The sequence below is a fragment of the Pyrus communis genome, chromosome 7 (assembly GCF_963583255.1).
Source record: "Pyrus communis chromosome 7, drPyrComm1.1, whole genome shotgun sequence".
Taxonomy (NCBI): Eukaryota; Viridiplantae; Streptophyta; class Magnoliopsida; order Rosales; family Rosaceae; genus Pyrus; species Pyrus communis.
Genome location: NC_084809.1, coordinates 2,894,087 through 3,033,690, shown reverse-complemented (window position 1 = coordinate 3,033,690; position 139,604 = coordinate 2,894,087). Strand labels below are relative to the sequence as shown.

Genomic DNA, 139,604 nt, shown 5'->3' with positions numbered 1-139,604 from the left:
GGAAGATGGCACGGTGGTGAATGAGAGCAAAAGAAACGATGTACTTTTAAGCTACACTTACAACAAAATCAAAGCAGCAAACGCACTTTTGCAACGAACGTCGTCTGTAATGCCGCTTAATTATCTTATTCATAATTCGGATCTACAAATTGTGTTCCAACAGTTACTAAAAAGAAAGGGTTTGCAAGCGCTATTTTACACCGTATTTAACTTAATAGAAAAGGCAATAACACATGATGCAAGGGCAATAACAAGTAGTTTATAACTAAGGCAACAAGAAGTAATACAAAGACAATAACGAGTAATACAAAGGCAATAACAAGTAATTAAGGCATCCCGGTCTGGTTCGGGGGTTCTTCAGTGCCCTTCATTTTGTCACAAACATAACCAACAACTGCAGTACACAGTCTTATTGAGGTTTGGTATTTGTGACGGACATAACCAACAGCTGTAGTGCAGAGTGTTCTTAGGGTTTGGTAGGACTTGATCACAATTATCACAAAATATAAGGCCCAACATGCAAGAGTAAACCACCCGAAAGCTGGATCGAGGAGGAGAACTAGTAGAACCAACGCAAGAGTTCCACACAAGAGGCTGATGTTATTCATCAATTCATACATATTTGTATTGTCGGAAGCTTGGAGAATCTTGGCAGTCTCCAATGTCCCCATGTAAGTGAGTAAATCAGCAATCAACATCACAACAGTCTTATGGTCTGTGACAAAGGGAGACGGCAAATTTCCGGTCGCATGCTTCACCTGGAGGAGGACTCCTTGGATGTTGAGGAGATGGAATATACATTTGTGTGCTGCCGGTAGAGATTCGTAGTGACCACCCTCCGCCATAGTGCTGCTGTATTAGAATCAACACAGAAAATTAACGAATGGGAAAATGATCTCTGTAACATACTCTAATGATAACAGGAGTTCCTAATTTTCCGTTCTTCCATATTAGTTAACGACATGGACATGCGTCATCAACCGTTAAGAATATCTGTCCACAACCCAAACTCATTTGCTGGCTAATTAAGAACGTGAGCTTATAAAAGACCTCGTTTCATATACATATTGATCAGAAGGCATGTTAAAGAGTATTTGGAAACCAAATTTATTTGATCTATCACGCAGAGTTTCGTAGATAGGTTAACAATATTGTTTACTCCTGTTTCCCTTATGCTTTACAATCAGCTTGAGACGGAAGACCGAACTGGGAGTCCGGCGACGTGCGTGAATGAAGAGTATCAGAGAACAATAGATTCAAAAAAATTAAACAACTAAAAACTAAAGAAAATGTACTCACCCAGCTGGAATTTGTGGAGATTAACCGAAGTTCCGAGTGCTTTGGAGTTCTTCTGAACGTTTTGTCTTGCCGGGTGATGGGGCTTCTGCGTTTTTGGCTCGCTTTTATAGACGCTGTGAAGTTGCGGACTCCAAACTCTACTTCCAATGCAGTTCACAAATGGGAAGTGCGGTCCGGATCTATTTAAATTTTTTTGTTTTTTTTTTTTTTTTGAAATTTTCTATTATTAAGGAATGGACGACACGTGGCGTTGGACCACGTGGGGCCCGGTTAGTATTCACAAATCACCAGTTTTTTGGATTTGGATTCTCTTTTGAGCCAATGGAGATGATCCTCTTCATCAATCATTCTTGGCCGTTGGATTTTTATCCAATGGTTACAAATAGGGGATTTTTTTAAAGTTATAATGATTGTAGCCGTTGGATAAAAATCCAACGGCCAAGGATGATTGATGAGGAGGATCCTCTCCATTAGCTCAGGAGAGAGGATCCAAATCCCAGTTTTTTATAAGGTGTGTTCTACGTGGATGACTTCAAGGTCATCACATTCAAGATCGACACGTCGTAAGTGTTTTTACTTGAAGTAGTTTTATAGGACAAATTTTTTATAAAATAAAATCCAAGTGTTTTATAAAATTCAGGATAAATTACATAAAATTACCTTAATTATTGAGTCGTTAATAGTTTCATACATCGTCTTTAAAAAGTTTCAATATCATACCTTATCTTTGAATTTGTTGCAATGTCATACCTTTCGTTAGTTGTCTGTCAATTCCTCTGTTAAATGCTGACTAGGCTTGAAGCGGGACCCACTTTTTATTAAAATATTAATAAAATAATAATTTACCCTTTATAAAAAAAAAAAACCAATCTGGCTTGAAGCGGGACCCACTTATGGAAAAAGTATGCAACTCCCGTCTATTGTTGTAATTTGCTTCATTGAGCAATAGATTTCTGCAACTCCTGTCTAAACCCTAGTCTATTTTACTAACCCATAATCTAATGTTGTCGAATATTATACAAATTTTCAACGTTAAAACAAGATAAACAATCCATTCACTAGCTCTATCTCTACTATCTCGTCCCTGTCCCTCTTCCAGAGACCAAATGTGAACAAATTACCATACAAATTTCAACAAATTAGAATACCCATTCCCAAAAAGATTAAAATTATCAATATAAGTGCAAAAAGATAAAAGTAAAAAGCCATACCAAGTTGGAGTATTTCCTGAGGAGGAGGAGCTGAGCAGGCAGTGTGTGTGAGGTACAGTGCGTCAAATTGTAATAAGTAAATTCTAAAGAGTAATGTTATTCTTATCATGTTTTTATACCATATTTCTATACCATCTTAGATGATATCTGATGTGGACAGCCAACTGTAAAAAGTAAATTGTAATAATTGAAGTGGGCTTGTTGTGATTGTGTTTCAAATTTCGCCTTGAGCGTTGGAGATTTACAGATTGTGGCGGTGGCATTGCGTGCTTGGGCCGGGCCTGTGAATAAGTGAGGAAGAATTGGTAGTGAATAAGGCAGAGAAAAGAAAAGGTTGAACTCTCATGCAACTACCTTAACTAATTCAATAAATTTCGTTTCCTAACTTCGAAGCAAAGGTAGAGAAAAGAAAAGGTTGAACTCTCATGCAACTACCTTAACAAATTCAATAAATTTCAATTAACTATTATAGAGACGGTGTTCTAATTTTATAAAGTTGATAAAGATCATTCTCTTTAAGACTAAAATTTAAGTTTAAATTCTGCGTTACTGGTAATCCCTCTTGGTGAACAATCTATAATAACTAAAAAGTCCTAAAGGAAACTTGTGGTATACCTTGCCGAATGGAGATTTGTCCCCCCTAAACTTTTTGTAACCGAAAATATGGGTATTAGGTGAAAGTATATATGAGAAAATATATATATATATATATATATATATATATGTATGTATGTATTAGGTGAAAGTATATATGAGAAAAAAAAAATATATATATATAGGGAACTGTTATTAGCATTCCAAAAATCTCATTCTACACTCCTCACAAATGTATTTTTCTTTCTAATTATAGAAAGTTTAAAGTGCCTAATGAGATTTTTGAAGTGCTAATAACAACTATATATATATATATGTCTATATATGGATGGTTAAATTTTCGAAATTACCATTTGATTCTTTTTTGGTTTCGTAAAATATGCACAAAACTTAGCCTATATTATTATGGGAGAAGCTCTATGGTTAAGTTTTCATAAATGACAAAATTGTGCTATGTTTAAGGGAGAAAATACTACTTATATACATATAAATTTATCAACATTAAAGTTTTTGTGCATATGGTATGAAAACATAAGGAAATTTTATTTTGACATGCTCTTGCCTTTTCATATGAGCTTCATTGTTTTAATAAACCTAAGAATTGTTTCATGAAGTTTGCCCACAAAAAGGAATTCGCCCATTTAACGTGTATCTCAACTTCATAAAAATTGACAAAGTCGAGAATTTCTATGAGAAACTATAGTATTGTTTCATTATGTTTTCATGGAATATGCACAACAGTTTTCAATGTTGATTAGTAAATTTTGTAGGTCTTGTAGTTTAATTTTATTTCCTAAAAAGTGTAATTTTGTTTAGGGTTCACAAAAGCCTTTGAATTTGTAGAAGATCCTTCTCAGAAAGCCAGAATTGCATCTCCAATGCGTTGTATCACATTTAACACAGAAAAATTAAATTAAATCAATAGCATGTAGATCAATTCAAAATAATAAATTAATCATAAAAAAAAGATTAAAACATAATACTCCATTGATTGAATATCAAACTCTCTTTAGCGCATTGTCAAGAGCGTGCTAATAACGTGTTGTAGGCATAATTTACTGAACGATTATGGAGGCCATGGAGAGAGAAAGGTGCAGCAATGGTAAAGAGAAGAGAGATATGTAATTGTGGGTGTGTTATATTTCATCCTATTGTGCCTTTATTTATAGTAGTAGGGAAGGTTAATTCTTTACATTTCTAGGATTACAACTTTTAATAGATAATCAACTACTGATAGGAATATAAGATATTCCTATATATACTAAGATTTACATAATCACATTCCTATTCTAATAGGACTGCAACATTTTTTGACTTTATGGTTTATTTATTTCAGGTTTTGAACTTTTTGGCTGATATACGAGAATAATTCGGGATTTTGATTTCTCGGGGCCCCGTTTTGCTTTTTCTTTTTTGGGAACTGAGACCTCAGCATATATCATCGACTTTTTTCTTTATTTATTTAATATTTTGTTAGTGTTAAATTTAAATCACACGTCGAGAACTTTCAATTCTTTATTCATTTAATATTTTGTTAGTATTAAATCTCACGTCAAGAACTGAATTCTTTATTTACTAAATATTTTGTTAGTATTAATCTTATGTTGAGAACATAGAACAAGATCATGCATGTGTTTATATAGAATTGGATTATTTTTATATATTGTAAGATATTCAATTTGCCTATTGTCTGCATTTTATACTGTCAACTATTTTATGATTTCGAACTTCTTCATAAACTATTACCAACCTAAAAGCTTAAACAACAAAATAAGTTCAGGCTTATTAATTGCATCGTCCTTTGAAATTGCTAATAAATTTTAATTTATCTCTGAAAATGATTTTGTCTCACTTTGTTCCCTAAAATTGTCATTTTAAACTCATTTGGTCTCACTTTACCCCATTTTGTTAGAAATGTTGTGATTTATGGCTCCAAATTAGGATGATACAGATTTTAGGTTTGTGTTACCTATTTTGTTCCGGTGTCCTATCTGGGATTGGATTTAACTTCTTGGTTAGAATTTTTTTGCTTGGTGAAGAGATTTTGTTAATTACCTTTTTGTATTAAGAATTGAATTTACTTCCAATTAAAATTAAGATTCTCATTGTAACTTAGGTCCTATGCATTATAAATAGGACCTTAGCATTAGTCTATTTTGTGTGCCAACATTATTGGTTTACAGAGTTTTACTCGTGAAAGATGTGACCATTTTAAAATTTTTTATAATTATATTAATTGTGACATCCCATCCCAAGATTCATATTAACGTACGTGTGAAATTACGATTTTACCCCTAGTTCGTTTCGTTTACGTTTAGTGTTGTGTTGTGTGGTGTTGGCAAGCGTAGGACCACACACACACTCACACACCCTGTCTCTCTCTCCCGTGTTTCCCTCTCCCTCTGTCTCTTCTCTGTCTGTCTCTCTCTCTCTCTCCCTCGAGTTCCCTTTCCCTTCCCATTCACCATAAACGTACGGACAACACACAACTCACCCAAACCTTAGTAGATCGAGGGAACCAACTACACCATTGAACTCGTGAGGTTGAGAGGAGCACGATCATACCATTTTCAGGTCGTAGATGTCTTAGTGAGGTCCCAAGGAGCCTCGGAGTGCTTCGTTGGACGAGTTTGGACGTCGGGAAAGCTTGGTTCAAAGTTGGCCGGTTTTTGAAGTTGTGGATAGGTGATTCGTATCCCGAGGACGAGCGTGCACACTCGAGGCAGGGGGGCTACGACCCTTCCACTTATCAGTGAGTGGGCTTTTGGTTTTCCGTATATACCTATATACAATTATATTCCCAGAAATTAAATAAAAAGGGTTATTTGTTTTATGCCATGCACCATATGATTGTTGTTTATGCATCATCACATGTATTAGTAGTGGCATACATATATATATGCGTATTGGGTGCTGTGGACGCACAGGTAAGTGATAGGTAAATGTTAATCATATTTACATTCAGCAGTAGTTTGAGATGCTTAGAGAGCTCATAACCTGCACCCCCGGTGTTAGTGCTCCCGCCCTGAGCAGGGCACAGTCCTTCACGTGATGTTCACCTCCCGCACCACATGCTCAACTTGGATCCAAGTTAGGTGCACAGTCTTGTCGTACAGACCACATTAGGTGGTTCCGACTCGTAGGTGACCCGCGATTATTCGCACAGCCTTTACGTGATCGTAGCACTAGAGCGTACATATGTATTACACCCAGGCCTGTCGTACATACCACTTTAGGTGGTTCCGACTCGTGGGCAGGTTCAGTTATTGAGTTAGAGATTTGAGCTCTATATGCAGCCGTACAGGTCACGTTAGGTGACTCCGGCTGCCAGATGTTATGCTATTGATGTGATTTATACCTGAGCACTTGCATATTATTATGAGGCTTTGACATGGCACATTCTTGAGCATGATTGGTATACCCTTGAGCATGTTTGGCATATTTATACATACGTATATATGTTTATTTTCTGGGAAGTATACAGGTTTTACGGCGAGGGGTTAGAATGTATTTTGCTAAATGGTTTTCAAAGAGCTTTGTTTTTGCCCACTCACGCCTTTGTTTTTGCGCCCCTCCAGGTTCTAGTTGCTTAGCAGTTTCGGTGGTTTTCCCAGAGGGCGCCCCGACATTTCTGACAGATACTCACCATTGTAGGGTCACCTTCGGGTGTACTATTATCGTATCATTATCTTTGGACTGCTGTAGACGTTATGCTCTGAACTTAGCGTTTCACTTACGCTAGCACTTGTCTTAGTACTTTGTATGCTAGCTTTTAAATTATTCGTACTTTTACATTACTTTCTTTAGCTTCCGCACGTGCACATGGCTACGTCACCTCCGTGTGACGGCCAGCACGCCCTGATCTCGGTCGGGGTGTGTCATTAATTTTCTTATTTTCAACATATTCTATGTTCTCTCATCTTCCGTGCTTTTTGGGTACAAAAATATTTATATTCGGAAAATACTAAAAAGGATGGAGACAACTGGGTTCACTGAAGCAACAAACAACCGAACAGACAGTTTCCGAAGCGGCTGACTCGACTTGCAATCATTCGATCTTCCTCGGAGTGTGGATTCCACGCGAGTGATCTTGTTCCGCCACGTAGCCCGACCGAGACGTTTGTCGTTTAGTGTCTGAGGTGGCCATTGTGTATTAAATTTTTATTTGCAATTTCGCAAACAAATTAGAAATTTGATTGCTTTTTTGGATTTTGCTTTTGTTGGTTTTGCTCAAATCTGATTGGTCAACTCAAAGACTCGAGACTCAAGACTCGAGTCTCTCTTGGAAAAGGATCCTCTCCGGATTCATTATGTGTGGATTCTATGTATTCCCACATCTCAATTGTTCATCGTATATCGTGCGATTAGAAATTATTTGACTTTTATTATTTTAAATTAAACACAAATAATATCTGATGAAAACTGACCGCACGATATACGATGGGCAATTGAGATATAAGGATTCCTAGGATCCTCACGTAATGGATCTGGAGGGGATCCTTTTCCCAATCTCTTTTGGGAAAATTAATTTGTTTTAATTCTTAATATTTAGATATATTTTTATTTTGCCACTTAGTACTATAATCTATTGGTATTTTTCCTCACTTGTACGTGAGAGATGTCATATGTTTGATTCTCGCCAAAGATAAATTTGAATAATATGATTGTTAACCCATTGTAAGGTTAATCTTACATCTCCTCCTTAAAAAGAAAGAGTTTGAATGACTATTTTAATTTAAATTAGAAAAAAAATGAAAAAGTTGAATACGGGACACATTTGGTTGACAAAAAGAGTTTTGAGAAATCAAAAAAGAAAAACTAAAGCCAGGCCACACAATTAAAACAAAAAGAAATATACTACCAGTACAAACATTTTTCAAGCAATATTTATCAAAATGAAATAATAGTACTTATTTTTGGCCAATTTTTTTGGTGGTTTATGTGATTATACGTCACTTTCAATGTGACTCTCGTAATGAGTCATGTAAGCAATAAAGGTCCAAACTTAAGCTTCCGTTAGTCTTATGTTAAATAAACAACATGTGAGGCGTGAATATTTTTTTTTTTGTCACAAGAGAAGAAGCAAGCCTATACCAGGGAACTTATCTCACCCAGGAAAAAATGACAAGCAACACAAAAACGCCATAAAAAACGACCAAAAGCAAGGGATGCAATTTGTTGCTACATGATCCATGTAGGGTGGAGGAGAGAAGAAAAAGGTACTCCATATTTCCGCACAATCATCACAAACGACAGATGCCTTAGGTTTCTTAATTTGGTTTGATTGGACAACTCTAATCTCTTCACATGAGACTCACGTGTGCTTATTTAATAGAAACTAACGGACATTTATGTTTAGATACTAATTGACAACAGAGCTCACCACGAAAGTTTAGTTAACAACTTTTTCATCACAAAAATCACATTGAAAGTGTGCCATTCAAAAAGTTTAATCATTATTTTTAGATTGTTAATAAATATTTGATTACATAAGACCTGACATGACTTTACATTTTTCAATATATAATTGTGTGAGATCTACAATAAGATTCACACATGTTTTAACTCAACAATTGTCAAATATGTACACGATTATTACATACGTGAGTGAGTGATACTAGCATTCTAAAAACAAATGACAAATCGTACATCCGAACACAAATTCTAGTATCCGACAACTGCAAACGGATTTCACCGGACCTTACGACGGCCCATAAGGCCAAGGACTCTCTCCCAAAGCCCAACACTTCCCACACTCAGATCAATCATAACCCTCTTCACTATCTCAGCTGCACACCCCACACCATCCTTCGTCCCATAATACAACCCCTTCATCACCTCATAAAAAACTCCACTCCTCCCAACCTCATCATCACCCCCTTTGGGCCTCACCAAGAACAACCCTCCTCCAATGGCCCGCCGAAGAGCAATGGCCGGTCATAGAACGTGCCCGCCGCATCAAGAGCGGTCGATCGAGTTTCCTTGATCGACATGAGGGAGGCCCGGTTGAGAATGATGCCGGATGCGCCCAAAGGTCCAGTGGACAACACCCAAGTGATCGTCCACTAGAAAATATGGACCCCGCCGAGCTTTTCGGTTGCAAGGAGTAGGCAGCCCTTTTAGGACTTGTGGATTGTGTGAGCCCATTTGTCACCAACAGTGATGGGATTAGGTTGATCCACCAGAGTGAAGATCAACAAGTGAGGAAGCTAAGTGGGCTCTTTTGGCCTTGATTTCTCTGCAGCTACCAGTTTTGCTCTGAATGATCGCCAATCGGCATCAATGGAAGGTTTGTGATCATCGTTGGACGGCGTAGATGACTCCCCGCGGCTACCTATCATTCGACAGAAACCCCGTTAGCAACTGTAAGAAGAGCATGGAATCTTTCCCTGTTTGAAACAGAAAAGCGGTAGAACAACTTACATGTTATTGAAGATGGAATGCCAACTCTTTTGGATTGAAATCGAGTGTAATTACTGTTGGGAGAAGTAACAGTTTTGGTGAAGAGCAAAAACAAGCTTCCATTGATGAACTTTTGATGGCAGATCGAGAGCTTCAAAGATGACAAGAAATAAAGAGCAGATCATTCACTGATATATAAGCTTAATAATATATGCCTCTATGGAGAGGACTTGATCCAAGTGTAGTATTCCCGTGTCAAATGCTTTTCTTGATATGTATGCCAAGTGTGATGTGTTGGATGAAGCATCTAGAGTCTTTCATGGGATAGCGAAAAAAAATTCGGTGTCTTGGAATGCCACGCTTCAAGGGTTAGCCATGCACAGGCATGGTGAGAAGGCGCTTGAGTTATTCTCTCAAATGGTAAAAGCCGGGGTTTTGCCTGATAAATTGACCTTCATTGGGGTCTCATGTGCTTGTGCACACGTTGCCAATGCGAGGCTCCAAATGAGGAGCACCGGCGTCCAGAAGCCACCAGGGGCTAGTTCCATCGAGGTGGACGACAAGGTCCGTGAGTTTACAGTTTTTGATAAATTACACACTAAATCCGTCGAAGTATATTGGTTGATTGATAGACTTCGTCTGGACTTAAAGCAATTGAATATGTCGCCGGGAAGTATTAGCAATGATAAATAACGATTTTTTAGAACAATTAAGTAGCATAATCATGGCAAATACTGAAATATAAGCCAGAAACAAAAACACAATCAGAATCATCAATCTGAAGCAGATCAGAAAATACACCAATAAGTTGGATTATAATGTTGGCATGGCCTTGACTGCCCCGTCGTTCCATTCGGTGGGAAAAGGTCGCAAGACAAGCGCGACAGTTGGACACCAGCCACTGCAAACAACCTAGGATTATACCTAAAATAACCAAACAGCTTCAGCCACAGCCTCCCCGACCCATAACAACTTGAGGAGAAGGGGGAGATGATTAGATCGTTGGCCACGTCGGTTCCGACGTACGACCTCGCCATTACCACTGAGAAATCAAGAGTGGTCTGGCTCATCTTACTTACATAGATGGGAGGCAACGGCGCCGTTCCCTGCTTGAGATTGATATCGGCCCGAAGGTTCTCGTAGTACAAGTCCAGCTTCCGGTTGGGGTTTATAGCGACTAGAGTCAAGTCCCGCGTGGCGGTTACGTAGTCGCTGCTGGAGGCGGCGATGAGAAACCCAACATCAGCTGTTTGGGAGCTAGGATAAGAGACCTGACAGCATTAATAATGGATTCAGCTGTGTAAATTAGCCACCTGATTAAATAATCTAGTCATACCAATTTTAATATGCTTTATACCCGTTTATTTATTCTTTCTAAGACGTTAATATAATTAGTCAGGTTATTCTCTCTTTCCTTCTCTTGCGAATCTAGCTAGGTATCGTTCGCAAATCTACTTTTCGTTGATGTCGCACCATGTCTTAACCTATGTATTCATCAAATGTAACTAAACATTAGCTCTTAATTTTAAAAATATTAATTTTTATAAAAACTTTTAAATATATTCGAAATCTCACTTAAATAGACACAAATACCTAAAACTTTAAAACTAAGTAAACTAAAAAATCAAAACCCTATTAGATGAAGGCAAGGAGAGAAATAGCTTCTTTTTTTAAGTATATCGATATTTTTACACTAAGGGGAGGGGGAGTTCAGCTAAGCCACACAATAGGCAACCTAATTTGGAATCGAATTCGCCATCCACGAGATTCAAACTTAAGACCTTTCACTTACAAGTGAAGAGGAATACTATTGAGTGACATGAGAGAAATAGCTATTAAAAAGTCCATTAGGTTAATTAGATAAAATTAAAAAAATAAAAATTAAAAAAAAAACTAAAAACGGAAGTGTAAAAAAAGAAAAAAAAAAAAAAAAAAAGACAGAGAAGAAACACGTGAAAATCAATCCTAGTAGAAGTAGAACTTGACTCACATTGTACAGTAGTTGTCGATAAATGGGATTCCTTCTCTCTCACCTCGTCTGATATGACGTCAAAACCTAAAAGACAAGCATCAAATTTCTTGTATAAAAAGCTCCAAGTGCAGCAGTCAAATCATCACATGAGAATCAGATGGAAGAAAAACCTGAGAATCCCTCCTCCGACCATTGGTACCATTGGCCTGAAGTAATTAAGCCCCTCTTGTTAATCCTCTTCGTAGGCGGCTTGAGCATAATCTTTTACATCCTGGCGGCGCACGAACACTCGCTCAACCCCTTGGCCCCCGAGTTCCGCATCTACTCGGCCGCCGTGTCCCCGTGCCCACTCGCCCCGACCCCTCCTTCCGCCGCCAACCGCTACCATTCCTTAACCGCCACGTGGAACTTTAATCTGGTCTTCGCAAACCCCAACACCAAACTCGACTTGTACTACGAGAGCCTCCAGGCAGATCTCTTCTACGGGGACGAGGAGACGAAGGACAATCTGATGCTCGCGACGACGCCGTTGCCTCTTTTGGCTTTAACCATCATGAACCAGACCACTTTCAATGTCACCTTCGCGACGGCGGGGGCCTACGTCAGCGATGACGCCGCCAAGGAATTAATAATCTCCTCTAACTCCTCGTCAGCAGGTGATGGTTGTTATGGGTCGGCCAAATTGGGGGTGAAGCTGACCGGATATTACAGAATTGATAAAGGTCTCTGGTTTTCGCGTTACTTCTGCGACCTTTCTCCCCCCAATTACAACGTCACCGATCAGTCAAGCCAATGTGAAATTTATAATACTGTTTATCGGTGTGTATGCTAACAACTTGAGATTGTTCGTGTGTATGCTGACAACTTGAGATTGATCGATCGATTTGTTGATCTTCATCCTAGTTATTATTTATTTATTAACTTTTGAGTTGTAGTTTCAGTTAAATTGAATGTTGTACTTTTATGATGATGATTAGGATAATGTTGTGGCTAGTTGTATTTGTTTTTTTGTTTGTTTTTAACCTTTCGCATACTATCGCTATCGATAATCATAATGGAAAGGAGAAATCTTTGCCCGAACAGGAGTCTTTGCGTGCTATCTTGTTAATCTTGTTATAAACGAAACAAAAATTCGTGGTCGTTGTTAGGCTGGCTGTTGAAGTTTGGAGGTAGGTAGGAAAAAAAAAAAAAATATATATATATATATATATATATAGTTAGCATCACAGTTTACCAACCTCCTCAAAAAACCATCCAGCTTACATTAGTCGAATGCAACACGATCCACCAACAATGTCGACTATACATGTCGGAAACTATTTGGCTTGATCACGGGCGAGAAGAGAATTTTGTTTTTGGAATTTTGCTTTGAACACTTCTGTTTTCGGAGTTGCCCTAGACTGCTCACGAGCAACCGTGGTACAACTGAACTGATGATGACTGTGACTATTGGGATTTACTCTTGGAGATTACATGGTTAGAACTTAGAAGGGGTTCTAAAACTGTCAAACACCGCATTGATCTTGAGATCTATTAGCGTATTAATATCAAGTTCTCATCATAGTCTGTGTGCATTCATCAGTAAGAATGAATTGGTATAATGTAACAAAATCAAATTGAGTATGAAATTAGTTTCTATGGGCACGAACAACAAATAAATACCATCTTTTGCAGTTTATCCACCTATCCCACTGCTATGTTGTTTATCCACCTATCACATTGCTAACACTATGTTGGGATGAGGAACATAAAGTTGGAATTTTGATAAAAGTCAGAATTTATGAAAATGAATTTTCTAGATCCTAATTTACGCAATTTATCCACCCCAATTGCTGCCGCTCCCCTCTATTTTCTAGATCCTAATCTGCAATGTACGCAAGAACAAAAAATGAATTTTTCCGTTTCAACAACCAAATAGCAAAAGAAAACCGAAAAATCAACAGAAAACATATAAAAAGGGAAGAATGTGGTTTTGATTTTATTATACCTTGACGAGATTGACATCCTCATGGCGTTGGCGAGACTATCCATTACTTTGCTTCTTCTTCTTCCTTGATATTTCTTAATTAGACTTAGTTCATATTAGAATTATTTTGTAGAACTTGTAAGTTTTTTTGACTAAATATGAGTTTTTCATGTGGAATTAATAATTAATGTACTTTCAATGCAAATCATGTTGGTTGATGTATGATGTAGGATGTGTGATAATGAGATTGCACCATGTAGCAGTGTTGTACGTGGATGATCCTACTTGGTTAATCTACATTGGGGAACCATATACATTCTAGGGGTGACTATGCTTGGTTAATTTGCATTGGGTGGTCACTACTTACTTGGATACATTGTTCTCAGAGGTGGCCTTGCTTAGTTAATCTGCATTGGGAACCACACTGATATGTTTCAATGCATGTGGTCCTGCTTGGCTAATCCACATTAAGAGACCATACACATTCTAAGGGTGACTTTGATTGGTTAATTCGCATTGGGGGTTACTACTTGCTTTGTTATATTGTTCTAGTTAAAAACATGTAACAATTCATAACAATTAATTTACAAGTGCGAAATTGTGAAAAAATTTTGCCAGCGTCTTCATGGATGCCTTTACGCTTTGAATGATGGTTACATCATCTTCTGAATGTTTAAAACCATATAAACTCTCGTGAACAATATTTTTACAAGAGTTGAAAATTATTAATATTCATAATAAATAATATACGTACAAATGTGAAAAGTATTTTTGTCGATTGGTATATGACCGGGAACACGATATCTTCTATGTGGTATGTGTTGTGCCTTGGCTGATTATCTTCACCAACATACAAACCCACAGTTGAATAGTTTAAAATACAAGAAATAAAGACACAGAGAAATTTACGAGGTTCGGCAAAAACCTGCCTACGTCCTCGGAGAGATATTGCTCTTCACTATGAGAAAAACAGTACAAGTTACACATGAGTTAAATCGACATAACCCAATCCCATATCCCTTGTACACCCACTCACAGAATTTTCCCAAGAGCCTCACTCTACCCCAAGAGTTCTTTCACAAGAGACCTTTCACTCTAGCTCTCTTGATTTCTCTCTGCAACTCTCTCTTGCTCTCTGCAAAAAGAACTCTTTCTTCTCCTTTTTTTTCTTCTGCAAAGGCAAATGAGCTCTCTGCTCTCTCATTTTTCTCTTGCTCTCTACTACTCTCCTTTTTAAACCGAAATGAGCCCTCACGGGTGTTTAAGACACCAAAACTTTTTCCTTTTACTTTTCCCTTTTTTCTTCCCCAAAACAAGGAAATGTGTTCCAACTTTCTTTCTTTAGCCGAAAGGTATTTTGGACATTTGTCCACTTGGCCACAAACTCCAACAATCTCCACCTTGGCCAAGTTGTACCAAAGTCCATTGGCCTTACGTACCAGCATGCACACTCTGAATCAACCTCGTTGGTCCTGTTCCGATTCAGTCACTGCCAATGCATGTGCAGCTGCTGCAAGCAAAAAAAAAAAACATTTAGCTTCAGACAGGATCTCGACACATCCTCGTCTCCTCCCGCAGGTTTTCCTCCTCTTCATTGTCTGCAACTTGGAAACTTGTCAGTGCACCCATTTCCAGCAACACCCGTCGAGCCAGACAAACATTCCTCACACTTCTCATTCTTCAGGACCATCTCATCACATGTGAATCCCATAGCTCCACCTGCTGCAAAACCCCTGCAACACTTGAGATTATACATCACCAGGAGATGTGTTGCTTCGAGTACCTAGAGGGCATACTTGAAGTCTTCCGCCACAAAATTGCTGCTACCTGGACCAAGATCATCCTTTCTTTTTCTCAAAGGACAATTTATCTTTTTATGCCCGAATTCTTTGCAGTCATAGCATTGTGGTCCCTTGCCTTTGGAGCTTGATTTGAACCTGCTATCTCTCTCAAATCCTCCTCCCAATTTTCTTCCATGATTCCAACCTTGAACTGCTAAAGCAGTCTCGTGCCCACCATCAACAATGGTCTTCCTCTTTTGTGTATCATAAGACACCAAAGAAGCCTGCACCTGCTCCAAACTTACTGTATCTTTTCCATGCAATAAGGTTGTCACAAGATTCTCATACGAATCTGGATGTGAGGTAAGAAGTAAGAGGGCTTTATCTTCTTCCTCAACCTTAACATCAACTTTCCTCAATTGATCCAAGTATCCATTGAACACATTCATGTGGTCCATGAGATTCCTGCCTTCATCCATCTTCAGCTTGTACAACTTCCTCTTCAGATGTAACTTGTTGGTCAAACTCTTAGCAATATAGAGTTTTTCCAACTTCTCCCACAGTGCAGGCGCAGAATCTTCATCCATAACATTGTTGATAATGTTATCAGCTATGCAGTGTCGAATCGTGCTAACACAACGCTACTCCAGCTCCTCCCACTGGTCATCTGTCATTTCTTTAGGCTTCCCATCTTTTCCCTTCAAAGCTCTAACCAAGCCTTGTTGAGTCAAGACATCCTTTACTTTCATCTGCCAAAGAGTAAAACTGCCCTTCCCATTAAACTTCTCAACTGAAAACGACATGTTTGTAGTCATCATGGTGAATAATAAATCTGAACCTTCAATGAACCAAAGCTTCCAACAAAGCTCTGATACCAATTGTTGTGCCTTGGCTGATTATCTTCACCAACATACAAACCCACAGTTGAATAGTTTAAAATACAAGAAATAAAGACACAGAGAAATTTACGAGGTTCGGCAAAAACCTGCCTACGTCCTCGGAGAGATATTGCTCTTCACTATGAGAAAAACAGTACAAGTTACACATGAGTTAAATCGACATAACCCAATCCCATATCCCTTGTACACCCACTCACAGAATTTTCCCAAGAGCCTCACTCTACCCCAAGAGTTCTTTTACAAGAGACCTTTCACTCTAGCTTTCTTGATTTCTCTCTGCAACTCTCTCTTGCTCTCTGCAAAAAGAACTCTTTCTTCTCCTTTTTTTTCTGCAAAGGCAAATGAGCTCTCTGCTCTCTCATTTGTCTCTTGCTCTCTACTACTCTCCTTTTTAAACCGAAATGAGCCCTCACGGGTGTTTAAGACACCAAAACTTTTTCCTTTTACTTTTCCCTTTTTTCTTCCCCAAAACAAGGAAATGTGTTCCAACTTTCTTTCTTTAGCCGAAAGGTATTTTGGACATTTGTCCACTTGGCCACAAACTCCAACAGTATGTTCGATATACCAAACCGGTGTCATGAACATTGTATTTGGCCAAGTAGGTGCATTTAAGCAACAAATCATGGAACTCGTAGAAGTATATCATGTAACAAGACAAACACCAAGTAACCAACGTAACATTCGTAAACTTCTGCTAATTGATATCAACTCACAATCAAGGTTTTATGCTCATTTCTCATCGAGCATGGTTCGAGGAATTCGTGACAATTTTAGGAATATATTTTTTTATTTTTCTATGATTTTATACTTTGAACCTTATATATATTTTTATTTAATATGTGCCACATGGCACATTGTGAGTCATTTAATACAACTTTTCTCCAGTTTTTTACCATAAAAAAGATGAGCACCGCGCAACGGATCGACAACGACTTGGGGAATATTTATTCAATTTTTTTTTTCTATTTTATTTGAATTTTCTCAAATTATATATATTTTTATTCTTCACTGCCACGTGGTAGTTTCTGGGCCATAACTAGGGTTTATGGTTTAGAGTTTTATTATCATAAACTATCACTAGACTTGCATCTTTGTCCAACCATACAGAGACTAACATATGCAGTTGTTAAATCTCTCCAGCGACATCCAAAAAATCCTAAACATTGTGGAAGTCATGTAACTTGTCTACAACCATCCTAGATTCTAAACGAGGATGGGGTGAGGTTGAAGATGGGAGAGACAGACAAGTGGACGGGTGAATGTAGAGAGAGGAGGACCCGGTTCTGCACTATACTTGTGTGAACTCTTTTATTGTGAGCCATTTAGATAAAAATTCAATTGCTTAAAACAATCCAAAACCAAGGTCCGCACCTAAGGTCTCACCTTAAAAAAAAAGCAATAACAAAATTCAGTTCTATTGGCAGTAGATTTGGCAAGTTTTTACACAATCCATTAACATGATCCCGAAATAACGAGTTTCGGGTTAACACAATAACTAATCGAGTCGTTATCGGATCACCTGTTAAGGACCCATTAATAATAGGTCATCAACAGATTTACATAAGGGTAACCCATGGATAATCCGTTTCAACCTGTAAAAAAATAAAAAATAAAACTTTAACTACCCCTTGATATCAACTAAAACTTTTAAGTGTTTGAGTAAATTTAAGGGAACAGGAACTATCCACTTCACTACCAGATTGAAAGAAAAAAATAAAATAAAAACCGTTATCATTTGGACAAAGATGTATCCAATCGAGCGATTTAGAATGAAGAAAAAACCCGCTCAAATCCAACCCGACCATTTATTGGGTTGGGTTGGGTTGGGTTGACCTGGGTTGATGTCTTGCCCGCCCATGTCAACCCAAACCCAACCCGATTTTGACCTCTAATTTGTATATGCACATAGTACCCAAGCCACTTCATACTACATAAGTTTTGGGGACAGGGGAGAGTTTGAAACTAATTACCTACTTTTTTTTTTTTTTGCTTGAACTTGTTTTTCCTCAAAAAAAAACTTTGCTATGCTTGAACCGATTTTAACTAATATTGACGTTGTTTAGTTCAAAATTAAAAATCGTGCAAAATAAGGTGTTATAAGATTGAACTCCATATTTTCTAGTGAGATCATGTGTAGAGTTTTGGTACACGGGTGTTTCCAACGCCACCATGTTCTCCTTGTTGTCTGCCGATTCCGGCAGTGTCACTCGTGGATTTCCACGAGCTTCATACTGGTAGTTGCCTTCTTTCGTGGTGTTGTCGACTATCCCTTGTTTTTTGCTGTACTCAGGCAGCAAATCGGGGTTCGAGGTGGCATCTGCATAGGTGAATCGGTGGTGATAAGGGAATCGGTCCAACTGTTGGTGGAGATTGCAGTGGAAGCTTCTAGTGACTGTTGTGTTTGTTTTTGGGCCTTACTGTTGTTGGGCTCTCTTTTTGCTTTACTTTTGTTTTAGGCCCTTTTTTTGTTTGTTTATAAGTGTAAGTTGGACTTTAGGTTTGTTTGTTAGTCTGTGTTTGGTGTTTGTTATTGTGTCTTGATGTTTAATAAAAAGGAAAACTAACGAAAAGTTAAAAAAAAAAAGCTTTAGTTTTAATGAAAAATGACAAATAAAGATGTAGTGAATAGTACCCGGAAAAGAAAAGTGAACAGTACTGGGAGTGTTTCATTAAAACTCCCTTAATAAAATTTCCCTTTTACCAAAAAAAAAAAAAAATGAAATGAAGATGAAGATCTGGTCGGAATTCTACCGTCGATACCGCAAACCAGTAAAAATCCCAGGCCCGGCCCAAGCCCACAATGTCAGTGCCACAATTTATAAAACTCCCAGGCCCAAGACGAAATTCAACACACAGTCACCACAAGTCCACTTCACTTCGATTATTACAAAAAAACCAGGCCGAACAATGACTCCGTTTTGGTGCTGGTTATAAAAAATTGAAAAATTCGCTTTAGTTGGTTGGACGACGTCGTTTCGTTACCTTCCCACTTTGGGCACCAAAATCCAGACTCCAGACATAGTCGATACAAAAAGGCCAGAAGCTCCTTCCGGCATTGACCATTGGAAGCGGCGGCCATTAGCAGGCCACCGCCGCCAGCCAAGCGCCGTCGCCCCCCACACGCGAAGACGTATCTGATGACTCAATCCCCAGGTTTTTAATAAACTTCCTCCATCTATCTCGTACTGCTTTTGCTAGTTTTTACACACACACACACACACACACACACACCATATGTTTGATTAAATGTCTTAAACAAGTATCTGACGAATCAGTCCTCGGGGCAGTGTGAATTGAAATGAGAATGAAACTGATGGTAATTCTGACTATATTGCTGTTGATATTGAGGTAACAAAGTAGGAAGGTGAGGGTAATAGACATGAAGGGAAGCGATTACTATTGGAGGATATGTCACGGGGCTAGCCATTAGTTTTTGACTTGGTTATTGGTGGAGCCTTAGTTTCTTGGTAACAAAGATTATATTTAAGAGGAAGCTGAAGTCCACTAGCTAATTATTGTTGCTAATGAATTCTCTATCAAATGGGTTTCCAAATTATAAGTTTATCAATTATATATATTGGTTTGTAATTGTGGATCAGAGTATATAAAAAGGATTTGATTGTTTAAACCTGTAAATTTATAGGTGAGGGAGCTATGCATCGCCAAAATCGAGCCATTGGAGGTGCTGGAGTAGGGATAGGGGAGAGAGAGGGAAGCGTAGGTGAGAAGAGTTGGGCTTGGAAGGTATTTAGTTGGTTAGTCTTATCTATCTTCGTTTATATATTTTTTTTGTTGTTGAGTGGCGACTTTGCTGATCATAACAAATTCCATACTAGAAAGTCTGTTAAGGCACTATACCTAATGTCTCAAACAATGACCGGTGTGGGGTACGGTGACATCGTCCCCAAAACTGAGCGGTCAAAGGTGTTGGTATCCTTTCTGATTTTCTTCGTCGGTTGGATTTGGTGCTACTCAGGAGGTGTTTTTTTTGTTTTTATCGGTGAGGGTTTCCTCAGACGGTTTAGGAAGGTAGTAAACTTTTTTAGTGTGAGTGAGGACCGTTTTAGGGTAGTGATGGCAGTAGCGGCACCTGCTCTGTGTGTGGGAGTAGCGGCACCTGCTCTGTGTATTGGGTTTCACTTCTTGGGGAAGAAGAGCTGGGAGAATGCTATGTATTTGTCGGTTGTTTCTGTAACCACTGTAGGCTATGGTGAAGTTACGGTGGAGACGGCAGGCGCTAGGGTTTTTGCAAGCATTTGGATGTGCCTTTCCACAGTTATTTTTCTTAAATGTCAGACGTACCTAGTTGTTAGAATTATGAGAGTGTTTAGAAGAAATTGAGTAGTGATTTGTTAGGGAAGCATGGGGTGTCATGTTATATCGAATCTTTCTTGCTTTCATTACGAAATGTTGGAGCCAAATTCGCGAAAATCATGGTCCCATTGGAAAGAACTAAGTAAGAAACCTTTACTCGAGTTAAAGGAAACCACATTGGTAAAAAACGAGCAAGGACAGTAAAATCATCCGGTAAACAAACAAATCCCCCTCTATGCCATGAACACGTTGCAACACCACCAAGGGGAAATGTAATTTTCAATTCGATCTTTTATATTTACTTTTTTAAATACTTTAAAATCAAATATTAATTGAATAACGGGTCATATGGAAAACTTAAAAATCTTGAATGAATGCATTTGGATTTTTAGATCATCTCCAAAGGAGATGTTAAATTGTAAATGGAATGTCTTGCAATTAATTTTGAAGGTAGGAAAAAGTTTCAACTGATATATCAATCTTGCGTGTACTGACATATGAACCTTTTATTGTCAAATTTAACATATGAAAAAAGGTGTTGTCAATTAGTTTTCTAATTATTGTATTGTTTGGGTCTCATTAATACACCAATTATAAATTTTGAAATTTGTTTTAATCGAATTTTTTTTTTTTTATAATTTTTTTAAGTGAATCCTACAATATCATTTATAAAAAATAAAAAAAAATGGAGAAAGAGAAATGCACAACCTAATAGAGTCATAGACCAAGTACTTTTCATGTTTTTAGAAATTGGTATGAATATTCATACAAATTTCCATCTAAATCCTATTCGAACACTTACAAGTATTTTTAGTCCTCTACTTTACCAAAACAGCTATCTAAACCTTTCCAAAAATATGATAAATAGAAGGAAATGAGATCATAAAGATACGCAGACGACTTGTGTAACATCTCACGTCGTCCAGGATAGTGGATCATCTATGCCTTATATGTACATACCCACCTCCATATAGTGAGAGGCCTTTTGGGAACTTACTGGCTTCTGGTTTTATCAAAACTCTAAAGTTAAGCGAGTTCGGGCGAGAGCAATCCTAGGATGGGGTGACCCACCGGAAAATTCTTGTGTGAGTTCCTAGAAACAAAATCATGAGGGCGTGGTTGGAGCCCAAAACGGATAATATCGTGCTACGGTGGAGTCGAGCCTGGGATGTGGTGGGGGCCTGGGCCGGGATGTGACAATTTGGTATCAGAGCCAATCCCTGGCCGGAGGTGTGCCGATGAGAACGTCAGGCCCCTAAGGGGGTGGATTGTAACATCCCACATCGACCAGGAAAGTGGATCCTGTAAGCCTTATATGTATATTCTCATCTCTACTTAGCACGAGACCTTTTGGGAGGTCACTGGCTTCGGGTTCCATTGGAACTCCGAAGTTGAGCGAGTTTGCTCGAGGTTCATCCCAGGATGGGTGACCCACTGGGAAGTTCTCGTGTGAGTTCTCAGAAACAAAACTGTGAAGGCGTTGTCGGGGCCCAAAGCGGACAATATCGTGCTACGGTGGAGTCGAGCCCGAGATGTGGTGGGGGTCTGGGCCGGGATGTGACAATTTGACTGTGGTATAGGCTGGTCAAAAAAAAAAATTAACGCGCAACAAGCTCTCTGCTCCCATATATTTTAATTCAAGTGAAAGAGGAAGCCAAAAAGCCATATAGTGCTAAAAAAAATACGATTGATTACTCGGATTGGTTTTTGCGTCCCTTTATTATAATTAAACTGAGTATTTCATAAATGTTTTTTTTATTATTTGACTGATATTTTAGAAGAAAAATTCAAGCTGAAGCACAAAAAATCGAGCGTATTACTCCAATCAATCGGTCTAACTCACGTCAGCTAAAAACCAATTTATTTGGCTGAAAGCAAATTTGAGTGGGTCTGGAGATTGGGCTGCAAAGCCCACCCTTCTTTAGCTCTTACAAATTGGGTCAGTCCACTCAGCAACCTCTCTCTCTCTCTCTCTCTCTCTCTCTCTCTCTCTCTCTCTCTCTCTCTCTCTCTCTCAGATGAAAATTCAAATTCTAGCCTCTGCCTTCTCCGCACCGAAGTCCAAAACCCAAAACCTAAAACCCTGAAGCTCTCCGACCAAGCAAATGTGCGTACCAGTTCGAGCCCCGTCGTGGGTTTCCCGTGACGGCTCTTAGATCAGAAGCTCTCGGACCTCCATAGGTGCACAAACCTCAGCCACATCAGCAAGTCCACGCCCAAATCCTCAAAGCCGACCTTCACCAGGACATCCACGCGTCGCCCAAGCTCGTCGCATTCAATCAGATTGATTAGCCAAATGTCCATTTGTACAACACTCTCATCAGAGCTCACATTCAGAACTCGCAGACTTCGCAGGCCTTCGCGGCTTTCTTCGATATGCAGATTAATGGGGTTTATCCTGATAATTTTACGTACCCATTTCTTCTGAAAGCTTGTTTTGGCCCGCCATGGCTGCCGGTGGTTCAAATGATTCATGCCCACATTGAGAAATTTGGATTTTGGTTGGATATCTTCCTGCCCAATGTTGTGCTAGGATAGCACCAAAATCTTTTGGAACCAACTCAAGCTAGCCCACAGGAAATTTATCAAATGAAAATGCAAGAACAAAATATTAAAGACACAAAGATTTTAACGAGGTTCCTCCACAGTCAGTGTAACTGGAGTACGTCCTCGGAGCAGTAGGAGCTCACCCAATAATCCACTATCAACCAAATGGGAGTTTACAAAGTGTTGGTGATCTCACAACCCAAAAGTCCAATACACCCAATAACTCTCACATACCAAAGAAACAAATAGAGAAAGAAATATAATGAATAATTTCTTCTCTATACATATAGCTCAAAGCTATTACAACAACAACTACTTTGGTGGATGATTACTAACCGAAGAGAGGAGCTCTTTTCAAATGGGGGATGTGGCACCCCTTGTTCTCTGCCCTCTTTCTCTCTGCAAAACTCTCTGCAAATCTCCCTTCTCTCTTGTTTCCACACAACCGAATGGAAAAGCAACCAAACCCTTTATTATGAAAAAACCAAAACTCACGGGTGTTGTTTCAAAACCTTTTTCAAAAGCAACCAAACATTTCCCTTATTTTCCTCCCCAAAACAAGGAATGTGTTTCCACCTTTGGATTGTTTAATCACCTAAAGTTTTCTTGGACATTTGTCCACTTGGCCACTTGGCCAATTATTCAACAATCTCCACCTTGGCCAAGTTCCGAAAAACGCCATGATAAGCTAAACAACACAATTAACACACAACATCACTCCCAATCACTAGCAAGAGAACAACTCATGCCGAGCCAAATCTCCAAAACTCCTACTGCTCAACGCCTTCTTTATATAGGCAAAATGTGAGCCAAGTTCAAGCAATGAACAAACTTGGCTACACCAACAACCTTAGTCAACATATCAGCGGGGTTGTCTTTAGTTGGAATCTTCTGGAGAATGATTTCTCCTTCACCAACAACTTCACGAACAAAGTGATAACGCACATCTATGTGCTTGGTCCTCGCATGATGAACCTGATACTTAGCCAAATAAATGGCACTCTGACTATCACAATGCACCTCCACCTGCTTCTGATCAACCCCCAAATCTCTAATCAGTCCATGTATCCAAATGGCCTCCTTTATAGCTTCAGCAACTGCCATATATTCAGCCTCTGTAGTAGACAAGGCAACAGACGACTGCAAAATGGACCTCCAACAAACTGGCCCTTTAGCCATAGTAAACACATAGCCTGTAGTAGACTTCCTTCCATCCAGATCACCTGCATAATCTGAATCAACATAACCAACAGCAAAATGACCAATACCAGAGTCATCCCTCTCAAAGCATAAACCAACATCTCGAGTACCATGGAGATACCTCAATATCCACTTAGCTGCATTCCAATGCTCTTTACCAGGATTATGCATATATCGACTCACCATGCCAACTGCATGAGCAATATCCGGTCTAGAGCATACCATTGCATACATCAAACTACCAACCAAATTTGCATATGGTATATTTTTCATTTGTAGCTTCTCTTGATCAGTTTTAGGACATTGTAGAGAACTTAATTTAAAATGAGGAGCCAAAGGGGTACTAACCGGTTTGGTTGAATCATGAACTCCAAACTTCCGAATCAACTTCTCAAGGTATTGTCTTTGATTCAAGCATACCAAACCTTTTTCTCTGTCTCTAGTGATCTCCATGCCAAGGATCTTCTTTGCTTCACCAAGATCCTTCATCTCGAACTCATTCTTCATTTGCTTCTTCAATTTCTCAATCTCTTCGACATTCTTTGAGGCAATCAACATATCATCAACATATATCAATAAATAAATGAAAGACCCATCTTGCAACTTCTTGAAGTACACACAATGATCATATTGACTTCTAGAATAATTTTGGCCTCTCATAAATTTATCAAACCTCAAATACCATTGTCTTGGAGATTGCTTCAAGCCATAAAGTGATTTCTTCAACTTGCAAAACAAATTTTCTTTCCCTTTCACTTTATACCCATCTGGTTGACACATATAAATCTCTTCATTCAAATCACCATGTAGGAAAGCCGTCTTCACATCAAGTTGCACAAGTTCAAGATCATATTGTGCAACAAGAGCTAACATAATGCGAATTGAGGAGTGCTTCACAACTGGAGAAAAGATTTCATTGTAGTCAATGCCCTCTTTTTGTGCATACCCTTTAGCAACTAATCTTGCTTTGAATCTGACATTGCGTTTCTCATCAGCATCTTCCTTCTTGGCATACACCCATTTGCAACCAATAGCTTTCTTACCCTTAGGCAATTTAGCTAACTCCCAAGTCTTGTTTTTCATGAGAGAATTCATCTCGTCGCCCATGGCATTGCACCACTTCTCCTTTTCCTCACTCTCAATGGCTTCCTCAAAATTGGATGGAATCTCATCAGTGATAATAGGAAGAGCAAAAGCAACATAATCACTATACCGAGCTGGCTTGGTAATTTGTCTTTTTCCTCTGTTCTTGGCAATAGACTCTTGAGATGAAACTTGCTCTTCAACTTGAATAGAATCTTCAAGTTCAACTTCTTCAACATCCTCATGGTCTCCCACTTCTTCACTTGTAGTGGCTTCGACATCAGCGGAAATAGGATTTGAAGTACTAGAGGCAACTTTCTCAAGCTCCACCTGTTGGACATCTTTCACATTCTTCTCAGAGTCTCTAAACATATTTTCTTCATCAAATGTCACATCTCTGCTGATTACAAGTTTCTTCATCTCCGGGCACCATAACCTGTAACCTTTGACACCACTACTAAAACCAAGAAAGATAGTCTTTTTGGCTCTAGGATCAAGTTTATTTTCAGTTACATGAAAATAAGCAGGTGAACCAAAAATACGAATATAATCATAATCATTAGAAGGTTTTCCAGTCCATACCTCCATTGGCGTCTTACCCTGAACAGCAGCTGAGTGTAATCGGTTGATGATGTGACATGCATAAGTAACTGCCTCTGCCCAAAACGACTTGCTCAAACCCGACTGAGACAACATGCATCTAACCTTCTCAAGCAAGGTTCGATTCAATCTTTCTGCAACTCCATTTTGTTGTGGAGTTCCCCGGACACTAAAATGTCTCACAATCCCTTCCTCTTTGCAAACTTTAAAGAAAGGGTCGGATGTGTATTCACCACCATTATCCGATCTCAAAATCTTAATCTTTCTCCCAGTCTGGTTCTCAACCATTTTCTTCCAACCCAAGAAAATGCTCAACACCTCACTTTTGTGCTTCATAGTGTAGACCCAAGACCTTCTTGAATAATCATCAACAAAGGTCACGAACCAATGTCTACCACTCAAAGAGGGAGTCTTTGTAGGACCCCAAACATCCGAATGCACATAATCAAGAATGCCCTTCGTCTGATGTACAGCAGTACCAAACTTCACTCTAGTTTGCTTTCCCAAGACACAATGCTCACAGAAATCAAGCTTACAAGTCGTGGCACCTTTTAGAAGACCTTGTTTCACAAGCCCTTGTAGAGCTTTCTCATCGGCATGGCCTAATCTCATATGCCACAATCTAGTAGTATCAGAATCGGATGTGCCCATATTTTCTGAGACTACAGATGCTTCACCTGTCATAGTGCTTCCTTGCAATAAATACAAATGGCCACATCGAGGAGCTTTCATCACAACAAGTGCACCATAAGTCACCTTCAATGTCTGCCCATCTGAATGAAACCTGAAGCCCTTGGCTTCCAAAGTTCCCAAAGAAATAAGATTTTTCTTCAAATTCGGTACATACCGAACACCTGTCAACTCTTTAACCATGCCATCATGCAACTTCAAACGAACTGTACCAATCCCTTTTGTTGTGCAAGGATTGTCATCTCCCATGAACACAACACCGCCATCAAACTCTTTCAAGCTTGAAAACCAATCCTTGTGAGGAGTCATATGATGAGTACAACCCGTATCCAACACCCACTTAGTAGCACAATCAAATGATGAGGAAGTGGTTAAAGCAAAATCAGAAAAATCTGTTTCAACCTCAGCAACATTAGCTTCAGAACTTTCTTTGCCTTTGGTCTTCAATCTAGGACAATCTTTCTTCCAATGACCCTTATTACGACAAAAGGCACATTCATCCCTTTCCAAAGGTTTTCTACCTTTAGAGTTTCTTCTAGGTCGAGACTGTGATTTTTTTCTGCTAGAAGATGATCTTCTCTCCGATGATCTACCTCTAACAAATAAAGCTTCAGAGGTACTATCATGATTTTTATCTCTATGCCTCATTTCATAATTCATCAAGGCATTTGACACATCTTCAAATTTCACAGTTTCTTTACCATGCATAATAGTGGTAACAAAATGCTCATAAGAGTCCGGCAAGGAATTCAACAATATTAAGGCCTTATCTTCATCCTTAATATCCTCATCTAAATTTAACAAGTCGGCAATCAACTTATTAAAAACATCAAGGTGTCTAATCATTTTTGTACCTTCTTTGTATTGGAAGCGGTAGAGCTTTTTCTTCAAGTGTAGCCGGTTCTCTGCACTCTTCGTCATATACTTATCTTCCAATTTTTGCCACAACACACTTGCCAATGTCTTCCGCATCACAAAATACTTCTGAGTTTTTGCAAGGCACAACCGAATTGAAGAGCAAGCCCACAAATTTAATTTCTCCCATTCCGGCTTCGACATAGCTTCCGGCTTCTCTCCCAAAGCGGCAAGTAGATCTTGTTGAGCCAACACATCTTTGACCTCACATTGCCACATCCCAAAGTTGTTTGTGCCATCAAACTTTTCAACTTCGAACTTTGCATTTTGCACCGTAGTTCTTGCAAATCCGGAGCTGCTTCCAAAAGGATTCTCATCTTGCCCGTCTGACATTTTTGGCAATGAGACAGTACCCAAGAGCAACCAGTGCTCTGATACCAATTGTTGTGCTAGGATAGCACCAAAATCTTTTGGAACCAACTCAAGCTAGCCCACAGGAAATTTATCAAATGAAAATGCAAGAACAAAATATTAAAGACACAAAGATTTTAACGAGGTTCCTCCACAGTCAGTGTAACTGGAGTACGTCCTCGGAGCAGTAGGAGCTCACCCAATAATCCACTATCAACCAAATGGGAGTTTACAAAGTGTTGGTGATCTCACAACCCAAAAGTCCAATACACCCAATAACTCTCACACACCAAAGAAACAAATAGAGAAAGAAATATAATGAATAATTTCTTCTCTATACATATAGCTCAAAGCTATTACAACAACAACTACTTTGGTGGATGATTACTAACCGAAGAGAGGAGCTCTTTTCAAATGGGGGATGTGGCACCCCTTGTTCTCTGCCCTCTTTCTCTCTGCAAAACTCTCTGCAAATCTCCCTTCTCTCTTGTTTCCACACAACCGAATGGAAAAGCAACCAAACCCTTTATTATGAAAAAACCAAAACTCACGGGTGTTGTTTCAAAACCTTTTTCAAAAGCAACCAAACATTTCCCTTATTTTCTTCCCCAAAACAAGGAATGTGTTTCCACCTTTGGATTGTTTAATCACCTAAAGTTTTCTTGGACATTTGTCCACTTGGCCACTTGGCCAATTATTCAACACCCAATTCGCTCAGTGATACTTATTCCAAGTGTGGATTGATTGGCGTTAGTGAGGCGAAGAATCTGTTTGTGGTGATGGAAGAGAGAGACACTGTGTCTTGGAATTCAATGATTGGTGGGTTGGCAAAAGCTGGGGAGCTAAGTGATGTACGCTGCTTGTTCGATGAAATGCCTGAGAGAGATACGGTTAGTTGGAATACGATATTGGATGGGTATGTAAATGCCGGGCAGATGAATGAAGCCTTTGAATTGTTTGAGAAAATGCCTCAGAGGATGTTATCTCATGGTCGACTCTAGTTTCGGGTTAGTGCAAAGCCGTGGATATGAGTATGGCAAGAATGATGTTTGATAGGATGCCTTTCAGAACTTGGTTCCATGGATTATATATCTGGTTATGTCGAGAAGGGGCTGGCGAAGGATGCGATTATGTTGTATGATCACATGGAGGAAGCTGGATTGAAGCTTGATAATGGTTCTATTATTAGTATATTGGCTGCTTGTGCAGAGTCTGGTTTGATTGGATTGGGTATGAAAGTTCACGCCTCTATAGAGAGGACTCGATTCAAGTGTAGTACTCCCATGTCAAATGCTTTGCTTGATTGTATGCCAAGTGTTGAGTGTTGGATGAAGCATCTAGAGTCTTTCATGTGATAGCGAAAAAGGATTTGCCGATTTGGTGTCTTGGAATGCCATGCTCCAAGGGTTAGCCATGAACAGGCATGGTGAGAAGGCGCTTGAGCTATTCTCTTGAATGGTAAAAGCCGGGGTTTTTTTTTTTTTTTGCCGGATAAATTGACCTTCGTTGGGGTCTTATGTGCCGTACACATGCAGTATTTGTGGAGGAATGTCTTCAAGCCTTCAACACTATGGAGTGGGAGTATGGGATTGTACCCGGAGTTGAGCATTACGGTTGCATGATTGACCTTTTGGGTCTTGGCGGGCGTCTTGGGGAGGCTTTTAGGCTTGTGCATAGCATGCCAATGGAACCAAATGGTGCTGTATGGGGTACTCTTTTGGGGGCTTGTCGGATGCATAATGATCTGGAACTAGCAGAGGAGGGTGCTCAATCACCTAGGTAAGTTAGACCTGTCTGATTCAGGAAAATTTTCCATGTTGTCAAATATTTATTCTGCAGCTGGTGATTGGGTCAATGTTGTCAATGTGAGGCTGCAAATGAGGAGCACCGGAGTCCAGAAATTTCCCAGGGCTAGTTCCGTTGAGGTGGACGACGAGGTCCATGAATTTACAGTTTTTGATAAATTACATCCTAAATCCGACAAAGTATATGGGATGATTGACAGACTTCATCAAGACTTCAAGCAAATGAATATGTCGACGCGGAGTATTAGCAATGGGATAGGTGGATAAACTGCGAAAGAAAGTATTTATTTGGTGAGCATCAGCTGACTCAAACTTGTCCAGAAACACTTCTGCGAGCGTCCTAATTGGAAAAATTTCAAGGAGAAACTTCTGACCAATGTCCTTAGGACTTAGATTATAAACTTGTAAACATGTTGATAAATAGAAGGGGATCAATCGTTTGATTTGTTGCTCATCTGTATCAGTAGATTGGAATTACCAGTTAACAATGATTCATCTTTTATCTGTGAGATGATGTGTCGCACTAGTACAATTCTTGCAAAGAGCTGGAGAAGTGTCTACGGGTATAGCACCGTATCCATATCACTGCTTGCCATCTATGCTCTGCCATCAATTCTAAGTTTAGGAACGCAAAAAATGAGATGAGGAAGGATAACTCTTGCTGATATGCTGTAAGTTGTAACTCAACCTTAAATTTCTTAATGAAATTACGTTTTCTTATAAACAATTGCACATCAAACTACTGTCTTGTAAGCTATATCGTTTAGCGAAGAAAAACTTACATGCAACGGGAGAGATGCAACTGTGGTAATATTTCAAGTCAGTCAGACATTGTTATGCATTTTATCTTTCTAACATAGTAATGTGTGGTTGACTTAGAATACTGTCACAATAACAACCGTCCAAATAACTCCCCCAATATTCACAGCTGACAAGTTAATGTACTTCAAAGTTTGGCGAGCAAATGCTCAACAAACAACCGACGCGTGATTGGCTTGATTGATGAGAAAAACCCCTTACCCACAAAGGAGGTCCCTGTCCTTTGGTGCCATGCATAAAGTCATATCCACTGGCCTTCCCGATGTGTATCCAATTGTCCCAAATAAACCTTTCTTTTGCTTTGTTGTGTTAATTGGTCATGTGTTGTTATGCAACTCTCTGTTAAGCAAATAGCACTCATATCATCCTTTTTCTCTTTGTAAGGATTATAGGGATCCTCACTTCTTATCCGGTCATCTTACATCGTACGTTTGGTACTGTTTGTATTTAATTTTAAATAATAAAAAATTTTAAAATGATTTATGACTGTATGATGTACGATGATGATAAGATATGAGGATCCGGATGGGATCCAAATCCATAAATAAAGCTCTAAATTTGATTTTCTATCCAGTAATATAACTGTTTTTCTTTCTTTTAATCTGGTAGCTTCATAACACAATTTGGTGAAGTGGGTAGTTCCTGTTCCCCTTAAATTTACTCAAAGAATTAAAAGTTTTAGTTGATATCAAGGGTAGTTTAAATAGCGTTTAGTAGATATCGCCCGTGGTTGGTTTTGAAAAGAATGCTGTTATTGCATTTTTTATTTTATTTTGTTTTATTTTAAGGTGAGACCTTAAGTGCTTACCTTAGTTTCGATTATTTTAAGCCGTTAAATTTTTATCTAAACGGCCCACAATAAAAGAGTTCAAACATGCTTCTCTCTACGGGATTTGGATTCCATACGGATTCAAATTGTGGGGATCCTAACGGGATTTGGATTCCATACGGATTCAAATTGTGAGGATCCTAGGGATCCCCACATCTTAACCATTCATTATGTATTGTACGATCATAAATCATTTGATTTTTTTATTAAAAATTTAACACAAATAGTATATAACGAAAACTGATCGCAGAACATACGATGAACGGGTAGGATGTGAAGATCGATCCCCACTGGAAAGGATCATTTTCCCCCTCTACGTTCACCCATCCACTTTTCTCTCTCTCTCTCTCTCTCTCTCTCTCTCTCTCTTCGTCTTCAACCTCACCCCATCCTCGGTTTCAAAATCCTCCCCAATATCCAAAATTAATTAAAAAACTACCACCTCCTGAATTTCATGATGATGCCAAATTCCGATGTCCTACTGGCGTTCAATCACCATCTACGTTCCATGATGAAGTGATGAAAACTCGTGTGATTTAGAATACGTAGGATCTAGGATGGTTGTAGGCATGTTGCATGACTTTCAAAATGTTTAAGAATTTTTGGATGATCGGTGGAGAGATTGAAGAACTGTATATGTTAGTCTATGTATGGTTGGAGAAAGATGCAAGTCTTGTGATAGTTTATGATACTCTTGTTTTGGATGATTACTTGTGACATGTTATCAAATAAAACTCTAAACCATAAACCCTGGTGATGGCCCAGAAACTACCATGTGGCAGCGGCGGTGATGAATAAAAAAATATATATAATTTGAGAAATTCATATAAATAGAAAAAAAATTGAATAAATATTCCTGAAGTTGTTATAGATTGAGAGATGCTCATTGTTTTGATGATAAAAAAACTCGAGAAAAGTTGTATTAAATAACTCATAAGGTGCCACGTGGTACATATTGAATATAATAATATATAAGGTTTAAAATTCGTATAAAATCATAGAAAAATAAAAATAAAATTCCAAAAGTTGTCACGGATTACTTAAACCATGCTCGACGAGAAATGAGCATAAAACCTTGATTTTGAATTGAAATCAATTAGGAGAAGTTTACAGACGTTATGTTGGTTACTTGGTGTTTGTCTTGTTACATGATATACTTCGACAAGTTTCATGATTTATTTCTTAAGTGCACCTCCTTGCCCAAATACCATGTTCATGATACCAGTTTGGTGTATCAAACGTACCACATAGTAGATATCATGTCCCCAATCACGAACCAATCAACAAAAATACTTTTCACATTTAATACAACTTTTCTCAAGTTTAATACAATTTTTCACATTTAATACAACTTTTCTCAAGTTTTTTACCATCAAAACGATGAGCAACCCGCAACGGGTTCACATTTAATACAACTTTTCTCAAGTTTTTTACCATCAAAACGATGAGCACCCCGCAACGGGTTTACAACAACTTCAGGAATATTTATATTAACGTTTTAGAAAGAAAAAAATAAAAGAAAACTAATAAAAATAGTTTGAAACCTTTGAGTTTTAATGATAAAGACAAAATAAAGGGTAAAGTGAATAGTACTAGGATTAACTTTTTAGTGTAAAAATATGATTTTTTGTTAAAATGAACAGTACCGTAGCTTTTCGTTAAAACTTCCAATAAATAAACGGGTATGAAGTGTATTAAAATTGGTAGGACTAGATTATTTAATCCAGTGGCTAATTTACACAACCGAATCCGTTCATTAATGCTATCTGGTCTCTTATCCTAGCTCCCAAACAGGTTCATAAAAATAGAGTGGTCATGTTGGGTAAACAGTAAACTCCGAGTTCAACTGGAACTGGAAATCCTTGCGACTTTAGGCTTTGGAAACACCTACCTATTTACATGCTCAACACCCTCTGCTTTAATCCCATCCCCATCTCTCTCTCTCTCTCTCTCTCTCTCTCTCTCTCTCCCCTTCGGTTGGTCTGATCGATTCTGCCGAACAAGGCCATAGGATAGTGAATTAAAAGATCGAATGGGAATGGCAAAGTCTTCCTCCGCCGGACGGCTTTGTAAAATTGTTTTCTTCTGCTTCGTTGCGCTATTGGCAATCATTCTCGTCACAGCCTTGGCGTGGACTTTATTGCGTGACGCGAAGCTCAGCCCTGAATTCCCTGAGTTCCGGGTCGACTTGGTAGCCGTGTCGCCGTGCCCACTCACCGCCGCATCCAGCAGCGAGTACTTAACCGCCACGTGGGACTTGACGCTGGTTGCTATAAATCCCAACCGGAAGCTGGACTTGTATTACGAGAACCTTCAAGCCGATATCTTCTACGGCGACGTCGACGACAAGGCAAGCGACAGCAATCTCAAGCTGGGAACGGCGCCGTTGCCTCCCATCTATGTAAGTAAGATGAACCAGACCACTCTTGATTTCTCGGTGGTAATGGCGAGGTCGTACGTCGGAACCGACGCGGCCAACGATCTAATCATCTCCTCCTCCTCTTCCTCCACCTCCCCAAGTTGTTATGGGTCGGGGAGCCTGTGGCTGAAGCTGTTGGGTTTTTTTAGGTATAATACTACGTTGTTTGGACTGGATACTTCCCAACTGACGCGCTTCTCTTGCGACCTTTTCCCACCGAATGGGACGGCGGGGCAGTCAAGGGCATGCCAAGATTTTGATCGAAGTGATAGGTGTTATTGGTGACCTGATTGAGATTGATGATTCTAATTTCTACTAGCTGCTGTATTTACCTGTGTATTGTATTGTAATCTATATATATAACCATTGACAGGTGCATTTTAGACATTGTTTTTATTTAGTTGTTTATGTTTTTGCAGCTAAATCGCTAATCCTATCAAACTGATAGATAAAGCATCCATACGAGTGACCTCTAACATTGCAGTTGAAGTAGTGAAGTACCCACTTCTTTACGTGCATAAGTTTAGCTTGCCACATTGCTTCAGTCAACACTTATCTTCCGCCCTGAGAAATCAATTTGCCTTCCCCTTCGTATACTTTGTTCCAAACATGGTCCTTGATTGAACAAAAAAGTTTCCGTTTATCCTTCTCTAAGCAAGTAGGAAGTCCCAAAAATCTCTCGTGGCAAGGGCTAGAATTTGAATTTTTGTCTGAGAGAGGGGGAGAGGCGGAGAGGTTGCTGAGTGGACTGACCCAATTTATAAGAGCTAGAGAAGTGTGGACTTTGCAGCCCCATCTCTAGACCCACTCAAATTTGCTTTCGTCCAAACAAATTGGTTTTTGACTTATGTGAATTAGGCCAGTTGATCAGAGCAGTATGTTTGATTTTTTGTGCTCGAGCTTGAATTATTTTTCTGCACAATGTCATATTTTTACCTTCTCTAAGTTTTTTTTTTTTTTTGTTACAATTGATATTTGTAGGATTCATTTTTAAAAAAAAAATCAATTAAAAAAAATTTTAAAATTTATAATTGGTGCATTAATAGAACACACACAATAAAATAATAAAAAAACTAATTGACAACAATTTTTTTTCACATGTCAAATTTGATAGCAAAAGGTTCATATCGACATATCAGTTAGAGTTTCTTCCTACTTTCAAATTTGATTATGCGACATTCCACTTAACCTTTCTTTTTCGGCGATAAATTCGATTTATGTATTTTTGTTCATTTGGTTTCAATCTTCCCGATGTGTATCCAATTCTCCCAAATAAACCTATCGGGTATCCAATTCTCCCAAATAAACCTTTCTTTTGCTTTGTTGTGTTAATAATTGGCCTTGTGTTGTTATGCAACTCTCTGATAAGCAAATAGAACCCATATAATAAGGATGAGGATCCTTTTCGGATTCTTTTTGTGAGGATTATAGGAATATTCACATTTTATCCATTCATGGTTTATCGTGCAACCAACTTTCGTTCGGTATTATTTATATTTAATTTTAAATAAAAAAATTCAAAATGATTTATATTCGCACGATATACGATGTCGATGAAGAGGTAGAATGTGATCCATATGGGATCCAAATCCATAACATAAAGCTCCAATTTTGATTTTCTATCCAGTAATATAATTGTTTTTTTTCTTTCAATCTGTTTGCTTCATTCATACAACAATTTGGTGAAGTGGGAAGTTCCTGTTCCCCTTAAATTTGAGATTATATTCATACATTCCAAATTACTTTTCCCATACCTTTTGATTTTTTTAATCTTTTTTGATACACCACTAACACTTGATAAAAAAAATATTAAAAATTAAAAGAGTATGGAAGAGGTAATTAGGAATATGTGACTATAATCTCTCTTACTCAAAGACTTGAAAGTTTTAGTTGATATCGAGGGTAGTTTAAATAGGGTTTAGTAGATATCTGCCCGTGGTTGGTCTTGAATTTTCACAAGACGACTTGTCGTGTTGATATTTTCTAGACAGTATTTTGTGACAAAATTTGTAAATTTAGACAACATATCAAGTAAAATGTATCATAGTGATGATAATAAGAAACAATCATAATAAAAATAAATAAATAAAAAATATCTATACTATGAAATATCTATATTATGAAAATAATTTTTTTAGTAGTTTAACTTTAAAATTATCAAAATAATTTTTTTCTTAACAGGTTGAAACAGATTACTCAAGGTTACCTGGGTATAAACTCGTTATTAATGGTAATTGACAGGTGACCCGATAATGACTCGATTAGTTATCGTGTTGACTCGAAATCAATTATTTTCGTGTCATGTTAACATGTCGTGTAAAAAATTATCAGGTCTAATTCCAATGAAACTTAATGCTATTATTGAATTTTTAATGTGAGACCTTATATGCAGACCTTAGTTTTAGATTATTTTAAGCCGGTGATTTTTTATCTAAACGGCTTCACAATAAAAGAATTCAAACAAACTCACCCCCATCCTCGTTTTTTTCTCCTTCTTACTCCCCTCCTTCTTCAAAAAGATGAGGACGACGACTACCCCGACAAACTCTCAAATTCAAAATCCGCCCATATATCCAAAATTAATTAAAAAATCGGCACCTCCTGAATTTCATGATGATGCCAAATTCCAACGTTCTACTGACCTTCATTCATCACCTAAGTTCCATGATGTGATGATAATTTAGAATGTGTAGGATCTAGGATGGAAAGATTTAGACATGTTGCATGACTTTCACACTGTTTAGGATTTCTCGGATGATAGCTGGAAAGATTTAATAACGGAAAATTTTATTTAAAATCATGTAACCTCTTTTTACACTCAACTTAAATTTCAGATGTTAATTGTATTTTTTACCCTATTGTATAATTACCATCAAGACAAGATGAAATTAATAATGAAACTAAAATTTATCAATAAACCCACACACTATAATTAAACCCCACCATGACTCCTTGCTTATTTTACCTTCATTCCAACTAAAACCTATAACTTTTATAGAGAAAAACATGCTTTTTTTGTCCTAGGAAGGTGCTTCTATCGTCTATGCAACATTAACTGTTGATAAGGAGTTGCAACCAGACAAGGTGAAAAGAAAAATGTTAGTTTCCAACTGCAAGCTCTCAATGCACTTTGAGGCTGCTCAGGTGAGATTTCTTTAAGCATTGTATCACCCATAATTAAAGTTGGTGTTTGTGGAACTTTTCAAAGCCAGAAAAAAAAAAAAAAAAAGAAAAAAAAAAAAAGAAAGGGTACTCTCTCTTTCATTTAGCATGAATAGTCCCTTGCATGTTGATCAGTGCAAACCTCGCACCGGAAGTACCCAAGTCCATTCCGAGATAAAGCTGCTTCACCCCCCAATTGAAACACCCACTTCAGCTTCATCATTACCGCTCCAACAACCATTGGTGTTGTTGGACCTTTTGGCCGCCATCTCGTTCTTGCTTGCTTGTTCTTCACGCCATTACACAACCCATTTCTTGAAAACTCCGTCTGTGGACCGAACATCCCTGAAGCATCAAACACTTAACAGTTTGAATTTGATGCACAACTAATGTAACTGCTTGGTGTTGGTGATGAGAGAGAGACCATGTGTATGTGTATGTGCATGTGTCGGGGATGGCGACCATGGAAACATGAAGGAGTTTGCATTTGCAGCCATGGGAAATGCTATAAATGAGTGTAAAGATAATTTTACATTTTGAACTGGGTTTGGGAGGATAGTTTAGGTAATAACTTTGGGTTTAAAGAGGTATTAATTATTTAATAAAAATTAATATGGGTGTAGATTGTAAGTTGAATGTAGAAAGAAGTTAAATAGGTTCAAATAAAATTTCCCTTTAATAACTGTATATATTTTTAATTTTTTTTTTATGAAGAAGGAATTTATTAAAGATTTAAGAACTGTATATGTTAGTCTATGTATGGTTGACAAAGATGCAAGTCTTGTGATACTTTATGATACTCTTGCTTTGAATGATCACTTGTGACATGTTATCAAATAAACCCTAGTGATGGTCAACAAACTACCACGTGGTAGTGAAGAATAAAAATAGAGTGCTACTAGACCCACCTCAGTATCTTATTTTCCCACCCACATGATAATTCCACCCACCATAGAAAATGAAAAAGGTACAATGTTCTTTTCCCACCCACCATTATTCCCAAAATAACCATAATATTTTTTTTTAAATAACTCTAATATATCTTTAAATAACATTATAAATAAATAAAAAATAGAAAAAAATGAAAGAAAATGCAAGACCTAAGACCTAGACATTCATCATCTCCGTCACACCTAACGCCGTCTTGCAAAGACCCTGGATCCCCAAAGCACTCTTATTCCTCCTTTTTTGTCAAAACCGCATATCTCACACCCAATTCTCTTTTTTCTCTAATGAAGTTTCTCGCCTTCATCTAGCACATGCCCATTCCTTCCTCCAACCTTTCCATCGATTCTAACCCAAATCTTTCCACCAAAGATATCACACCCCACCCACCATTATTTATTTATTTATTATTTTAAATTATTTATTATTTTTTCAAAATTTTAGTACTGAATTAAATAGAGGTTTAAGAGTCTTCTTTTAAAATGATAAATATGTTATTAACATTTCCATTAAATGGTGGATGGGGAAATAAGACACCGGGATGAGAATATCACCACTCTAAAAATATATATAATTTGAGAAATTCATATAAAATAGAAAAATAGAATAGAATAAATATTCCTGAAGTTGCTATAGACTCGTTGCGAGGTGCTCATCGTTTTGATGGTAAAAAACTTGAGAAAAATTGTATTAAATGACTCACAAGGTGCCATATGGCACATACTAAATAAAATAATATACAAGGTCCAAAATACGTTAAAATCATAAAAAAAATATTCCGAAAGTGGTTACGGATTCATTGAACCGTGCTCGACAAAAAATAAGCATAAAACCTCAATTATGAGTTGATATCAATTTGGAGAAGTTTACAAATGTTACTTTGGTTACTTGGTGTTTGTCTTGTTACATGGTATGCTTCTACAAGTTTCATTACTTGTTGCTTAAGTGCACCTCCTAGGCCAAATTCCATATTTATGACACCGGTTTGGTATATTGGACGTACTACATAGAAGATATTGTGTTCCAGGTCATGTACCAATTGTAAAAAATTTGGCCCAACCGATTAAGTTGGTTTGGTTTTGGTTTTGGCTCAAAACCGACCCAATCCAACCCGTGGGCCGACCCTAATCTAATCCAGCGGCCAATTTACCCAACCCTAATTTAATCCAGTTGCTAATTTACAATATTATTAAATACCATCTAGTGTCGTATTAGTCCGGCCCAAAACAAAACCAAATTGACCCGCGCCCGGCCCTAATTTAATCCAGTGGCAAATTTACAAAATTTACTATCCAGTGTCTTGTCAGTGTTATACTAGCTGCCAAACGACGGGTGCGTATAGAGTGCGGTCATGTTGGGTAGACTGCAAACTCCGAGTTCAACTGGAACTGGAAATCCTTGCGACTTTAGGCTTTGGAAACACCTACCTATTTACATGCTCAACACCCTCTGCTTTAATCCTATCCCAACCCCTCTCTCTCTCTCTCTCTATCTCTCCCTCCTTCGGTTGGTCGAACAATTTCGAACTCTGATCGATTCTGCCGAATAAGGGGATAGGATAGTGAATTAACAGATCGAATGGGAATGGCAAAATCTTCCTGCGACGGACGGCTTTGTAAAATTGTTATATTCTTCTTCGTCGCGCTATTTGCAATCATTCTCGTGACAGCCTTCGTGTGGGCGGAATTGCAAGACGCGGAGCTCAGCCCTGAATTAACCGAGTTCCGGGTCGATTCGGTGTCCGTGTCGCCGTGCCCACTCATCGCCACCTCCATCAGCGAGTACTGAACTGTTGGAAATTCAACTCAAAACAGGCTGTAAAAGGTTGCTGATGGCTGTTAGTTTCTTTACAGGTTGTATCCACACATGCTGCAACTACAAAGACTAAAGTTTCCTCCATGTGCTAGCTGAAAGTGTGTTGAAAGACAGCAGAGATGTGAGCTGCTGTGTGCAAGCCGAAAGGTTGTGATTACAACCTGGAATGATGCAAGACATGTGTGTGCCAACTATCCAAAGTTGCTGCATGTGTTTGAAAGGGTGTAAAGATGTGGAACACCATCATTCATTGCAAGTGTTGTTGCATTGTTTATTAATTTCTGTTTTGTATAAATAGGCCATCTTGCTAAGCTTAAATCATCCCATCCAAATCCCATTTCCATTCTCATTTTCAGCTTGTAAGCTTTAAGAGTTGTAAACTCTTCTAATATTTCAAAGTGTTTGTTATCACCAAGCTTGCTACTTCTTTCATATATCAAAGTCCAAGTGTTTTACCAAAGCTTGTTGCTTCCCTCCTTTCTCTATTTCTTTGTCCAATTTTATTGAGAGTGAAAGTGAGAGGTGTGATAGAGTTTGTAAACTTATCACCCACATATTTTAGTATTGAGTTAGTAAACTCTTGTGAATACCAACAATAACCGCCACGTGGGACTTGACGCTGGTCGCGATAAACCCCAACCGGAAGCTGGACTTGTACTACGAGAACCTTCGGGCCGAAATCTTCTACGGCGACGACAAGGAAAGAAACAGCAATCTCAAGCTGGGAACGGCGCCGTTGCCTCCCATCTATGTAAGTAAGATGAACCAGACCACTCTTGCTTTCTCAGTGGTAATGGCGAGGTCGTACGTCGGAACCGACGTGGCCAACGATCTAATCATCTCCTCCGCCTCCTCAAGTTGTTATGGGTCGGGGAGGCTGTGGCTGAAGCTGTTTGGTTATTTTAGGTATAATAGTACGTTGTTTGCAGCGGCTGGTGTCCATCTGTCGCGCTTGTCTTGCGACCTTTTCCCACCGAATGGGACGACGGGGCAGGCAAGGGCATGCCAATATTTTAGTCCAATTTATAGGTGTATTTGCTGATCTGATTGAGATTGATAATTCTCGTTTCTACTACCTGCTGTAATTTACCTGCGTATTCTACCATTGGCAGGTGCATTTTAGACATTGTATTTATTTAGTTGTTTATGTTTGAGAGCTGTTATTTCTACCCAATGTCTTATCTTCCCACCCATCTTTTTATGAAATTTTTAATTACAAATTTGTCAATTTGTAAATGACTAATAAGGGCTCTCTCTAATAACCACACAAGTTTACAAGATTCTAGGTCTTTCTACCAAAGACCTAAGATATTTTATGCATGCATTCAACCGACATGCTCTTGCTAGAATTATCTAGCATGAATCATCCATTGTGTTTGTGTTGCCTTTACAACATGGGCTGGACCCGGCCCAAGACAAGATTACAATTCAACATCCTCCCTTAATCTTGTCTTGTGACGCCGAATGAGTTTCTCAGTCTAACAAAGTCTTCTTGTTTGAGTGGCTTGGTGAATATGTCAACGACTTGTTCTTGAGACTTCACGTATTCCACTTGCACGTCCTTTCTTGCAATGCACTCTTTTATATATGCAATGCACTCTTTTATATAATAATAGTGGGTATCTATGTGTTTGCTCCTATCATGGAATACGGGATTCTTTACAACTTGGTTGATTTCCGGCGCTGCTTGGGCACTTGTATGGACAAAGAAACTGTCGTTTTCTTTTGCAGTCACGAGCTAACCACAATGCCATGTCACAAATCATATCATGCATCTTTACCATATCTAAGTTAACTTCCAACAAGCATGCAGCAACAAGAGTTCCTATAATATCGTAACACTTGTTTTTTGCTTCCTCTACACTACCATATTCATCCAACATTGCCTCACACATCCAAAGATATACTAAATCATCTTTAAATATGAAGAAATCTTCTGGATATAGAGCACAATATAAGAAGCAAGATCTGACCTTCTCATCGGCTAAATTATCATAACTAAATTTTAAAAGACGGAACACCTTATCCTCCATACCTGAAAACTTGTGCGCAGATTTTTTCTTGCAAGCCATGGCCCGACCAACAGTAATTAGTGTGAGTGTTAAACCTCCACACTCTCTTGCCGCAGTTTGAGCAAGTCGTTGAATATCTGGGTGAATACCAAGTGTTTCCCTCCCAACCTTCTCCTGAAACAAGTTCCATGCTTTGTCCCATGCCAAACACTCCACTTTAATCTTCTTTTGAGCATCCATCTGACCACATACATCCTCCGAGCGAGTGGTGAATATTATCTTAGACTTGTTGTGCGGGTTAGGAATAGGAACCCCTAATTTGGTTATTTCAATAGGCTCCCATATATAATCGAACAATAACACAAACTTCTTTGTGCTCAAGAACCTGGAGATGTCTTCAGCTTTGTCCGAATGCTGTTTTTGTTTCCACGAGTCGCTGGAAAACCCAATCTTGTCACCAATCTTATCTTGGACAGTTTCAACTGTTGAATAAGTGGCCAAGTGGCCATACTTTAGAATTAACAAACAAAAAGGGGAAACATCTTTCCTTGTTTTGGGGAGGAAAATAAGGGAAAAGAATGTTTTGGTTCCCTAGCACAACCCGTGAGTTTGGTTTTGGCAGAAAGCTAAAAGAAAAAAATATTGTTTTAAGAATGAGTGCTCATGATTTGGTTCAAAGAGGAGAGCTATTTCATTTCGGTTTTGGAAGGAAACAATAGAGAAGAAAAAAGAAAGAGGGAGCTCTTTTTTCTGCAGAGAGCAAGGAGAGTTGCAGAGAGCCCAAAAGGAAAAAGAAGCTGCTGCTTCATTTGGTTAGTAATCATCCACCAAAGTAGTTGTTGTTGTAATAGCTTTGAGCTATATGTATAGAGAAGAAATTATTCTTTATATTTCTTCCTCTATTTGTTTCTTTGGTGTGTGAGAGCTATTCGGTGTATTGGGTTATTTGGGCTGTGAGATTACCAACACTTTGTAAACTCCCATTTGGTTGATAGTGGATTATTGGGTGAGCTCCTACTGCTCCGAGGACGTACTCCAGTTACACTGACTGTGGAGGAACCTCGTTAAAATCTTTGTGTCTTTTATATTTTGTTCTTGCATTTCCATTTGATAAATTTCTTGTGGGCTAGCTTGAGTTGGTTCCAAAAGATTTTGGTGCTATCCTAGCACAACAATTGGTATCAGAGCACTGGTTGCTCTTGGGTACTGTCTAGTTGCCAAAGATGTCAGACGGGCAAGATGAGAATCCTTTTGGAAGCAACTCCGGATTTGCAAGAACTACGGTGCAAAATGCAAAGTTCGAAGTTGAAAAGTTTGATGGCACAAACAACTTCGGGATGTGGCAATGTGAGGTTAAAGATGTGTTGGCTCAACAAGATCTTCTTGCCGCCTTGGGAGAGAAGCCTGAAGCTATGTCGAAACTGGAATGGGAGAAATTAAATTTGTGGGCTTGCTCTTCAATTCGGTTGTGCCTTGCAAAAACTCAGAAGTATTTTGTGATGCGGGAGACTTTGGCAAGTGTGTTGTGGCAAAAATTGGAAGACAAGTATATGACGAAGAGTGCAGAGAACCGGCTACACTTGAAGAAAAAGCTCTACCGCTTCCAATACAAAGAAGGTACAAAAATGATTAGACACCTTGATGCTTTTAATAAGTTGATTGCCGACTTGTTAAATTTAGATGAGGATATTAAGGATGAAGATAAGGCCTTAATATTGTTGAATTCCTTGCCGGACTCTTATGAGCATTTTGTTACCACTATTATGCATGGTAAAGAAACTGTGAAATTTGAAGATGTGTCAAATGCCTTGATGAATTATGAAATGAGGCATAGAGATAAAAATCATGATAGTACCTCTGAAGCTTTATTTGTTAGAGGTAGATCATCGGAGAGGAGATCCTCTTCTAGCAGGAAAAAATCACAGTCTCGACCTAGAGGAAACTCTAAAGGTAGAAAACCTTTGGAAAGGGATGAATGTGCCTTTTGTCGTAATAAGGGTCATTGGAAGAAAGATTGTCCTAGATTGAAGACCAAAGGCAAAGAAAGTTCTGAAGCTAATGTTGCTGAGGTTGAAACAGATTTTTCTGATTTTGCTTTAACCACTTCCTCATCATTTGATTGTGCTACTAAGTGGGTGTTGGATACGGGTTGTACTCATCATATGACTCCTCACAAGGATTGGTTTTCAAGCTTGAAAGAGTTTGATGGCGGTGTTGTGTTCATGGGAGATGACAATCCTTGCACAACAAAAGGGATTGGTACAGTTCGTTTGAAGTTGCATGATGGCATGGTTAAAGAGTTGACAGGTGTTCGGTATGTACCGAATTTGAAGAAAAATCTTATTTCTTTGGGAACTTTGGAAGCCAAGGGCTTCAGGTTTCATTCAGATGGGCAGACATTGAAGGTGACTTATGGTGCACTTGTTGTGATGAAAGCTCCTCGATGTGGCCATTTGTATTTATTGCAAGGAAGCACTGTGACAGGTGAAGCATCTGTAGTCTCAGAAAATATGGGCACATCTGATTCTGATATTACTAGATTGTGGCATATGAGATTAGGCCATGCCGGTGAGAAAGCTCTACAAGGGCTTGTGAAACAAGGTCTTCTAAAAGATGCCACGACTTGTAAGCTTGATTTCTGCGAGCATTGTGTCTTGGGAAAACAAACTAGAGTGAAGTTTGGTACTGCTGTACATCAGACGAAGGGCATTCTTGATTATGTGCATTCGGATGTTTGGGGTCCTACAAAGACTCCCTCTTTGAGTGGTAGACATTGGTTCGTGACCTTTGTTGATGATTATTCAAGAAGGTCTTGGGTCTACACTATGAAGCACAAGAGTGAGGTGTTGAGCATTTTCTTGGGTTGGAAGAAAATGGTTGAGAACCAGACTGGGAGAAAGATTAAGATTTTGAGATCGGATAATGGTGGTGAATACACATCCGACCCTTTCTTTAAAGTTTGCAAAGAGGAAGGGATTGTGAGACATTTTAGTGTCCGGGGAACTCCACAACAAAATGGAGTTGCAGAAAGATTGAATCGAACCTTGCTTGAGAAGGTTAGATGCATGTTGTCTCAGTCGGGTTTGAGCAAGTCGTTTTGGGCAGAGGCAGTTACTTATGCATGTCACATCATCAACCGATTACCCTCAGCTGCTATTCAGGGTAAGACGCCAATGGAGGTATGGACTGGAAAACCTTCTAATGATTATAATTATATTCGTATTTTTGGTTCACCTGCTTATTTTCATGTAACTGAAAATAAACTTGATCCTAGAGCCAAAAAGGCTATCTTTCTTGGTTTTAGTAGTGGTGTCAAAGGTTACAGGTTATGGTGCCCGGAGATGAAGAAACTTGTAATCAGCAGAGATGTGACATTTGATGAAGAAAATATGTTCAGAGACTCTGAAAAGAATGTGAAAGATGTCCAACAGGTGGAGCTTGAGAAAGTTGCCTCTAGTACTTCAAATCCTATTTCCGTTGATGTCGAAGCCACTACAAGTGAAGAAGTGGAAGACCATGAGGATGTTGAAGAAGTTGAACTTGAAGATTCTATTCAAGTTGAAGAGCAAGTTTCACCTCAAGAGTCTATTGCCAAGAACAGAGGAAAGAGAAATATTACCAAGCCAGCTCGGTATAGTGACTATGTTGCTTTTGCTCTTCCTATTATCACTGATGAGATTCCATCCAATTTTGAGGAAGCCATTGAGAGTGAGGAAAAGGAGAAGTGGTGCAATGCCATGGGTGATGAGATGAATTCTCTCATGAAAAACAAGACTTGGGAGTTAGCTAAATTGCCTAAGGGTAAGAAAGCTATTGGTTGCAAATGGGTGTATGCCAAGAAGGAAGATGTTGCTGAGAATAGCAATGTCAGATTCAAAGCAAGATTAGTTGCTAAAGGGTATGCACAAAAGGAGGGCATTGACTACAATGAAATCTTTTCTCCAGTTGTGAAGCACTCCTCAATTCGCATTATGTTAGCTCTTGTTGCACAATATGATCTTGAACTTGTGCAACTTGATGTGAAGACGGCTTTCCTACATGGTGATTTGAATGAAGAGATCTATATGTGTCAACCGGATGGGTATAAAGTGAAAGGGAAAGAAAATTTGTTTTGCAAATTGAAGAAATCACTTTATGGCTTGAAGCAATCTCCAAGACAATGGTATTTGAGGTTTGATAAATTTATGAGAGGCCAAAATTATTCTAGAAGTCAATATGATCATTGTGTGTACTTCAAGAAGTTGCAAGATGGGTCTTTCATTTATTTATTGATATATGTTGATGATATGTTGATTGCCTCAAAGAATGTCGAAGAGATTGAGAAATTGAAGAAGCAAATGAAGAATGAGTTCGAGATGAAGGATCTTGGTGAAGCAAAGAAGATCCTTGGCATGGAGATCACTAGAGACAGAGAGAAGGGTTTGGTTTGTTTGAATCAAAGACAATACCTTGAGAAGTTGATTCAGAAGTTTGGAGTTCATGATTCAACTAAACCGGTTAGTACCCCTTTGGCTCCTCATTTTAAATTGAGTTCTCTACAATGTCCTAAAACTGATCAAGAGAAGCTACAAATGAAAAATATACCATATGCAAATTTGGTTGGTAGTTTGATGTATGCAATGGTATGCTCTAGACCGGATATTGCTCATGCAGTTGGCATGGTGAGTCGATATATGCATAATCCTGGTAAAGAGCATTGGAATGCAGCTAAGTGGATATTGAGGTATCTCCATGGTACTCGAGACGTTGGTTTATGCTTTGAGAGAGATGACTCTGGTATTGGTCATTTTGCAGTTGGTTATGTTGATTCAGATTATACAGGTGATCTGGATGGAAGGAAGTCTACTACAGGCTATGTGTTTACTATAGCTAAAGGGCCAGTTTGTTGGAGGTCCATTTTGCAGTCGTCTGTTGCTTTGTCTACTACAGAGGCTGAATATATGGCAGTTGCTGAAGCTATAAAGGAGGCCATTTGGATACATGGGCTGATTAGAGATTTGGGGGTTGATCAGAAGCAGGTGGAGGTGCATTGTGATAGTCAGAGTGCCATTTATTTGGCTAAGTATCAGGTTCATCATGCGAGGACCAAGCACATAGATGTGCGTTATCACTTTGTTCGTGAAGTAGTTGGTGAAGGGGAGATCATTCTCCTGAAGATTCCAACTAAAGACAACCCCGCTGATATGTTGACTAAGGTTGTTGGTGTAGCCAAGTTTGTTCATTGCTTGAACTTGGCTCACATTTTGCCTATATAAAGAAGGCGTTGAGCAGTAGGAGTTTTGGAGCATTTGGCTCGGCATGAGTTGTTCTCTTGCTAGTGATTGGGAGTGATGTTGTGTGTTAATTGTGTTGTTTGGCTTATCATGGCGTTTTTCGGAACTTGGCCAAGGTGGAGATTGTTGAATAAGTGGCCAAGTGGCCATACTTTAGAATTAACAAACAAAAAGGGGAAACATCTTTCCTTGTTTTGGGGAGGAAAATAAGGGAAAAGAATGTTTTGGTTCCCTAGCACAACCCGTGAGTTTGGTTTTGGCAGAAAGCTAAAAGAAAAAAATATTGTTTTAAGAATGAGTGCTCATGATTTGGTTCAAAGAGGAGAGCTATTTCATTTCGGTTTTGGAAGGAAACAATAGAGAAGAAAAAAGAAAGAGGGAGCTCTTTTTTCTGCAGAGAGCAAGGAGAGTTGCAGAGAGCCCAAAAGGAAAAAGAAGCTGCTGCTTCATTTGGTTAGTAATCATCCACCAAAGTAGTTGTTGTTGTAATAGCTTTGAGCTATATGTATAGAGAAGAAATTATTCTTTATATTTCTTCCTCTATTTGTTTCTTTGGTGTGTGAGAGCTATTCGGTGTATTGGGTTATTTGGGCTGTGAGATTACCAACACTTTGTAAACTCCCATTTGGTTGATAGTGGATTATTGGGTGAGCTCCTACTGCTCCGAGGACGTACTCCAGTTACACTGACTGTGGAGGAACCTCGTTAAAATCTTTGTGTCTTTTATATTTTGTTCTTGCATTTCCATTTGATAAATTTCTTGTGGGCTAGCTTGAGTTGGTTCCAAAAGATTTTGGTGCTATCCTAGCACAACATCAACATTGTGGTCCTTGGATACCACAATCCATATCACGAGATCAAAATCAACATTGAGCAATTTGTTATTGATTTGGGTCAGTAGGGTAGGCTTACCCACCCCTCACATCCCGTACAATCCAATTATTCCCACATGTTCATCTTCCAGCTGTCTCCAAACCTTATAAAACACAAATTCCATGCCTACAGTTGGTTTCATAGGTCTTTCATGGACTAATTGCCAGGAAGGTTTCTTCTGCGACCTCCGCAAAACTGCCCTTGTTCTTTAAATCATCTACTTCTGCCAGCTTTTTGCACACTTTTTTTCCATACTTGTAGCTGGACAAGTAGTTTTTTGAGCAGTAACCTCCGCAACACAATTTCTGAATTTCTTGAACTCGACCATGCATGACTTCTGCGACTTCATTCTCTCTTTTCCACCTTTTTAATCCACAGTTGTACCTGGTTCAATCGCTTCATGGATCTCTGCAGCTCTGCAACCTCAACCTTTCTCAATACGTCAGCCTTCAAAGCGGTCAGTTCTCGAAAAGAAAGATCCAGAGCTTCGAGGTTTTCTTTGAGCCTACTTATGTACTTTGGTGGTTGAATAAGGGAACCCCAGCAGGGAGATTCAAAAATGGGATCGCTTGGCAGGGATATTGAGACAATGTTACCCATTGCTTGCAGAGAAATATTCAAAGAAAATAAGAAAAAGTGATTTCTAAGCTTTTGCTGAGAAGAATGTAGCTAAAAAAGAATAGATCATAATATTCAGCCGGCAGGGATGAGTAAAAGTCCCGAGAGATATGTGGAGTAGGATTGAAGGTGGGTAGACCACCCGAAGGCTACGCTACTGGAATTTATATAGTGTACAAGTTGGACTAATATATGAAGCTAGCAGAAGGTGCTGGCGGGTCTTGGGAGCAACCGGACAAGGACTCATCTGAAGTCTTTGCGAAGACTTCAGTTTAGAGGTTGCAAATGCTGCTCACAAGTCGTCTCTAGACTTTAACTGAAGGACCACCTAACCATAATATGTTAAGTGGACTGCGCAGTTTCCTTGGTTTTATTTCACCAGGAAATGGCGCAGTAAGGAAATTGCGTGCCCTCAGCTAACAGTAATAAAAAAAGGATGTGAATAACGAATTTTGTTCCTAATGTGATGCTTGATTCATGTCCACAACAATGAAAGTTGCAGAAGTCTTCCTCCAAACAAGGGGCTTTGAACCCATCTGCCCGTCCTAGTATGCTTTCCCTTTGAGTAATGTTTTGGTGTGATCGTCATGGTACTATCAATTCATTCATGTTATAATACGTGTGACCGTCAAACTAAAAATTTCTCCTCCTTAAACAGCCTCAAAGAGCGAGCTACCTATGACTTACAAGTTTAAATTCCCTTTCCTGCCCCTGCCTAAAACACTACCATGCATCTCACTTGGCATCTCCCTTTGCTCACAATCACACAACTTAAATAGTTCTGTTATGCTTAGGATCTAGGAGGTCGATCAAAATTGTACCGCCTTGAATTTTGATGCTATCCTTATGCATGTTTTCCCAGTTCAGGAGGAACATAACTACAACTCTCAATCAGTTCCTGCTTGGCTTTTTGCTAGAGTTCATAAAACACATCCTTGTCATGCAAAGTCAAGAACATTGTCGTCACATCGGTCTTCCCCGCACTACCAGTACTCCCAATTTGATGTGTGTAGTCTCGAATTTTCTCGTATCATATTATGCGCAACATACATTGAATATAGTGAGTTTCGAGTCCAATTCAAACCCAGGCATCAAACGGTCACATATTTGTTACTGTTAGCTGAGGGCGCCCAATTTCCTTGGTTTCGTTAAATTATTCAGTTCGAATATGAAATTGCCTGCGCGGGAGTTTGAGAAGACCAAGGGGAGGCTCCGGTTGCATACGATACGACAGGAATGAAACAGTTGAGTTGCGCCACGTGAGTGTTTTGGTACAAGGGATTCATGTCACGAGAAGTGTCCTCCGTGCCATCCCAATCGAAATTGAGCCGGAACTTCTCGCCGGGTTGTTCTCGCGCTTCTTCGGCTGCTTCCTGCACCTTCTCTCGCTCCCGCTGCTTGGCCTCGTCTTCACGTTCACGATCACGGTTCCATTCCCGGCCTCGGTCACGATTCCGCCTCTTCGATTCCCGCTCTCGATCAGAAACGGTGGCGGGGACGGAATTGAAGGGATTCGGGACGGCATGATGGTGTTGTCGGTTTTTATGTTGTTCCGCTTCCTCTCTGCATAGTTGGAGGGCTCACTGCTTGCGTTCAGCTTTGGTTAAGAACACTGGCCTCTAGGACGGCAGCAACGACTAGGAGGCGCCGGCCGCTATCGAAACGCAATCGAAGGAGCGTTTCATTCTGTTAAACAGAAAAAAGTCCCGGGGTACATGGCGGCAGCCAACGTGGATCCAGGTGTATAATCGTCAATTTAGAATTACAAAGTCACTTACCTTTGCACAATACCTCTCAGGCGCAAAATCTCCATCCTACCCCTCCCCTGTCCCTTCCACTTATCTTTTTATCGATAATAGTCAAATTTTAATACATAATTTCATAAATATCACATTTTATAAAAGTTTTCAAAAAAAGACAGAAAATCCACTTAAATAGACTTAAATATCAAAATTAAAACCAAATAAGCATAAATTGAGGCGTTTTTTCAATGATGAAAAGTTTGGGTTAGCCATAAGCAATAAGATATGTGCGGTCCTCAGCTGCAACATTTTTCCTATCTTCCTTGTCGTAACCATCAGGAGCAAATTAAAAGCCCTTCTCATGGGTACAAGACGGAGGGCAATCATTCTTTTCTCCGTCTTCATCTTCGGTTCAATCATATGTCAAGATCCCATATTTGTTTAATGAATTGGCCAGATAAAGGCCCAACACTTTCGGATCTGATCCCCTGATTTCATGTGGTTGGCAAATGGAGATAATCTAATTCCAACTTTATCCGTTCATATCTCAATAACAGCTTCAACGACTTCCAGAGCAAATCGACAACGATTCTGCATATATCCATCATATTGGTCTGTTCAATCATTCACTTGATCATTTAGAAATTGATCTGTCAGGTATCCATGGGCTCCATAAATTTCCACTCCATCAAACTTGCACAAGTTTAAATGACCAACTTCGAGGGCGGCCTAGCACTTTGAACAACGATGTAGAAGAGATATGTTTTAGCTTTTATGTGCAAATGGGTTTTAGATTTTGAAGATATTTAGGTTTATTCACATGAGTTTTCTGTTATATTTAACAGTTTTATAAAAAATGGCATTTATAAAATTGGGTGTTAAGTTTTGGATATTAATGGTAAATACTTGGCCTTCTAAGATTTATTGACTTATGTTTATCAACGACTCATCTAAGAAGGTCAAAATGACGATTTTTTACTATCTACAATGGTTCATGTGTTGTCCACGTGGGTAGTATGGACAAAAAAATTTATACAATGATGAGAAATTTAATAGTGAGAGAGTTATTGGTTAGGCTTAAATATTAAAATGGTCTCTGTGTTTTAGTTATTTGGTCAATTTAGTACATGTGTTTTCAATTTGGTCAATTTGATCCTTGTATTTATCACTGTTAGCCAATTAAGGACATTTCCATCTAATTTCTATAAAAAAAAAATTATAAATTATTATAAACTAATTTATAAAATTATTTATTTGATTTAAAATATTTAAAAATATTTAAAATTTAAAAATTAAAAGAAAAATTATTTTCCTCCCAACTCCCTGACCTCCTCCCTAATATTACTCCCTCTCTTTTCTAAGTCACAACCTAATAATTTTTCAGATTGGAAGTTTTATCTCTTATACGTGTTATTTCTCATTGATTTTCATTTTCTATAAAGAAAAATGGTAATTATATCTCATATAATTTTTCTTATGACTTTTTAAAAGGAGATTGAATAAAATGTTCTTATTTGGCTAACATAGACAAACACGAGGACTAAATTAGCCAAATAGAAAATACGGGGACTAAATTGGCTATATGACTATAACACATGAATCATTTTGACATTGGGACGGTTTTTGAATTAATTTTGGATATTGGGGCGGATTTTGAAATTGAGATTTTGTCCCGGGTGGGGAAGAGGGGGGAAAAATGAGTAAGGGGTGAGGTTGAAGATGGGAGAGAGAGACAAAAGTAATGTAGAGAGTGGAGGACCCAATTTTACAGTAAGCTTGTTTGAACTCTTTTATTGTGAGCCGTTTAGATCAAAATTCAATGGCTCAAATTCAGAATTCAATGAGCAAAAATCCAACCGCCCACCCGTGCAATTCTTACCGGCCCGCCCAACTTTACCCACCCGTTCCCTTATTAAAATTCCTGGAGAGATTATTTACCGTACCCGTACAAACTTAAACCCGGCAAAAATCTCAGTATAAAACCCCTGCTCAACTCGTCCTCCTTCAGCTCAACTCGTCCTTCTTTAGCTCAACTCGTCCTTCTTCAGCTCACCTCCTCATTCATCCTCATTCCCAAGGGAAGAGCTCCAGTGGTACGTTTTTAATGTAATTTTTGGCATTTTAATACAATGTTCAAAAAGGATAGTCCACTTGTCGCTTCACTTTCTTGTACCATAATTTGTTCCCCTTTTGTTTCTGGAAATGGGAGTGAGGGGGAGTAGAGATAATTTATATTTTGTTTTTATGTTTGATATGAAGCAAAGTAAATTGTCGTTCCATAATCTAGTTTTCAGCTTGAATATTTGTGTGTCTTGTTTAAATGGGTATTGTTATTTTGTTAGTTTTCAGCTTGAATATTTGTGTATCTTGTTTAAATGGGTATTGTTATTTTGTTAGTTTTCGGCTTGAATATATGTGTATCTTGTTTTAAATATATGTTGTAATTTGTTCCGTCTCTCACTGGAAATATCTTAGACCGATCATGATGTTAGAAAGGTATCATCTTTTTTGGTTTGTTTGTTTAATGGAGTTTGATTGCTTGTGTTTGCTTGCTGCAATGTAGAGATGGTTGTGAAGCGGAGGAATGTTATGGTTCCATTTTAAAGGTGATGATGATCAATATGAGCAGGATGAAGGTGAGGTTGAGCAACACGGAATTGATCACCCTGCGAAGTACAATTACTCGTTTGGTAATTGTTGCTCCACCATTCTTTTGCCGTCCATCGCCACCACTTTTCACCCCTTGCCTTTCCCCGCGGTGCCATTTGAGCATAGGCCCGTAGATCCCCTCCGTCAACTTATCCTTCCACCACCACCACCGCCACCTTCAATTCCTTTACCTCCACCCCCGCTGCCTTCACCTCCAATATTGCCTCCACCTTTAACTCCTCCTTTTCCACCTCCGCCAACACTACCTACACCTTCATTTCCGCTTCAACGACCTCCACCTCTACAACCACCACCATCACCACCTTCATTTCCACCTCTTCCACCACCTCCACCTTCACTTCCATCTTTACCACTTCCTCCACCACCACTTCCACCACCGGCTCCACCATCTCTAGCACCACCTCCATCTCTACGACCGCCACCTTCGCTTATACCACATCCACATCCACCACCTCCATTTCCATCTCCACTACTACCACCTTCATCCCCAACTCTACCACCACCTTCACTTCGACGTCCAATTCTTCCACCATTACCTCCACCTTCACTTCCACCTCCACCTATAGCACGGCCTCCATCTCTACCACCACCACCTCCGCATATACCACATCCACCACCTCCATTTCCACCCCCTCCACCACTTCCACCTATAGCACCACCTCCATCTCTACCACCACCACCTCCGCCGATACCACCTCCACCTTCACTTCCACCTCCACTACTTCCTCCTCCACTTCCACATATAGCGCCACCTCCATCTCTACCACCACCACCTCCGCCTATACCACATCCACCACCTCCACTACTTCCTCTACTACTTCCACCAATAGCACCACCTCCATCTCCATCTCTACCACCACCATCTCCGCCTATACCACTTCCACCACCTTCATTTCCATCTTCACTACCATTACCACCACCACCCCTTCCACGCTTCCCTCCACTTCGATGGCCACCACTTCCTCCACCACTTCCACCTATAGCACCGCCTCCATCTCCATCTCTACCACCACCATCTCCGCCTATACCACTTCCGCCACCTTCATTTCCATCTTCACTACCATTACCACCACCACCCCTTCCACGCTTCCCTCCACTTCGATGGCCACCACTTCCACCTCCACTACTTCCTCCACCACTTCCACCAATAGCACCACCTCCATCTCCATCTCTACCACCACCATCTCCGCCTATACCACTTCCACCTCCTTCATTTCCATCTTCGCTACCATTACCACCACCACCCTTTCCACGCTTCCCTCCACTTCGATGGCCAATTCTTCCACCTCCACCTTCATTTCTGTTGAATAAGTGGCCATACTTTAGAATTAACAAATAAAAAGGGGAAACATCTTTCCTTGTTTTGGGGAGGAAAAGAGGGAAAAGAAAATGTTTTGGTTCCCTTCACCACCCGTGAGCTTTGGTTTTGGCATAAAAACTAGAGAAAAGAAAGAGTTCTTTTCTTTGTAGAGAAAAAAGGGAGTGAGAGCTCATTGTTCGGCTGAGAAGAAAATAGCTCCTTTTGCAGAGAGCTAAGGAGAGTTGCAGAGAGCTAAAGGAGCTGCAAAGAGAGAAGAGAAGATGCTGCTTCAATTGGTTAGTAATCATCCACCAAAGTAGTTGTTGTTGTAATAGCTTTGAGCTATATGTATAGAGAAGAAATTATTCATTATATTTCTTCCTCTATTTGTTTCTTTGGTGTGTGAGAGCTATTGGGTGTATTGGGCTTTTGGGTTGTGAGATTGCCAACACTTTGTAAACTCTCATTTGGTTGATAGTGGATTATTGGGTGAGCTCCTACTGCTCCGAGGACGTACTCCAGTTACATTGACTGTGGAGGAACCTCGTTAAAATCTTTGTGTCTTTTATATTTTGTTCTTGCATTTTCATTTGATAAATTTCCTGTGGGTTAGCTTGAGTTGGTTCCGCGTGGTTTGGTGCTATCCTAGCACAACAATTTCCACCTCCACTACTTACTCCACCACCTCCACCTCTAGCACCACCACCGACTTCTAAGCGTTGGGAAGCCTTTATCTGGCCAGGTATGTATGCTATAGTTTTATTATTATGCTTCTGGTTTAGGCATGATTTTATTGACCGTACCAAAGGGAGAAAGTTACGATGTTTCGTTTTAGCACTCGCTATCACGGCGGAAACAATGACAACAGTAGGTTATGGCGATATAGTTCCGAACACCACTTGGGGGAAAGTATTCGTGGAATTACTGAGTTATTTTGTTTATGTGCTTCTGAGCTACTGGGGGGAAGTATGTTTGATGTCCGTATGTGATATTTTGCTTAATCTAGTAGTAAGATTACTGTTGTGTTTTGGTATCAGCGGAGATAATTCGGACGGTTTTGTAAGTTGGGTAGAGTTGTTAGCTCCAATGGTGGCACCATTTATCTTTGTATTGATAGGGATGTTTGGGTTTCATTACACAGCGAATCTGAGCTTACAGAACTCCCTGTATCTATCAGTTGTGACCATAACAGGTGTTGGATTTGGTGATGTTGATGTTCTTACTACTGCAGGAGTGGTTTTCGGTAGCTTATGGATGTGCATATCCACCCTAATATATGGCACGTGTTGTACCTGTCTAGCCGATAGAATTGCAGCAAGGTTGGGTGTCAATTGAGTATTTGGCACCGTTTTGAGGCTTTTAGAGCTTAGCATGAATTTTTAAATCCTAAAGTTTATATGATGGAGCATTCTAATATGAAATTTTCTTGTTAATTATGTCTTATTTTGAGACTTGATTGTCACTACTAATCTTGTCAAATTGAGCAAAATTATTGTCAGCGGTGGTTCTTGCCAGAAAGATTTGTCGGAAGTCGGGTTGGTCCAACCAAGAACGGCTCGAGGAATCATTCAAATGGGTAGGAATCAAGGAATCGAGGAATCGAACCCAGACAAAGCCTGTTACATGTTGCCAATCCGATTTCCGAACAAATACATGTAACAGAGTGCTTGCATTGCTTGTGATATGGTACATTTGTAAACCCTTTGCTGCTCTCTCCAATTCCTGAGGTCAACTTGTTGGATGTTGGCGGTCTATTTTTATGTTTGTAAGTTCAATTGCCTATGAAGATTTTAGTATTTGGAACGGCAAGAGATCCGAATCTTGCAGGAGTTAGGAGTAGGACTATGTTTAAGCATCGTTGTACTGTTTTGGGAATACCTTTGTTGCAATATTGTATCTACTCCTTGTCGTTGTCTAGGTAGTTTGAATGGAGAGATGGTGGTGAACACAAATGTCCCTCGAGTGTGATTCTCAAATGCTTTGAAGACTGCACTTAGAGCTTTCATTTAGTATTACGATTTAGTGGTATTCCTCTTCACTTGTAAGTGAAATATTTTAGGTTTGATTCTTGCTAAAAACAAATTTAAACCATATTATTGTTAGCGCATTATGATGCTTAGCTCACTCTCCTACCCTCCTAATGTAGGTAATATTGTTTATTCAAAGATTGCACTTAGGGCTACAAGGAGGCCACGTGAACTTTGAATAGTTGATTTTCGATTACAGGCGTGCCACTATTGGGTATTGCTCACGTTTGATTTTCTTATGCCTTGCCTGTTAAGAACGAGCTTTCATATTTTCGTAGTGAATGCCAAAGTAACAATTATAAACGGAATAAGAATAGTTTTAATTTGTCGTCAATTTATATATGGTTCTTAACTTGTTATACAAGCATATGGCCTTATATAGTTTATTCTAACACATTTCTCGTGGAAGAGTGATTTTTCAGTCTGCCTAGAATACAAGACGGTACGCCATATTTTATTATGCTAGTGGAGCAAAGTGTTTTCAAGTCTTCATTCAATTGAATAATGACATGTGGTGTATCGTTATGTATTTCGGACACACTAAAAAATCTCTCATTCTGAAGAAACGCTTAATTAAGAGTAGTTGCCTGGCCTACTATTCCACCCAGTTATATTCTTTCACCACTAGATGCTTAAACAAAGCAATGTTAATTCAAATAAAAATTGAAGGAAAACAAAAGCTCAAGTGATCAGTCAATATTTAATCAATAAATAATTCTTAAACTCACAAATGTCGTATAATAAGAGGTTGCTCATGGCCATTTTTGTCTTGTTCTTTTTTCTTAACTAACTCCGTGTGAAAAAAATTGTCATAATTCTCAAACTGTTCATAAAACACATTTAAATTGAAGACTAGACTGAGCAAGTCATGGGGTTGGTGAGAACCGTTGCTTGTTCCATCCACCTAAAGCAACCACTCACAATTTGTGGAAGAAAATTGTGCGTGTATGATCCGTAATAAAGTGCGTAATTGGGTTGGTAAGAACTATTATTTATTTCAAGTCAATCGCTTATGGTTATATGTTTTAACGTTTCCATATAATTGTGAGTGTTTGATCCGTAAGATAAGAGCATAATTGACTTAAAATATCGCATCAATTATGACATATAAAGTAAGTTTTATTTCAATAAGAGGATAAGAAATAACATGGAAAGAATTCAATGTCATGTCAAGAGAAATTTACACATTAAATTGCATTATTAAATCGAAAATGTGCTCAAACTCAAATGTCCCACATGCGTGGAACCAATCAAGACACAAGTCTCACAAAATACACAAAAAAAGTAATGTGAAGGGATCATTTTTGCGTTGAGTGCATGCTCTCCTCAGCCCACCCACCTCCAATTCAACCTCTACACCTACCCCCTTTCCATCTCCTTTCCCACCAACACCATAGTCCCAGTCCAATTCCTTCATTCTTTCTCCTGATTTCTCAAAGAACCCATCTCTCTGTCTCTCTCTCATCAATGGAGGCCAAGCTGCTGATGGCCTCCTCTCCTGCCACTCTTTCATCTCCCCACGGTTCCAGTTCAAGACCCAATTATTTACTGCCCTTGAAAGCAATGCAATCCAACAGTTTCGCATGCCTCAGTTCTTCCTTGCCAAAGAAACCGAATTTGTCTGTCCAGGCTGCTTCGACCTCCATTGGGTACAAATACAATAACCCTTTTGCCTTAACTTGTTGGGTTTTATGATTTTCCATGTTTGTTCTTTTATGGTTCTCTTGGTTATTCTGTTTTTATGAGATTTCTATGTATATTCTGCTTTTGTATTGTTATTCTTTTTCCTGGAAATTGGCATGCTTTTATTTTTTTCTGTGCACATATTATCCAACTATGCCAATTGTTAAGTACTCCAATTCATATAAACTACATCGATTGTTCGAAGATATTATTTTGGAATAGTATTCCAGCACTTGATTGTTTTGGTTAATTGTTAGGGAGTTTTTGCTTGATGGATTGATTAATTAGTCGGGCTACTTCAAGTACTCCGGTTAATTCCAGTGCAAGTATTCCTGTTAGTTCTAGTCCAAGTAATCTGGTTAGTTCAAGTTTCCGGTTAGTTGAGTGATAGAACTGTTTACAATGAAAGAGATATTTTTTCTTGTATTGATAAGATATAATGTTGTGATTTCAAATTTTAAAAGCCATGGACAATTATAGCTTGAAATTCACTTTTACTGTGAATTATGAATGAAAATACTATCGTTTAACTTTTCCATCGTTTGTCGTAAAAATGCATATTATTGATTACTGGGTTGATTAGGAGCATCTTGCTTTCAATTTACTTTGGCTAGGTTCTAATACTATGCTGCCTATTTGTGAAGATCATTGGCTACGAAGAAAAGGGTGGATGAAACCGATAGTTTGACCCTAGAAGGTATAAGACATTCTTTGATCCGGCAGGAGGATAGCATAATTTTTAGCCTGTTGGAGAGAGCTCAATATTGTCATAATTTGCCTACATATGACCCCAATGCTCTCCCTGTTGATTGGTTCCACGGCTCCTTGGTAGAACACATTCTTAAAGAAACAGAAAAACTTCATGGCCAGGTATGCTAAATCTCAACGTGAACAATAAGAACACTCGGGGAGAGGATTATTGTGGGGTTTCTTATTGACTTTGCGTTGCGATTAGGTGGGAAGATTCAGCAGTCCTGATGAGCATCCTTTCTTTCCAGATGATGTACCTGAACCAGTGTTGCCACCTCTGCACTACCCTCAGGTAAAACATAACATAAATTAGGAACAATGAAGTTGATTATGCCCAAGCTTGTGCTTATCTTTACTTAAGAACAGCAGAAGGGCCACATGCAGGCCTGGTGCGGCGATGGCCTCCCATATCCTCCATGTGGCTGTTTTCAGTTTTTACATAATTTTAAGAATATATGTAATAGTTTAGATAATTCTGAAAACATACGGTTATTACCCCTCCCCTGCAAGGCTGCAAGGGACAATCCATGAGAAACATTTGAAAAGGTCTCATAAATTACTTGAACGAGTCTGATTGTGATTGAGAAAGTTGTGTTGAACATGGGGGTTTTATTTTCTTTTTTGGTCGATGTTTTCAACTCAACATGGTCTAAAGCACAGAAAACGGAGTCTTTTCATGGTATTACATGCTCAAAAGAAATTTATATCTAAAACTATTTAAGAGATAACTTGATCTGTAACATTCCTAGATCAATTAAAAATGGTAGTCAACTATGTATATCCGTCTGCAACAAAAAATATATTCAGAAAATTTGATTTTACCAAAAATCTAGACATTTACAATCTAACACCGATGGGAAACAGTTAAAGAAGCAATGTCTTGTTGGTCATTGTTTAACTGAAAGTTCACTACAATGATCTTGCCCACCCAATTGCCCTTCCAATAGGAGGGCTTTCTTTTCATCTCCCTGCTTTCTGCATCGGTCCTATTTGTACTACCATTGTTGTGTGGCAACGGCAATCGTTGTTCTCATTTTCTGAGTGGCAGCTACTTTCATTCTGAATATAAATGTCCAACTTGCAAACAGGTTCTGCATCCCATTGCCAACTCTATTAACATAAACAGCAAAGTTTGGGAAATGTACTTCAGAGATATTATTCCAAGACTGGTTAAAGAAGGAGACGATGGTAATTACGGTTCAACTGCTGTTTGTGACACAATGTGCTTGCAGGTATTCAAATTGTACCTAATCTTATACTTGGCACAATCCATTTCTTGTTCATTTTCTTCTAGAACAATATTATGCATGTGATTTCTTGGCCCTAATAGATTCAGTAATTAATTGTGAGTAGTTTTTAAATTAGCATATCTATATGCTTACCGGGATTCCTATGATCGCAGGCTCTGTCCAAGAGAATCCATTATGGTAAATTTGTTGCAGAGTGCAAATTTCGATCCAATCCAAATGCCTATGAAGCTGCCATTATCGAACAGGTACATGGTCTTGAATGTATTTCTCTATCCTTTTGTCACAAGTAGTTTTGGATGTTCCGCACTCTTAGTCTGTTTTCTTCATTTTTTTCAGAACAGGGACAAGGTGATGGCTTTGTTGACATATCCAACGGTTGAGGAGGCAATCATAAAGAGGGTGGAAATGAAGGCGAAAACTTACGGGCAAGAAGTGACCTTGTATGAAGGGGAAAAGAAAAATCCCAACCTGGTTTATAAGATAAAACCAACCTTGGTTGCAGATTTATATGGGGATTGGATCATGCCAATGACAAAGGAAGTTCAAGTGGAATACTTGTTAAGAAGGTTGGACTGAGAGAAAGTTAAACCAGTATTTAATATCTATTTCTATCCACGTACATAAATTTGTGCTTTTTGAAATTGTGCTTTTTTCAGAAGCATGGGGAGCTGTTTATGCTTTTACCTGTAATTTTACGATTTGATGTGGATGCTAAGAGGGGTGCAAAGACATGTTATTGTTGTATGATTAAAATAAGTATATGCCGTTTTGCAGTCTATCTATCTATATATATGTGTGTGTAAGTTTTGCAGCTCACTCTAGCTTACTGAAGTCTTGAATGTCAGTGCCACCCAACTAAAACTGTTGGGGTTATTCTAGACACCCATCCCCATTATTTTTGTTTTCGAAGTTCCAATTGAAGACTGTTATTGGCGTTCGAAAATATTCAAAACTCACTTCTCAAAGTGTAAACTTTTTCACACATTATTATAAGCGAGGAGGGCTAGTGAGGTTATGTTTGTAACTGTTTTTGAAAGGGTTAAAAATATTTCCTAACAACCAAAACCACTTATGAATATATGTGGCGGAAAACTTAGAAGTACTTTTAGATTATAGTAGCGCTTTCTTAGGAAACAAGTTTTCAAGTGTTTTATGTTTCTCTTAGAAGAATTCACAATATAAGTACTTGTAAATTATGTCCTTGTTACAAAAATATTCTCATGCAACATTTACAGAGTGAGGACTGAGGAGAACTACCCTCTTTAAATTATGTCCTTGTTGCTAAACTATGTGCACAGAAAAAGCAGGTGGATTAGATTTGGGTCTTGTGCATTTGTGCTTTTATCTGAAAAGGCACACGGTTTACAACGTGCCAAACGACAACTATCATAACCCTATTTGATTTGGTTTGCTTTGAATAACTTGATCTTGCTTGGTCCACAAACTTATGTGAACCTAGCCAAACCATAGCAGAGGAAAAAGATGTCATTCATTACATATTAGATATTAGTAGAAATATTCTTCTGTTTTAGGGAGGGGTTTAAATGTGAAGACTTTATGCACCTAGCTAAACCATAGTTGAAGAAAAATATGTCATTCATTACACATTAGACGCTAGTAGAAATATTCTTTTGTTTTAGGAGGGGTTTAAATACGTAGCATCGAGTGTAGATGTGTAGACTTTATGCACCAAGCTTAACATTAGCTAAAGAAAAAAATGTCATTCATTACACATTAGACGGTAGTAGAAATATTCTTTTGTTTAAGGGATGGTTTAAATACGGAGCATCAAATGTACTGTAACTTAAATTTTCTAGATAAGTAGCTCAAAAAGCTGAAAAGCAAATGCTTTTTAGACACAGCTGTCCGGAGCAACTGCAACTGCTTGGGAGAGACTGGTAGAGTAAGAAAGCAATGGAGAAAGCGAGAGGTATTGTGGTGGTGGTGCTTTTGTGCTTGGTGGTGGTGATGGAACTTCCAGAAGCATCCGCTACGAGATATACAGTGGGAGGGAACATGGGTTGGACTAGCAACGTCAACTACACTCTTTGGGCTCAGGATAACTCTGATCCATTAAATTTTTGCTTTTTCTGTCAATGTTTTATTTTTGTTCTCCCTTTGTTAATTCACAGCTCAAATTTTTTATTTTTTTGGTTGATGATGCTTCCGACTGTGTGAGACGTGAAAATGGCCTAATGGGTTGTGCTCAAAATCTGCTCTTCTCCTTTTGTTTGATGAAATAAAAGCATTTTTTTTTTTTTTAAAGTTGATTTCTTGATGTGTAAAGTTCAAGTTAAAAATCAGTTTTTTCCGCTGAAAAATGCAGGAAAAAAATTTGGTTATTCAAGTTATGAGAATGCATGTGTCTTTTGGTTTTTTCTATGTAGAAAAGCCAGTGTCTTCTTATATGTTTGTCTTACAACAATTTATTTTGTCGTACAACAATTTACTTCCATATTTTAATGTATATTTTGGTTAGTTCTAAAGGGTAGTGGATGAAACAGAAATCTCGAAAATGAACAGGAATGTGCAGAAATCAATTTCTTAGTAAAAATTCACCCAACACTACACGAAAACTTCAAATAAACAAGTACCAAATATTAATTTACTACCAAGAAAACTATATATTTTATGCTAGTAGTAGTTGCTATTTCTGTTTTTCTTTTTCCACCAGTTTTTGTGTATGAGAGGAACCAAAAGGATGTTCTAGAGGTGAACCAGACAAACTATGTTCGTGCAATGCTGAAAATCCCCTTTCACAACTGGTCCACCGGAGCCGGAAGAGATCTGGTTCCACTGAATGAGCCAAGGCACTACTACTTCATTAGTAGCAATGGGTTCTGCTACGGTGGCATGAAGATTGCCGTTGAAGTTGAAAACATGCCTTAGTTATGTCGTGTTTTAGTATTCTGGATCAGTGTGATCATGTGACGGTAATAATCTGTGTGTTTTAATAGAGTTGTACTATGTAATTGATATGTCATGAATTACAAACACGTTCAGTGTTTTAACACAACGTGATTGTGCGATTCAAAATCACATTGAATTCCGCATCGAATTTCGCTTCTCATTGTTTGGTTCTTTAAAGAAATCCATAACCCACAAGTAACTTTGAGCTGGATTTCACCATTTTGCTCTAAGATTTAACTTACAAGATTGCCTAATTAACTTCGAAAGCAGTAAAACTGCCGTTAAACGTAAGATTACTGACAACTGCACATTCAGACAAGAGAAGATTGTCCGATTAACCTGGTTTGAACACGGTAATCAACCAACACTTAATCTTAATCTATTTATTTTTAATCACTAAACTCTCAAACTTAATTAATGTATAAACAATTAGGTTCTTGCAATTATGAACAGGCACAGCTTTAACATTTTTTAACATAAAAGGTCAAACAAGAGAAATATAATATTGCACATAGGAACCCAAGTTGTCTGGACAAGTAGCCCGCGGTACCTGTAGATCTGGAAACTGAAACCTTATACAAACAAACTAACCCAGCAAAACTAAAAGCTCAAAAGCAAAGTGCTTTTCTAGACAGAGCTTTCCAGAGCAACTGTTACTGCTTGTGAGAGACTGATAGAGTGAGAGAGAGAGCAATGGAGAAGGAGAGAGCTACGGCGGTGGTGGTGCTTTTGTGCTTGGTGGTGGTGATGGAACTTCCAGAAGCATCAGCTACGAGATATATGGTGGGCGGGAACGTGGGTTGGACCAGCAATGTGAACTATACTATTTGGGCTCAGGATAAGCACTTTTACAATGGAGACTGGCTCTGTAAGCTAACCTTTCTTTCTCTTCTCTCAGATCCATTAAGTATTTGCTTTTCTGTCAATGGTATTTGTTCTGTTAGTTAATTCACAGATCAAATTTTCTATTATTTGGTTGATGATGCATGTGAGTGTGTTAGATGTGAAAATGGCGTAAAGGGTTGTGCTTAAAATCTGCTTTTTCCATTTTTCTTTGATGAAATAAAAGCACTTCTTTGTAAATGTTTTTTTCCTGATGTGTAATGTTCAAGTTCAAATTCAGTTTTTCCTGCTGAAAATGCAGGAAAAAGGAAGAAATGATTACAATTTTGGTCATTCAAGTTATGAGAATGCATGTGTGGTTACTTTAATTGCTTAAATTTGTTATAAACAGTTTAAATATAATCAGATTACCAATTACGGAGTTTTTCTGAATTTTGTTTCTTGCTGTGTAAGGCTTATGCTAAATCTTAGTTAATTATTTAAGTATTAAAATGTTAAAACTCAGATTTGCCTACTGAAAAAAATATGCAGGAAAAGGAAGAAGGAGCATTTAAATTTTGGTAATTATCTTCAAAGTCCACAGCATACAAGATTTCTGTTATGTTTTAGTATTTTGTATCTATCATCCTGGCTGATTCAGATATGCAACTTTTTCTAGTTGTTTTCCACTTGGCTTTTTGGCTTTTTCTGTTAAGAAAGCCACTGTCACAGTTCCTGTCTTATTATATGATTGTTATACAACAATTTACTTTCATATTTTAATGTATCTTTTGGTTAGTAAACTAAAGGGAAATCCGAAAATGAATAGGAGTGCGGAAATCAATTCCTTGGTAAAAATTTGCCCTATACTACACGAAAACTTCAAATAAGTAGAAAACCATATATTTTAAGCTAGTTGTTAATTCCGTTTTTATTTTCTCTCTAGTTTTTGTTTATGATAGGAACCAAATGGATGTTATAGAGGTGAACCAGACCAACTATGTCTCGTGCGATGCTGAACATCCCCTTCACAACTGGACCACCGGAGCCGGAAGAGATGTGGTTCCGCTGAATGTGACAAGGGACTACTACTTCATTACTAGCAAGGGGTACTGCTATGGTGGCATGAAGCTCGCCGTTAAAGTTGAAAACATGCCTCCACCCCCCGAAGCTGCCCCAGTGATGAGCAGGAGCAGTGACCTAACACCTGCTTTCGGGTCCCAGTTTGTATTGCCCGCAGTTTTCGCAATTGGCACAATGTGGGACGTTTTAGTTCGCTGTGAACGCATATGATCCTTAAACTTGAGCTAGCATTGATGGGATTATCGAAATTCACTAAACAGTGAGGATTATCCATATCAAAATTAGACTATTCTTCTAGCTAAGTAAGTTAAGCCCTTGATTTTTGAAGCAAATTGAGATTACCTTCCACTTTACTTAGATCTAATTTTCTTTTGGTTTTTGGGGTTTGTGATCTGTTGGTGTTGTTTTTGTTTCACCTTGATGGAGTAGAAATTGGACAATGGTGTTTTGAATGAGGAAGATTTTAAGTGTTATTTTAATGGATGATTTTGAATACTTTATTTATTGGAGTATATTCACATGCCTTGATTCCTGAAGTTTGTGGAAATTGACTGTATTTTATTTCGTGATCCTCCAAGCATGGAGCTGGATCCAACCGTTTAAGCGTGTCGTTTTGAGCGTCTCTACAGCTCAGGCGGATTGAAGGTCAACCCATGCAACTCTAACTCATCGTTTACAATCAATTTCGATCACGTGATTGAATACTCGTCGGATGATGAACAAATGCAATCGGTAAACAGCTTAGCATTGGCTTAATGATTAATCATCACCTCTAAATTCTAAAAGAGAGAGACATGAATCAAATGATCCATGCACAAGAAGAAAACTTGCATTAAATCCAGGTTACACGAGCATATATGAGATGACCCTCAAAACCAAGTCTTTGTTGCGTCCATTGTGATGAACTTGTTCTACCAGTCGTACGACCAGTTCGAAAGCACTTCAAACTTCAATGGGTTCGGTCTTATTGTCAACCGCAATCCCTGTAAACATACATTTGCTTCCCAATAATTAGATTAATCTAGCTAGTTCGTACTTAGATTACATTTCACTGAAGAACACATTTCTTACAGAAAGGGAGTTGTTACTAGCAAAAATAAGATCACATGGTTTGATAAACCACCACAGGGTGCCTTTGTGGTTTGGGGACGAATTCCAACCCATATTTTGACACGTTTGACCCTGATATTTACCAAACACCAGACTAGGCACGTGGTGGCCGACATTTGAAGGTGACGAAGCCATACTAACATGCATGTGAAGTAACGAACATAAATAAAACTTATAAATTTAAATACAATGCTTATGTAATTATGGAACGTGTTCAAAATATATAACTAATTCGAGACACTAGAAAGGAAATAATATAAAATTGAATGAACAAAGGAGTAGGTCCTATGCCGAGAGGACTTGAAGATGCCGATGCGGGAGTGCCTTGACGCCGGGATGGTACGCCTCGAATCTAAGTCCTAAGGGAGCGCAAAACAAACATAAGTGGATCATGTTGATATATATATATATATATATATATATTTTTTTTTTTTTTTTTTTTTTTGAAACATTTATCAACATACTAACCCCCAAAGTTTTAAGAAAACTAATAGCGTAATATGTAATAGGTTTTCCGAAAACCCTAGAATGCCAGAAAACCTTTATAAAACAAATCTCGTATATAGTGTGCCAAATAGTGGTATCCAATAACAATATCTCTCGGCCCAATGCCAGATTCTATGTCTATGCACCAGAAGCCAGAGATTATTTTTCCCGGCCCAATGTTATCTCCATGTCTCTCGACCCGAAGCCAACAACCATATCCCTCGCCCGTAGGCGGAACAGTGACCACTAGATACGCACAAAACATTGAACATAGTCTTTCCAAACATAGGTACATATATCTCAAAACATCTTCATAGCATAAAGTCATCCATCATCTATACTATAAAGAAGTGTGTAAAAGCATGTTCTAAATAGTATATAGTCATCCATCATATATACTATAAAGGACATTAGTTCGATCAAATATGGTATTCCAAAATAATTTTTCAACATAACATAATATCTTATAAAACGTTTCGTAAAACGTAATCATTAAATCATGCTTTTCATGTATGCATTTCTACAATTAAACATGCATTTTAGAAGGGGTCCACTCACCTCACACCGTTGGCGAAGAGCCGTGCAAGCAAGGGTAGATGGGAACGCCACTAACAAACACACCTAAGCACATAAAGTGACCAATTAATAAAACTATATTATGACAATTGAATTTCGGGAAACAGACGCGTAAACAGGTTCAGGACATCGAAATTAATCTAGAAGGGGTCCGACCGAAACCCAAAAAGTCAACATAGACCAATCAGCGTTGATTGGAAGTCAACTGTCAACGGGACCGGGTCAAACGGCAATGGCCTTCCAGATCCTCCATGTGGCTGTTTTCGGTTTTTACATGATTTGAAGAATATATGTAATAGTTTAGAAAATTCTGAAAACATACTGTCATTATCCCTCTCCTGCAAGGCTGCAAGGGACAAACTATGAGAAACATTTGAAAAGGTCTGATAAATAACTTGAACGGGGCTGATTGTGATCGAGAAAGTTGTGTTGAACATGAGGGCTTTGTTTTCTTTTTTGGCCGATGTGTTCAGCTCAACATGGTCTAAAGCAAAGAAAACGGAGTCTTTTGATGGTATTACGAGCTCAAAAGAAAATTACATCCGAAACTATTTAATAGATAACTTGATCTGTAACATTCATAGATCAATTTAAAATGGTAGTCAATTATGTGTATCCATATGCAGCAAAAAATATGTTAAAAAAATTTGATTTTACCGAAAAACTAGACATATAAAATCTAACGCCGATGGGAAACAGTTAAAGAAACGTCTTGTTGGTCATTGTCAAACTGAAAATTCACTACAATGATCTAGCCCTTCCAATAGGAGAGCTTTCTTTTTATCTCTCCGCTTTCTGCATCTGTCCTATTTGTACTGCCATTGTTGTAAGGCAACGGCAATCGTTGTTCTCATTTTCCGAGTGGCAACCACTTTCATTCGGAATCTGAATATATATGTCCAACTTGCAAACAGGTTCTGCATCCCATTGCCAACTCTATTAACATAAACAGAAAAGTTTGGGAAATGTACTTCAGAGATATTATTCCAAGACTGGGTAAAGAAGGAGATGATGGTAACTACGGTTCAACTGCTGTTTGTGACACAATGTGCTTGCAGGTATTCAAACTGTACCTAATCTTACCCTTAGCACAATCCATTTCTTGTTCATTTTCTTCTAGAACAATATTATGCACGTGATTTCTTTCTCTTAATAGATTCGGTAATTAACTGCGAGTACTTTTTTAATTAGCATTTCTAAATGCTTACCAGGATTCCTATGATCGCGGGCTCTGTCTAAGAGAATCCATTATGGTAAATTTGTTGCAGAGTGCAAATTTCGATCCAATCCAAATGCCTATGAAGCTGCCATTATCGAACAGGTACATGGTCTTGAATGTATTTCTCTATCCTTTTGTCACGAGTAGTTTTGGATGTTCCGTGCTCTTAGTCTGTTTTCTTCATTTTTTTCAGAACAGGGACAAGGTGATGGCCTTGTTGACATATCCAACGGTTGAGGAGGCAATCATAAAGAGGGTGGAAATGAAGGTGAAAACTTACGGGCAAGAAGTGACCTTGTACGAAGGGGAAAAGAAAAATCCCATCCTGGTTTATAAGATAAAACCAACCTTGGTTGCAGATTTATATGGGGATTGGATCATGCCAAATTGCCAATGACAAAGGAAGTTCAATTGGAATACTTGTTACGAAGGTTGGACTGAGAGAAAGTTAAACCAGTATTTAATATCTATTTCTATCCACGTACAGAAATTTGTGCTTTTTGAAATTGTGCTTTTTTCAGAAGCATGGGGAGCTGCTTATGCTTTTACCTGTAATTTTACGATTTGATGTGGATGCTAAGAGGAAAGACATGTTATTGTTGTATGATTAAAATAAGTACAGGCCGTTTTGCAGTCTATCCATCTATATATATGTGTGTGTAAGTTTAGCAACCCACTCTAGCTTACTGAAGTCTTGAATGTTAGTGCCACCCAACTAAAACTGTTAGGGTTATTCTAGACACCCATCCCCGACATTTTTGTTTTTGAAGTTCTAATTGAAGACCATTATTGGTGCTCGAAAATATTCAAAACTCACTTCTCAAAAGTGTAAACTTTTTCAGACATTATTATAAGCAAGGAGGGCTAGTGAGGTTATGTTTGTAACTGTTTTTAAAAGGGTTAAAAATATTTCTTAACAACCAAAACCACTTACGAATATATGTGGTGAAACACTTAGAAGTACTTTTAAATTATAGAAAGGCTTTCTTAGGAAACATGTTTCCAAGTGTTTTATATTTCCCTTAAAAGAATTCACAATATAAGTACTTGTAAATTATGTCCTTGTCACAAAAATATTCTCATGCAACAATTACAGAGTGAGGACTGAGGGAAACTACCCTCTTTAAATTATGTCCTTGTTGCTAAATTATGTGCACGGCAAAAACAAGTGTACTGGATTTGGGTCTTGTGCAATTGTGCTTTTAGCTGTAACGGCACATGGTTTACAACGTGCCAAACGACCATTAACCCTTTTGATTTGGTTTGCTTTTCATACCTTGATTGCTTGGTCCTCAAACTTTATGCACCTAGCCAAACCTTAGCAGAAGAAAAAGATGTCATTTATTACACATTAGCCATTAGTAGAAATGTTCTTCTGTTTTTGGGAGGGGGTATAAATACGGGACATCAAGTGTAAATGTGTAAATTTTTCATCTAACTTAACATTAGTAGAAGAAAAAGATGTCATTCATTACACATTAGACACTAGTAGAAATATTCTTTTATTTTAGAGATGATTTAAATACGGAGCATCGAGTGTAATCGTGTAGACTTTATGCATCTAGCTTAAAATTAGTAGAAGAAAAGGATGTCTTTCGTTACACATTAGACACTAGTAGAAATATTCTTTTGTAGGGATGGTTTAAATACGGAGTATCGAGTGTAAATGTGTAGACTTTATGCATCTAGCTTAACATTAGCAAAAGAAAAAAAAAAGTCATTCATTACTCATTAAACATTAGTAGAAATATTATTTTGTTTAAGGGATGATTTAAATACGGACTATTTAGTGTACCGTAAATCAAATTTTTTGGATAAGTAGCTCAAAAAGCTCAAGAGCAAAGTGCTTTTTAGACACAGCTGTCCAGAGCAACTGCAACTGCAACTGCTTGGGAGAGACTTGTAGAGTGAGAGAGCAATGGAGAAAGAGAGCTATGGTGGTGGTGGTGACGGAACTTCCAGAAGCATCAGCTGCGAGATATACAGTGGGAGGGAACATGGGTTGGACTAGCAACGTCAACTATACTCTTTGGGCTCAGGATAAGCATTTTTACTATGGAGACTGGCTCTGTAAGCTCATCTTTCTTTCTTATCTCTGATCCATTAAATTTTTGCTTTTTCTATCAATGTTTTTTTTTTTTTCTCCCTTGGTTAATTCACAGCTCAAATTTTTTATTATTTTGGTTGATGATGCTTCCTAGTGTGTGAGATGTGAAAATGGCCTAATGGGTTGTGCTCAAAATCTGCTTTTCCCCTTTTGTTTGAGGAAATAAAAGTACCTTTTCTTTTCTTTTCTTTTTTTTTTTTTTTTTTTTTTAATGCGTAAAGTTCAAGTTAAAAATCAATTTTTTCTGCTGAAAAATGTAGGAAAAAAAAAATTTGGTTATTCAAGTTATGAGAATGCATGTGTCTTTTGGTTTTTGCTGTGTAGAAAAGCCAATGTCTTCTTATATGTTTGACGTACAACAATTTACTTTGTCTTACAACATTTTACTTTCATATTTTAATGTATTTTTTGGTTAGTTCTAAAAGGTAGTGGATAAAACAGAAATCTCGAAAATGAACAGGAATGTGCAGAAATCAATTTCTTAGTAAAAATTCGCCCAACACTACACAAAAACTTCAAATAAACAAGTACCAAATGTTAATTTACTACCAAGAAAACTATATATTTTATGCTAGTAGTAGCTGCTAATTCTGTTTTTCTTTTTCCACCAGTTTTTGTGTATGATAGGAACCAAAAGCATGTTCTAGAGGTGAACCAGACAAACTATGTCTCGTGCAATGCTGAAAATTCCCTTACAACTGGTCCACCGGATCCGGAAGATATCTGGTTCCACTGAATGAGCCAAGGCACTACTACTTCATCAGTAGCAATGGGTTCTGCCACGGTGGCATGAAGCTTGCCGTTGAAGTTGAAAACATGCCTCAGTTATGTCATGTTTTAGTATTTTGGATCAATGTGATCACGTGACGGTCGTAATTTGTGTGTTTCAATAGAGTTGTACTACGTAATTGATATGTCATGGACTACAAACACGCGTATTTTAAAATAAATTAATTAATAACACAACATGATTGTGCGATTCAAAATCACACTTGATTCCTTATCTAATTTCACTTCTCATTGTTTGGTTCTTTAAAGAAATCTATAACTCACAAGTAACTTTAAGCCGGATTTCACCATTTTGCTTTAAGATTTAACCTAAAGATTGCCTAATTAACTTCAAAAGCAGTCAAACTGCCGTTAAACGTAAGATTACTCACAACTGCACATTCAGACGAGAAGATTGTCCCATTAACCTAGTTTGAACACAGTAATCAACCAAAACTTTGATCTTGATTTAATTATTTTTAATCACTAAACACTCAATCTTAATTAATGTATAACAATTAGGTTCTTGCAATTATGAACGGAAAATGATCCTCGCTGGATCATTTTCCTAGGAATCTCACAATCATGTCCGTTCATCGTACATCGTGAGGTTAGAAATCATTTAAAATTTAAAATTCAAACATAAATAATACCTAACAAAAACTAGGCCGCATGATGTACGATGAATGAACACAATTGTTGGATCCCTAGGATCCAAAGAAAAAGGATCTAGCAAGGATCCTTTACCATCGAACCGGATCCCCTCCTGAGCATGGGGATCAGAGCCAGCTGAGTAGTTTATCTAGATCCTTGAAATTTGATTTAACAGTTACAAACAATAGATCCCTCTAAAAGTTATAATAATTACAACTATTGTATCAAATTTCAAAAATCCATATGAACTGCTCAGCAGAATCCGATCCCCATGCTCAGGGGTGGATCCGGTTCTCTTTTCCATTATGAGCAGGCACGGCTTTAACATTTTTTAACATAAAAGTTGAATGAGAAATATAATATTGTTTATTGGACCCGAATTATCTGGATAAGTAGCCCACGGTACTTATAGATCTGGAAACTGAAACCTCGTACAAACAAACTACCCCAACAAAAACTAAAAGCCCAAAAAGCTTAAAGCAGAGTAGTTTTTTAGACAGAGCTTTCCAGAACGACTGCTATGCTTGTGAGAGACTGATAGAGTGAGAGAGAGCAATGGAGAAAGAGCGAGCTGCGGCGGTGGTGGTGCTTTTGTGCTTGGTGGTGGTGATGGAACTTCCAGAAGCATCAGCTACGAGATATATGGTGGGAGGGAAAATGGGTTGGACCAGCAATGTCAACTATACTATTTGGGCTCAGGATCAGCACTTTTACAATGGAGACTGGCTCTGTAAGCTCATTTTTCCTTCCCTTCTCTCAGATCCATTAAGTTTTTGTTTTGTCTGTCAATGTTTTTTGTTCTCTGTTAGTTAATTAACAGCTCAAAGTTTCTATTGCTTGGTTGATGATGCTTCTGAGTGTTTTAGATGTGAAAATGGCTTAATGGTTGTGCTTAAAATCTGCTTTTCCATTTTTGTTTCATGATAAAAGGACTTATTTTTAAAAGTTTGTTTCTTGATGTGTAAAGATCAAGTTAAATTCAGTTTTCCCCGCTGAAAAAATGCAGGAAAAAAAGAAGAAAAGATTACAACTTTGGTTATTCAAGTTATGAGAATGCATGTGTGGTTACTTTAATTGTTTAAATTTGTTATAAACAGTTTAAATATAATCAGATTACTTATTAAGGAGTTTTTTCTGAATTTTGTTTCTTGCTGTGTAAAGCTTATGCTAAATCTTAGTTAATTATTGAAGTATTGAAATGTTAAAACTCAGATTTGCCTACTGAAAAAAATATGCAGGAAAAGGAAGAAGAAGCATTTAAATTTTGGTAATTATCTTCAAAGTCCACAGTATACAGGCATTCTGTTATGTTTTAGCATTTTGTATCTATCATCCTGGCTGATTCAGGTCTGCAACTTTTTCTAGTTGTTTTGCTCTTGGCTTTTTGGCTTTTTTCTGTTAAGAAAGCCACTGTCTTATTATATGATTGTTGTACAACAATTTACTTTCATATTTTAATGTATCTTTTGGTTAGTCAACTAAAGGGAAATCCGAAAATGAACAGGAGTGCAGAAATTAATTCCTTAGTAAAAATTCGTCCTATAGTACACGAAAACATCAAATAAGTAGAAAACAATATCTTTTAAGCTAGTTGGTAATTCCGTTTTTCTTTTTCCTCTAGTTTTTGTTTATGATAGGAACCAAATGGATGTTATAGAGGTGAACCAGACAAACTATGTCTCGTGCAATGCTGAACATCCCCTACACAACTGGACCACTGGAGCCGGAAGAGATGTGGTTCCGCTGAATGTGACAAGGGACTACTACTTCATTACTAGCAAGGGGTACTGCTATGGTGGCATGAAGCTCGCTGTTAAAGTTGAAAACATGCCTCCACCCCCTGAGGCTGCCCCAGTGAAGAGCAAGAGCAGTGACCTTACACCCGCTTCCCAGTTTGTTTTGCCCGCAGTCTTCGCCATCGGGGCAATGTGGGACGCTTTAGTTCGGCTGTGAACGCATATGATATTTAAACTTGAGCTAGCATTGATGGGATTATCGAAATTCGCTAAACAGTGAGGATTATCCAAATCAAAATTAGACTATTCTTCTAGCTAAGTAAGTTAAGCCATTGATTTGTGAAGCAAATTGAGATTGCCTTTCGCTTTACTTGTATCTAATTTTCTTTTGGTTTTTGGGGTTTGTGATTTGTTGGTGTTGTTTTAGTTTCACCTTGATGGTGAGTAGAAATTGGACAATTGTGTTTTGAATGAGGAAATTTTTAAGTGTTATTTTAATGGATGAATTTGAATACTTTATTTATTGGAGTATTCACATGCCTTGATTGCCGAAGTTTGTGGAAATTGACTGTATTTTACTTCGTGATCCTCCAAGCATGGAGCTGGATCCAACTGTTTAAGTGTGTCCTTTTGAGCGTTCCTACAATTGAGACCGGTGGAAGGTCAACCCAATTCTAACTCATCGTTCACAATAAATTTCGATCACATGATTGAATACTCGAGGGATGATGAACAAATGCAATCGGTAAACACCTTAGCATTAGCTTAATGATTCAATCGTCACTTCCAAATGCTAAAAGAGAGAGAGACATGAATCAACTGATCCACGCACAAGAAGAAAACTTGCATTAAATCCAGGTTACACGAGCATGTATGACCCTCAAAACCAAGTCTCTGTTGCGTCCATTGCGATGAACTTGTTCTACCAGTCGTAAGACCAGTTCGAAAATACTTCAAACTTCAATTCAATCGCAATCCCTGTAAACATACCTTTCCTTCCCAATAATTAGATTAATCTAGCTAATGCAAGATAAAGATAAAAGTGTCTAGGGTTTGAATTGAAACTTACTGGAATCTAGTAGTCGATGATGAATCTTTATTCAAGTACCGTTAAGCAACTACTAATGATCTGTGTTTTAGGGTTTGAATTGTGTATATTATTCTTTTCTCTAGGAGGTAAATATATAGTTGTACAATATCCCATATAATAGGAAATAAGAATCCTAATTATGCAAGGAATCAAATAGTGGATTACATTCTTAAATTATATGGTTGACTCACGCCAACACTCCCTCTCAAGTTGGTGCATACATATCTCGTAATTAAGCCCAATTTGTCAAGTGAGTCGTGAAACACCTTTGTTGAAACCGCATGAGTTAACACATCTGCTAATTGTTGTTTAGACCTCACGTGTGGAATATCAATCAATTTGACATCTAACTTCTCTTTGATGAAATGTCTATCTACCTCCACATGCTTTGTACGACCATACTGAACAAGATTATTGGCTATTTCTCTCACAGCTTGGTTGTCACAGTATAATAACATAGCTCCCTGAGGCTTGAACTCAATCTCAGTGAGAAGAATCATGAGCCATAACAATTCACAAATTCTATGTGTCATCCTCTTGTACTCTGCCTCTGCAATGGATCTAGTTGCTACATTTTGCTTCTTGCTTCTCCAGGTTACCAGATTTCCTGCTACGAATGTAAAGTAGCATGGTATGGAACGACGATCAGTAATGTTTCCTGCCCAGTCAACATCAATATACCTCTTCACCTCCATATGTCCATGCTTCTTGAAGATCAATCCTTTACCCGGTGCACATTTTAGATAACTTAGTATACGCATCATTGCTACCATGTGATCCTCACTGGGTGCGTGCATAAACTGACTTACAACTCTGACTGTATACACAATATTTGGACGTGTAAGCAATAGGTAAATCAACCATCCTACCAATCTCTGATATCTTTCTTTATTGGTAGGCACTTGATTATGACATATCACCAGGTGATGATTCTGCACAATAGGAGTTTCAGCTAGTTTACAGGCCAATATTCCAATTTCAGAGAGAAGATTAAGAATATACTTCCGCTGAGACAAGTAAATACCGTCACAAGAACGAGCAACTTCAATGCCTGAGAAGTATTTCAAGCCTCATAGATCGTTCATCTCAAATTATGATGAAAAATACCCCTGCAACATTTACCATTTCATCCACATAGATTATCAACAAAGTAACTTTACCTTCCATGCGTTTGATAAACAGGGTGTGGACCGTATTTCCTTGTCTATAGCCATACTTTTTCATTGCTTCAGTGAACCTTCCAAACCATGCCCTGGGTGACTGTTTGAGTTCGTAGAGAGCCTTTTGGAGTCTACATACTTTTCTTGCTTCATTCGGTGTTTCATATCTTAGTGAAAGATCCATTTATACTTCATCTTCTAGATCTTTATGTAAGAAAGCATTCTTCACATCGAACTATTTCAAAGGCCAATCCAGGTTAGCAGCTAAAGACAAAAGGACTCAAATAGTATTCATTTTTACAACTGGAGCAAACGTATCTTGGTAGTCAACTCCAAATATATGTGTGTATGCTTTAGCTACCAATTTTGCCTTGTATCTATCAATAGATCCATTCGCTATGTGCTTTATGGTGAACACCCATTTGCATCCCACCATTCTCTTCCCTTGTGGTAGTGACATTACATTCCACGTTTTGTTCCTTCATAAGGCTTCCATTTCTACTTTCATGGCTTCTACCCAACAGGAATCTTGCAAAGCCTCTTCCACTTTCGATGGAATTTTAATCCCAACCATTTGATTCACCATGGCTTGGTACTTGGGTGATAGTCGATGAGTGAACACATTATGTGCAATTGCATATCTCACTTTTTCTTCCGGAGAAAACCTGTTAGATGGTTTCCCATGATTTTGCCTAGAAGGTAAAATATAGGAATTTTCAATAATATTTAGAGTATGAGAACGTACATCTTGGATATCCGTGGAGATATAAATGTGTACTATTGGAGGAGAATGAGGGTTATTTTCTGTTTGCACAATCTCAGTAACACTTGCCGACCAATTACTTTCTATTGAATCAATAAATGATGCAGGCCCATTGTTCCTTGCTCCATGAACTGTCTCTCAGTCAGGGGTTTCTCAGCCAAGATCCACTGGGTTTTGGAATGCTATACGATGGCCCAATACTGGGCTTGGAGCTATTATGTCGTGGCCTACCATTGGGCTTTGAATTGTTGTGTCGTGGCCTACTAATGGGCTTGAATTGTTGGACTTTGAATTGTTGTACCATGGAATGATGTGTCACAATTTTGAATTTGAATTGGTGTTGTTTGGACTGATGTGTCACGACTTTCTGTTAGGTACCGTTTGGTAAATGGGGTGAGACGGAATGCAGTGAGACGAAACGCATTCGTCCCACGTTTGATGCTTCAAATTGTCTAAAACGCGCTATTATGTGGAACGAATTTTAGGCACTTTTTCGGCCCCCACTTCCCCTTTCTATAAAACCCCTCTCTTTCTCAATTCACCCATGTATGTGTTCGTTAGCTCTTCTGCAACTACTTATTATTGGTAAAGAAGTAGCAGTAAAGTTTAGATCTTGAAGAGTTTTCATAGTATATATATGGGAAAGAAATAGATTCAAAGGTCTTCCATGTTTTTTTTTTCCTGGGGTTTGGTGTTTTTGATGGTGTCTGAGTTGGGTTGCTGTTAAAATCTGAGAAATGAGAATTACGATGTGATTCGGGACTAGTTTGAAGTGTGGATTTGGTTTCACCTCAATGGTTTTGCAGATGCTTTTGATGTCGATTACTTCATTCAACAGTTGAATGGATTCATCAAAGTTGTTAAAGAGCTGCTATCAGAGATTGCATCGAAAGAACCTGTCCATGTAGATTGTAGCAAACGAAAAGGCCAATTTGATTACATTGAAAGTGTTCTTCCAGCCCTCTTAGAGCATCATTATACTTCAATTACACCAGCAATGGGCCAAAGATGGGACAGGTATTTAAATATGCTCTTCTCCGCAGGCCAAACATTAGACTCCTTCAGGCTTACATTGGCTTCCAGGCTGCTTATATTCAGGATAAATACAAGCACTTGAAGCATAGAAAAACCTGCAGAAACCTATGTAACAGAGAATTTGAGTATTTGAGTATACCTTTAAAGCATTTTGGAGATAAGATCCAAATTTTCGAATTCATACATCTTGGTCAAAAGACGAATTTCAACCAACGATGAAATTGTCCCGTCCCGTCCCATGTATAAATGTAGTACCAAACTGCAGACGAAACATGGGTAAGTTAGTCATTTAATATTTTGGTTCTGTTCCGTCATGCACTTACCAAATGCAAAACGGAACAACCATCCCATTCTGTCTTGTGCTTACCAAACATAACACGGAACATCTGTTCCTTTTTGTCATGTCTGCATACCAAACGGTACCTTAAGGCACAGTCAAGTAGGTTGCTCACAACACCCACATATTCAATCTCGATCTCACTTGCACTGTTGGGACGTCCCGTTCATGTGGGACATCAAACCAACTATAGTCTTTGTCTGTACTATTCAACTCCCCCTGAAGAGTAGAGTGGGCTTGATTAGTGATGAAAAACATCTCGATTTCGGAAAACGTGACGTTCATGGTGACATAGAAATGCTTAGTAGGTGGATGGTAACATTGGTATCCCTTTTGTTGGCTATTAAATCCCAGAAATACACAACGAACAACACACGGATCCAATTTACTTCGTTGATTCTTGTGAAGATGCACATAAGCCACACATCCAAATATGCTGGGTGATAATTGGAGAGAAAATGGTAGAGTGACATAATCCGTCAAGACTTCCATGGGAGTTCGGAACTTGTGAACTCGAGAAGGCACTCGATTAAGGAGATAAACGAAATATATAATTGCATCTGCCCAACAAGCATGAGGAGCATGAGCCCTGATTGGAAGAGCACATCTAGTTTCCAAGATATGTCTGTTCTTACGTTCTACCACACCATTTTGTTGAGGAGTTTGAGGACAAGTAGTCTCATGAAGTATGCCGTGCTCCGCGAAAAATTGTGATAATTTAGAATTAAGATATTCTCCACCATTATCGGATCTAAGAACTTTGATAGGAAGAGAAAACTGATTTCCAATCATACGATAAAACTGTTGGAAAATTTGCCCAACGTCACTTTTTTGGTTAATGGTATAGAGCCAAGCCATTCTGGTGCAATCATCTACAAAAATAACAAACCACCGAATACCATAGCGCCTCGCTATTGGTGGAGGACCCCATACATTAAAGTGAATTAACTCAAAAGACATTAATCTTTTATTGAAGCTTAAATGGTAAGAAGTACGATAACTTTTTGCAAGAATCTCAGTGCACTGAAAATTCGAGTATGAAACACCATTAAATAAAAACGAAAGTAATTTTCTTAAATAACTGAAAGATGCATGTCCTAGTCGACGATGCCATAACCAAATTTGTTTGATCTTGTTATTGTGACCACTGCTCACTTGGTTGACTCGGCCCAGTACCACATCATCCACATAATATATCCTTCTCCTGTTAGTACCACACCCAATGATCGCCCGTGTCTGGATATCCTGTAATAGGTAAAAAGTGGGAAACATGAGTACAACACAATCTAATTGTTCTGTAACTTACTTGACCAACAAAAAGTAAATGATTCGACAATGAAGAAACAAGAAGAGTGTTATGCAAAGATAGAGAGGGAGTAAGTGTGATGGAACTCACTCCTGTAATTAGAGCAATTTCACTGTTTGTTGTGATAACACTCTCCTTGAATAGCACGATTAAGTGGTGAAACAGGAATTCATTATACGTCATTTGATCCGTAGCTCCGGAATCAATTATCCAACCGGAATCTCGTTTAATGGATGCTGTGAATGCAATACCAATTTTACTTGAATCGTCATAACCATAATTTATTGAAATCTGTACGATTAAAGATTGCATTGGACCTGTGTCTTCTGTCGGTGCAACAGCTGCTTTTCCCTCTGGACCGTGGACTGAGAAAACTGTCTTGGGCCCTGTTTGGCCTGCTACAACAGCATACATTGCACGCGAGTCTTCAACAACAGCAGCCATTGAAATCGTGTTTGTAGACCTACTTTGTATAGACTTGGTTTGTATGGGAATTATCTCACCGCTTTTCTTTTCTTCAGCCATTGCATGTACTGATTTGTGTTGGTTGATTTTGTTTGCAGCTTTGTTGTTTCCAAAGCCACAAGGGTTAGGTTTGTGGGTTCCAGATTTTTTCAAAAACCAGGGTTTGTTCATAATGCACCCTTGGTTGTGGATTGTACGGTGTTGAGTGATTTTAGGGTTGGTTTTGGGAAGAGACAGGTCGGAACCTGCCCCTGATGCCAAGATAAAGATAAAGTGTTTAGGGTTTGAATTGTATATATTATTCTTTTCTCTAGGAGGTAAATATATAGTTGTACAATATCTCACATAATAGGAAATAAGAATCTCAGTTATACAAAGAATCAATTAAAGGATTACATTCCTAAATTATATGGTTAACTCACACCAACAGTTCGTACTTAGATTACATTTCACTGAAGAACACATTTCTTACAGAAAGGGAATTGTTACTAGCAAAAATAAGATCACATTCTTGCTTATAAGATCACATGGTTTGATAAACTACCACAAGGTGCCTTAGTGGTTTGGGGACGAATTCCAACCCATATTTCACTCGGCACATCTTGAGTTTGATTTCTAGGGTGAATCACACGATGATAGCCAGGAAGGTTGAAATGCTTTTCTCGGCTAGCAAAATGATGGACTGAGGTGAGGAAATCACCCGTTGATTCCTTTTTAAAGAATAATATCACATGGTTTGATAACATTTGTGGGGGCAAGGCATGGTGTCTTCTAGTTGTTGGGCTTCGGCCCTCCGTAGTTCACGCACCAAAAGAAAAAACTAGGGTTTTCCCTTGTATCTCTGTATAAGACATCTTAAAGCCAACAAAATATATCTGCTCAAAGAAAACACAACAAAAGATAAGGCTAGTTGTTTGGAAAAAGAAATAAAAAAACTGCTATGGAAGTCGGCGCTGACTTTCCACCAGAAAAACGAAAAAAAGTGGATGATGACTCCCAAATGAGCGTGAGAAGATGGGAAGACCTGCCTACGGACATATGGTTCAAGATTTTTTCCAGTGGCAGCTCCGAATTAACGAAAGCACTTGTTCGTGTTCGTTGTGCCGCCATTTCTAATACGCTGCGTTCCTATATATGCAATAATTCTGTGCTTTGGAGTACGCTTGATTTTTCAGTCATGGAAATAGAGCCAGTTTATGATTCTCCGTCGGTTCTGAGTGGTGTTTCAAAGGCTTTATTGAGTCTCAGTCAAGGAAACGTGACAACCTTAGTTTCCAGTCCCTACTTGGGTGACGATGCCTTCATTACCTGTGCTGCTAAAAGGTGCGTAATTTGGCCACATTTTTTAATTATTTGTAATTTTATCGTCAGTAGATGGATTTTAGGGTTTTAATTAAGAGTACAAATGGTTATAAAAAAATGGGATTATTAGCTAATGTTGCTGTAATTATCATCTACTTGTTTAGTGATAATACTCTTGTTTATCTGTTATCGTTTCAGTTGAAAGTATAACCAGGAGTCTTGTACAAACTAACTTCATCTGATGTACCCTTGGAAAACACATAACCTACTAGTATAGGAGATATAAATATACGATAAAAATGTAGACCTCGTTTAGTATCTCTAATTGAATTGAATTAGATGACTCAAGTTTAGAAGAAGAAATGGATGCCAACTTCAAAAGTTTAGTAATCATGGAGTACGGCTAAACTAGTCTCAAGTTGGACAAAACATGCATGTTGACGTTCATTTCTTCACTCGACATAAATATAATGAATTATCAAATTCAACAATTCTAAACACCAACTAATGCCATACAAAGATAATGATAATTTTGTGTACTCACTAATGTGTATTCACCTTTTGGTTTTGTTCAATGATATTTTAACACATGTAAAATATGGACATGTTATTTAATTTTCTTGAACTTATAAAAAGGAACACTTAACATTTTTTAATTGGGCCAAAATGGTCTTAAATAGTAATACAAACAGATAACATGAAAAATTGTTATGTCATTGATATTTGATTGACATGTCATCAATATTCAATTTTGATTATTTCAACAATAAGAATTTGATTTCTGATTATTTTAGCAGATCGTCTATAAACTTAGAAGATAATTTGAACAAACTCTATAACTGTGTATTGACAAGGTGAATGTCTTGATGACTAATTGTTTTCCTGAACCAATCTCATGTAGATGCCTAAAGTTAAAACGACTGGTTCTTCCAAGTTGCTTCGCAATAAGCGACACTGGAATATACGAGTCCTTTCGCTGCTGGAAAGACCTCGTGTCGCTGACAATATCTCCAGATAATACAAATTTCCCGTACCTGTTGGAGCAGATTTCCAGCAACTGTAAAAACTTCAGTGAACTTAAACTTATGGGTACTTGTCATCATGGCTTTGCTTCAACCCTAGTTGCATATCTTCCGAAACTGAAGGTTTTAAGCCTCCGGTGCACAAAGTTCACGAGTAGCGATTTACACACTGTATTGGATGACCTAAAACAGCTACAAGTTCTCAATATTTCACATTGCTTCTGGATAAAAATTAATTGGATAATTCTTGACAAGGCTTCTCGGTTGCAGAGTTTTATAACATGCATGCAATCCGATCGTTGTATCGTTTGCCGAGTTTGTTACCAAAGGGACAAGGAGGACAGGTGGCATGAAGATGAGGTGGACTCCCTTGCTTTTAATATATGAATAGTTACTATGAAACTAATAATAATTAGTTTTGTGGGAAAATAGAACCGATTTCTTTGGACAGCTCGATATATAATGTTGAGGTTTCAATTTAAATGAGATGGATTGTTTCTTTGAACATTAATTTGTTGGAAAATAATAGTATTTTCAGGTTTATTAAATTATTTGAGTTTTCTTGTTAGGTTATGATTCGAGTCGTATATCTTGCTTATTAGAAATTAAGATTAGTAAAAATGTAGTCCTCAATTTATAACCGTCTTAACATTCTCGTTTCTTTATTTTTCCTTTTAGTAAAATAGTCTTTATAGTTTGTTCATTAGAATACTCTAATTTTTCACTTCCTCGATTTTTATTTGAAATCTACGATCATTTGAGGACTCACCATTTAAGCATATGGTCCCATGCACACCTATTCTGAAACTGTCCATATACGAGTACCAGCACAACTAACACAATTTCACCGTCTCAATTAAGGAATGTTAAGGTTTCATCTTAACCAATTAACAATAACAGGATTAACCAAACTTTGTTTAATGCAAAGTGCCTCAACTTTTCAATACGAGACAATACTATATTTCCTCGCATAAACAACAAAACCCCATCGTGTCATCACTTCCCCTCCCCTTCTTTGTACGCTCCGTATATTTGACCAACGCACAAATACAGGTTTTCTAATTTTCTTGGCCCAGTTTAGTTACACAATTACATTAATACCCTCTGCTACTTTCCCTCTTTCTTCCGTTAAGACCGTTAAAACCGACCCAAGTACATAACGCCACACTTCAGCTGAAGCTCTGAGAGAACCAAAAACCCAGTTGATATATTTCCGGAGAATTCATACATATTTAGATAGTAAAAGAAAAATGGCTTTTTCTGGTGATTTTGGAATCTCTGCAATTTTTGGAACTTGCCCTTTTAAGCACCACCACTCTCTGGGAATCTCTCTCCAACCCTCCAAGGTTTGCATTTTCCCCCTTTTATTTTTGCTTCTTTTTCTGCAAAAGATTTGAAATTTCATGCATTTATCCAACTGGGTTTCTAGATTTTATCTCCAGTTGCCTCATACATTGCTGGAAATTCCCAAGTCTTGTTTACAATTTGATTTTCCATGGCTAGTGGTTCTGTGTTAACTTGTCGTTGTTCTGTCTATTTATCCTTTTAATGTCAATTTATGAAAATTTAATATGAAAAGAAACATTATTGGATGGAAATATTAAAGCAGCAGCTATGTAGGTGTTTTTTTCTGGAAGGTGAATGGTGGGACAAATTTTTTATTGCTTTGATTATGTAGGTGCTGAGATTTTGCACTAATTTTCCCTGCTGTCAAGTAAATTTTAGAAATTTGGATTTGACTAGTTTTTCAGATTTCATTTGAAGAATACCTAAACCGGGCGGTTTGGGAGTAACGCATAGCGCCTGATTCTTTTGTTTAGTTTTGTTGTGAAAGTGAAAATATCTGCTCATTGCAGAGGAAGAAATACAAGAATGGTGTTTGGATTTATGATAAATTGATTTCTGATATGTAATACTAGAGCGGGAGGATGTTAGCCAAGTTGATCAACATGCTTCAACTTTTTTCTGTCCCTTCGTCTTCCTTGCTAACCAAATTCCTTGCTTGAAAGGGGGATCTTTTGATCACTCTGGTAGGTCCAAGGCACTTCTCTTTCAAGATCTGAACCACTGGACTTTCAGTACAAACACGCTGGTGTTTTTACTGATTTCGGTTCTATTAGATTGATCAAAAATCCTCTTAAACACCTAAATTTGTCATAAGGCTTCAACTGCAAGGATGTGATGTTTCCCTGCACATGTTTTTACTGAATTATGTTGTATTAGATTTGTCTAACTATCCTCTCAGACACATACTGCTGTCATATGGCTTCAACTTCAAGGAATTGTCTATATTTCAGGTCTGATGCTCTCTCATATGTATGCAGGTAAAATGTAACGGATTCAATGGCGGAGGCAGTTCGCTTGTGATGAATCAAACGTCTTTCTCAAATCTAGTTTGCTATAGCTCAAACTCAAAGTGTCACTATGACCAATCATTTGGAATTGAAGGAAACAGTGAACTCCTTCCAGGACCTATAAACCAAGAAACAGAAGGCTTTCTCCTCAATGCTATAAACATGAGCTTTTTCGAGCGCTTGAATTTGGCATGGAAGATATTGCTCCCTTCACCATCGACCCGAAGGACTTCCAATGCAAAGATTGCAAAGCAGCGGTTGCAGATGATCCTCTTCTCTGATCGATGCACAGTAACTGATGAGGCAAAACAGAAGATTGTGAGCAACATTGTCGGAGCTCTATCCGATTTTGTGGAAATAGACTCGCAGGATAAAGTCCAGCTTAGTGTCTCGGAAGATCAGGACCTAGGCACCGTGTACTCCGTTACAATCCCCGTTCGGCGTGTGAAGCCCGAATACCAAGACGCGGATGATGTTGAGGGCATACCAAATGATGAAGACATGGATACAGGGGAAAAATCCGGTCCTGTTGATTTCAAGTTTGATTTCCACATCCCTAACAAATCTCCATAAAGTCAGTTGTTCGTTTGAGTAAATTAGCAACTTCTTTAAATTAATGTTTGAAATTTTGCAGTGGGTCTCTCACCATCCAATTTAAATCATTATCTTTTTCTCCAAAAATTACTTGAAAAAAAAAAAAAAAAAAAAAGAAGAAGCTAAACATATGTAATAGGCCAAGATTTTGTCTTTTTCGATTTTTAACTGGGAGCAACAGATAGAGGCGAGAGAGAGAAGGGGGCATGCAACTGATAGAGGAGAGAGGCAAAGACAGAATAGGGGGATTTTTTTGTAGTATTTTTATAGATTAGTTTATAATGTTAACGATTTTGATTATAAACACAAAGTATGAACTACAAATCACCTTCTAGATAGCCAAGTATTATTCAATTGTTAAACCTAAAATAAGGAGGATAATTGGAGATAGTTCCATGCCATGCATCTTATATATATATATATATTTTTTTTTTTATACAACGATATATTTTACACTAAAGGAGAGACCAGTCAGTTCGGCTAAGCTACACAATGAGCAAACTAATCTGATATCGAATTCGCCATCTTGAATTGAATGTAAAAATAAATAATTAAAGAGTAATAATAAATAGAGACAATGAAAATGAAATGACACTTAAACCTTATATTTGACAGAAAAATGAGAGAAATTCGATTGGACCATGATTAACAGTTGTTGTTGTTGTTGTTTTTTATTTATTTATTTATTTTTTTTATCACAGTGGTCAATTTAAAAGTACCAGACCAATACGTAAAAAAAAGTTCGGCAAAAAGAGATATCATAATGTTCAGAAAATATACATTAGGACTTAGGTTCCAATGAATACGATTCCTAAGAAAGTAAGAAACTATTCTTGTGTAAGAAGGAATCCTCATAAAAGAAGGGAAACCTGATAACACAAGGGAACCGAAGTAACTTCCTTCCTAGCCCTTGTGGGACTAGGGTTTTTTAGTTCAGTTTGTATATAATTAGAAGAGATCAACCTCCCGAAGCCTCTCTGATTGCTTAAACATAAGAAACAATGAAATTACAATGGAGGTGGTGGCCAGAAAAAGGAAAAGAGAAACAGCAATGGAAGATGTTGATTTTCGAAGATGGGGAGACATGGAACCTGACATATTGAGTGAGATTTTTAAGCGTCTCGGCAGAATCTCAGATTTAACTTCAGCCATTGTTTATGTTCGTTGCAGTGCCGTTTGTAGCACATGGCGTTCGGTTATTCTTGACTACTCCTCTCGAGTTTTTACTACACTTGATTTGTTAAGGATGAAAATAGATTTCATCCCAAGCCAATATAAACCCTATGTTTATGTTACAAGCAAGTCTGATTTGGCACTGAGTCATGTTTTGAAGGTTTCATTGGGTTTCAGTATGGGAAACATAACGAGCTTATTGTTTAATCGCAATTTATATGTCCCCGACCATCTCTTAATTTATGAAGCTGAAAGATGCCCTAAGCTGAGACGATTGGTTTTGCCAGATTGGAACAGAATAACCAAGACCGGAATGTGCAAGGCCCTCGGCTGCTGAAAAGACTTTGAATCGCTCACGATTCCTGCCCTAGAAGATCCTCAATACCTCATGGAGGAGATTTCTAAAAACTGCAAGAATTTCAGGGAACTAAAGATCATTCAGGGTGAGTGTACTAGACTATTCGCTTCAACCCTAGTTTCATCTCTTCCAAATCTCAGCGTCTTAAGCCTCCAGTGCACGAAGATGAGAAAGGAGGCCTTACTCGTTCTATTGGGAGGCTTACGCCACCTGCAGGTTCTCAACATATCGCATTGCCTTGTAATTGATGTACCTACGCCTCGTTACTACGAAAAAATTCTTGACAAACTTGATCCGTTTACTCTTAACATGGTTTCTCGGCTGCTAAGATTTATAACCTGCACGCAATTAGATCATTGCATCATGTGCCAAAGGATTAGGGTGGATATGGGGATTATCAAGTGGTATAAATATGAGGAAGGGCTTTGGAAACAAGATGAGGTCAACTCCCTTTCTCTTTAATTAGTATATTTTCCGTCGCTGGCTACGAGCCTAGGACATCAATCAAGGCAGGCTCCGGCAAGAGAATAAGATTGATGAGATCTAAGTTCAAGAAGTTCGGCCACTATTTAGCTAGGTCTGGTCCGCGTTTTTGTTCGTTCGTTTGTTTTTTGATTCAAGTTCATCGACTTTTTCTCCTCAAATCTTACCCCCATAAAATCAATGTTTGTTCGAGTCGATTAGTATCTTGTTTGGATTGTTATGTGTTGTAAGGAAGCTGAGCAAAATATGCTTTATAAATGAAACTTTGATACAATACTCAACTAAAGCCTGATTCATTAACTTTTCGTTCTGAAATAAATCAATTCAAACTCATTCGCATATTTACTTCTCATGTCATGTCATGTTGTATTCGATCCATTTACTTGTTTCTCCTAAGCAATAATAGGCTTCCGAAATATCAAATAAAACCATATCTCACAAATATATCTTTGTTGTGTCTCGCAATTAAAAATTAACACAACCGCTTAACTAACGTGTTATTATCATGTCAACTCCTTACATACTGCGATTTGAAGCAGGCTTTACCCAAATAGTTTCAAGTAAAAAACAAGCATGGGCGTTTGAAGGATTTTTGGTGGTTGTCAAAAATGGGCTTTTGAGGTTGGACTCTTTCAAATATCCTAAAAGCCTTTTTCAGATAAGATGATAAATCAGAGCAACTACTTGTACTCTGCTCTGAGCTCTTCTTCCTCGGAATCCTCCTGCCCTTGCTTTCATGGCTTCCACTTACTGCTACTCCCTTTCACTCCCTCCCATTCCCAACCCACCGAGCCTCAACAAAATCCAACTCCTACGCACCAACCTTCACACCCCAAACCCCTTTTCTTGCCCCATTTCTACAATCCGGAGCCCCGTAATCCGAGCTTCCAACTCGTCGTCCTCCACCTCAGTTCAAGACGAAGCTCGAAAGCCCAGCGAGGAAGCCATGAGCATCGACAATCTTCGCCGCTTTGTTAAGCTCAACGTAGGCAATTGGCAAGGTTCCTTCTTTGTAAGTATCTAGTTTGCTCTCCAAAATTTGTAATGTGTTTGGTTGCTGAGAAAACGAAGCAAAAGATGAGAAATCAAAATGGTCTTTTGTTTTATATTTTGTTTATCAAGGCTGCAATATTTTTAAAACTTCTGAGCAAAATGCATGTAATTTTGTTGGGTTGGTTGGTCCTTAATTTGGTTTCTGGGATTAGTTAGTGAAAGATTGAATTTTTGTTCCTGCATTTTCTGGGCAGCCAAACATATAAATTATGTTCATTTAAGAGGAATCAGATGGGTCCTCATGATTGATTAGTTCTGATTATTTATTAGTTTGAGTGGTTTTGTAGCAATTTGATACTGTTGGGAATCTGTTGCATAAAGTGAATACAAAGCTTGCAGCTAGCTCTTATGGGGAAGATGAACTCATCAGTCTCATTCAAACGTAAGTTTCGGATGGGCGAAAAGTTTTAAGATTGGACAAAATTAATTCTGTGTAATGAATGTCAGTGAGCATTATTAATTTGTTCTGATGATTTGATGATATCATGCTTTGCAGATTGTATATTAAGCAAGCTCCATCAAGCACTTCGTTTTCTGAATTAGATGATGAGGTGGAGTGGGCAGAATACAAAATTAAAGAAACCAACATGTTTACCGTGGACAAGTATCAACAGGTGAAGTTTTCCGAGTGACTGGGGATAGGATCGCTACTCGGTTACTGCCAGTGAAGATATAGCTTAGAGATTAGTTGTTGTGATGAATTGTTTTCTGTTGAACATCCATTGTGATTAGTCTGCAGATTGGCTTCTTCCCCAATGAGAAAGCGTTTTCACTAAGGTACCAGACGGCTGGGATGTTAGAAACTGTGTTAAGACAAGGGGTTCTTGGGGAAGATGACACCGGTGAAGAATCACCAAAGTGAGTGGTTCCTCCCTCAAATGATGTTCTTTATGATTCCCTTATGAAACTATAAACAATGAGACTATAGTAATTTGCGTAAAAACATGTTTCTCGTCCATTGGTGTGTCGACTTAAGGTGCATTTGGTCAACATGTTTCTTGTTATTCTGCTTGAGCTTCTTGTTTCTTTTATTTCATAATATATATTGATCTCCGTCGCATTTCTAACTGAAATTGTTTTACTAACCTTATATCTATTTGTCTTTTCAATATTGTTCATTGTGTAGAAATCTAAAGCTTCCTTCCCGTCATCCTGCAATTGTATGCGAAAGTTGTCTGCATTCACTAGAGAAAGATATGCGAGTAAGAGCTTTCCACATCATGGACCCAAAAGGCATTATTGAAATGATTGTCATCTTCCTGGAGGAAAGAGGAGATGGGGCAGTTCTTCCTCCTGCCCTCGACAATAATATGGTAAGTTTCACAAAGAAAGTTAGTAGCACTGAAATTTGGGTTTTTATAGTTGCATTTTTGTTTTTGGCTGTGATGTATAAAATTAAGTTTCCTTTTAATGGTATCAGGAAAACACAGACAGGATTGTGCCATTTCTTGGTACGTGGAAAGGTCACTCTGTAACAAAACGAAGCGGTGTTTATGGATCAACAACGGCTGAAGCTGATACGGTAGCGACACTTGAGATGGATGATAAGGGCCAAGTGATTCAGGTATCTTCCACTCCAATTAAATCCCTCTTGAAAGAGCGTGGAACGTAAAATCAAAATGCTTCATTGATAAAATTGCAGATAATCAAGGAACTCATTACTCAAAAAACATAAGGATACCTATTATTTTTGGTTTATAATTTGCTACGTATCTGTCTTTTCTTACATTTCATTTCCCATCATTCATAAATTATGTCAGGGCATCACTTCCACCTCCGCTGCGGGTGATGTTACCACTAATGTGCCTTGGACAGGAATCAAGTCGGACAACTTGATTACTTTCAACGGAGGTTACCAGATGACTCTATTGCCCGGAGGCATGTACATGGGATGCCCATGTGATGTGGGAAACAATGTTGCAGAATCATTGTCGTTCCATTTGGAGTTCTGTTGGCTCGAGGGTCCTGCCAAGAGACAGAGACTGGTTCGTACATACGATGTTGAAGGTCAGGCCGTCTCCACAACTTACTTCTACGAGACAAGAATGTGATATCTCCATCTCCATTGTAGAGGCATGCTTTTCGAAAGGGCAAATGGATCTTCCATCCACGGTTTTGCACCGTTCTGTAGAACCCCATTTGATGAGCCAATTTGTATTTGCTTGAAGCCTTGGAACTAGTTGAAGAGTTGAGACTAGGAAATGTATACCGTCCATTGTTGTAAGAGAAGTGTATATTGTTTTTGTACGTATCTTGCCATTAAAAGGTAAAATTTTTAGAAGAAAGGTGAAATTCTCTGCTCCTTTTATGAATCTTTCTCAAGATATCAATTCCTAATTGAAAATTACAGTAGCTTATATTGTCGTAACACTGCTCAGCTCCTTCCATGCAAAGAGTCGCTCCCGCTTCCACTAAATCAAAGCTTAACATACATACATAAAGATCCCGTCAAAATCACAAAAAGGAAAATCTCTATCTGCGTATCAAACTATTGTTAGATGGAAAGCAGGAACTCCCGTTTCCGAGGGAAAGGGATCCTCTCATGATCATTTCCTTTTAATCCATCAAATTAGGGAATTCGTGTTGTTAAAATTTGATCTAACAGCTGAAGTTATTATAACTTTTAAAGTAAGTCCTTGTTTGTAGTTGTTGGATCAAAACTTCAACGACACAAATTTTCTGATTTGGTGAATTAGGAAGAAGAGATCCAGATCCCTTTCCATTTCCGAGTAAGAACTCCTGCTTTTGAGAGGAGTTAAGTACTATTCACGTCGTTATATATTTTTGTTAAAAAGGGAAAGAAAAGTGAATATTTGTGGCTAAACAAATTTGATTTTGTGCAACCAGAAATAAACATTTCTTCACAAAAATTAAATACAAGTTGACAATTTGCAGCTTGTGATGGGGCCATGTTGTAATCCATTCGCTCATATGATGTAACAACATGAGGAGCACGAATTAAGATTACTTTTTTTAGAGCCAGGACATACAGAGATTCGTCGTTCAAGAGAAAAATCTGGATCTTTCATTTTGTATGTGTGAACCAATAAAATTGGCTAGTAAGAACCATAAGATTTAAAATGAATGGTCTAAATCTCTGAATCATCTAATTTCGAACACAAAAATCCATAGAAGATCTTAATTTGAGGAGCACAACTTGGTTGAAAATCTTGAGATATGATGTGTCCCTTTGCTGTTGCTGCCCCCAACTACCAAAATATGCAAATCCAACATCCCCACCAAAGTTTAATGCAACTACTCCAAGTCCCACCTTTCTGCTTCTATTGGTATGGCGGTGTCTACAGTTGGCATACTTTAAACTTTCTGGGTTTCCTCTGACTCAAGTCACACACACGTCATACATGAACTTGCACATGAAATGGATTTTCACTCAAAACTCAGCTATGCACTGTTACGTTGTTTTGAGCCGTCTGCCTCTTTGCATTTAAGTTCAAGTTTCTAATTTCATAACTCTTATTTTCACCTCTTATACTCTTTTTTATTAGCTACTGAATTTAATAAATCAAAGAAAAATCAAGAAACCGAATTAAGCAAGGTAGAGGGTCAAAGAGTATTACGGCAATACTACTAGCATGGCATCCGAGGTATGTGAAAGTTCATCTCCAAGATTGAATGTTGTTTTATTTTTTACTATTTCAACGATATTCTACTCTTAACTCGTTCAAATAATCAAAAAAATATCATACTCAAACGTATAAGATGACACATTTCCGCTCCAACTAACCTAACCAGTCAAATATCCTATAAGTTAGTAAATTCCACACAAAATCCTTCCAATGAGAACTAATTTATTTATTTTTGGTCAATTAAATGAGAACTAATTTCCATACACGATACTCGTGGTGTGGATTTGTAAAGCGTACGAAGCAAGCGAATCCAGCTGTTTATAAATTGACCTTTTTCTCAAATTTCAAAACATGTGCAAAGTGCAAACCTTGCGTACGTCAACAAATTTAACCATCCACACGTAGTTTTATAGCTAAACACAATATTATTATTTTTTATCAAAATTGTTAACAAATATTAATGTCGATTTTCGAATTTTCTTCAATGCGACTGCTAGAATGTTCTTTTCTGCATGTTTTGATCAAAATTGAATAATTGTCAAAACTTTTTTTTTTTTTTTTGAGAAAATTAAAATTAATTTCGTCGTTACAACTAAATTAGTTGTTTTTACAATTATACATAAAAAAGTTTTGACAATTATACATGAAAATTTAGTTGTAACGACGAAATTAATTTTAATTTTCTTTAAAAAAAAAAAAAGATTTGTCATACATGAAAAATATATATATTGTTGAAAACTGAAAGCGTAGCGTGCAACACTTTTACTATTTTTCTTTTTAATATTTTAATTTTAGATGTCAAAAAGTCAGAGCTCATTGGCGGTTGCTTGCATCGGCTGATAATATAAAATGATCGTGGCCTCACACAAAATAAAAGAAAATTAAAGAAGGTGATAAATGATAAATTTAAAATTTAAAATATAAGAATAATAAATTAATTTTTTGGTTGGGAAAAAGAATAATTAAATTGAGGACAATATAAGAAAATTAAAGTTGGAGATATCTTCTCTTCATCAGATATTTAATCAGAAGCACTGGGTCCCATCACAATTGATGATGATAACCTAATCAGAGTGGGCTTTATCTATCGTGGGTCCCTCTGTTGCTGCATTTTCACAAAGCTTTGTGTTACATGCAATGTATTTCCATATTTGTGTTATACTTATATTATAACATATAGTCAAGCATTTTTTATTTCAGACATATTGAAAATCTCTCGTCAAGTGTATATTATTGTATCGATATTTTAAGTTTTCATTTTTTTTTCGGTACATGTAAATTTTACCTTAATTATAGTTAGAAGCGGTAAAATGGAGGTTTTTTTTTTCTTTAGTTATAACTCAAATACAAAAGTAAATACTTTTAATAAGTTGAATTACAAGTATTTTGCAATAGAGTGAAGTTTTAGAAGTGTTTAAGCAATGTGGTACCATTACATTCACCTAGATAGTAGCTAGTCTGGGGTGTTTTTAAAATGACTAAAAGTGTTTATGAAAAAAATGTTTTTGGATTCCAAAAGCATTTCAAGTAATTTCCAGAATTTATTTACATTTTTACTAAAAATTAATCCAAAAAATATTTTCACAAAAAAACAACTTTTAGTCATTTTTTTAATAAATAAAATATATTGATGAGAAAAGGAGAATGCAAACAACAAAGAGTAGCTGAAAATACAAACACGCAATAAAGAGATGCAGCTATAAGAAAAACAGACAACAAAGCTAACAACGATGCATCAAAGCAGCAAAAATAAGCAATAACTATTCATAGTTATATTCCATTCCCGTAAAGTAGAGTCATTAGAAACGAAATGGGCGATTTTCGAAGAACTCAATCGAAGTCTAATGATGAACTTAATTGTTGAGAATCATGCAGTGGGTTGACATGAGTTCTTGAATTTACGGTTGTTTCGCTCCCTCCAAACATAATACACTATAGCAGTAAGACTTAACTTCAAAACTATCGATGATAAAAATGTTCCCTTGCAACTTTAAACGAGCCCTTAGATGCCGGTAATTTTGAAAACAACATAAAACGACCCCTAATGTTTTCGTTGTGTTGTGGGTTGTCTTGACCCTACTTGCCGGTCTCGTAGGGCAATAAAAGATTGAAGTCCCAAACTTCCATCGGTCTCAAATTTTCACTTTGGAGCATACTTGCCATTTGGACATAACTAAACCATAAAATCTCCAGAAAATATATAAAAATTAATTAATTAAACTAATTAAACAGAGTTAAAAATTAAATATAAAAACCAATAATAATTGTCATTGTCCATTTTCTGCTCCGTGGACTTTCCACTTGAAGTTCGAGACAGCACGAAACCACCAAAAAAACCCAATCGATTTCTGAGAGCAGAGCACAAAACCAAGTAAACACCACCACCTGCAGCAAAAACAACACAGGAAAACAGAGAGTTTTACAGAGAGAGAAACAGAGGATTTTAGAGGGAGAAAAACAGAGGAAAAAGCTGCTTGCTTGATTGCTTGATATACTTATCAATGGCCTCCAAAACCCAAGACTCTGACAGAGTCACAGTTTCAGCACCGCCGCTGCCGCCGACGCAAAGACCAGTGATAACACTCCCCCCGCGGCCGTCCGCGGAGGCCTTTTTCAGCGGCGGATCTGGGGCGAGCCCGGGCCCGATGACTCTGGTCTCGAACTTCTTCGACACCTACCCTGAGTCGGATTTCAGGTCCTTCTCTCAGCTCCTCGCCGGAGCTATGGGCTCGCCGGTGGGTTCCACAAGGGGGATGAGCTTTTTTACCGAGAACCCAGCTGATGGTTTGGGAAAATCAGGCGGAGGTTCCGAAAGCGGGGAGGGCGGTTCCGGGTTTAAGCAGAGCAGGCCGATGAGCTTGGCGGTGGCTCGTCCGCCATTGTTTACTGTTCCGCCGGGGCTCAGCCCCTCCGGGTTGCTCAACTCGCCTGGCTTTTATTCACCTCAGGTAAATTTTATCTAATCTCTACGAAATTTACTGTCACTCTTGGGTTTGCTGTGTCTTGTTGGTGGTTGGTGAGAGTTTGGTTAGTTACTGTTGGGCGGCTACGTCAAAGTTAAAGTAAAATGTGCTTTCTTTTGTGTTGAGTATTGGAATATGGTATTGCAGAATGATGGGTTTTGGTTAAAGTTGCTTTCTTTCCACCAATTTTGTCACGAAATGATGGATTTCTTCACAAAATTGTGTGCAACGAAAGTTGGATTTCTTTACAAAACATCAACTTTGTTATGCCATTTGCAAAAGCTGTATGTTGGTGCTTCTTGTGCCTGTGTGTTGAGCATAGTTTATATTATTCGATTCACCAATCTCGAGTTTATTTGTTTAGTGTGGTTGGAATCCCTGATTAGATTTGGTTATGTATACGAAGGGTACTTTAGGTTAACATCCTATACTTTTTGTTAAAAGCTCCTCAAACCTTGTTAAACGTGTTAATTTGTTGATGCATTTTTGTGACAGACGATATGGAACTATGTTCGTGTGGGTCTTTCGTTCCCCATTGTCTTTCTACACAATACAATATGATTTCTGAAGGTGGCTGACTTGAATTAGTATCCGGTATTCATGTATTGTTCTTCATATTGATGCAGAGTCCATTTGGAATGTCACACCAGCAGGCCTTGGCACAGGTTACTGCTCAAGCTGCGCTAGCCCAATCTCGTGTGTACATGCAACCTGAGTATCAACCTTCTTCAGTAGCACCCCCGACAGAGCCAGAGGCACGTCCACTATCCTTAATGCCCAATGAAGCTTCTCAGCAGCAGACATTGCCCTCAACATCTAAAAGTTCTGCAAGGCAATCCCCAGAGGCATCTCATTCTGATAAGAAATACCAACCTTCATCGACTGATAGGCCTGCAGACGATAGCTACAACTGGCGGAAATATGGGCAGAAGCAGGTTAAAGGCAGTGAATTTCCTCGAAGCTACTACAAGTGCACACATATGAATTGCCCTGTCAAAAAGAAAGTCGAGCGTTCTCCTAATGGAGAAATAACTGAGATTATCTACAAAGGGCAGCATAACCATGAAGTCCCCCAACCGAGTAAACGCTCAAAAGATGGTGATCTGAACGGGCCTAAGCCTGAAAACGGATTACAAAGAAGGATTGGAGATTCAAATAGGTTGAGTGAAAATGTAGCTTCGTACCCACGACCTGAGATGGATCAAGAATCTACTCAAGCCGCTCCTGGACAGTTACCGGGGGAAAATGACAATGAAGAGTTGGGCGATGGGGAAAGTAGAGAAGAGGGAGATGCTGATGAACCTAATGCAAAGAGAAGGTATTTTCAACCCTATCATTTTGCATAAAATCATAGTATATTGTTTACATTTCTTTCTTTTTAATATTCAAGTATCCTTGTATGTGAGTGCAGAAACATAGACGTTGGCACATCTGAGGTAGCTTTGCCACATAAGACGGTCACAGAACCAAAAATCATTGTGCAAACTAGGAGTGAAGTTGATCTCTTAGATGATGGTTATAGGTGGCGCAAGTATGGGCAAAAGGTGGTCAAGGGGAATCCTCATCCAAGGTGGTAACTTCTTCCATATAAATGTTTCAGTTTTACTTATTGCATTATATGCAAAGCCAAGTAGTTTGTTCTCGCTAAATTGTTTCTGACATGTTAATATTCACTATTAATGAATTAATAGGCTTGCATGTTTCTTGGCCAGAATTTAAAAAGGGCAATTAAGTATTCCGAGAATTTTGCATATTGTTTAATGGATGGAGGTGAAATCAAGAACTATTAGATGATATATAGCGTTAAATTCAGAAAAAAATCTTTAGAGATTGGGATGAATTCACGATTACTTATGCTCAGATTGATTAAGAAACAACTACTTTCTGATCTTAGAGCGTCACATCTTTAGCGTACATGTACAATATGTGAAGAATTTACTACTACTGTTTTTGGTTCCAAATGGTTTTCCTTTTGTGAGCATGTTTGGTTTTCCTTTTGTGAGCATGTTTTCTAATACTAACTTGCTTACAGAAGCTATTACAAATGCACTTTTGTGGGATGCAATGTCCGTAAGCATGTTGAGAGAGCTTCCACTGATGCCAAAGCCGTCATCACTACATATGAGGGGAAACACAACCATGATGTTCCAGCAGCAAGAAACAGCAGCCACAACACGGCCAATAATAGTGCATCACAGTTAAAACCACCAGCGCCTGGGGCTTCACAGCATACCCTATATGGAAACAATGACCAGAGACCGGTACTTCTTCAGCTAAAAGAAGAGCAAATCTTTGTTTAAAGTGCTTTGGTGAAATCCGTTAAGTAAAGGTCAGTATTCAAGTCCAACCAACTAACACGATGCAAAATGAACAAATACAGAGAAGGTGTGTGATCTTTTTGATATGTATTGCTGCACATGTAAATGGTTTATAGGCTTGGCTGCATAGGCCCAACATTATTTGTAAATTCGAATGCAGAAATAGGGTCGTATTCGTATAGACTTACTTCTCGCGGAAATGCGAATACACAAGTATACAACTCATGTATAAATGTGCTTTGAATCTACCTGGATTTTTTCAGTTATTTCCGTCTATGTTGGTTGTTTCTTTTTGGTTACATTTCTCACGTATAAGCTCGCGTGCCGGTCAATGATATAGCAAATGCGAGACATCCGTTTCATGAAACGGGTGAAGGCACGTTTTTGGACTATTTTTTTACAGGAACAAAGCAAAGCTACCTGGCTATTATATGTCCTGCTTGCTTCTGCTTAATTGCTCATTTGAGATGTTCATACTTTTTGGTACCTGCTTATGTGGGCTGTTATATGAGCGGCACAAAAGCGACCAAAAGAAGTTGAAGCAGGACAACTCTTTTGCCATTTGGGATATTGTTTGTACTTTGACCGCGAAAATACATCGAAAATGTGTTCTAATTTCGAGTTAGTAAACACGTCATAAATTAGTGTTTGCGTCCAAATAACTGTTCCAACGTCGAACAGCTTACATAAACAACTGAAACACCCAATACTTTGAATCAATTATTTATTTATCTAATCCGAAATTGCTTATTTCCCAGCTCATAAAATTTAGCACAACTTTAATTAATAAACATTAAACATTTCAATTATCTCAATTCACAAGGAACGGGGAGAGTGAGAAAATGCGTAGGATTATAATAGGTGACAACATTTAATTCACGTACTATTTAATGAAAAGGAATTTATGAATTTAAACTGGTAATCATTGAATAGCATGGTCTGCTAACACAGACATATATTGTAAACAATTTGATGTGGATTAGGAAAGATTGGTGTTTTATTTTTATTTATTTATTGCTGTTTTTATATCGAACAAGCGGAGGAGCCAAAGATCCAAAACCACACAAAAATACAGGGGCGACAAAAAAAGCTAATAATATATAGCCTGCTTCTGGATATATAATCATACACAGCACCAAGGCTGTTGGGTAGTTGGCCAGCAACCTCCATTACCACCACCCTCACCTCTCCATGTCATACAACATCACTCATCACACAACTCTCTCTCTCTCTCTCTCTCTCTCTCTCTCTCTCTCTCTGTGTAAAGTTTCTTAGACGACATGCTCTTGGAATGACTAAACGTGTTTTTTGATGATTCAAAACGTTTCTGACTATATTTGTCAGAAAAAATTCAAAAGCGTTTATATACTATCGAAATATTCTCTAAAGACGCGCCACGAAAGTACTTTCAAGTGTTTTTTTTTTAAATGCTTCTAAAAGAAGCACTTGTGTGCGGAAGTACTTCCTACTAGCTTCTATCTCTAAAATTTCCTACTTTTTCTCTCTTCCCTGTCACTGTGCGACTGACTGTCCATTGTCCAACCAGGTACACCGCACCAAACACCATGAAAGCATGAAAGCAACCAACAAACAACAACGGTTACATTTCCCACCTTTTCCTCTTTTCCCAAATCACAAACCCCAAAAATAAAAAACAAAAGCAAAAACAAAAACAGAGAAAGAGAAAAGATGAAGAAAAACAGGGACCCACGTACGCAAATCAATGTCGACTGTGAAAACGATGTTGCTGTTGCTTCCTCTGTTTCCGGTCCGTTAGTCGCGACATCCTCATAATCCCCTCCGCACAATTCGCAATAACCGAGGAGGGAGGAAGACCGGCTCGTTGGGACAACCACCCAAATATGGCCGCCTCTGTTTTCTCGATTTTCTTTGGCTTGAAGAAAATGCGAACCCATTTTTGAGACTGCCCTAACGCTGTAGGGGTGCCCCTCCCCCTTATCGACCCTTCTCCTGATCTCCGCCGTTTGATCCCTCGGCGATCTCCCCCCACATTATCCGATCGATAGATGCTGGCGGGATTTGGCGGTGGCGGTGAATGGGTTGCATCAGCTCCAAGAGGGCGGCTGCCACGGCTTCTCCTTGTTACGAGTACTCGGCCGCAGTTTCCCACAATGGCTCCGTCCTCCTCCAGCCCTCTTCATCTTCCTTGAAAAAGGACAACTCCGCCTCCGCCACCACCACCACCAACAACAACGTCAGCCGATCCAAATCCAAACCAAAGTCCAAATCGAACTCTTCGGAATTTAAGAAGAGTGGTAGCAAGAAGGACCCGCAGAATCATCGACCGGGCGACGTGTCGGAGGATCGGGGCGTCGTCGGAGGGAGAGAGTCGAAGAAGAGCAGGAAAGAGAAGGAGGGGTCTTATCACAGCCATAATAGTCACAATGGCGGGAAAGGTAGCACCTTTAGCTTCAGGTTGGGTTTTTCCAGTCGTTCTTCTTTGGAGGCTGAGCAATTCTCCGCCGGCTGGCCCTCTTGGCTCAGCGCCGCCGCCGGCGAGGCCATTTATGGGTGGATCCCCCTCAAAGCTGATGCTTACGAGAAGTTGGAAAAGGTACATTTTCATGGATCATCTTCCCATTTTCCATTAGTTTTAATGACATTATTAATTAATCACTAATAAATCTAATTGCAAGAGCACATCTTTAGTTTGTTTAAATGTGCAAGCCTTTAAAAACTTGTAATGGGATTTTGTTCTTGATGTAATTCAATGGTAGTTTCTAATGCTTTGCCCTACATTTTTAAAATTTTGAATTTGCTTACAGTTTATTGCTTTTTGACATTAGTTCATTTCTGCGTGCAGATTGGACAAGGTACATACAGCAGTGTGTTCCGAGCTAAGGAAGTCGAAACTGGGAGGATTGTTGCACTCAAGAAAGTGCGATTTGACAATTTTCAACCAGAGAGTATTAGGTTTATGGCTCGAGAGATTATGATTCTTCGCAGGCTTGATCATCCGAACATAATGAAATTGGAGGGCATAATAACATCTCGATCATCAAATAGCATATATCTCGTATTCGAGTACATGGAGCACGATCTTGCAGGACTTGTAGCTAGTCCCGAGATCAAATTCAGCGACATGCAGGTTAGTTTCTTGCCTAACAAGTTTTGTTGAACCGTTTGAACGTTGCCAGACAAGTCAATAAGTTTGGTTGGTCTTTCTTCTGTGTAGATTAAATGTTACATGAGGCAGCTATTATCCGCAGTCGAGCACTGTCACTTAAGAGGTATTATGCATCGAGATATCAAGGCCTCGAATATTTTGGTAAACGACAATGGGATTCTAAAGTTGGGAGATTTTGGATTGGCTAATGTCGTTAACTCAAAGAGCAAGCAACCACTGACAAGTCGTGTGGTGACCTTGTGGTACCGTCCTCCTGAACTTTTGATGGGGGCAACTGAGTATGGAGTTTCGGTGGATCTCTGGAGCGTGGGCTGTGTATTTGCAGAACTGTTTCTAGGAAAGCCTATCCTTAAAGGAAGAACTGAGGTGATTACTTACAACGTTAATGTCCAACGCTAAAAGTTTCTCTAACGATGGATTTTAAATAGAGTCCTCCTTAGCAATATGGGATTTAGAATTCGAGATGAAGTTAATAGCTCCCCTCTGGTTTTACAGGTCGAACAACTGCACAAAATTTTCAAGCTTTGTGGTTCGCCGCCTGAAGAATACTGGAAAACGTCAAAGCTTCCTCACGCAACTATGTTTAAACCGCAGCACACTTATGAAAATTCTCTTAGGGAGAGGTGTAAAGAATTTCCAACTACTGCAGTAGACATGTTAGAGAATCTTCTTTCGGTAGAACCTTACAAGCGCGGGACTGTCTCCTCTGCCCTAATGTCCGAGGTACATTTCTTAAAAAATATACTCTCAAAACTTTATGACGGCAAATTACTTTCAACATTGTTTGAAGAGAAGTTCTTAAGAGCATAAAGAATTCTGCCTTTGCTGATTTACTTCTTTGTCTTGGCCTCTCTTCTTGCAGTACTTCAAAACAAAGCCTTATGCCTGCGATCCGTCACATTTGCCAAAGTATCCTCCTACCAAAGAAATGGATGCTAAAATTCGGGAGGAATCACAAAGGTAAAATTTTTCGTTTAAACTAAGGTTGTAATTCAGATGTCAGTAGGACTCTGCGGGTGTTTTCATTTCTAATTGCGATGTTTACTTATAAGTGATTTCAATTGTTTACTGAGACGGCTATATTTGTTACATTATTCAGAAAAAAACCTGGTATTCGAGCACGAGAGACAAGGAAACCAAGGAGAGTCCGTAAGGCCTTGCTCGAGTCAAATAGTTCCACTAAATTGGCACCAAAAGAGGTCTTTCTCTATCTCTGTTCATGCTCGCCTGCGCGTGTGGGAGTGTGTGTATTTTTTTATGGAAGCATGAAAGCATGAAGCAAGCGAGTTCTAACTGAGTGATTAATCCTTTGGGTGTGCAGGATGGGCAAGACGAGCATACTCAATCTGCTCGTAGAATGAATGGTGGTAACCCACTTATCCTGAGGGCGAAAGGAGGGCTTCTGCGCCGTGAGTCTAATCTAAAACCGCAATTTGATACAGTTTCGGAGAATTGCGAGTTGAATGCATCACTGGGAGATAGTACATTGTCTTCCGTACAAACCTCAGCAGCAAGCGGCTTTGCATGGGCTAAAAGGGGAACCGAGGATGGTACTAAATCCGCAGTTTCAGACGGCTCAAAAAGTCAGTTCAGTGCACTTGATGCAAATTTCGCAAGGAGTACATATGACCTAAAACAAGGACATAGAACTGGCAGGATGGCTATACGAAAGCTTAGAACTTTCGACGCGTCTGAACTTATTAGTACAGAAGAGCCAGATGATACAGGAAACAACACGGTAAGAACATAGAACAAAACCATCACCTTTGATACAGTTGATCCAAATGCTTTACCCTTAATTACTGTGACTTATCCTTCAACAATGTAATAGGATTACATTGCGGAAGAGAAGCGTGACATCGAGTTTTCCGGACCCCTACTATCCCAGCCGTGTAGAATCGATGAACACTTGCGAAGGAACGAAAGCCATATACGCCATGTGGCTCGACGATCAAGGTTTGAAAAAGGTACATACGGCAATCTTAATCCCCGAGAAATTTTTAGTTGTGACAGAAATACGGATGATACACCACATGTTTTTATGTAAATGGTGGAGAATTTTATTTTTTAAGTTATTAACTTTTTAACACATATATCCCACCCCATTGTGTACTGCCCCATATGACGGTCATACTAAAAAATCTCTCCTTAATCCCGGTGGAGCATAAATTACTATGTTATTATACATGTATCATATTACTAAACCACATCACTTATCATTTGTGTTACAGAGATAGAACCCGAACCTTTACAACTTGCTCTTTGAGATGGTCATCTGCAAACGTAATACAAATAGTTGTATATACACGACAAAGGCGACGGTGATTTAAGTGTCATGAGTTGAACTTAATTTCTTCAAGAGAAATGGTGCAATAGCAGGCAGTGCTTGTTGAATCAAGCAATCAAAATCCTCAGGTATTGGAGCTCAGAAGGCATTTTTATCTTGCCACAAAATTTCATGAGTCAAATACGCTCTCTGAATCATGAACCAAAGAAAGAAAAAAATCACAAATGTACAACACCATAGGCATTTTAGTAAACATCTTGTCTCTCTGGGCCTCTGATCTATATGCTTACCATTTTGCCCTTTTCATTTTTCAAGTGCTCAAATCTCTTTTTCTTGAATGATTTGGTGGGCATCTTAAAATTTTTATTTATTTAAAAGTAAATATATATTATGATTAAAGTCTAAAGACAACCCCTGTAATGTTTGTTTGATTTGTTTGTTTGAGAATGATATCTCTAAATTACTCTTAACTCACGCCGTGGAGATTAAAACTCGGGTTTCACAATACTAAATTACTCTTAACTCACGCCGTGGAGATTAAAACTCGGGTTTCACAATACTTTAACCAATTGATTTAACTTGAGTGTAAAGAAAAAATCATAACATCATGACCAATTAACCTAACTAATGCTCTGGGGATTAAAACCGAGTTCCACAATACCCTAAGCAACCATCGAGTGCAAAGAGAGTCATAGTATTATAACTAATTGACCTAACTCACGACTCGTTTATCTAATTGAATTGTTGTTTGTCAACATTTGTAATTTCCGTGTGGGATAATGAAATACGGGGAAAATTAAAAAAAAATATTAATAATAAACGACAAAAATCAGAGACCGTGAACAAAATGAACAGCGATTAGATTACCCAAAAAACCCTCAAATCGAAAGAAATAAATGGTTTTTAAAAGCAAGAAATTGGGTTTCAGAGAAAAAAGAATTGATTTTCGTAGATTTTAGAAGCAAGAAAATTAGGGTTTTAGAGCAAAAAAAGGAAAGAGATTTGAGATGTAGGGCAAACAGACAGCGCATGCTGCAAAAACTGGAGCAGCAGAGCGGCCATGGAACCCCCCACCGCAACCTCCCCCTTAAGAAAGAAGTTGGGTCGTTAATGTGCGCCCAACGCACTAACGTGCGCCACGAATAAACCTCTCCCGTGGAATACCACGCCGCCTCTTCCTTAAGAGGGAAGCGCCCGGCCTCGGGCACCATTTTCTCTTCTGCCTTCCTCCTCCACCCCTTTTATACTGTAACCCTAAACCATGTAACAGAACCAAATTTCCTAATATGCCCTCGCATATTCAAACTTACCTTTTAATTTTTAAGGAAAACTAATAATAAGAGTTTGAAAACTTTGAGTTTTAACAATAAGGATAAAATAAAAAGTAACATGAATAGTACCATGATTGAATTTTTAGTGTAAAAATATGATTTTTTTGTTAAAGTGAAGAGTATCGTGAGTTTTTTGTTAAAATTCCCTATTTTTTATCTAACGAATATAAAATTTTAATACACTAACGCTATCATTTTACTAATAAAAAGATAAATTGTTGATTCGCTCCCAAAAATATTACTTGAGTGAAAAATAACTACACTAAACACTAGACCGTAATACCAATCAGTTCTATAGTTCGGTTGTATTTTGTATATCCTTTTTTCGTTGTTGTAATTTGGATACGTTGGATACCGATTCAAATCGGATCTGCCCACCCCAATTGGTTGGGTATGAACTTATGATGTATCAATTCCATATTAGTTGTGATATACAAGGGACTTGAAGGAGAAGATGGCATACAAGTAATCAAACATTAAACCTCAGTCCTAATAAATCCTAAATCCTAAAGTAGCTTATTTAGGACTCGTTTGGAAATATTTTTAAAATAACTGAAAATGTTTTTGGTAAAACTAATTTGATTTTTGGAGGAAGCACCATATATGTGTTTCTTGCAAGAAGCACCATGATCCACTTAAATTATTACTAAGATTGGTTTCATAAACTTTGTCAGCAAAAACGTTTTCAATCATTTTAAAAGCACTTTCAAACAAGCACTTAATCACGATTATTGAAACGGTATATAGGAACACTTCCATGGCTACAATGACAAACATCTCTTTTTCTTTTGATTTACAGAAGGGCATCTTGACCATCAATGTCGCCCGTAATGTGTGTATACCGGGTCACTCGAAATGACATCCCCTGCATTTCATCGTCTATATCATTCATCCTCAACGGTCACTAGACTCGGTATTTGGCCGTGATCAACAAAATCAATCTTGTTCAGCCTCATACAACACAGCACTTGCTCTGGTAGCTCTTCCTGTTTTTGTGCCTATAAAAAGCGCGAAAACATCAAGTTAGTAACACGAAAACAATTTGCAGTCAGACCGATGAATATGACAAGATTTCTGGTTACCTGGATGGTCAAACCCATGTCCAGAATTCCGTTTTTCAGACGCTCTCTAAAGGATTCGAGACCCTTCCTCGATATGTAGCTGAAGCGATGAATGTCCAGATCAATCTCAAAGTAATTAGGGCCCTGCATGTGAAAGTGCTTGATGAAATCACACACACGGTATTTTTTGCTATGTAAAACTTGGCAATGTCAAAGGTTCAATGCTTACCTTATAAAAATTGTGCTGAGGACGCGAAAGAACTGGTTTTTCGTTATATGCATTTACAAGCTTCTTTTCAGCAGAACTCAGACCGAGGTCCTCAGGATTAACCACCCCAGCCATGATCTTTAGCCTTTCTCTAAAAGGTACAACGGAGTCCTTTGCAAATCCCTTAACCTTTTCCGTTTCATCGTCAACCAATTTCTGAAACATTATTCACATAGATAAATAAACCTGAGTATATACCAATAGATAATCCAAATGTTAAGTTTATAACGAAAGAGTTAATCGAAATGAAGTTACCTTGATGCTGTCCTGGAATTGAGGAGAGATGTCTTTCTCAAAACTCTCAGAAATTTTGAAATACATTACGAGACTCATCCCCTCTCCATCACTATCACCGAGGAAAATTGCAGTGGGATAAGTAGGCAACTGCAACAACGCGGAGGGCAATATCATAAGAAACTGTTGAGGACAGTGTAAATAACAAAGCATACCAACATAATTTAGTTCTCTGAAAGTACCTGTATATTTACAATGAGGAGTGAAGGCACTTTTCCGTCGGCTTTTACTTTGGGAAGCTCAAGATGCTGGGCAATGTGATGTATCTTCTTGGGGCACACAAATAAATCAACACCTATTGGAGTATATGGACTGTAGTTTGGAGCAGGTGACTTTCGTTTATCCCTGATAAACAGAAATAGTATTTCTCATTAGAGCAAAGAAAAACCGAAAAGAGTAACTAGTTTCAAATTCAGTCAAGGTTGGTTTTAAGAAAGAAAAACCAAAATCATACTTGAAATAGTTCTCGCCACGGAGTTTGAAAGTTGAGGGTGGAATCTCGGACCAAGATCCTGAAGTCAGCTTCTCTACTCTACAACATGGAATGATACATCCTGGTCTAGGACAATACAGAAACCTTTTTGATTGACCTGCGGATTTATCATTGCTATGTTCAGTAACAGAGATGTACAACAATCTCAAAACTCTAAAATTTTAATTGTACTCAAAGACATATAAAGTATTCGATTGCTTACATTGTTCAATGGTTTCGTCCGCATCACACGATCTCCTCTTAAAAGAAAGCCTGAAAACTGCTGATGGCTTTCTTTGGGCCTGTGGAGCCAAACTCTGCGCACTTAATATCTTATCGTTGAAACTTACAGAAGGTATCATTCGAGGCAAGCCAGATTTAAGCATATTGCCTTGAATCTTTTCATTAGAATCACGTCGATCCTCTCTAAGTCCTTTAAAGCTTCCATAAGAATGATCCAGAATATTCTTCCTCTTGCTACGAACTTCGTCATCCTTCCCCACGAACTTATTCGATTTACCTCCATCTATTTTTGTATAGCTTTGGTATTCTTCATACTTACACCCATTATCTACAAAGCGTGCAGATCTTTCGAACTGAACTACTTGGCCACCTGAGATATTCCCAATGGGATTGCCTGCTAATGGAAAACCATCTGTAGAACAGGGAAGAAAATTAAAAACAAAACAAAACATTTTCCAATAAGTAGCTCATAAAATTACTTCAGTAGTATTGACATTTCGCAATAAAACAAGACGAGAGTAATGTCTATATGCTGTGTTTGTGAATGTGTGTATGTAGTTGTAGGTCGATGGCCAATACCTCCGTGTATACTAATAAATTCATCGTCCGAGTCAGATTCCAGAATACTCACTGAGTCGAACCAAGTTTCTTCTTGGCAAATTACTGCAAGTGAATAATTTTCAAAATATGAGATTCAAGAGCTAAGAATTTTTCTAGTCAGCATTTTCGGTTGAAAGACAGTTGAAATCTGATGAAAAAAAAAAAAAGAACAACCATTCGAATCATATTGGCGGTGCCACTGCATCTGGGTGAGTTGGAACGTAGAATTAGAAACCTTAGATCTTCTGTGAGTAGTTGTTGCACCATTCTCAAAGTCCGCAAGAACAAACTCACTCACAGAATAATCAGTTACGCGAGCTCCTGCATCGCTGTTTCTCTTCTTGGTACCATCAGAAGCAGAGCAGGTTATCTTTCCATGGCGTTTGTTGACCCTCTGACGGTGTTTCTTCCGTGATTTAATTGTTCTGGACGGGGTTGACACACAACCACCCATTGCAGATCCAAACTACTGCGAAGTCTTCATAAAGTCCTCCAATTGGTGTGCCTACAATGAACTGAAACAAAATACATCAGAGAAGAACAAAAGAATTCTCGGAAAGCAGTTTCTTAGATCGCAAACAATCCAGACAACACAATCAATTTGTTCATCATGATAATCCATTAACATAAATTTTTAATCCCGAATTTTAGTCCCGGCTCACAAGAACACAAGCATGACCAAAAAGTTGGTACAAATCACATCAATAAAAACTCAACATAACCTTATTCCCTATACTTTTTTATCAGCTAAAACAAATACCATCAATGTCAGTGTTTAAGTAAGATAAGATGATAGATGATCAGCTGTAAAATCTATCGACAACACCTGTGTTTTAAAACTTGTGACTTCTTTGCAAAACTTCTTCACTGAATGAAAATGTTCATCACTGTAATATTCTATTAAAATATGATTATATTATCTTAAATAACAAGCTATCAAATTAAGTATGCCTATAGATGCTAATATGATATTTGGAAAGCAATTAGGAAACGGATTAGGGTAATGTATCTTGGATGTTTTAACTCACATTTGACTTAACAACTGATCTAATCTCAGAATTCCAACATAAATAATGGCTTAAAAAACTTCAAAAATATATGAAAAATGAAAACAAACAGAAAGATGCAAATGAACATCACTGCTGATATAACAAAAAAATATGCAAATTTCATAGCACAGATTCTGAAAAGTTGCAGAATTACATACCCAGAAAACAATTCTGCATCCCTTTTATGAATTTTCAAACTGGCAGAAGCATACATATAAAGGAAGAGAGAGAGAGAGAGAGAGAGAGACCTTTGAGTTTGAGTTTCAAGGAAGCTTCAGTTTTAACTTCCACAAAAGATATTAAAATTGCAAAAGGTAGAAGAAACGGTAGGAGACCCCACTTCCAAAGATGTTAAAAATGACAAATGAACAGGAAAGCAAGCAATCATCATAAATAAAAATTGAAGTGCTTATTAATAAAAAGGAATAGACCGATCATTCGTCCCCATCACAAGGACAATAAAAGCGTCAAAATGTGACGTTTCGTGGATAAAAAGTACACAAAAACCCAACAAACAAATATGAAGTAGAAACATACAACAAAATGCATTTCCACAAAAAAAATTTGGGAAATTTAAACTAAATGCAACATATGGAAAGCGATAGACTTTGGACTGTTTAGAAGTGCTTCTAAAATGACTTTCAGAGAAAATATTTTTTAGTTCCAAAAACACTTAAAAGTGGCAAGAAGCACAAAAGCACTTTGGATGAAACTGAAGATTTGGAGCTGTGAATAAAAACCCAGAAAGTCAAACGCAATCAAAGTCCAAAAAATAGGAAAAGTTCCAAAATTTGAGGGGGAAAGAAACTAATGCAGGAAATGGAAAGTGAGAAACTTTACATATATGAAAATAAATATATGAAACTTTGGAGAGAAACCAGAAAATCTAAACCAATCAATGGCCAAAAAATAGACAGATAAGAGATCATTAAAAACATCAAACTTTACCTTGTTGCCAGAATGCTGCAGACTCCCTCTCTCTGAAACAACAAAAACAGAGAGAGGGACAGAGATTCCGACTCATCCGACAATGTCGGATCCGGGTCCGATGCTAGAACTAGCTGCTTGTCTTTCTTGAAGCTTGGATAAGTTAAATTACAAACAAATAAATAAACCCTCTAAATATTTGTGAAAGAAGAAGAACAGGAGAAATGGTGAGGAGGGTTTGATTTATATATAAAATGAGCAGAAGTGTTTTGCAGAGGGGTTCGGTGGGTGTTTCGATGTTCGTATCGTATGCATTATTGGCCTTGAGTTTAGCAAATTGTGTCCGAGATTTCGGTGGGAGAAACAGGGAGAAAGAGAGAGGGAGAGAGAGGAGGGAGACAGAGGGAGAGGGAGAGGGAGAGAGAACAGATTTTTCCCATTTGTTTTTTGTTTACGAAGATTTAACTTTTCTAGATATCTTGTTCCTATCTGTCCTGTGAAATATGAACTTGTTAATTTCCTTGGTTGTTAAAATGTTAACTCCTATTTCTAAAAATGCGTAATTGATAGATTCGCGCACACGAGATAGAAATTTATTTAAACAAAAAATGACAGTGTGACGATATCTCAAGTTACTTATTAATTTAATACAATATTTTTTATTACTTTGTCGGTATAATCTTCTTTATTTGATGAGTATAGTGTGCTACGAATCTACTACAATACATGTACAATGATGATCTGATTAATACAAAAGACGCTAATTAAGGTCGAAAACATACAAATTTAATTTAATTAGATTCAAAATGTATCATGATGTGAGGACCACTCGAATTATAAGCTCTATAATTATGCAAAACATTTCATATCTTTAATCATTATTTTTTTTTTCCAATATTCTAATTATTATCGGGTCCTAGTTCAATTTTGTCGACTTCCATGTGTTTATAAGTCAATCGGAATTTGAAGATCTCAATCCGTCATCTTGGTCTAAGCTTTTGGAAACCGCAAAATCACGTGTGTTAACATGTAGTTAAGGACCAAATTGCTAACATACTTTCTAATCAAGTAAGTTTCGCATACAATATCTGAGTTTTTTTTTTTTTTTTTTTACTTTTTTAATTTAAAAAGAAGATAAGTTGGTGGTTTCTCCACGATAGTCACTTTTTTAAGGACTAGAAAGACTCATAAAAGCATTTGAACATGTTTTAGCCACCATTGTGTGATTCACTAACATTAGGAATCGAATCAAGAATGTGTCGTGTGGAATATAGGCCAAGACTTACTTGGCTGAAGAAAATTACAATAATGTTGCTAATATATGTGTATAACATTGTTATTTAACGATTCGTTCATTGTATAATAATTCGTAACTAGTATACATAATCTATTTCAATTTTCTTTTTTTCTCTCAACCTATCAAAAATTCAGTGTGCTATGAATTGGCATGGGCCACATGGTCACACATGTTACCCCTGCTATATTAATGTGACAATTGCACAATTATATGGTTTTACAGGTCCATCCAGCTGCTTTTGTTTCCCTACTTGTTCTTCTTCGCTCTTTTCTGGCCTCACAGACTCACAAGTCTACAAAATTATACCTGTTTTTGGATGAAAACACCAACTGCTATCAATGCTTACAAGTTACAAGCAATATCCATGAAATTTCACCATACTTTTCATCGAATTTTCCTTATATTTTATATTATATAACCTTTTTATGGTTAATTTTCTTTTTTACAAGTTACAAATATTATATACATGACGAAAAGTTTTGTTTAAGCTCGGACAATGGATCCCCACGCATGGGACATCATAAGTCATGCTAATTAAAGTGAGGCAAGTAGGGCAACCTAACACCGTATAAGCAGTTGGAGTGCTGAAAAGCTAGATAGGCCTTTTTTCTGAAAGATGTGATATTACTTTTGTTAAACTGTAAATTGTGAGTGGCATGAATAAAGATCGATGGAGATGTTAGTGCCATTTTTTCATGAGATTCACGTCAAGGAAAGGATAATCTATAACGATGATCTATCGATGCCCTTCGTATATATAGAATGGGTAATGTTATGGAAATCAAATTTGAAGACCAAATTTGTAAACTAAATAACGTATAACCAATAAGAATAAGCACGTTTATCAACGTGTAAGTAATAAGCCAATTATCAACTTCCATGTCCTTTAGTTTTCAAAATTTTGTCTAGAGCATCTTAAGAAATAGAAAGTAAGCACGTTAATCAATACATAAACAATAATCCAATTATCAACAACCATATCATTTAGTTTACAAATTTTAATGTTGAAATTTAGTCTCTTTAACATTACCCATGTACATAATATGTGTGTATAGAGAGAGGGTTTCTAGGTTTTGGTTAGCCACATTTAAAGAAAATGTGGATACTATTTATTTGGTCAATATATTATTTACATCCATATCGCGTGGTTATTGTTGCTACTGTTGATATTGTGAAGTTACAAAATATTATTATAATATGGCCCTCAATAAAGTTGTTCACTTTTACAATTGGTTGAGATATATTTGCACGCATGACCGAAATTAGCAACCAATAATTCAAACCTAATGATAATTAAGTATAGTTTTCAAATTCTAGCTACGCAGTCGATGTATGAGAAATGACAGCAACAGCATATCAGCAGATGAATTGGGGAGGGGCAGAAGCTTTGCAGAATTAATATGCTGATCAAAGTATAAAACCAAACTTCAAGTTTGTTCAAGAGAATGCTTGGAAACTTCATGTGCGTTAAACATAATCTTCCAGTTCTTAATTATCCGTCCTTTTCCTTCTATAGGGCTGGAAATCCTGCATGCATACGACCGAGTTCTTACGTTTCATGTAGGTTGAGTCCTTGGTTTCGTATGTATTATGCGTTTTCATCGAGTCAACTCATACAATAACTAGATCTAGTTGCTTCGTTTTTTCGGTTAATGGCACGAAATAGAGCACGAAGAATGCAACTAGCTAAGCACACATCAATGGCAACAAGCTGACATCTTCACCAAACTGTTCACGGTTGCTGCAGATCATGACATTTCTACCTAATTGATGAACATCCTTGGCTTCTTTCAGCTTCGTGCTTGTGCCTCGTTCGCGAGGAAGAGAAAGGAGAAATGAAAAAAAGAAAAAAAAAAAGGGTTTTATGGCTTATTTAATCTCAGCCGCACAACCTCATTAAAGCCTATCCAACGGCTGAGCGTGTGATTCCCTTTGCTTACAGAACAGGAGTGGCGGAGCGTGTGAAAGTCGGGAAGCGAAGCGAGCGTGCGTCTCCCTTTTTCCGATTTCTAGGTCTCTGCGACTGCAATTTCCTCGATCCAATTCGAAGAGACCCTTTTCACCTTGCGTATTTGCGACTTTAATTTCGGATTTAGTTTTCTGTAACTCTCTCTCTCTACTTCCTTTCTCTTGTTTTCTGTATTGTCTGTGTTGAATTGCATGAATGTGTGGTGGTTTGTATGATTGTTAATTTTGTGTTTTTGTTGATAGTTTTTGAGATCTTTTGCAGCTGGTTTTATTGGGTACCTTTGTTCCTTTTATTTTTGTATTATGATTAACGTTAATTGACTTGTTAATCGAGGTACTTTTGGGGTTTGTCAGATTAAGTACTTGAAATTTGATCCTTCATTTGGCTTTTCATATGAAGAATTGAGCATAATTTTCTTCTGTTCTGCAAATTTTTGTACTTTTTCTTCCAGCCAATGATTCTGTTCTTAAAACTGGTTCTTTTTGTTTGTGTGGAGAGTTTTATTTCCTTGTTCGAAGGAGTATACATGATCGTATACAATCGTATAGAATTCGATAAGGTAGTCTTTGAATGGTTGTATTTATCTTTTCAGTTCTTCAATCCAATCCTGGGAGGAGGAAACCCAACTTATTGTTCTTCGTTCTGAGAAGAAAGAAGCATGCTTTGTCAAGTTTCGGTCACATGGTTTATGGATTTTCGACGTTTTTTATGCCACCTTAATTGCGGAGTTTGCAGTGTTGTAACTTGACAATGCAATTTGAGTTTCTTTTTCGTTTTTCCCATATGCCTTGTCGGAGGAGGTGGGCGGTTGGTTTTAGCTTTAATGGTGTTGCGAGAGAAATTCAGTTTTAGCATTTGTATCTATTAACCTTTTTCACATTTCACTGTGTTTGCATATTTGCATTCATATCTTACATTTTACTTTCTTGTGTTAGAAAAAAGTTAAACCTCGTGTGTCTTCAGGTCTCGTTGAACATCCTTGGTGATGGCATATTTGTTCATGAGTAAAAGTTTACCTGATCGTATACCTTGCATTAATATCTGCTCCTTTCTTGATCTTCAGGTCTTATTGAACATCCTTGGTGATGTCATCTAGGCGCAATGTTCGTTACAGCCCTCTTGCTACGGATGATGATGATGATGTTTATGGAAGACCCAATGACCCTCGGTTTGACTATACGCCAAAGTCCTTTGATAAAATCCCATGGAAATCCATAGTTCTTGCTCTTTTCTTGCTTTCTCTTGGATCTTTGCTTCTGTTTCTTTCATACTTCATTTTCACCGGTCACATGGGAGGGGAGCTGACTCAAGCCTATGGCCTTTTGGCGCTCGGAATCCTCACCTTCCTCCCTGGTTAGTCAAAAGATATTTCCATTTCATTCTTTATCTATAATTGTCTTTTGTGAGAACTAACAGTTAATATGACTGATTGACAACATGGTGAATGCTAATGTAGGCGGGATTAGATTCTAGAATGGATAACTTCATATGACTTTTACGTGCCCTAATTCTTATGTTGAATTTCCGCTTTGATGTAAATACTCGAGCATAGAGGCAAAGCATAAAACCGTATTTCTGAGTCTGGCAATTGGCTATCTGGATACATTTTCTGAAATACTTCGTACGTGTCTCAGTACGCTGATTGACTGACTGATTTCTTATAAATGTTATGACCTGCAGGCTTTTACGAGACACGAATTGCATATTATGCATGGAGAGGTGCAAAAGGATACCGTTTTGCCTCCATTCCGGACTACTAGAGGGCTTTTGCCTCCAAATTTCCAAATAATGCTTGTGGCGACGGACACGGTGATGTAAAATCCACGTTGTATAGAACACATGAACGGTCCATATGTAACTTCTTTTCCATTTATTTGTTGTTAAATGACTTCTTGCTATTGAAGCAGCACACGCATACACAGTTCATCGCATTGGTATTTTCTCCGGCTCGTAGGTTTTAAGACTGTTTATCCAGCAGAAGTTTGTGTTCATATTCTTGTAGCCAAATTATGCCTATTTTTTCAGTGTTTTGATTGAAACTGTGAGAATGAAACACCCTGGTTGGGGTGAACGATTGAAACTTGTAGATATGTAGGGGTGAATGAACCACAAAATGGAGCATTTGTCTTTACACCTTAGGTTTTGTGTTTGAATCCCTCTTCCGTCAGTAAACATCATCGCTATCTCCTGCTAGTTATTCAAAAATTAGTTATTTCGGTTACGTAAAACTTAGAACTTCGATTTCATGTCAAGAAAGTTGACAGAAAAAAATTGTAAACAGGAAAAAAAAAATCCAAGCTCAATTTACAACTCCTAATTCCTAAGGGTCAATACCGAGAAGGAGAAATTCTCAAACCCAATCGAGCAAAATGTCCATTTTACCCCCGCAATACAAAACCAACTCATGGGAACTTCACTGTCGTTTCACCAAATCCCATGGGCCAATCAGTCATTTGATGTTGAAATAATTGAGATTAGTAAATTAGATTAATACAAGTTGGTTGTGGCCCCGGTGGCGGAGTGAGTGAAAGTCGGGAAGCGAAGCGAGAAAGAATAAAGACGACAAGAAGCCCTTCTGCGTGTCCCTTTCTTCGATTTCTGGGTCTCTCCGACCGCAATTTGCTCAATCCAATTCGAAGGCAGGAACCCTTTTCGCCTTGCGTATTTGCGACTTCAATTTCGGATTTAATTTTCTGTAACTCTCTCGCTACTTTCTCTCTCCTTTTTTCTGTGTTGTCTGTTTGAGTAGAATTGCATGAATGTGTGTTGGTTTGTATTATTGTTAATTGTTTGTGTTTTATCGATATTTTTTGAGATCTGTTGCAGCTGGGTTTCTTTGGAAATTAGGCAGGTATTGGAAAAATTGGGGGAAAATGTTACAGAATTTGTAAAAATTGGGAATTATTAATTTTCTATTGTGATTGAAGGTTTTACTGATTGGTTTGTGCGAAATTGGTTTTCTGTTTCCAATTTGAAAGTGGGGTTCTTCAATTTCTGTTTTTTTTTCCCTGTTGTTTATCTTCCTTACTGTGTTTTTGGGATTTTTGGATGACTGATCTATCGAAATCAGGGATGGGAGGGCTTTTCAAGATAGATAGCTTACTGCTCTTGTAATGTCTGCTGGGGTAATGTCAAAATTTAAACTTTTATGTTGATTATGTGTTTGTGAAATTTCTACTCCAATCAGAGTTGCCTACTTTTATCATTGCTTTGACTATTCGAGAACTTTCGGTGTGAATTTCATCTGTACTTGCAAACTTATTGATAAGATGTTTGTTATGAAGTATGTGAAATCAAGAGTGTGGTGCATTGCTTTTCCAAATCTTGTGGGGTTTAAGTAATTCGATTTGTGCACTTGAAGAATAAAAACTGGTAGCTAGAGGAGAGAGCCGGAGAAGAAAGAGAGAAGGGTGTGAGATATGGAACCAGTGGGGATTTGTTGGAAAAATAAAACTAAAAATAAAATAGGATCAATTGAAAGTGAGGATATGTACTATACAATTATCGGTTCTTGAATTTATATATATTTTTTTATAAATCCCTGTGGGTATATTCGATATTTTATTATTTGACTGATGACTAAGAGGTATCTTTTAAAAGTATATATTGACATTACTGTAAGACCTTAAATTTCACGTATATGTTGGTGCATGTTGTATCACATGAATTTGGTATGGTCCCTCCCCGCTAACCATGACCATGAGGATGGCTAATGTGAATGTAAAAACTGGTGTTATCTCATGCACGTTTATCTGAATATTTGATGTACATTTAGATTAGGAAAATGGAGGGACCGGTTGGCCGTGGTGGCAGCAGTGTGGATACTTATTTATCAAATTACAAGCTCGGAAAGACTCTTGGTATTGGTTCTTTTGGAAAGGTTAAAATTGCAGAGCATGCATTAACTGGACATAAAGTTGCTATCAAGATCCTTAACCGCCGCAAGATTAAGAACTTGGACATGGAAGAGAAAGGTCAGCCCTCTATCTTTGTAAACCGATGATTGAATTTGATCATTTGTCTTTTCTACTTAAGAGTTCTGTCTTGAATTCAGAATATTAAAGCTTTGTACTTGGTTGTATTATCCTTCCCCTTTCCCCTTAAATTTGATGCAGTGAGAAGAGAAATCAAAATATTGAGATTGTTTATGCATCCTCACATTATACGACTCTATGAGGTCATTGAAACACCATCTGACATTTATGTCGTGATGGAGTATGTGAAGTCCGGGGAGTTATTTGATTATATAGTAGAGAAGGGTAGGCTGCAGGAAGATGAAGCTCGTAACTTTTTTCAACAGGTAATTTGTCAATTGTCTTGTTGTATTTATTTTACTATTGTTTTTGCTAATAATATGAGTTATATTTTTTTGGTAGATAATATCTGGCGTAGAGTATTGTCACAGGAACATGGTTGTTCATAGAGATTTAAAGCCAGAAAATTTGCTCTTGGATTCCAAATGCAATGTGAAAATTGCTGATTTTGGTCTGAGCAACGTAATGCGTGATGGCCATTTTCTCAAGACAAGTTGTGGCAGCCCCAATTATGCTGCTCCAGAGGTATAAAGATTGTAGTTGGATGTCTTTCACATTATTTTGAAGTAGTTTGCATACAGTCTAGGCTTGATTTCTCTTTCCAATGATACATTGCTTTTATCTTTGGTAGGTTATTTCTGGCAAGCTGTACGCTGGGCCTGAAGTGGATGTGTGGAGTTGTGGTGTTATACTATATGCTCTTCTTTGTGGCACACTTCCATTTGATGATGAAAATATTCCTAACTTGTTTAAGAAAATAAAGGTATTGCTAGATCTGGTTCTTTTGTTTACTACTATAAAATTGGTTTTTCAGTTTTCATCTGATATATTATTTCTTTAGTTTTCAAATTATATTAAGATCTAATTCTGTTTATGCTTTTGGTTTTTTGTGTCCACTGACAATCAATTTTTTTCATTCGCTATCATGAATCAAATAGTTATATGCTTGCAGATTATTAGTTACCTGACCTAAACCCACACCATTTTGTCTTCAGGGTGGGATATACACTCTTCCTAGTCATTTGTCACCTGGTGCAAGAGATTTGATTCCAAGAATGCTCGTAGTTGATCCAATGAAGCGAATGACCATCCCTGAGATTCGTCAGCATGCATGGTTCCAGGCTCATCTTCCTCGTTATTTAGCTGTTCCTCCACCGGACACCATGCAACAAGCAAAAAAGGTTCCTTTCTTCTGTTTACGTTTGTAAATTGCAGTTATAATGAATTTTCTGGTTTCTTCTGTCTATTATCATAAGTTCTTCAAGTGGCACCTTTCTTTATGCAGATTGATGAAGAAATTCTTCAGGAGGTAGTTAAGATGGGATTTGACAGGAACCTTCTGGTTGAGTCGCTTCGTGGTAGAGTACAAAATGAGGTTTGTACCTTTGGAACTCATCCTCTTGATTTTCCAACTGAGACTTACCATCTGCATCATGTTTCAGGGAACAGTTGCATACTATTTGTTATTGGACAACCGTTTCCGTGTATCCAGTGGCTATCTTGGAGCTGAATTTCAGGAGACACTGGTATGTGTCCTCTGTTTTCGATATTATACCAGCGGCTTGGTTAGAAAACAAAATTTCCTCTTTTGAAGCCCAAGACTAAACCTGTTGGCCATAATCTAACAACATGAAAGAAGCTAGGGGAAACTTTTACAGCATCGGAAACAGGAATATGATAGATTTGTGTACAAACATAATATGTGCCAAGATATACGTAACGTGATAGAGGAAAATTTATTCAAAAGCTTGAACCGTTTCTATCACGCTCAACATATATTCTTTTCTGCTGTTCAGTTTCTGTTAAGATTTGGCACCATTTGGATTTGTGTTTCATTTTTGTTGATATGGTCCAGGAATGTGGTTTCAATCGTATGCAGCAAGGTGAGACTGCTGCTTCACCTGTTGGGCACCGCCTTCCTGGATATATGGAGTATCAAGGAATGGGTTTTAGACCACAGTTCCCTGTTGAAAGGAAATGGGCTCTTGGCCTTCAGGTTAAATTTCTTTGGCTTTCTCTCTGAAGTATTATTATTTGGGAGGACATTGTGAACTTCAAACTTTAATATGATTGTTGTTGATCTATTGCTGCCTTTTATTGCCAGTCTCGAGCACATCCTCGTGAAATAATGACAGAAGTCCTTAAAGCTTTACAAGAATTGCAGGTGTGTTGGAAGAAGATAGGACACTACAACATGAAGTGTAGGTGGGTTCCTGGCACTCCAGGTCATAATGAAGGCATGATCGACAATTCTGTGCACAGTAACAATTATTTTGGAGATGAATCCAGCATAATCGAAAATGATGGTGTTATGAAGATGCCAAATGTGGTCAAGTTTGAAGTACAGGTAATAGTTTTTGTTAGATCGCTCCTTAATCCCATACTTTCTCTAATTTTATTTAGTCATCAATCTACTGTTGTGTTTGGTATCAACGGAGTCCACTGCTCGAGTATGTATCCAGAACGAAATGCTCACATATTTTGCCGCTGTTTTGGGTCTTAACAGCTTTTTAAAACTCGGGAGGAGAAGTACCTGCTTGATCTTCAAAGGGTCCAAGGTCCGCAGTTTCTCTTCTTGGATCTTTGTGCCGCTTTCCTTGCCCAACTTCGCGTCCTTTAGAGGTAGAGAGCTAGGCCTTCAACAAGTCCTTTGTGAATCTATCATGACGCCTGTGAAAAAATCTTGCAATCGCGACGCTTGAGAAAAAACCTTGCAATGTGTATATATAACCTGTCCAGTTTGGGCTGCTTTACTTGTTTACGTCGCATTGCCCAGTTTTATATGGGTAATCGTGTTGTTATTGAGCCAGTATTCCACACTGGCCTTGGCCGAGTCATTTCTAGTTTGGTATTTGAAGTGGTCTGTCCCGAATTTTCGTCGTCACGAACAAATTTGTACGAAAGAACGAACTAACCTCCTTTGGAGAAATGCTTTAATGCAAACTTTCTGGCTTCATATCCTTGGAATTGAAGTGTATTTCAAAGTACTGTAATTTATTTATGCAACTTGGACGAAAAATTGTTTTGCCTCGTAGTTGTAAATGATTTACCATCATCGATACAAATCATTTGAAACCCTCTTTTATGCTCTATTTACTCATCTCCAGTACAAAAGCTCTGCATCAGCTTTTGCCTGCCTGTTATGATCCGCCTGTGGTTAAGCAGGACATAGCTGGATGCGTAGTGGCGGTGTTCCAGTTACGGTTAGGTTCCGTTCGGTTCGGTTTTTGACCGAAACGGAAATTATGGTTCGGTTCTATTCAGTTTTGAGTTTTTTTCGGTTCGGCTTGTTACGGTTTGGTTTTTTTTTTTTTAAGTGGTTAGAGCGGAGCAAAATGCTTGTGCAAGCAGGCAAAGAATACTGAGCATCAAGAAATTATGAAACGTTGTATGGCCAATTAGTGTGGATATGCATCGTCAGCCCTAAGCTGATTTAGGGTACATCAGAGTTCAAGTACGTCACCTTCATGCACTAAGATTCTTTGTTTCTTGCTAGCTCTATCATTTATCGCATCTATTAAAGCTTTTACTTTATTAATTCCATGAGAAAAATATTAAGAAATAACTCCCTGGTAGAGTACTCAGAAAACATTGAAAACCAAAATAATAAAACAAATTAAGATTCACACACATCGATGATTAATTTTTATCAGAAACAATATTAACAATGAACTACGTTGAGAAATTAAATCGTTGAAAACACAAAGTCAAAACTCAAAAAAGCGTCGTTTTAGGGTAAGGGATTATTTGGTTTGGTTCAGTTCGGTTCGGTTTTTCAAACCACGAAAACCGAATCGAACCAACTAATTTTGGTTTGATTCGATTTGACTTGGTTCGGTGTTTAGTTTTTTCGAGTTTCGGTTTTTCGAACCCACCCCTAGTTCTAGTACCACACAATAATTTTTTTCTCCATTTTCATTGAAACAATGACATAATTATGGTTTGAGATAGCGCCCTTAAAAATATATTCCAAAAGTGATGCAAATCGGAGCTTAGATATTAAATCTGATAATTCACACTGCGCCTCTTTGTCTTCCTTCGGGTTTAGGGTTTAGGTGTGCTTTTAAAAAGACTGCAAGCGTTTTTAAAGAAAATGTTTTTTGGTTCCAAAAGCACTTAATGTGTTTTTTTCAGGATTTACTTGCATCTTTACTAAAGAATGGTTTTAAACACATTTTCACCAAAAGCACTTTCAGTCATTTTAAAATCACATCTAAATGAGCTCTATTTTTTTTAAGTTGTGTTTGTCTAACATGTGGTTTCCCTTGGCTTATGTCCAATATACACCAAACAAAACCTCAATTTTCCAAATTATTGAATCAAATATTTAATAAAACTTTATTTTTTTTTTTTTGAAGAATTATAGGAAATTATTTCTGTACTTGTCACTTTTATTAGAAGAATTCGAAAAATTAGAACATAGAAGGGGAAAATAGAAGTGCGCAAAATATATTCCTTTATTATTACTTTAATTGGGTCGAAGTTTGAACCCAAACTTCAAATTACATAAAATTCACTATTTCTTTGAAATATATTAGAATATCACAAATATTGCAAAGAATGGAATTCCAAATTGATGTGTGGAATCAAATTAGAGCATGAGTTTGTTTGAAAAAAAAAAAGAAAGAAAACTAATTAGTTGACAAAAAGCAGATTGGCTGCAGATCAAGTGAGCTCCAGAGTGACAATTCACCATCACTACTCAGAGAAACATCCATTGATGATGAACCCTGCTCCTCCTGTTTCGAATCATTTGGTGGGTGTTCCGCCGCCGCTACAGTAACAACCTCCTCCTCTTTGTTCTTGTTACTGCACGCTCTCTGAAGGTTGCTCAAACACTCAGACACCCCTCTCCCTTTCCCATTCCCCGATCCGATTCTCAGCTTCAAGCACTCGAGAATCCCATTGAAGGCGTAGAGAGAAGCCGAAAACTTCCTCTCGTACTTCATTCTCTTCATGGCGGCTCTCAGCATGGAAGGCTCGTCGGCATAGCTGTCAGCCTCCGGAGCCGGCTCCTCTATCTCCTCAGCAATCTCGAAAGGCGACGGAGAGTAGTAGTTTGAGTTGGATGCTCCGATATCATCGACAAACTGGAAGTCTATCACTCCAACTTGATCTCCGTTCACTTCCTCCTCTTCTTCTTGTTCTTGATCAACATCTTCCTCCGATCCTTCCGCTGCGAAATTTGCATCTTCGCCGCTATAAGTCTGTTGCGCCACTTCACTCAAGTTACCGTACTCCATGTGATCAGTTTCCTTGTCAGTCAAGCATGATTCGAAGCTCGACGTCATGTGGTCAATGCTGCTTGCACTGATGTGATCAGTGATGATTTCTTGGTTGTTGTTGCTTGTGATATAATAATCTTCGGGATCGTTGAGAAAATCTGTATATTGGGTTTCGGAGAAATCGGTTTCTATTGCTTGATTTTGATCGTAGTGGTGGTTGATAGGGAGAGGAGCAGAAGGAGGAAAGCACGAGATGGCGTTGTTTCTTGCCTTCAACCTCTGGAGGAGGAGGTTTGTGATCTTCGAGGGCAAAGCTGGAGTTGTAGATTGCGATTGGGAACAAGGCCAGAAGTTGGTTCTGGTGTTGGCACCGCGAAGCAAGCAGGCAGCTTCGTCGTAGGCCCTGGCTGCTTCCTCCGCCGTGTCAAAGGTGCCTAGCCAAACCCTAATTTTTTGAATGGTGTCCTTAATCTCGGCCACCCATCTGCCGGAGGGCCTTTGCCGGACACCAACAAAGCGCTTTCGTGCCCTACGTGCTCCGCCTAGCTCAGCGACAGCGGAAGCTTCCTTCACCATCTCATCCCAAGCCACGGTTCCCACACCTGAAGTAGTAGTGTTTTCTTCCACTCCCTCACTAACTTTTCTCTTCCTTGCCATTTCTAGCTACTAGCTATCAATTTCTTTTGAGTTTATGCTATGTATTTGCAAGTGGTTGATTTAATTGAAGTTGGCTCTGATGCTATTGTGCATATTTATAGGTAGGGGAATAGGAAGATTTTCTCATATGATTGAATCATTGAATGCTGAAATGGTCTTACCGTTTGTTTTTATTCCTTTTTTTCTTATTAGTCTCGGGCTATAAACAATAGGCCTATTTGTCGAAATTCTCCCTAAACTTGTAACCTACTACTAATTTACCCCTTAAACTTAAATTTTAGCCAATTATCTCTCTAAACTTTTATTTATGGCCAAATTCCCATCTTCCATTAAATATCACACATTTCATCCATGATTCCGTTAGTTTGGAGGGCAAAATTGTTATTTAGAAGCAAACATTTTTTGCCCATTTTGAATTAGCATCTTGGACATGTGGCATGCCATTGGAGGCTGTGGTTCTGTGGGTGGGCTTCGAAAACAGTCACAGAGAGAGAGAGAGAGCAACAAGGAGCTATTGGTGTGGTGATAGGTGGGTTGCGAGAAGGTGGGTTTGCAGGGAGAAGGGAAGGGGGATCACGACTTGAATCGAGAATCTGGGACCTGCCACTGGAGGTTGTGGGGTGAGTGGGTTATGGCGGGGTGGTACCGGGACTGAATTTGAGAGAAAGGGTAGGCGAATGAATTTGATATGAGATTGGGGGTGGCTGGTGGTTTGAGATTTGGGATGGGTGAGAAGGGCTACAACCGGGTAGAAGAGGGGAAGTGAGAGAGATGTGGTTTTTTATTTAGGAAAACTAATAAAAATGGCTTGAAAACTTTGGGTTTTAATGATAAGGACAAAATAAAGGGTAAAGTGAATAGTACCATGATTGACTTTTTAGTGTAAAAATGTGGTTTTTCATTAAAATGAACAGTACCGGAAGTTTTTCGTTAAAATTCCCTTTTGATTTTCTTTTTTAAATCTAACTTTTATTGTGAATCATGGATAAAATATGAGAAATTTAAACGGCAAAGGGGAATTTAACTATAAATAAAAGTTTAGAGAGATAATTGACTGAAATTAAAGTTGAGGGGGTAAATTGGCACTAGGTTACAAGTTAAGGGGGTGTTTCAACAAATACCTCTAAACAATAACCAACTTAAAAGAGACCTCCAATTGTTAAATTTGACCCAGCCAAAGATGCCAATATGATCTATCTTCCATGCTTATTATTTTTAGAAGGATAATACTTTTTGAGACTAAAAGGGTGACCTAAGCCAATAAGTCTTCCTGCTTTGCGAGGTTAGGGGATGTACTTTTACTCTGCAAAGAGGCTATTTTCACGACTCGAATTTGTGACCTTTCGGTCTTGAGCAACCTTTCTGTTGGCCAAGGCTTGCCCTCAGGAGGGATGCCACACAAGGATTTTCTAGATGGTTGACCATCTTGATACTACTTTTGCCCAAACTCGCTTCATTTTTTTTAGACTAATGTGACATTATTTCCTTGATGATGCTATTTGTTATCATAACAGTTGATTTATTTGACACATATGACTAAACGAACTCCAAATGAAATGAATTTTGCTCAATATAATTCTTAGATTATGGTCAAAAGAATGAACTGTTCCAAATGTCTTATGATATAGTGAAATGCTATTACGTTACCAAAAAATGAACCTTTCATCCTTTTCGAGAACAAGAAGAGTATTGTCATTTTAAAAGTACATATCACAAACTTAATTATATGAAATTGTGAGCTTGAATTGGTCGTATCTCCTTGTACATGTATTTTATATGGTTTTAATAAACTATATTTTATAAAATTAGCGAGTTGCGTTTTAGCACCAAGGAGATATAAACATGGAAGTAGAGAAAGGGACTAATTGTACTCTTCTATTAAATATCTGATGAAAACAGTTACAACTTACAAGTGCATCAGCAAAACAATTAATCAAATGATGCCTAATTAGCCAACAGATGCTTGCTTAGTGAGCTAATTATAATTAGGGGCGGAATATCCATCGTCACTACAGGATAATTATATTTATTACACCAGATTAGAGAAAATTACCACCAAATTGGTCACCACCATTCCATTATCCTTGCTCACCCCTCATTAGAGAAAATTACCACCAAAACAAAATGGTTACGAAACAGCCTATAGAATTACATTTAAACTTATATATACTAATAAGATTATCTCAAAAAAAAAAAAAGGGGTTACTAGCTTGATTGAAAACAAATTTTTCTGCACCCAAAATTGTTTATCCAGTTTTCATTTTGAGTTCTCCTTCTCACAGTTTCGCTTTTATGAAAACAATAATACTAGCAACTGACTCTTTACCACAGTAGTAGAAAAGAGTTGAGTCATTGCATGACGGCATGAGTTCGAATTCCGTCAGTGATTAATCTGATATCTAATCTAACAAAATCTATCGTTGACAATAAATAAATAATAATAATAATTCTACGACTAATAACGTAAGTGAAACAATATCATTTTCATGAAATACCAACACTAAATTTCTAAGTAGTAGTTTGGCGATAGTTCCAATATCCTCCTCCTATCCCCAATAAAAAGGTTCTAAAAGACGTTAGGCACTAGTCAGGCGGCGGGCTGGGGCCTAACGTCTAGGGGGCTAGGTGGGGTCTAGGCAGGCGCCTAGGCGAACTAGACGGATTTAATTAATTTATTATGTTTCATGTAAATAAGTGTCTATTTATACTTAATATATATATATATATATAATTTCATCATAAACTACAAAATAGAATGACATATATATTATGAGCTATTGGAACATAATGAAAACATGGGAAACAAGCATATAATGTGTGTTCATTTAAATATTCAACAAATCTCTTACAATTTATTGAAAAAAAATAAAATGCAAAATGAAAGTTATCTATTTTCTGTCTAAGTGAGTCGCAACCTAGGCGAGTGCCTGGGCGGGCTAGGCGGGTGCCTAGGCGGGCGCCTTATTTGGTCTAAGCGCCATTTCTTAATTTTCAAATGCCTAGGCATTAATCGGGGCAGTGACTAGCCGTCTAGTGCCTAGGTGGGGATTTTTTAAATAGTGATCAAAACTAAGGGCTCATTTGTAAGTACTTTTAAAATGATTAAAAACAGTTTTAGGGAAAATGCTTTTAGGTTTCAAAGAAGTGCTTTATTTAAGAAACACCAATTATGTACTTCCTCCATGAAGTACTTTAAGTGTTTTTCTAGGATTACTTGCATTTTTACTAAGAATTAGTGCCAAACATATTTTCACCAAAAACGCTTTCAACTATAAAAGCACTTCCAAACGAGTTTCAATTTATAAAAGCACTTCTAAACAAATTCCAATACAACAGGTCTAAATATCTCCAAATGGTAAAGCCACTAGCTTTCTTTTGATAGGACAAAAATTAAGGGAGTGAGGATCCTCACTAGATCCTCTTTGTGAGGATCTCAGGGATCCTCAAATCACATCCGTTCATCGTACATCGTACGGTAAGAAATTATTGTAAATTTATTTAAAATTGAATATAAACAGAATCTGACGAAAACTGACTATATAATGTACGATGAACGGATGTGATTGGAAGATTTCCAGGATCCTCACAAAGAGGATCCGGCGATGATCCTGAGTGAATTAAGGGGCAAGCATTCTTTTTTCACCTTGGATGTGACTTGTGGTATTCACATTGCTTTGGGTAAATAGCCATACAATAAATTAACCTAATACACTTTATATTCATTAAAAAAGTTTAAGACGATCGATATTTACAAAGCCACCCTACAATGAAGCATGTCCAGCCCACTCTAACACATTTAATTACATGATAACTAATAGTTATTATTTTTTAATGTCATCTTATTATATAATCATATGTTTTAATTTTCTATTCATTATCTAAAATGTGGTTTACGTCACACGGCATGCTTACAAAATGACATTGTTGGGCTTTTCCCAACTAGTATCTAAATTAAACAAAGTGAATAATAATTTTAAACTTAGAACTTCGAAATCTATGTCTAATAAAATGAAGAAAGATACCATCCGATAAATAATTTATGTACCCTTGACAAAAGTCGTGAGCTAATTCTCAAAAATTTATTCAGTTTTGTAAAGCTCTGCAAATGTTATTAGGAAATTATTTTTCGTAGCATTTTTCCGCACCATAAGCTTCTTAAACGTGGTGTAGGACATTTAAGAGATGTTATGTGTGTCAGATAACCGTTCACAATCCTATGTTCGAAATTTTTGAAAGAAATTATGTGTAAATTCTATCTACAATTATGAAAACATGAAGATTAATAAGTTATCAACTTTGTTGGGTTGGTTAGTATTAAACAGTTAGTAACTTTGTTGGATTAGCGGCTGATACGACCTCATAAAAAGCACAAGTTAGCAAGCACACACCAGTGAAGAAGATTTGAGACAAAAAAACAAAGAACAAAAAACACAAAGAAAAAACAAAAAAGGAGGTAACAAAGATCAAATGGGGTAGCAAATCGAAGGGACTGTACGGCGGACATAGACATAGAGAAACGAACGAGTCCGAGAGAGCCGAATCTTTCGACTGTTCACACTTTGAAGTTAACCATGAAAACATTAAAAATTAAAAACTAAATAAATTGCCTTCAACCTTTAAACTTTGGATACAAACCACCACGGGGTGACAGTGATTGAGACGAATTTCAGACCAGTATTCCAAACAACACGTCCTGAGTTTCGCTTTTTACCGTTGGTGAATCGCACGATGCTGATTAGGAGAGGCTAAAATACCTATGTGAGTCTTTCCGGCTCTTAAAAGAGTAAACTGCCATGGCGAAAGCACCAATTGGTCCATTATTGAGAAGAAAAGAAAAAAAAAACCTTAGGACACAAATTTATGATAAAAGTAAATCTGTAGGGATACAATAATTTGTATATATACCACGGTTAATGCATCTATCATATATGTTTAGCTTTCATTCATCTATATTTTTACTGCAACTAACGCTTTAGCGCAGTGGCAAAAAACAATCATACTACGCACCATGGTGTGAGTTCAATAACCACCGATATTCTTCGAACAATTAATTATGTAACCCGTCATTGCTATCGCTATCTAAAATAAATTGTGCCCATCGACTTCTATTTATTTAATTAAGAACTAGTATTTGCCTACACACTTTGTGTGTATGAACACATTTTTTTAGAAAATGAGAAGGAGAGAGGGAGAGAGAGAGAGAGAGAGAGAACGTGGGAGAGTGAGAGGTTTTTGTTTTTGGTTTTTTATTTTTTATTTTTAAATATTAAAGGTATTTTAACATTACTTGTAGGTAATGCTTCAATAAAAAATAATAAAATTTGAACCTGTGAAATTACATTATTGCCTATAATTTTTTTTTGTGTGATAAAAGATTAAATAGTCTTTTCACTCTCTTTTTGTTGACAAAAAGATTTTCATTAATTAATAGAAATTACAACCACCTCTACTTATGCACGATTTACGTCACTTTTCTTTCTTTTTTTCCCCTCTTGCGAACAAGAGAAACATAGATTGGACTGCATATCATGTGTTCATCATCCTGATTAATTTTAAATTACAAAGAAGATAATATTATTTAAAGTTAGCATGGAAAGAAAAGCTAATTGCGTAAAGCGAAACCTAAACTTGAAAGCATGCCAAATGTCAGCATCTTAAGCTTCCAATTTTTATAAATGTTCCTGTTTCTGGGGTAGGGGGAAGGGACCAGAAAATTAAGAATTAAAAATATGAGTGTGCGACATAATCACATAAATTATCGGCAAGGTTGACAAATGTCATGTTTATTCATGAGGAAAAAAAAAGTCTTAAATTATTAATCTGGAAAAATGGAACCGTTCCAACGTCCAAGAATGTTGCAGAAGTTGTGTTTTGAGTTGACAAATGGAACTTCAGAACCACCCACAATTTAGGGTTAGTTAAGTTAATTGAGAACAAAGTCTACTTTACGACTGTTAACGGTATATCAAGTCAATCACATATTATCGTGTGGTATTACTTCACGACTGTTAACGGTATATCAAGTCAATCACATACTATCGTGTGGTATTTCAAGTTCAAGGATGAAAATGCCCTTTGACACAACGATGTTTGAATGAAAATACACGTTTTTAAGCCACTGACATCAATAAAAACATGAATGATATTATCGATATTACAACGATAGTTAATGAGATAGTAATGAATTTAATCATTGAATACGTTACAACTCACCAAAATCACTTACAGAGAGAAACACATGAGAAGTGCTTCTTAAAAAAATCACACGGCTAACAAGCCTAAATGAAATATCACGTATTTTACACACGGCTAACGCGCGGCACAGGCTGTTTCGTTCTTTCTTTTATATTTTTGTACAGACAGGTAAGTTCGTTTTTATGTAAGAAGACAAACTGCTTACTTTCAGACTCCAGCTTGAAGAAGGGGAGTGCTGTGTCCATCAGTGCTTCGCGGATGCTGCATTGGCATCAGAGCTGGATCCCTGTAAGCAGTGCTTAACTTTTCATAAAATGCAGAGATTCTAGGATCGTTCACGTCTTCTCTATCTTTCTTAATCAAACACTGCATCAAAACGCGGTAATAAGGTTCTTATATACATGCCAAATCGTCGGCTGAGATATATATTCCTTTAGTTTTTTAATACAACGAACCAAATTAAGAAGATTATAACCAATTCGACATCACTGTCAGATATCGATGGTCTGATGAGATAGGGTATATGCAGGATAAGAACCAGATTTGGAACATTGACCAACTATAATTCCGTTGCAACTGAAATGAACGATAAGTTGATAGCATCAGTGCAGACATACCTCAGCCGGATAGGCTTTGAATATTGGAAGGAATCGTTTGCGGCAGTACTCATTGAAAAGAAGCGTGAGAATCGGAAGAGGAATGGTCAGACTGGAAGCTAAGGGAACCTTTTTGAGCCCAAACATTCCAATTGCAATGATGTGCATCAGCACCAAGGCAAAAATTGTTGAATTGTGCACAGTTGGCCAAAATTTTCCGTCGGTTTCATACTTTGGTGCATATACATTCAGAAACTGTTCGAAATTGTCAATATATGTCATCAGAATATAAATAACCAAAACTTGTTAAATACAACGAAAAGTACAATAAAACTTTGATCAACAACCAAATACAAACTTAGATGGTACAAAATACGAAGTAATGTTGAAGTGTCAGCCTACTTTTTGATTAATAAGTTAGCAACTCAACTGAATAGGATCCTATATGAGCTTCTAGATCAATAAAATGAACACAAAATTCAAGATGCAACAACAAAGCGAAAAATTGATCATGCAGAAAGCTTCCTTGTCTGAGGTTTGGAGGTGCAAGAGGAGATTGGGCTTGCACCGATTTTTTAATTTTATTTTTCATCACCCTTGCACCAATATTTAGTCATGAGACAACCCACATTTGGGAGGTTCAGTCTGATCCATTTGAAACGCTAATAGGTACCAAAAAGAACCCAATACGTTGCATTGGGACTTTTCAAAACATGACGTTGTATTGTGTCCTTAATACGTACTTCCCACCCATGTCCATCTTCTTTCTAAATTAAATTATAATCAGTTTGTTATAGTTAGAGAATAATTTTTCACAAAGAGAGATCATCCAACTAACCTGGTTACGGAAGATTATGTATCCCAGACAACAGTAAACCAAGAGGAACGGGAGAATTAGTGGAGCTAGGAAGAAGTATGTTATTCCGAGGAGTTCAAAAAAGAGAACTCGAGGAATTTCACTATGGTATGGAATTGAAGGAACCTCAAATTCATCATCTTTTCCTGAAAATGGTCTTTTTATGATACTCCAAATCAGGGGACTCACGCGGAAGAGTTCTGAGGCTAGAAGACTGGTCCATCCAGATGTCACAACATATGCAATGAAGAATGATGCCTGCATCCAATATAAGAATCTATATAACAACCTTCATCATGAAATTCGTGATGCAAACAATTGGTTTCAAAAGTTAAAGATACAGCATTTCAGCGGAATCTCAAGTTTACCAGACAAATAGAGTAATATATGACCATAAAAGGACCACGGGTTTTTGGTTGATAACAAATTTTCTTCACATTATCACCAATATTATAAATTGATGACGATTGAGGATAAGTTTTTCAAAAGTTATGGATCAGGAAAAAAAATGACCAGGAAGCAAAGTTCAAACTTCACAACTTTGTGTGAACCCTTTAAACAGTTACACAACGTAATGAAATTGCAAAAAGCAACTAAAAATTAGTATGATTATTCTAGCGAGAGGAGAGATACATGCTAACGTGACATGTATTTTTACCTGTGCTGGAACAGCATCAGCAAGTATCCCCGGAATCTTTTTGGGCTCAAGAAAGATATTGAACCGATAGAGAACTGTTCCTGAAAGTGTATTTGCCAAGAATATATTCCATATTGTGAACCACAACATCTTGCCGCATGCACTTTTTTGTATCTGACTGAAAGAGATGTATCCTTCCATGGAAGACAACATTATCATGATGGGTGGCACAAAAGAAAGGAACAATTGGAGAATAAGACTTGGAAGATATCCTGTTATGACTTCACTGACAACTGTTCTGAAAGTCAAGAAAATCGTATGATTCAGCAGATCGTAAATAAAACAGTAAATTAGTAAAAGTGATAAATTCTCACTTACAGGTCCAGTACGCTTTTCAGAAACGGAAACCAGGTTTCCAACTGCTCAAGATGAGTAAGGCCTTGCACAATTACAACTGGAATGAGGAACAGAATTGTAAGAGCAGTATATGCAACCACCACCACCAGCTTGGAGATCCATCTTTTTATAAAAGATGCAGAAAAGAAGGGCCAGTGAACGTCCTGGGGCTCCGGGGCCCTCTCGGTAACCCATTCTGTGGGATTTGCTCCTTGTTGAATGTGTAAAGCTACTGCAGCACCAAGCCGAGACTTGAACGACACAAAAGCAGCTCCAACTTCCTATTATTAATATTTTGGGCATTCGCATCAAATTTCATGTTCATATAAATCAAACAATTTCAGAAAAATCTATTGGAACTCTGATCTTTTTTCCTCTAAATTTCCGATATGTCTTTTACAAGTCAACATGTAGGTATGCACGTTTATTCATGCAATTCGTAAAGCCACCATAACAAAAATAATAAGAGGAACAGTGTGTGCTACTCATTTCTATTATTTTTCCTGAATACTTTTGTTTCACCTCTACAACAACAACAACAACAAAGCCTTATCCCACTAAGTGGGGTCGGCTGTTTGCTAAATGAAGTCTTAAGCAGAGGAGGACTTCTTTAATACCATTAGCAAACAATTACTATCACTCTTTTGAAAAAAATAATAGCATGAATACCTTTCCTGCCACTGACGATTGCTCCATTCTCACATTATCTTCTAAATCATCCAATTTCTTTCCATAGTGATCTAAAACATCAACTTTGCGTCCAAACAGCCCCCAACAGCCATCACACCTTAATCTTTGCTGAGTATTAGTTTCTGATCTCAGACGCACGAGCTTTCGGTATAGCTTCCCCGCTTCACTCTACAAGGAAAAGAAAATGAATTGTTCTCATATCTCATTGATAGAGAAATGTTAATTGTTACAATTTTGTTCAAATGCTCTCTGGTTTGATGTTTCAGAAACCAAAAAAAATATAAAGTACGACTGATAGCCAGGCAGTGCAGGATGAAGCAAGTAGAAGGGGACTCTGGAGTGTGACGTGTAATAACCTAAATAGGATACTCATAGTAATTACAGAAGCACCAAGCGGGGCCTTAGAATACAACCAAAAAATTAACTCGTTGGGGCTTAGTCTGATACTCATCAAAAACTAATTAATTAATTAAAGGTTGTGAAAGCTTAGCCTCATAAAAATTAAAAAGTCAATCCAATGAAGATGATGGAGCTCGAGAACAAATTAATTCATAAAGCTTTTGTTTTTCAGCAAAGAATAATGAGGTACTGAGGGTGCATAAACAGATATATGATGTGTTTGATTATCTGCACACATTTCCAGGACTATCTAATAAAAAATGCATTCGAGCATAAGCACATGTCAGGATTATACATGACAGAATGCTTACAGTGAGACGTTGGAGTTTGTTAGTTCGACGAACCATTGAATGTGAAAGATATGTAGAAGGATAATACTCTGTAAAAAAATTCTCAACAGTTTCACTGCAGCTGCTCCCAGATGAGACTGGAACAGCACGAACTAATACTGTAAACTGATGAGGCTGAGGTTTGGATGAATAGAAGTGAGCAATTCTTTTCGATGAGATAAAGCTATATTCCTGCAGTTATAGTCATCAAGTTGAAATCACAATTAATTCTTTCTTTTCGACGAAACAGAAAATTGTGATGGAATAAGCCATGAAAGAGAAACAAAAACCGACTTACATAATAAAGAAGATAGCAGACGACTCCAGTGAAAATGTATGCTGCACAAAAGTGAACCCATAACCTTGGGGAAACCGAAACAGATAATCAGGGTATCTTCAGAATAATTTTACTATGCCTGCTATATATATAATAAAATGTACTTGAAAATGATCTAGCAACAACAAAGAGGAAAACTCCACATAGACGTACATGCTGAAGTTATTTTGAACAGCAAGTGAGAAAGTTATTCAACCAACATAAGTCTAAATCTGGGTATTAGCTCGAACAACTTCACTCGCACCTCCTAGTCTATGAGTGTACAAGCACAAAAAGTAAGAGAAAACTCCAATACAATTGCCGATCTCTAACACAATATATCCAAAGTAAGCTTATATTTAAAAATTCTCCCAGAGAAATTAGAAGACACACCAGAGACCTATATCCAAATGTCAACCCATGTGCAAAAAACTGCTATCCCGCCTTTCGTTGGCTTTAAATGTGCAAGCATATAGAAAAGCATACAACTTGGTTACAACGATTGCCAAGGGAAATCCGGTACATCCTAGGTTTTTCACTTTGAGCGACTCACTAACTTAAAATGCCATAAACTCAATAGAATTGAAAGCCAACAAAGACGAAAATTACTGCATTTGGGGAACAATGTGTTGAAATATGAACCGTAAACAGAGTTTAGCTAAAGCAACAATTAACCAAAACAGTAATAACAGACACTGTTCAAATACTGCAATTTTATGTCAAGTAAAAAACTTTGGTCATCAAAATTCCCACAATGAAGTAAGTAATTACCATTTAGAGCCAACATTCACATTCGAAATGCTGAAGGAGTCCAAAGACTTGCTGGGCAAATCCGAAATATCAAAATCCCTATTCAGCTGGTTCCCCAGATAATTTATCGGAAGCAGAACCAAAATCCCAACAATCCCAGCAAACCCAAACACTCTCAAACTGCATCAAAACAAAGAAACAAAGCCCAATTCAAATACTCACCCAAAATTAATCTCAACACACCCAGCAAACCGAAATACTCTCAAACTCCATCAAAATTAACAAAACCAAACTCAAATAGGCACCCAAAAATACTCTCAACACACCCAGGAAGCAGCACACCACCATTTTCTTACCCCCCACTAACCTGAAGATAAAAATGCGCATGAAGACGACAGCATCCAAGCTGGTGACTGACAGAAGCTCGTCCTCAGAGGGCTGCCACGCCCTCCGCACCCAACCCGCCGTCGGCAGCAGCCGCTCGAAATTGAACTTGTTGCTCTCCTCCAACTCCTCCTTGGCCGCCACCGAGCGCGGCGAATAGACATTGAGGTAGCTGGGTTGCTTCCTGAGTATTGAATACAGAGTGAAGAACAAGAGACAGAGGGCGAGATTGATTCCCACCGACGTTAAAAGCGCCGAAACGATCATTTCTTCGTAGCAAATGGATCGAATTCAAATAGGCACAGTTCAATTTTCGAACTTTGATCTAGTTGATTGGGAAAGTGATGAACTTTCAGCAGGAAGCAACCGAATTTTTCGAACTTTGAGCAAAGTTGAGGGGAGAGGGGAGGGGTAGGATGGAGATTTGTGCCTGAGAGTTACTGTGCAACGGAAGGTATCTCACTTTGTTTTTCAAAATTGACGATTGTACCCCTGTGTCCGCGTTGGCTCCCGCCATGTACCCCTGGGACTTATTTCTGTTCAACAGAATGAACCGCTCCTTCGATTGCGTTTCGACAGCGGCCGGCGCCGTCTCGTCGTTGCAGCCGTTCAAGAGACCAGCGTTCTTAAACAAATCTGAACTCGAGCAGTCAGCCCTCCAACTCCGCCGAGAGGAAGCGGAACAGCATAAAAGCCGACAACACCATCATGTCGTCCCGAATCCCTTCAATTCCGTCCCCGCCACCGATTACCATCGCGACCGGGAATCGGAGAGGCGGAATCGTGACCGAGACCGGGAATGGAACCGTGATCGTGAACTGAAGAGGAGGCCAGGCAGCGGGAGCGAGAGAAAGTGCAGGAAAGGGAATGCCAAGTGAGATGAATGGTAGTATTTTAGGCAGGGGCAGGAAAGGGAATTTAAACTTGTAAGTCATAGGTAGCTCTCACTTTGAGGCTGTTTAAGGAGAAATTTTAGCGTGACGGTCACACATATTATAACATGAGTGAATTGATAGTACTATGACGATTGTTAAAGTATATGAAAAACTGGTTTCTATTTAGAGAGAAAGAGCAAGACAGAGAACAGAAAATGAACAGAGAGGAAACTCAATGGTTTTTCTTTCTTTTACTCTCGCTATATGATGCAGAGAGGATAACTATCTTCATATGTCAAAAGAGAGCACTTAACATGCTTTTTACATCACTGTTAGCCTTAACTTGGGACCACACTCACACTACAATTCATCTTAGTCACTCATCTAACTAAATTCATGGATCAAACAACACATGGCACTCATGGCCTTTTAATAAAATTGAACTTTACACTTTGCATCATTTTGCATAAGTGAATACACCAATTTAAACATCTTATTCTAACTTTTGCCATTTCAATCACAGTTCGATTTTTTCTTTCCACTACTCCATTCTGTTGAGGAGTATAAGCCATTGTAAGTTGTCTTTGTATGCCTTCAGTATCACAGAACTTAGAGAACTCAGATGATAAGAATTCTCCACCTCTGTCACTCCTTAGGCATTTAAGTTTGAAACCACTCTGCAGCTCCACCATTGACTTAAACCTTTTGAAATAATTGAATGCATCAGATTTGTATCTGAGGAAATACACCCAAATCATCCTTGTACAGTCATCGATGAATAACATGAAGTATTTGTTTCCAGCCAAGGATGCATTCTGCATAGGACCACAGAGATCAACATGTATAAGTTCCAGATGACAGTTTGCTATCCAGGCTTGATCTTTTGGAAACCAATCTCTATGTTGTTTTCCAAATTGACATCCTTGACATACATCTTTGATTGCTTCTAGGAATGGAAGACCATGCACCATATTCTTCTCATTGAGTTGTTGAAGCCCTCTGAAATTCAAGTGACCTAGTCTTCTGTGCCAAATCTGAGTAGAGTGCTCCATGCTAGCCTTCAGAACCAACTGATTATTTTTCACCAGAGAAAGAGGGTAGCATCGATTTTCCTTCTTCTTAACCTTGATGATAAGATTTTCAAGTGAAGGTCCATCAAATATACTACACAAGCCTCCTCCAAACACTAGATAATATCCATGCTCATCCATTTGTCCAACACTCAATAAGTTCTCTTTTAACCCTGGCAGATGCATGACTTCCCTAATATACCTTTTACCTTTATTAGTGTCTATCTGCAATGAACCCATTCTAGCAACATCCACTAACACACCAGTAGGCATTTGCACTTTTCCAGCAACATTTGTTTTTATGTCAACAAGGAGATCAGCATTCCCTGTCATGTGGTTACTACAACCACTGTCAACATACCAATTTCCATTGACATTTGTTTCTGAGATTGCACTATTAGCATAAAACAAATTTCCTGACACTTCTACCTAATTTGCAGAGTTTGCCTTTTGCACAATCTTCCCTACAGTGCATTCTCTAGCCCAATGACCAAATTTATCACAATTATAGCACTTAGGTTTCCCCTTATATCGACATTCACCAAAATGATACTTAGAACACACTCTACACTGTGGTTTGATAGTCTCTTGACCCATTGACTGTGACTGATATGAATTTGGTGCAGGACTATTGAAAGGTTTCTGTTGGAATCGAGGTTTTGAATCCCATTTATTTCCCTTAGAGTTCCAATTCTTCTGGAATTTTGATGAACCAGATTGAGCTCCACTTCTATTTTGACCCTTTGGACTTACTGAGAATGATGCAAAAACCTTTTCAGTGGTATCAACATTATGCAAGTCAAATCGTTGTTCTTGACTCTTCAAAATTGCAACAACTTCTTGCAACTCTACAATCTCTAGACACTTTGTGTTTTCTATAACTAAACAGATGGAATCATAAGGTTTACTTAGACTAATCAGAACCTTCTGCACAAGTCTCTCATTAGAAAGGGATTCACCAAATGTTCTCATCTGATTAATTAAATCATTCAATCTTGTGAGATAACTAGATAGGGATTCATCATCTCGCATTCTAGCATACTCAATTTCTCGTCTAAGATTCTGAAGTTTTACGGATCTAACCTGATCACCACCATGGTATTCTCCATACAGTAGATCCCATGCCATCTTAGCTGAGTCGGCGTTGGCAATCCTAGGAAAAATCTGATCAGAAACTGCATTTTGTATAATACCTAGAGCCTTTGCATCTTGCATATATGCTGCGACCATTTTCTCATCGTCTTCTTCTTCCTCTGAGCTTCCTTCAGCCTTCTTCTTCTTTGATTCTAAGATCGTAACCCCTTTTTCAACTAATCTCCATAACCCATGAGATTTGAAGATCGTCACCATCTTAATTCTCCAGAACTCGTAGTTCTCACCGGAGAAGATCGGAGTTCTCACCTCAGAACTTCCAGATCCAGCCATCTCTTAGCTTAGACAGGACGAACACAAATCGAAATCGGAATCTATGGAGTTTCGGCAACTTCGCTTGAACCGGAACGAGCTCAAGTGTAGCTCAAATTGCTTCACAGTTTACGCCCAAATCTCAAAAATGATCAAACTAGGCTCTGAGGCCATGTTAAAGTATATGAAAAACTGGTTTCTATTTAGAGAGAAAGAGCAAGACAGAGAACAGAAAATGAACAGAGAGGAAACTCAATGGTTTTTCTTTCTTTCACTCTCGCTATATGATTCAGAGAGGATAACTATCTTCATATGTCAAAAGAGAGCACTTAACATGCTTTTTACATCACTGTTAGTCTTAACTTGGGACCACACTCACACTACAATTCATCTTAGTCACTCATCTAACTAAATTCATGGATCAAACAACACATGGCACTCATGGCCTTTTAATAAAATTGAACTTTACACTTTGCATCATTTTGCATAAGTGAATACACCAATTTAAACATCTTATTCTAACTTTTCAGCTCAACACTTATAATTCAACAACGATCACACCAAAACATTACTCAAAAGGAAAGCAGACTGGGACGGGCAGGTGGGTTCAGTGCCCCTTGTTTGGAGGAAGGCGTCTGCAACTTTCATTGTTGTGGACATGAATCAAGCATTACATTAGGAACAAAATTCGTTATTCACATCCTTTTTCTTACTGTTAGCTGAGGGTGCGCAATTTCCTGGTGGAACAAAACCAAGGAAACTGTGCAGCACTTAACATGTTATGGTTAGGTGGTCCTTCAGTTAAAAGTCTAGAGACGACTCGCGAGCAGCATTTTCAACCTCTAAACTGAAGTCTTTGCAAATACTTCAGATGAGGCCTTGTCCGGTTGCTCCCACCACCCCTCCACCAACGCCTGCTGGCTTCATATATTAGTCCAACTTGTACACTAAATTCCCGTAATGTAGCCTTCGGGTGGTCCACCCACCTTCAATCCTACTCCACGTATCTCTCGAGACTCTTACCCACGCCTGCCGGCGAAATATTATGATCTATCCTTTCTTAGCTACATTCTTCTCAGCAAAAGCTTAGAAATCACTTTTTCTTATTTTCTTTGAGTATTTCTCTCCAAGCAATGGGTAACATTGTCTCAATATCCCTGCCGAGCGATCCCATTTTTGAATCTTCCTGCTGGGGTTCCCTTATTCAACCACCAAAATACATAAGTAGGCTCAAAAAAAACCTCGAAGCTCTGGATCATTCTTTTCGAGAACTGACCGCTTTGAAGGCTGATGTGTTGAGAAAGGTTGAGGTTGCAGAGCTGCAGAGATCCATGAAGCGATTGAACCAGGTACAACTGTGGATTGAAAAGGTGGAAAAGATTGAGAATGAAGTCGGAGAAGTTAAGCATGGTCGAGTTCAAGAAATTCAGAAATTGTGTTGCAGAGGTTACTGCTCAAAAAACTACTTGTCCAGCTACAAGTATGGAAAAAAAGTGTATAAAAAGCTGGCAGAAGTCGATGCTTTAAAGAACAAGGGCGTTTTTGCGGAGGTCGCAGAAGAAACCTTCCCGGCAACTTTAGTCCATGAAAGACCTATGGAACCAACTGTAGGCATGGAATTTGTGTTTTATAAGGTTTGGAGCCAGCTGGAAGATGAACATGTGGGAATAATTGGATTGTACGGGATGGAAGGGGTGGGTAAGACTACCCTACTGACCCAAATCAATAACAAATTGCTCCACGTTGATTTTGATCTCGTGATATGGATTGTGGTATCCAGGGACCACAATGTTGAAACTGTCCAAGATAAGATTGGTGACAAGATTGGGTTTTCCAGCGACTCGTGGAAACAAAAACAGCAGTCAGACAAAGCTGAAGACATCTGCAGGCTCTTGAGCGCGAAGAAGTTTGTGTTATTGTTCGATGATATGTGGGAGCCTATTGAAATAACCAAATTAGGGGTTCCTATTCCTAACCCACGCAACAAGTCTAAGATAATCTTCACAACTCGCTCGGGGGATGTATGTGGTCAGATGGACGCTCAAAAGAAGATTAGAGTGGAGTGTTTGGCATGGGACAAGGCGTGGAACTTGTTTCAGGAGAAGGTTGGGAGGGAGACACTTGGTATTCACCCAGATATTCAACGACTTGCTCAAACTGTGGCAAAAGAGTGTGGAGGTTTGCCACTCGCACTAATTACTGTTGGTCGGGCCATGGCTTGCAAGAAAACAACTCAAGAATGGAACCATGCGATTCACATTCTGAAAAAATCTGCGCACGAGTTTTCAGGTATGGAGGATAAGGTGTTCCGTCTTTTAAAATTTAGTTATGATAATTTAGCCGATGAGAAGGTCAGATCTTGCTTCTTATATTGTGCTCTATATCCAGAAGATTTCTTCATATTTAAAGATGATATAGTATATCTTTGGATGTGTGAGGCAATGTTGGATGAATATGGGAGTGTAGAGGAAGCAAAAAACAAGTGTTACGATATTATTGGAACTCTTGTTGCTGCATGTTTGTTGGAAGTTAACTTAGATATGGTAAAGATGCATGATATGATTCGTGACATGGCATTGTGGTTAGCTCGTGACTGTGCAAAAGAAAACGACAGTTTCCTTGTCCATACAAGTGCCCATGCAGCGCCGGATGTCAAAAAATGGAAAACTGCAACAAGGGTGTCGTTGGTAGATAATCATATTGAAAGCATGGTTGAAACACCAAAATCTACCAAGTTGTTGACCTTATTGATTCAAGGAAGTTATATTAGCAGAAGTCCTCTCAATATGATTGTTGATGGCTTCTTCGATTACATGCATAAGCTGCGAGTTTTGGATTTGTCTAGAAACGAGAAGCTAACCCAATTGCCATCTGGAGTTTCAAACCTGATTGCCTTACAGCATCTGAATTTGTCTAGGACTGGTATAATAGAATTGTCGATCGAATTGAAGGCCTTAGTAAGGCTAAAATATTTGAACTTGGAGTATACAAATCAACTTAATTTTGTTCCACCTGAAGTAATATCAAATTTTCACATGCTAAAAGTTCTGAAATTGTTCGGCTGTAGTTCTTCAGACAGAATTCTTTTTGGTGGTGAAAGAGCCCTGATAGAGGAAATCGAGGGCTTGAAACACCTTGAGGTATTTACTTTGACCATACGAAGTAGCTATTGTTTCCAAAAATTGTTCAGCTACA

General features: G+C 38.0%; 19 protein-coding genes and 2 pseudogenes across 25 annotated transcripts in view; 16 read left to right on the top strand and 5 right to left on the bottom strand.

The window, feature by feature from the left end:
- The first annotated feature begins 19,129 nt into the window (after positions 1-19,129).
- LOC137738774 (two-pore potassium channel 5-like) lies at positions 19,130-20,646 on the top strand. Its single transcript, XM_068478246.1, has 2 exons — positions 19,130-19,277; positions 19,768-20,646. The coding sequence occupies exons 1-2, from the start codon at positions 19,262-19,264 to the stop codon at positions 20,463-20,465; spliced, it is 714 nt and encodes a 237-aa protein (XP_068334347.1). The 5' UTR covers positions 19,130-19,261; the 3' UTR covers positions 20,466-20,646.
- Positions 20,647-22,543: 1,897 nt separating this feature from the next.
- On the top strand, positions 22,544-30,138 carry LOC137739346 (pentatricopeptide repeat-containing protein At3g29230-like; annotated as a pseudogene).
- A 3,177-nt stretch (positions 30,139-33,315) lies between these two features.
- Positions 33,316-33,981, top strand: LOC137739343 (uncharacterized). The gene has a single exon (XM_068478903.1). The coding sequence runs from the start codon at positions 33,316-33,318 to the stop codon at positions 33,979-33,981; it is 666 nt and encodes a 221-aa protein (XP_068335004.1).
- A 7,078-nt stretch (positions 33,982-41,059) lies between these two features.
- LOC137739340 (probable disease resistance protein At1g52660) lies at positions 41,060-48,376 on the bottom strand (annotated as a pseudogene).
- A 4,694-nt stretch (positions 48,377-53,070) lies between these two features.
- Positions 53,071-55,368, bottom strand: LOC137739338 (glycine-rich cell wall structural protein 1.0-like). Its single transcript, XM_068478898.1, has 2 exons — positions 55,244-55,368; positions 53,071-54,106 (listed from the first exon to the last, which is right to left on the bottom strand). Exons 1-2 carry the CDS (start codon positions 55,366-55,368, stop codon positions 53,071-53,073), a joined length of 1,161 nt encoding a protein of 386 aa, XP_068334999.1.
- A 2,166-nt stretch (positions 55,369-57,534) lies between these two features.
- Positions 57,535-60,604, top strand: LOC137740378 (chorismate mutase 1, chloroplastic-like). Its single transcript, XM_068480253.1, has 6 exons — positions 57,535-57,782; positions 58,461-58,686; positions 58,772-58,858; positions 59,655-59,798; positions 59,969-60,061; positions 60,153-60,604. Exons 1-6 carry the CDS (start codon positions 57,601-57,603, stop codon positions 60,390-60,392), a joined length of 972 nt encoding a protein of 323 aa, XP_068336354.1. The 5' UTR covers positions 57,535-57,600; the 3' UTR covers positions 60,393-60,604.
- Positions 60,605-61,730: 1,126 nt separating this feature from the next.
- LOC137739337 (early nodulin-like protein 16) lies at positions 61,731-62,705 on the top strand. Its single transcript, XM_068478897.1, has 2 exons — positions 61,731-61,914; positions 62,491-62,705. Exons 1-2 carry the CDS (start codon positions 61,731-61,733, stop codon positions 62,703-62,705), a joined length of 399 nt encoding a protein of 132 aa, XP_068334998.1.
- Positions 62,706-63,419: 714 nt separating this feature from the next.
- On the top strand, positions 63,420-65,061 carry LOC137740981 (early nodulin-like protein 17). Its single transcript, XM_068480789.1, has 2 exons — positions 63,420-63,594; positions 64,495-65,061. Exons 1-2 carry the CDS (start codon positions 63,420-63,422, stop codon positions 64,839-64,841), a joined length of 522 nt encoding a protein of 173 aa, XP_068336890.1. The 3' UTR covers positions 64,842-65,061.
- A 7,015-nt stretch (positions 65,062-72,076) lies between these two features.
- On the top strand, positions 72,077-73,789 carry LOC137740978 (early nodulin-like protein 17). The gene is made up of 2 exons (XM_068480788.1): positions 72,077-72,281; positions 73,173-73,789. Exons 1-2 carry the CDS (start codon positions 72,107-72,109, stop codon positions 73,502-73,504), a joined length of 507 nt encoding a protein of 168 aa, XP_068336889.1. The 5' UTR covers positions 72,077-72,106; the 3' UTR covers positions 73,505-73,789.
- A 6,594-nt stretch (positions 73,790-80,383) lies between these two features.
- LOC137739335 (F-box/LRR-repeat protein At3g48880-like) lies at positions 80,384-82,154 on the top strand. Its single transcript, XM_068478895.1, has 2 exons — positions 80,384-80,766; positions 81,647-82,154. Exons 1-2 carry the CDS (start codon positions 80,384-80,386, stop codon positions 82,152-82,154), a joined length of 891 nt encoding a protein of 296 aa, XP_068334996.1.
- Positions 82,155-83,017: 863 nt separating this feature from the next.
- LOC137739334 (cell division topological specificity factor homolog, chloroplastic-like) lies at positions 83,018-84,694 on the top strand. Its single transcript, XM_068478894.1, has 2 exons — positions 83,018-83,113; positions 84,092-84,694. Exons 1-2 carry the CDS (start codon positions 83,018-83,020, stop codon positions 84,692-84,694), a joined length of 699 nt encoding a protein of 232 aa, XP_068334995.1.
- A 1,033-nt stretch (positions 84,695-85,727) lies between these two features.
- On the top strand, positions 85,728-86,225 carry LOC137739333 (F-box/LRR-repeat protein At3g48880-like). The gene has a single exon (XM_068478893.1). The coding sequence runs from the start codon at positions 85,728-85,730 to the stop codon at positions 86,223-86,225; it is 498 nt and encodes a 165-aa protein (XP_068334994.1).
- A 1,138-nt stretch (positions 86,226-87,363) lies between these two features.
- On the top strand, positions 87,364-89,982 carry LOC137740955 (uncharacterized). Its single transcript, XM_068480759.1, has 7 exons — positions 87,364-87,741; positions 88,070-88,164; positions 88,279-88,396; positions 88,522-88,640; positions 88,909-89,095; positions 89,203-89,346; positions 89,543-89,982. The coding sequence occupies exons 1-7, from the start codon at positions 87,466-87,468 to the stop codon at positions 89,831-89,833; spliced, it is 1,230 nt and encodes a 409-aa protein (XP_068336860.1). The 5' UTR covers positions 87,364-87,465; the 3' UTR covers positions 89,834-89,982.
- A 3,687-nt stretch (positions 89,983-93,669) lies between these two features.
- Positions 93,670-96,916, top strand: LOC137739704 (probable WRKY transcription factor 3). The gene is made up of 4 exons (XM_068479381.1): positions 93,670-94,317; positions 94,959-95,650; positions 95,744-95,902; positions 96,365-96,916. Exons 1-4 carry the CDS (start codon positions 93,871-93,873, stop codon positions 96,630-96,632), a joined length of 1,566 nt encoding a protein of 521 aa, XP_068335482.1. The 5' UTR covers positions 93,670-93,870; the 3' UTR covers positions 96,633-96,916.
- Positions 96,917-98,412: 1,496 nt separating this feature from the next.
- LOC137739954 (cyclin-dependent kinase C-2 C-like) lies at positions 98,413-102,511 on the top strand. Its single transcript, XM_068479710.1, has 9 exons — positions 98,413-99,225; positions 99,475-99,759; positions 99,847-100,164; positions 100,294-100,521; positions 100,661-100,758; positions 100,898-100,997; positions 101,120-101,536; positions 101,630-101,765; positions 102,030-102,511. Exons 1-9 carry the CDS (start codon positions 98,707-98,709, stop codon positions 102,062-102,064), a joined length of 2,136 nt encoding a protein of 711 aa, XP_068335811.1. The 5' UTR covers positions 98,413-98,706; the 3' UTR covers positions 102,065-102,511.
- Positions 102,512-104,277: 1,766 nt separating this feature from the next.
- Positions 104,278-106,808, bottom strand: LOC137738628 (uncharacterized). Its single transcript, XM_068478107.1, has 9 exons — positions 106,529-106,808; positions 106,334-106,417; positions 105,735-106,166; positions 105,494-105,629; positions 105,222-105,384; positions 105,001-105,129; positions 104,707-104,901; positions 104,499-104,621; positions 104,278-104,414 (listed from the first exon to the last, which is right to left on the bottom strand). The coding sequence occupies exons 1-9, from the start codon at positions 106,806-106,808 to the stop codon at positions 104,301-104,303; spliced, it is 1,656 nt and encodes a 551-aa protein (XP_068334208.1). The 3' UTR covers positions 104,278-104,300.
- A 4,747-nt stretch (positions 106,809-111,555) lies between these two features.
- On the top strand, positions 111,556-113,535 carry LOC137740177 (uncharacterized). Of its 2 annotated transcripts, none has more exons than XM_068479999.1 (3): positions 111,556-111,640; positions 112,660-112,949; positions 113,277-113,535. In XM_068479999.1, exons 2-3 carry the CDS (start codon positions 112,682-112,684, stop codon positions 113,354-113,356), a joined length of 348 nt encoding a protein of 115 aa, XP_068336100.1. In that variant the 5' UTR covers positions 111,556-111,640; positions 112,660-112,681; the 3' UTR covers positions 113,357-113,535. The 2 variants fall into 2 exon arrangements, with proteins under 2 accessions (XP_068336100.1, XP_068336099.1); XM_068479998.1 differs by having other exon boundaries at positions 111,562-111,729.
- Positions 113,536-114,102: 567 nt separating this feature from the next.
- Positions 114,103-118,391, top strand: LOC137739136 (SNF1-related protein kinase catalytic subunit alpha KIN10). Of its 4 annotated transcripts, none has more exons than XM_068478639.1 (11): positions 114,103-114,235; positions 115,372-115,570; positions 115,712-115,896; positions 115,973-116,155; positions 116,262-116,393; positions 116,626-116,811; positions 116,916-117,005; positions 117,073-117,156; positions 117,486-117,626; positions 117,735-117,977; positions 118,137-118,391. In XM_068478639.1, the coding sequence occupies exons 2-11, from the start codon at positions 115,381-115,383 to the stop codon at positions 118,248-118,250; spliced, it is 1,548 nt and encodes a 515-aa protein (XP_068334740.1). In that variant the 5' UTR covers positions 114,103-114,235; positions 115,372-115,380; the 3' UTR covers positions 118,251-118,391. The 4 variants fall into 4 exon arrangements, with proteins under 4 accessions (XP_068334740.1, XP_068334741.1, XP_068334742.1 ...); XM_068478640.1 differs by having other exon boundaries at positions 114,115-114,235; positions 115,377-115,570; XM_068478641.1 differs by having other exon boundaries at positions 114,115-114,291; positions 117,510-117,626.
- Positions 118,392-120,261: 1,870 nt separating this feature from the next.
- On the bottom strand, positions 120,262-121,512 carry LOC137739332 (ethylene-responsive transcription factor ERN1-like). The gene has a single exon (XM_068478892.1). The coding sequence runs from the start codon at positions 121,510-121,512 to the stop codon at positions 120,262-120,264; it is 1,251 nt and encodes a 416-aa protein (XP_068334993.1).
- A 6,172-nt stretch (positions 121,513-127,684) lies between these two features.
- LOC137739435 (CSC1-like protein HYP1) lies at positions 127,685-133,928 on the bottom strand. Of its 3 annotated transcripts, none has more exons than XM_068479001.1 (10): positions 133,044-133,928; positions 132,698-132,856; positions 131,909-131,972; positions 131,593-131,802; positions 130,862-131,050; positions 130,175-130,473; positions 129,818-130,094; positions 129,349-129,417; positions 128,325-128,558; positions 127,685-128,073 (listed from the first exon to the last, which is right to left on the bottom strand). In XM_068479001.1, exons 1-10 carry the CDS (start codon positions 133,325-133,327, stop codon positions 127,915-127,917), a joined length of 1,944 nt encoding a protein of 647 aa, XP_068335102.1. In that variant the 5' UTR covers positions 133,328-133,928; the 3' UTR covers positions 127,685-127,914. The 3 variants fall into 3 exon arrangements, with proteins under 3 accessions (XP_068335102.1, XP_068335101.1, XP_068335103.1); XM_068479000.1 differs by having other exon boundaries at positions 129,142-129,417; positions 133,044-133,927; XM_068479002.1 differs by lacking the exon at positions 129,349-129,417.
- A 3,614-nt stretch (positions 133,929-137,542) lies between these two features.
- Positions 137,543-139,604, top strand: part of LOC137739329 (probable disease resistance protein At5g63020) — a 2,808-nt gene continuing 746 nt past the window's right edge. The window contains exon 1 of the mRNA XM_068478884.1: positions 137,543-139,604. This exon is cut by the window's right edge and continues 746 nt beyond it. Coding sequence (XP_068334985.1) covers positions 137,543-139,604 — 2,062 coding nt within the window.

Excerpts from the sequence above, each read along its gene's own strand:
- LOC137739343 (XM_068478903.1), top strand. The coding sequence starts at position 33,316 with ATGGCAAAGTCTTCCTCCGCCGGACGGCTTTGTAAAATTGTTTTCTTC.
- LOC137739338 (XM_068478898.1), bottom strand. The coding sequence starts at position 55,368 with ATGCACATCCATAAGCTACCGAAAACCACTCCTGCAGTAGTAAGAACA. Across the intron at positions 54,107-55,243 it reads TGTAAGCTCAGATTCGCTGT|AAATGAAGGTGGAGGTGGAA; the intron begins GTAATGAAACCC and ends CTTATTCAACAG.
- LOC137740378 (XM_068480253.1), top strand. The coding sequence starts at position 57,601 with ATGGAGGCCAAGCTGCTGATGGCCTCCTCTCCTGCCACTCTTTCATCT. Across the intron at positions 59,799-59,968 it reads GTGACACAATGTGCTTGCAG|GCTCTGTCCAAGAGAATCCA; the intron begins GTATTCAAATTG and ends CTATGATCGCAG. Across the intron at positions 60,062-60,152 it reads AAGCTGCCATTATCGAACAG|AACAGGGACAAGGTGATGGC; the intron begins GTACATGGTCTT and ends CATTTTTTTCAG.
- LOC137739337 (XM_068478897.1), top strand. The coding sequence starts at position 61,731 with ATGGAGAAAGCGAGAGGTATTGTGGTGGTGGTGCTTTTGTGCTTGGTG. Across the intron at positions 61,915-62,490 it reads TTTTTGCTTTTTCTGTCAAT|TTTTTGTGTATGAGAGGAAC; the intron begins GTTTTATTTTTG and ends TTTTTCCACCAG.
- LOC137740981 (XM_068480789.1), top strand. The coding sequence starts at position 63,420 with ATGGAGAAGGAGAGAGCTACGGCGGTGGTGGTGCTTTTGTGCTTGGTG. Across the intron at positions 63,595-64,494 it reads TTACAATGGAGACTGGCTCT|TTTTTGTTTATGATAGGAAC; the intron begins GTAAGCTAACCT and ends TTTTCTCTCTAG.
- LOC137740978 (XM_068480788.1), top strand. The coding sequence starts at position 72,107 with ATGGAGAAAGAGCGAGCTGCGGCGGTGGTGGTGCTTTTGTGCTTGGTG. Across the intron at positions 72,282-73,172 it reads TTACAATGGAGACTGGCTCT|TTTTTGTTTATGATAGGAAC; the intron begins GTAAGCTCATTT and ends TTTTTCCTCTAG.
- LOC137739335 (XM_068478895.1), top strand. The coding sequence starts at position 80,384 with ATGGAAGTCGGCGCTGACTTTCCACCAGAAAAACGAAAAAAAGTGGAT. Across the intron at positions 80,767-81,646 it reads ATTACCTGTGCTGCTAAAAG|ATGCCTAAAGTTAAAACGAC; the intron begins GTGCGTAATTTG and ends AATCTCATGTAG.
- LOC137739334 (XM_068478894.1), top strand. The coding sequence starts at position 83,018 with ATGGCTTTTTCTGGTGATTTTGGAATCTCTGCAATTTTTGGAACTTGC. Across the intron at positions 83,114-84,091 it reads TCTCTCTCCAACCCTCCAAG|GTAAAATGTAACGGATTCAA; the intron begins GTTTGCATTTTC and ends ATATGTATGCAG.
- LOC137739333 (XM_068478893.1), top strand. The coding sequence starts at position 85,728 with ATGGAGGTGGTGGCCAGAAAAAGGAAAAGAGAAACAGCAATGGAAGAT.
- LOC137740955 (XM_068480759.1), top strand. The coding sequence starts at position 87,466 with ATGGCTTCCACTTACTGCTACTCCCTTTCACTCCCTCCCATTCCCAAC. Across the intron at positions 88,397-88,521 it reads CCGTGGACAAGTATCAACAG|ATTGGCTTCTTCCCCAATGA; the intron begins GTGAAGTTTTCC and ends ATTAGTCTGCAG. Across the intron at positions 88,641-88,908 it reads ACCGGTGAAGAATCACCAAA|AAATCTAAAGCTTCCTTCCC; the intron begins GTGAGTGGTTCC and ends TTCATTGTGTAG.
- LOC137739704 (XM_068479381.1), top strand. The coding sequence starts at position 93,871 with ATGGCCTCCAAAACCCAAGACTCTGACAGAGTCACAGTTTCAGCACCG. Across the intron at positions 94,318-94,958 it reads CTGGCTTTTATTCACCTCAG|AGTCCATTTGGAATGTCACA; the intron begins GTAAATTTTATC and ends ATATTGATGCAG. Across the intron at positions 95,651-95,743 it reads GAACCTAATGCAAAGAGAAG|AAACATAGACGTTGGCACAT; the intron begins GTATTTTCAACC and ends ATGTGAGTGCAG.
- LOC137739954 (XM_068479710.1), top strand. The coding sequence starts at position 98,707 with ATGGGTTGCATCAGCTCCAAGAGGGCGGCTGCCACGGCTTCTCCTTGT. Across the intron at positions 99,760-99,846 it reads TCAAATTCAGCGACATGCAG|ATTAAATGTTACATGAGGCA; the intron begins GTTAGTTTCTTG and ends TCTTCTGTGTAG. Across the intron at positions 100,522-100,660 it reads CCTCTGCCCTAATGTCCGAG|TACTTCAAAACAAAGCCTTA; the intron begins GTACATTTCTTA and ends CTCTTCTTGCAG.
- LOC137738628 (XM_068478107.1), bottom strand. The coding sequence starts at position 106,808 with ATGGGTGGTTGTGTGTCAACCCCGTCCAGAACAATTAAATCACGGAAG. Across the intron at positions 104,902-105,000 it reads AATTCCAGGACAGCATCAAG|AAATTGGTTGACGATGAAAC; the intron begins GTAACTTCATTT and ends ATAATGTTTCAG. Across the intron at positions 104,415-104,498 it reads ACATGGGTTTGACCATCCAG|GCACAAAAACAGGAAGAGCT; the intron begins GTAACCAGAAAT and ends CGCTTTTTATAG.
- LOC137740177 (XM_068479999.1), top strand. The coding sequence starts at position 112,682 with ATGTCATCTAGGCGCAATGTTCGTTACAGCCCTCTTGCTACGGATGAT. Across the intron at positions 112,950-113,276 it reads AATCCTCACCTTCCTCCCTG|GCTTTTACGAGACACGAATT; the intron begins GTTAGTCAAAAG and ends TATGACCTGCAG.
- LOC137739136 (XM_068478639.1), top strand. The coding sequence starts at position 115,381 with ATGGAGGGACCGGTTGGCCGTGGTGGCAGCAGTGTGGATACTTATTTA. Across the intron at positions 116,812-116,915 it reads CCATGCAACAAGCAAAAAAG|ATTGATGAAGAAATTCTTCA; the intron begins GTTCCTTTCTTC and ends TTCTTTATGCAG. Across the intron at positions 117,627-117,734 it reads AATGGGCTCTTGGCCTTCAG|TCTCGAGCACATCCTCGTGA; the intron begins GTTAAATTTCTT and ends TTTTATTGCCAG.
- LOC137739332 (XM_068478892.1), bottom strand. The coding sequence starts at position 121,512 with ATGGCAAGGAAGAGAAAAGTTAGTGAGGGAGTGGAAGAAAACACTACT.
- LOC137739435 (XM_068479000.1), bottom strand. The coding sequence starts at position 133,327 with ATGATCGTTTCGGCGCTTTTAACGTCGGTGGGAATCAATCTCGCCCTC. Across the intron at positions 131,803-131,908 it reads TCTGCTATCTTCTTTATTAT|GAATATAGCTTTATCTCATC; the intron begins GTAAGTCGGTTT and ends CTATAACTGCAG. Across the intron at positions 130,474-130,861 it reads AATCGTCAGTGGCAGGAAAG|GAAGTTGGAGCTGCTTTTGT; the intron begins GTATTCATGCTA and ends TATTAATAATAG.